This window comes from Malaclemys terrapin, chromosome 10 (assembly GCF_027887155.1).
Source record: "Malaclemys terrapin pileata isolate rMalTer1 chromosome 10, rMalTer1.hap1, whole genome shotgun sequence".
In the NCBI taxonomy this organism is placed as follows: Eukaryota; Metazoa; Chordata; order Testudines; family Emydidae; genus Malaclemys; species Malaclemys terrapin.
The window spans coordinates 25,687,561-25,831,739 of NC_071514.1; the positions used below are offsets into that span (position 1 = coordinate 25,687,561).

At 42.5% G+C, this 144,179-nt stretch overlaps 2 protein-coding genes across 4 annotated transcripts; one reads left to right on the forward strand and one right to left on the reverse strand.

Annotated features, from left to right (window-relative positions):
* The first annotated feature begins 31,176 nt into the window (after positions 1 to 31,176).
* On the forward strand, positions 31,177 to 72,646 carry TEX9 (testis expressed 9). Of its 3 annotated transcripts, XM_054042550.1 has the most exons (12): positions 31,177 to 31,416; positions 31,923 to 32,014; positions 33,693 to 33,756; positions 38,050 to 38,126; positions 46,626 to 46,674; positions 48,082 to 48,164; positions 51,277 to 51,455; positions 55,475 to 55,557; positions 59,830 to 60,003; positions 67,819 to 67,953; positions 69,725 to 69,859; positions 72,032 to 72,646. In XM_054042550.1, the coding sequence occupies exons 1-12, from the start codon at positions 31,360 to 31,362 to the stop codon at positions 72,107 to 72,109; spliced, it is 1,206 nt and encodes a 401-aa protein (XP_053898525.1). In that variant the 5' UTR covers positions 31,177 to 31,359; the 3' UTR covers positions 72,110 to 72,646. The 3 variants fall into 3 exon arrangements, with proteins under 3 accessions (XP_053898525.1, XP_053898527.1, XP_053898528.1); XM_054042552.1 differs by lacking the exon at positions 67,819 to 67,953; XM_054042553.1 differs by lacking the exon at positions 59,830 to 60,003.
* A 1,090-nt stretch (positions 72,647 to 73,736) lies between these two features.
* MNS1 (meiosis specific nuclear structural 1) lies at positions 73,737 to 94,243 on the reverse strand. The gene is made up of 10 exons (XM_054042549.1): positions 94,040 to 94,243; positions 93,409 to 93,636; positions 91,145 to 91,272; positions 87,790 to 87,892; positions 85,136 to 85,365; positions 84,043 to 84,259; positions 83,844 to 83,951; positions 80,558 to 80,815; positions 78,360 to 78,485; positions 73,737 to 75,148 (listed from the first exon to the last, which is right to left on the reverse strand). Exons 1-10 carry the CDS (start codon positions 94,241 to 94,243, stop codon positions 75,050 to 75,052), a joined length of 1,701 nt encoding a protein of 566 aa, XP_053898524.1. The 3' UTR covers positions 73,737 to 75,049.
* Between the last annotated feature and the right edge of the window lie 49,936 nt (positions 94,244 to 144,179).

A 144,179-nucleotide genomic window follows, 5' to 3' on the forward strand; every position in this document is an offset into this window, starting at 1 on the left:
TCCCAACCTCCCTCTCCCTGTAATTTCTAGAAAAATGGGAATTTTCTGTATGAAATGAAGTTGCAGCAAGTCCTAGGATGCTGTGCACCAGGCAAGTTGGGAGACCCTTTGTCATATGTTAAAATTAACTGCAAATGTATTCCTGGTGAGAAAGAGGGAGACAGTGGTGAGCCCGGACCACTCTGCAGGGGAAGATGAGGCATGAAGAGTTCAGGATTATTCAACTGGCTGCTGGTTTAACTGCTTGTAGGTTCTTTCCAATAAAACAGGCCATGGATTTCCATAGTCTTGAATCCACAAGCATTTTCATAAAATCTCTCTTTAGAGTAGCACCAACTGAGGTAGCAATGGTGTAACAGGATCCAGATATTGTGGTAGAAATGTTGGTGATTGGTCCATATTAGCACTCCCACACTTGTTACCATTTGTGGAGCTGAAGCAGTGCGAGACATTACGGGGAAAAGTGTGTTGGAGACCAGGCCAAAAAGCTGTTTCTGTGCTGGGAAATTTCATCATTGCAGCTTGCGCCAGAGTGACTGAGCCAATGCAAACTGTGACAGGGTCGACTCGGACAGTGGCAGGGTCCAATGCTGGATAAGGTGAAATCCTGCTACAGGCACCCACTGAAAATTAGGAAATTTTGCAAATTAGCAAGTGAGTGAACAAACAGATTTTCAGGAATCCCCTCCTTTTTTGAAAATTGTAGATTCTTATGATTTCACAAGTAAACGTACTATTGAATATTCTGTAGGAATACTGAGTTCTACTAGTATGGGATCTCTCTACAAGGATCTGCTATTCAGATCTTTGCTGAGAAGTGGGACAAGATCACTATTTTTGTGTGAATTATAATATGTATAATTTCCCAAGATTCTGATATAAACACAAAGTATTAACTAATTATTGCCATTTTTAAAAGGCATCTGAATTTCTTGAAGCCAACAAGAAATACACTAAGAAATTAATAGTCTAAACAATGATCATGTCTGAGGTGTCTGCTACCTTATCACTCTAGTGTCAGAAGTGTTTATTCACCTAGAAAACATGGTTTTCACTCCCTTTATAATACTGTCAACATTCCTATTAAGTTTCAGAGTAACAGCCGTGTTAGTCTGTATCCGCAAAAAGAAGAACAGGAGTACTTGTGGCACCTTAGAGACTAACAAATTTATTAGAGCATAAGCTTTCGTGGACTACAGCCCACTTCTTCGGATCCGAAGAAGTGGGCTGTAGTCCACGAAAGCTTATGCTCTAATAAATTTGTTAGTCTCTAAGGTGCCACAAGTACTCCTGTTCTTCTTATTCCTATTAAGTGTTTATCCACCTGTTTATCTCTTGTTCAGTCTCAGCCCAAAATTAATTTTTTTGGAGAATTTGAAAAAAGGCAGTTCCGCTGTGTCTGGGTTTGCAAGCATAGCGGAAAAAATCCCATGGCTTCTTTTTCAGTTTATCCTTTTAAAACTCAAAAATAGCTTGGACTTATACCATTAAACTTGTCTTTTAGTTCTGAACCACAGAAAACCATGGAATTTTTGCCTTTGAACTCAAAGTGGGTATCAAGATTTACACTGAAGTATATAAAAGAAGAATTTGGTTTGATGCTTTCAATTATTTCACCAGCTGACAAAGGATTTAGTGATGCCAGCTAAGCAGAGATGTGAAAATTAGGTGTTAATGTTTCAGGGCCTGCAACTGCTACAAATCTCTTCTTTAAGAGATTAGTTGCGTTATGTGTTGGGGTTTTTTTAGATACTTTTCCATGGCTAGCAACTATGACAATGCTTCTGCTCAGAAACCCGCGAACATCCCGTACATTGCAGTCACTTTTGGTTTCATACTTGTTCTGAACCATCCTTTGCAGTAAAGAAAATGCTGGTTTGATTTCAGATGTTGCAGCAGTTATGTGCTTGCACTGAAGAAACTAGAACCTGACTTACCTCCTTGGTCTGTCACCCATATTAATGCCACATGCAGATTTCCATTGCCTGCCCCTCCCTCAGTAAGAAGATAATTATATTAGCATTAAAATATTAAGTTGGTAATAAGTGTTTGAAGTTTTGAAGTTGAGTTTGTCCTTCAGTCACGTTGAGATCTGAAAAAGATTTGGGGGTGATAGTGAATAATCTGCTAAATATTAATTCCCAAAAGAGCTAATGCAATCCTGGAATGAATAAACGGGAATCTCGAGTAGGAGAAAGGTGATTTTACTGCTGTATTTATCACTGGTGTGACTGCTGCTGGAAAACTGTGCCCAGTTCTGGTGATTACAATTCAAGAAGAATGTTAATAAATTGGCGAGGATTCAGAGAAGATCCACAAGAATGATTGAAGGATCAGAAAACATGACTTGGTAGACTGAACTCCTTGAATCTATTTAGCTTGCCAAAGAGAAGGTTAAGAAGTGACTTGATTACATTCTGTAAGTACCTACATAGGGAACAAATATTTAATAATGGGCTCTTTAATCTAGCAGAGAAAGGTAAAATATGATCCAATGGCTGGAAGTTGAAGCTAGACAAATTTAAATTGGAAATAAGCCATAATTTTTTAACATTGAGAGTAATTAACCATTGGAACAATTTACTATGGGTCATGGTGGATTCTCCATCACTGAAAATTTTTAAATCAAGATTGGATGTTTTTCTAAAAGATCTGCTCTAGGAATTATTTTGGGGAAGTTTGATGGCCTGTGCTATACAGGAGGTCAGACTAGCTGATCACAGTGATCCCTTTGGGCCTTAGATGATATGAAAGTGGGATTGCAGTGTAACTCAATATCACATGCTTGAAATACAACCCAATAGCCATCCTTATTTCACGCCTCTTCCTCCACCCACCCCAGTTTCTGGTGCAAGCTGTATGGAACACCACGTAGTGCTATTGATTTAAATTGCAGTCATGGGTATTCAGGACCTGTTAAGATCACACCCTTACTCTGCTCCTTTCCAATAGGATTTCCTTAGAGTCCATTAAAAAAGGTGACCTCAAAGGAACAAAGATTAGTTTATAGTAAAAGAGGTTAAAAACTGGACCTGATTTAATTGTCATAAGCAGAGAGGTATTATTTTTTGAAAATAAATGCATTAAGCAATTTAAAAGTGTTCCTCTTTTATTTGTAGTTAACTTTTGTTTGCATAACAAAATGCACACAGTAAACATCTGTTTCAGTCCACAAACCCTTTGCTCATGTCTACACATGCTTACTTGGTTGGCTCACTACTTGGTCTGCCTGCCATTCTGTTCTGATCTCCCATCCAACAACATCTATCACAGGTTTCAGCATGATTCCTCTGCCTTTTCCCTGACCCCTGTTTTTACTTTCAATAACAAGTGGTAATGTAATAACCTCTTTGGCATACAGTATGTAAGATCACCTGCCTAAACACTCAGGGTAAAGTCCTGGTCCTATTGAAGTCAATGGCAAAACTTTCATTGACTTCAATGGGTCCATGATTTCACCTTCAGGTTATTAATTGCACTAGGAATGGGTTCATGTTCGCAAAGCAAAACCACCAGCTGAAACAGCATAATGCAAATATCGGGAGGACTGTTTTTCATGATGTTATTAGACTGGTAGTTCTTCATGAACTCACCTACACTTTCAGAAATTGAACTATGTCAACGGGTCCACAATTTTTTTGGAGGTGGGGGATGGACAGAGAAGCATTTTGGCAATACTTCACATCAGTCACTAATGTTACAATACATAATTGTATAGCTATAAGCATAGTCAGAGGATACTGACATAGCAATATTCTCCAGCAAGAGACAACTATGTATTATGAGTGTAGAGTGTACTTTTCCAGAAACATATATACATAAAAAGAAAAAAAACATAGGGAACAAAAAATTAGCAGAATGTCATGAAGATCTGAAATAAATGCAGCAATTACAAGTCAGCAGAGCAGGCTCACTCTCTAAAAAAAATTAATATAATGGAGTTCTCTGTTTGCGTCTATGTCTTGAGCTCACATATGCTCTGTATATATGTAAAAGGATTTCTTTTTCTAACTGCCTGCTCTGCAAATTCACCTTGGCATCTGAGACTCAAGCTGTTTTCTTTCTGGCTTGTACATCACCAGTTAAGATTCTGCAACCATTCCACTCCAGAGTTTGCCTTCAGCTATCCTTGTGCAACCGTATCATCTGCCATTGGGTTGCACAGATACAAAAGTACTAATGTGGATACGAGAACGAATGGATATAAACTGGCCGTGGGGAAGTTCAGGCTTGAAATTAGACGAAGGTTTTTGACCGTCAGAGGGGTGAAATATTGGAACGGCCTTCCGAGGGAAACGGTGGGGGGCGACGGACCTGTCTGGTTTTAAGATTAAGTTAGATAAATTTATGGAGGGAATGGTTTAATGGTAAAACATAGTAGTCAAGGAAAACCAAACAATGGTAGGTAAATCGTATAATGGCTGACAGGGGTCAGGCTGGTGACTCTTGCCTATATGCTCGGGGTCTGACTGATCGCCATTTTTGGGGTCGGGAAGGAATTTTCCTCCAGGGCAGATTGGCCGAGCCTCTGGAGGTTTTTCGCCTTCCTCCGCAGCATGGGGCAGGGATCTCTAGCAGGAGGGTCTCTGCCGATTGAAGTCACCTAAAACAGGATTGGGGACTTCAACAGCAGAGTCCAGGGAAGGGGTAGGGACGGTTTTATGGCCTGCAGCATGCAGGGGGTCAGACTAGATGATCATAATGGTCCCTTCTGACCTTAAAGTCTATGAGTCTATGAGTCTATGAGAAATGAGACAGAATTGGGTCTACAATTGGAATTTAGTGAACAATTCTGTCAGTGCTGTGTGAGACCAAATAAGATCCAACTACCTCTCCCACACCTGTGTTAGATTTATAGTGCTAATAGAAATCAAACTAGTAAGTTGTTCTAACTCTAAATATACACAGGAAGCAGATTTGTTATATGAGAAGCTGCCATTTGCACAGTTATTTTTCAGAGTTGAACAAGTTGTTTGAATCTACTCTCTTCTTTTCTTATACTACTGTTGCTTGCTGAACATGTATTCTTATACATAAGTCTTGCTACTCTGTCCTGCCCTTAGTTTGGCAAGGTATAAGAGCAGGTTAGACAAACACCTGTCAGGGATGATCTAGAGATAATACTTAGTCCTACCATGAGTGCAGGGGACTGGACTAGATGAACTCTCAAGGTCCCTTCCAGTCCTATGATTCTATGAAGATGATGCCCTGTGATGACAGTCACCAAAACTGGTGAGCTCCCCTCCTATCTTTATCTGCTTTATTCACTGGTCCCACGCAACTCTAATAATGCCAGGTGTGATCTTATGTCTGTAGAATGAATTGGAATGATATTTCTTGCTGTAATATATTAAAACCCCACAAAAATTGCCTTGAACTGTATAATTATTGAGAACACTTACTATTATCTTTGACTCTTCTGAGATGGCATAATGCATCAAATTCTTCTACCATGTATTTGTTTTTATGATATGAACTGAACTGCTACAGTAAAGCTCATTTCAAACCACCGCTCACAGAGCAAAGGCCAGTATCATTATACTCTACCCTGTTCTCTCCTATACTCAGAACACATCATGGTCATAAACTGGTATCTGTTATTCTCTTACATGAATGTTATATGTAATATTTAATGAAAAAACAATTCAGTTGAAAATGCACTAGGCACAAAATGATGAAGAACATAAGATGGTGACTAGTGTAGAGATTGATAGCTGAATTTCTTTCTCAGCTATTTAAGGAAAGTTAGAGGCCTCAGTTAGGGCTTGTCTTCACTACCCGCCCGGATCGGCAGGTAGAAATCGATTTATCGCGTCTCGTCGGGATGCGATAAGCGATCCCCGAATTGACGCGCGTACTCCACCAGCCCAGGTAGGAGTAAGCGCCGTTGACGGGGGAGCCATGGCGGTCGATTTGCCACTGTCCTCACAGTGGGGTAAGTCGGATCAGATATGTCGAATTCAGCTACGCTATTCCCGTAGCTGAATTTGCGTATCTGAAATCGATCCCCGTAGTGTAGACGTAGCCTTAGCCTGAACCACCCTCCAGCTGCCGCTTGTTCAGAGCTGGATGATTTGGCAGCCGCTGTGGTTTCAGACCCAGACACTTGTACTGATGCACCAACATTAGATGAAGTGAAGTGCGCCATATGCAAACTGAAAAACAGATGCGCAGCCAGTGCTGACAGCATCCCCCCCAGAGCTGCTAAAATGTGCTATTGACCCTATAACGCAAGGATGGGCAAACTTTTTGGCCTGAGGGCCACATTGGGGAATAGAAATTGTATGGCGGGCCATGAATGCTCACAAAATTGGGGTTGGGGTGCGGGAGGGGGTGCGGGGGGGGTGGGGTTAGGGATGAGGAGTTTGGGGTGTAGGAGGGTGCTCTGTGCTGGGACCAAGGGTTCGGAGGGTGGGAGGGGGATCAGGGCTGGGGCAGGGTTGCGGGAAGGGGTACAGGTTCTGGCTGGGGGTGCAGGCTCTGGGGTGGAGCTAGGTATGAGCAGTTTGAGGTGCAAGAGGGCTGGGATCAAGGGGTTTGGAGAGCAGGAGGGGGATCAGGGCTGGGCAGGGGGTTGTGGCATGGGGAGAGGCTCGGGGGGGGTGCCAGAGCGGGGTCGAGCCACATGGTCCGGCCCTCGACTCAGCGCCCTGGCGGGAGCGCCGGAATGGGGCCAAACTCCCGACCAAGCTCACGGGCCGGCTTAAAATGGCTCGTGGGCCGGATCTGGCCTGCGGGCTGTAGTTTGCCCACCCCTGCTATAACACAATCACTTCTGGCCATCTTTCTTCTGATGTGGAGAACTAGAACCTTGCCAACTGCCTGGAAGGACGGTATTGTGATCTCACTTTACAAAGGCAATGGACTGCACAGTGAATGTAAGAGCTACAGGCTGATCACCTTGTTGTCCATGACAGGGAAGGTGTGTGTGCAAGTTCTGGTGGTGCATTTGGAGCCCCTGCTACATCGGAAGTGTCACCCGCAACAGTCAGGTTTTACGAGGAACAGGTTCACATTAGACGCCATTTTGTCCCTTTGCTTGTTGGTGGAGATACACTGTGAGTTCAAGAAGCCTCTGCACATGATGTATGTTGATCTTAAGGCTGCGTTTGATTCAGTTGACTGAGTCATGCTATGGAAGTCCTTAAAAGGCGTAGGTGTCCCAACCACTCTGCTGGACTTGCTTTGTGAGCTGCATAATGGAACCACTGCCCATGGACGTCTTGAGAATCAGATGTCAGCACCTTTTATATCAGTATCTGGTGTCTTCCTCTTCCTCGTCTGAGTCAAGTGAGAACGATTCTGGTGCATCAGGAACCAGCAGTCCTTCTCAGTGGGGTACTGGGCGTATAGCTGATGGAATGTTTGGATAATGCACAGTCCACTTTTTCTTCTTTGACACACCTTTCCCAACTGGAGGCACCATGCAGAAGTAACAATTGCTGGTATGATCTGTTGGCTCTCTCCAAATCATTGGCACTGCAAAAGGCATAGATTTCCTTTTCCTGTTCAACCACTGGCGAAGATTTGTTGCACAAGTGTTGCAGCATATGTGTGGGGCCCACCTCTTGTCCTGATCTCCAATTTTGCAGCCAAAATAAAGGTGATAGGCTTTCTTAACCATAATGGTTATACTGCGCTTTTGTGTTGCAAAAGTCATTTCACCACAAACATAGCAGAAGTTATCTGCACTGTTCACACAAGTACGAGGCATCTCTGCTCACTTTGGCTAAACAGAAATGTGTCCCTTTGCAAAATCAAACACTGACAAATAAGAGAGCACGACACTGTATGATTTCTAGAGCTGATATAGGGCAATTTGTTCAGCAGAGTGATGTAAGCTTCGTTATGATTGCATCATCCATGACTTCTAGGAATAATAATAATAATAATACCAGCTTCAGATTGCATCATTCATTGTTTTGCCTAAAAAGCAAGTACTGTCCAAACCCAGTCATAGATTTATTCATAGATCCAGTCAAAGATGTATTTTAGTCATTTCTGGTTTAAATTGAGATCCCTTCCCTTTATAACTCACTTATCCTCCGCCATTCCCAAGTCAAGGGTGGTATATACTGACCCAATAGCATATCTTGAAAACTAGAGCCAATCAACAATTTTAAGCATCATTTTTGTTCTCAGTGACCCAGAATTAGTAAAGTTTGACTACATTTATTTCAGAAGCATTTTGGCTGTAGAGCAGTGTATCAGGATCATGAGCTCTTATTTTTTAATGTAAATAGCATATGTAAGGCTACATGCAAATTAAGAATGACCTTCAGGCTCCTGGCAAGTTGCCAATGCACAAGCTTATGGCACCCTCAGTCTCAACCAAAGTGTTTAGATGTGCCTGACTCTATAAGAAGTTTGTATCAGAAAACAAGTGGAGAATGGATGCAGAAACATTGCTTTTTAATGAAAAAAATTGAGCCATGTATGAACAGATATCATGGGAGATTTTTACTTGTATTTTTTCTAAAAAAAAATGGTTCTCAAGCTAAGATTATAGACCACCAGTGGTTTGCAGAGAAAGCCTTTTGTGGCGTTCTGTAGAAAGAAACTTTGGCTCTATCTACACCAGCCTTTTTCCTTTTCCACGTTGCTACTGCCAGTTTACCTCTACTGTAGTAGATGGGAGTGCTAGCACGGACACAGCTTAGACAGTTATTGGCATTTTAATCACCATATTTTCTTACCCTTCTCACAGTAGGTCTTAGATGACCCACTCCTTAAAATGCTGATAGCTGCTTGAACCTTTTGTACACTAGCAACACAGTTGCCAACAGGGATAGTGATGGTAGGAAATTTTAGGGATTAAAAGCTAGTGAAATCAAGGCTGTAGAGAAAAAAGTAGTAAAGGGTTGGGAGGAGAGGTGGGTTCATGAGACCAGTCATGTTGTATGCTGATGCCTCCTGCAATAGATTTTGAGAGAACTCAGTACCTTGCAGCATCAGGCCCATAGAAAGGCTCTGACAAAATTATATGCAGAATGGAAAAATCACATAAGGTAGATGAATGTTTGTTCACTACCTGAATAGGGTGGATTGTTGTGGTCCCTTGTTTCATTTTTGCAATGCTTTCCAATTTCATGACTCAAACTCACTTATGGGAGATAAGGGAGAAGTTACAAAATAGGGGAGAATTCTGAATCTAAGTCCTTCCTGTGCTGTCAGACATTGCATAGGGCAAAACAAGGCTCACTCATTCCTGTCTATCCTCTTTGCATGTCTTTTGTGTTAAATCCCATAAGTTTTCCCTCTCTGAGTACTGTTTGATGCAGGGATTTTTTCAGTGTGTCCCCGTTGTCTGTCCCTCCAGCTGCCCAATGGCACACCTGCTATGACAGATGCTCTGGTTTCATTCCTAACACATCCCAGATATTTCCATCTTCTTTTCTAGATAACTTTAGCAGTAAGGGGTGTGTTGAATTCTCTGAAGAATCTCAGCATTTGTTATAAATTATTCTATTTAATATTAGGGCAGCAATATAAAAACTAACATTTAAAAAAGTAAATCAATTCAAAAAAGCACAGGGGGAGGCAGCTTGGCCTGATACCTCATTACTGATGTAAAGGATGGATACTTTTGGGAGTAAAAATGTCATATGAAAACTCCAGGGAATTAGCATGAGGAAAGAAGAACTTGTCAACCTCTAACAATACAGCATAGATACAGATTAAACTAATGTGATGTTTCGTATTACTCATAGGAATGCCAAAAATGTTTTCCTTCCCTATTTATTACTTATGGAATCTACTCCATTGCATCCCTTCTTGTCTGTAGATAATTTAAATAATTTAAATTATTCCCTCTGCAAAAGAAACAATCCTAAGGGAAAAAAGTAAAACCAACTAGCAACTCTTTTTTGGAAACAAAGGTATGTCATGGCTGGCATGAGCAATATCTCAGAAGCTGGAGTAGTCCTTTGCCAAAAAGGAAATTAAATAAAATCAAACCAGATTCAGTAAAGAACCTAAGTACAAGCTTAACTTTAAGCATATCATTAGTCCAATTGAATTACTCATGTGCTTTAAATTAAGCACATGCTTAAGTATCTTGCTGAATTAGGAGCTTGGTTGCACTATGAATCTTTCAACAAAAATCAGATTCCTCACCCAAATCTTTGTAAAGCAATTCACATGGCAAGCATCTTGCAGAGAGAATAGCAAGGGCTCACATTTTATACATAGCTGCTGCTTGCTTTTGTGTAGGCCTGGGATATTTTTACAGGAATATCCACAGTTGTTGCTGTCATAGAGGTAGATTTGTACATCTTTATTGGCATGAATTCAAATATTCCATAAAAAGTTCAGCACTCAAACCCTAGCCAGGTTGGTAGTTATCCTCCGGTGGCTCTTCATTATGGTTGACTGAAATGGTGGTTTCATTTCAGTTCCTCTTGGACAACAAGGACATAACAAAAAACACAATCATAAATGGCACTAACTAGCTTTAATTTGCAGCCTTGTTGTTAATGTCTAACAGTGTAAAGGCTGAATGTAAAATGAACTATCAGCTCCTCCTTAGAGGCAGGCCTGGATTAACCATTTGTGGGCCCAGCACCAAACATATTTGTGGGCTCCCATGGTTTGGGCCCTATCAAATTCGTGGCCATGAAAAATGTGTCACGGACTGTGAAATCTGGTCTTTTGTGTGCTTTTACCCTATATATACAGATTTCATGGGCCCAGACTTGCGTTTCTCAAATTGGGGGTCCTAACCCAAAAAGGAGTTGCGGGGGAGTGGGTGGGGGGGGCGGACGTAGTATTGCCACCCTTACTTTTGCGCTGCCTTCAGAGCTGGTTAGTCGGAGAGCAGCAGCTGTTGGCCAGGCACCCAGCTCTGAAGGCAGCGCCCCGCCAGCAGCAGTGCAGAAGTAAGGGTGGCAATACCATACCATGCCACCCTTACTTCTGTGCTTCTGCCTTCAGGGCTGAGCGGCCAAAAAGTGGCAGCTGCTGACTGAGGGCTCAGCGCTGAAGTAAGGGTAGCAATACCATTCCATGCCATCCTTACTTCTGTGCTGCTGCTGGCGGCAGCTCTGCCTTCACAGCTAGGATCCCGGCCAGCAGCCGCTGCTCTCCAGCTGCCCAGTTCTGAAGGCAGTGCTGTCACCAGCAACAGCACAGAAGTAAGGGTGGCAATACCACAATCCTCCCTACAATAACCTTACAACCCCCCCATAACTCCTTTTTGGGTCAGGACCCCTACAATTACAACACCATGAAATTTCAGATTTAAATAGCTGAAATAATGAAATTTATTATTTTAAAAATCCTATGACCATGAAATTGACCAAAATGGACCGTGAATTTGGTAGGGCCGTACCCATGGGACAGTATAGCAGGAGTTCCAGAACCTCCCCACCCTGCCTCTTTCTCCTGAGACCCCACTCCTGCCCCGTCTCTTCCCCCCATGGCCTTGCCACTCACTGATCTCCCTCCGCTTTGCCCCCCCCGGGTTTAAGCAAAGTGAATGAAGTAATTGTATGCTTTGCCTTTATATGTCCATATACTTCCTTTCTGACAAACAAGCAAAGTTGGTCACATAGACCAACTATTCACTTCCAAGAAATGCAGGCACAAACATGCATGAAACTTTTCCCCATAAATGAGCTTAGTTTGGTCATTCATAACTCCATATAATTTTTGACCGCTCAGTGCATGGCACTTTCTAAAGCCAGATCTTAATTACATGTATTACTAAATGTCTTAATCTGATAAAAAAAGAGTTGTTTTTAATTTCTTTGGCATCCAAAAATCAAAGATGTCAGGACATGGTAACAAACTCTACATAATAGTAAAATTATAAAACAAATATACCAGAGCAGGATTAGAAATAAATCCTTGAGATTTCAATATCTGCACAGGATAAAATGCACAACTTCCAGTAACAACAATAGAAAAGTAATGTCTAATGCTCATCTCATTGTGCTGAAGAGGGAGTTGTGGGGTTTTTTTTTTGCCTTAATTTCTGGGGGACAGCCCAGGACTGAGCTGTCAGGGAGCTGTGGGTTGGGAGTGATGCGCACCAGCAGAGCTGGGGGGGAGCCCAGGGTTGGGCTATCAGGGGGCTGCGTGGGTCAATCCCTGGAGCAAGACATTGACCGGAGATAAGCACAGTGAGGTGTGGGGGTGCAGATAGGATCTTCCCGGGGCGGCGCGGAGCTCACCACCGTAGTCGACTCCTTGGGAGCCAGTCTCTCTTGCCAGCCGAGCTGCAGCTCCTCCAGCTCTTCCCACCTAGTGGGGAGGCTGCCTGCAGTTACTCCTGTAACCGGACTTTTCGTGTCCGATCAGCACTCCTAATTGGACACTGCCAGGTCCTCTTTTCGGTTTCCGGTCGAAAACCGAATACCTGGCAACAGGGGCACTGGAACATGGTCAACTGAGGGGCCATGGCCCCATCATTTTTTCCCTGCTTTAAGGGCAAGCGACGGGGTTTGGAGGGGGTGGAGAGGAGTGAGCGGTGGGCGGGGGAGACAGAGAGGAGCGAGCACTGGGTGGGGCCTCAGGGGAAGAAGCGGAGCAGGGGCAGGGCCACGGTCCAGGCGCTGGTATGAGCCCTTTCTGAGTGTGGGCCCGGTGCCACGGAGCCATTGTAAACCTGATACTGAATGGAGGTAGTTTCCCCCATCCAGGCTCCTATTGCCCATTCTATACTGACTTCAAAATAAATAGAAGGCTTAGTTTTCAAATGCAATTAACTTTTTAATCCTCCAAAAAGATAATTTTACAAGAATCTTCCTATACTGAATATGCCGTCACATGCCGGATATCTGATAATGGTAAAGCAAAGCAAAACCATTGTGCACCAGAGGACAGGAAAACAGAAATGTTTCTGAGCAAAATGCCTATATTTGATATTATCTGAGTACGCTACAAACCTCTACCAAGGATTATGTTTTAAGACAGAGATGTTTAAAGTACTTTTACAGTATTTAATATTGATTTAATATGATTACATTTTCAAACTATAAGTTACTCTTTTGATTATTAAACTATAATTAATTCAGGAGGCACACTAATTTACAGCCTAACACCAGCTCTCCATATGATGTAACTTTTCCGCAAGATGGACACTAAACAGCAAATCTCAGGTGTATTAATTGTGGTTAAATACAATAAAACATTTAAGAATCAGAGCTGAGCAAATCAAATTCAAGAACAATTTCTACAGTGAATATAGCATCTTTTCTGGTTGTACAGTACCATTTCTGATTTTTCAGTTATTTTGTTTCAGTGCATGTTTGTAAGTGCTAAATATCATATTTGATTTAGCTGTTCTTATGGTCTTTTGGGGAAGATAGGTAGGTGGGTGATCACACATATCACATCATAAAGGTCTGAATTCCATTTCCGAGATGTAATGAGGAGGAAGTAAGGACTTTATGACAGCCTCAGCCCAGAGTTTCTTTGCTGTGAGTCTCAACCTCAATTTTACATTAATAAAAATTGTAAATTAAATATACAATGAATGAATCAAGTGAAACATTACAAAATATGTTTTTATTAACCAGAGCAACTATAGTGCAATTGTTTAATATGCTTATTTTCACATTTAAAGGGATGCATGTAAACTTTTTTTGATATTGCCTTAGTTGTGAGTAGCACAACTTTAAATTATTAAACAGAGAAGAAATTTTACAGTGAATCTAATGTGCTTTTCACTACTCAAGTAGTGAACTTCACTTTGATAATGAACGTTCATTTTTGTCTCTGCATTTCACTTTCTGCTTCTCATGCAATAACAAGATCTTGTAATGTTTTGGTTGCAGACACCATAGGGAACTGTTCAACTCTAAATAAACAGAATACCTCTCTCTCTCTCTCTCCATGAACACATTTATTATCATAAGGTATTTTTTGCAGAAAATGTGGGAAATTAAGTATAATCTTCACTTTCAATTTAAACTTTTTGGGAATGCCCCTTTTATTCAGGTTGGCCAAAAGCGTAAAAACTAATTTATTCGTGTTTCATATTAGATGTTTTTCTGTTCTCCACGCTTTGTTAACCAAAGGTTTAGGGCCTTATAACTCACAAGTTTTATTTAAAAGCACTGTTACATAAATTGTCTGACACTGCCTTAAAAATGACTGCAGAGTTTTTTACCTGTCAATACACTGGTCCATTGTTTGTCCCACAACAACTGATGCAAGAAGTTCAGCTTGGGGGTCTGTGTGGAGAGAAGAGCAATAAGGCAGAAGGAAGTGGATTTTCAATTATTTTGTATGAAAATGCAACTATTTAATATTTTGATAGCTACACTTTTTTACAATGATTTGAGATCTTAAATGTTATTTATTTTTCAAAAAGACTATTCAGCTCATCTTTTGTTATCTGCTGTAGTTGGTTACTATAAGGGCAATGGATGATTTTCATAGGTGAGGTTGACCCATGGCTCTCATTGACTTTAAGTGTATTTCTGGGTGTGCAGCATGTTTAAAAATTAGGTCATTTATTTTTAGAAGCTATCCAATTTTTTGTTCACTCTGAATTGGTCAGCAGCCTATAATATGTGAGATAAGTTTGGTCTCTGGTTCTCAGAGGACAGGCGTTTGCATCAGCCACAAAAACACATCACAACTGAGATCAATTGACACCTTTGCTACCAGTCTGAGGCCTGGTCTATGTTAGAAAACTTGCAGTGGAGTAATTTAGTAGATTAAAATCAACCTAGTTACTTTGGTGCAGCCCCTAATAGAGATGCACTTAAACTGGTATAAATTGACAATTTAGCTTAATGCACTAGCAGTTCCAGTGCATCTATATTAATGGTTTGCACAGATGTGTGTATGCATGTATGTTGATTTTAAGTTGATATTTTTACACCAGGGCAAGTTTCCTAATATAGATCAGCCCTTAATAAGAAGACCAAAGACCAAATGGATGACGCAGACTGAATTGTCCTCTCCCTTCTAGAGGCTGGCTGAATCTCTCATTGAGGAGCATATGATGGGTAATGTGTGGAAAAAGCCAATGTGTTTCTGTGTTAGGGCTATATTGAGGACTTCAGTCTCCAGCACTATCAAACCAGCATCTTTCAAAATAAAAAAAAAGTAAGAACCTGTTTGTGTTTGTTATGTAATGTTAGTTTGCTCAATTTTGCTATTCTATATCATCTGGGTAATGATTCAGGACCAATATATATCCTACTTTGTAACGAGGGGAAAATGAACAAAATATGCCAGTAGATAGTAAATGTTCAGATCTATTTTGGTGTTAGTGTTAAACAGCGAAGTATTTTTAAAGATCCTATTTGTCATATACATTCATGTTTGAAATATATCTTCAAATATACACTAAGGCAAATCCCACACAGTATAAAAGTGCGTTTTTTCAGAGAATCTGTTTGATAAATAGCATGTATAGAACATGCTCTTCTAGAAGCAAGGAAGAATTGCATACAAATGATGATATACCTGCGCAAGTAAAATATTGATGAATAGGACCCAAAGGCTTTTTGGCTCTTTCCTTTTAGACTTTGGGGGTGTTTTTGGTACTGAATACATGACCAGTTTTCTAACTGCTATCTGTATTGATTATGGAGATAAATGTGAGCCAATAACTAAGGATGTGGGGGAAGAGGAGGAGGAAAATTGTTGATAAATCAACATTGCAAATTTTATGTCTAGGCTCATGTTATAATGGTAGAGCCTTGTAAGAGGCTGACAGAGTTTGCTTGACAATTCCATCCTATTAGTAGGAAAGGATCCTGGTGGAAACTGTCAAGTGGATTTTGCTGGCTTGCTGTTATAGGTGGATTATTAACCCACCTTGATTTAAGAGATGTGGGAGAGACTCTTTCTCTATAAAAAAGATCTAGGGTTGTGGGCTAAGTAGTTCTCAGGAGAACTCTACTAGCCAATCCTAGGGAAAAGGCTGGCCTGGATTTTGTATTGTTTTATTTGTGAGTGCTGTTATGAACAAAATGGAACCCCAGAAAGGGGATAGGTTTTGACTTGTTACAACTTGTGTGGACTATGCTTGGAGCAGGATGGGGAAGCCACCTACTCATATACCTGAACCACTTTATAACAAATGGAACTACAGGGGATTACATGTTCCAAAAGAGACAACTGCCTGTCAAACAGACCGATTAGTGATTATGCACCAAAAATGACAGGCTTAATTTTGCTTTTAAAAAGATATATCCTCTGGAGTGTCCATTTCTGAAATATTATTCAGACACAAGTTAGTACAAGGAGAGTCCTCCTTTCAATAAAGTTAAGTATCACTTTATAATTTTGGTGATAGGCTGGAAATATAATGGCATAAACTAGAACAAAAACTCAAGTGTAATCTAAGCTATAAAAACATTATATGCTTCATATATTTGGGAAGAGATTTTCATCTTTATGAAGGAGATCCCCCCCCAGACTTTGACATCGCCCTACTTTGAAATCCCTAACCACACAGTATTATAGGAATATACATGACAATGTTTTTATTAGATTTGCACTGAAGTGGGTTGTAGTTCTGAAATGTTACTTTCCCCTTCTAATTTTCTAAGACTACCAGACATCAGAACAACTGATAACCATGCAGTTTTCACAATAACCTAATAATATTACAATGGCCACTTTTAGAAGTGATCTGAAAAGTATTTGCCAAACCTTCTGATCCTTAGCAATCAGAAAAGAAGTGACCACAATCCTGAGATTAAAGGATTATGCCTCAAGGAAGACTTGTGGTATTTCAAGAAAATGTGACTGATGCTCACCACTTATTTTTTAGTGCTGATGAGATTTAATGTTTAAGGTCCTTTTCTGTACAGACATAAACGCTGCTGTAATCAGAGTATTATTAGGGAAAACTACTCTGGTTGTGGGATTCAATATGTTTAAATTGTTGAGCCAAGGTTATTGTTTGGATTAGGTTAGAAAGGATGACACTGAAATAAGTAAGCTCAGATAGTGAAACAAAAACAGAAAAACAAACTGTTATGATTTTAGTATATTACAGTTATATATGTATATTGACAATTTATGAAAAATAGAAAAACCTGGAAACTAGGTATACTGCTTGTCTACATAGTTATTGTAAAACTGTATAAATATTTCATTTGAACAATAAAAAAATCCATATGATAACAGAACTATAGAAATTAGAGATGGAAGAGACTTATTAGGGGATCTTGCCTATCCCCCCACAAATGTTGTTTTCCAAAATATAAGCTAAGTGCTTTGGCCAGTTTATTTTTAACCACACTTTTACCCATATATACTGTATTGCACATATATATGTACAATATTTTTACAAAAAGAAAACTTGTCACAGAAGCAGCTAACATTGATCACATATTCTTCACAACAACAAATATAAGACAGTGGGATATATTGATGGTGAACCATTTTTAGTACATTGTACCTAAAGGACTAAAGAGATCTTGCAGATTGTGTTATGCAAACAGCCGGCCACTGTTTTACAAAAAAATGAATGCCTATTTGATTTTCTTTATATTTTAGGAGACCTTGTCATATGAAAAAAATACCAGAACAAAATAGATGCTAGTGTAACCCCTGTGCGTAAGAGGGAAATAGCTCTTTATGAGATCTATTGGAGGGGAGGGGGTAGGAAAGACTTTGGTCTGGTTCATTATTGCTAAGCAGATACACAATTAGCTATCCACACTCAGAAGTTTCTGGAATTGGGTGTGATAGTTTGGGGTATGCTCAACAGGTTCCCTGTTGCTGGATTCAGACTCTATAAGGGCAAGTAGTTAGGGCAGCTGCTTTTCAAAAGGCCAGGTGCCCTGTGTGCGTTGGGAGAAGCTGAGCCCAGGAGCAGAAAGTAGGCTGTTTCCCTTAACTCTGAAGTATTTTGCAGCAGATTAGTGATATTGTTAACCCTCCAACAGGGGAGTCCTGACCGTTTTAATTATAGACAGGGGAAATTCGGAGGGGAAACTAATTTATTTCATTTTAATTGTATACTCGGAATGTTGCTTGATTTTAGCCAAACTGTTTTAGTAAAATTGTCTTAACCGGTATGATTTACCAATTCTCATCTTATATGACTAGGATGATGGGAAAAGAGTTATTTATATTTTGCTGTTCTCAGTTTTGTATTTTTCTTGTAACAGGCCTTTTTTTATCTATCCATACACTTAGCTGACTAATTAACCAACCACTCAGTTAACTAATTAAACTGAATGATTTCAGCAGAGATGGAGGCAGAGTCTGCATGGATTCGAGAGGAAGATTTCTACAAGCCAGTGGAGGGAAGATGTTGTGGCAGTGCTTTTGACTCATCAGACTGTATAGAATTTGGTAATTAAAGACTGTAACTGAGACTCGGGTGAACTCAACATAAGCTTTTGGGAACTCTGAGTTTCTTCTCATTATGTTTCTGTGGCGATTGACCTGTTTAGTTTTAATTTGTTTTCTTGATGTATATGTATTACTGTGAAGATAATGTATGTGGATTATAAAGTAGCCATGGTATGTTGTAGAAATTAAGTTGTAGCTATTCTTGTGCTTATTATTTTTTTTATCTTTATAAAGTTGGCCTTAAGAATTAATTTAATTCCTTTTGTTCTTTTTGGATTGGATTATGGGAGTGGTGGTTGACCCTGTGCACTCCCTGCTGAAAATCCTCAGTGACTGATTTTTTGGGTTTCCATGTACTTTTCTATGAGAGTTCTTTTTGGCACTAGGAGAAGGGCAGTAAAGTAAACTCTGTTCCACCCAAAGAATACATTTATCTTCAATTATACCAGTTTACATGCTTTCAAACACCACAAGATGATTATTACTGATTAGGAGAAAAAGTCTAATAGTTGTCTGGAGAATTCCTTCAATGTCTAGATTATTGATTTAATATCTACCCATTGTCTAATTCCCATCATTTCACAAATGTTTAAATATATTATACAACAGGTTAATATTATTAGTGTATTTTCCTCCATCAGTGCACATATACCTCAAATATTTTACTATAATTAGTTTGATTCTTCAGGCATGAGTTCAGCATTAATGGTCTTGGGCTGTTTAGCATGAAATTTAATTTGCACTAAAAGCTCAACATGAGGGGAGCATGAAATATACTGGATGCAGCAGTTTTTTTCATAAATGAGGTAGTTAGTCCCAAATATTTTTTAACATATTTCTTTTGACTTTTGGGAAATATGCTAAAGATGAAGTTTCACTTACATAACTACACAGTCTTGGGCATGATGCAAAGCTCATCTTTGATCCTCTACGGAAATGGAAAAAGGAGGGAAAAATGAAGGGAAGGCAAATTATTCAGGGTGGGCTGGCTTACTGGTGGTCTACCTAAAATTCTACTGCTGCATTTACAAATACCTCAAGTTATCCCAATGGCACCTAGAACATGTGGATAGGTACGAGGGTTGCCAGATGTTCGTTTTTTGACCGGAGCACCCGGTCAGAAAGGGACCCTGGCAGCTCCGGTCAGCACTTCTGATCGGGCTGTTAAAAGTCCGGTTGGTGGCATGGGCAGGCTCCCTACCCAGCCCCGTGTGACTCTCTGGAAGCTGACAGCATCTCCCTCTGGCTCCTAGGCGGAGGGACAACCAAGGGGGCTTTACGTGCTGCTCCCGCTCCCAGTGTCAGCTCAGCTGCTCCTGTTGGCCAGGAGAGTCACATGGTCATACTTCTGCTTAGGAGCTGGAGGGGGATGTCGCTCCTTCCCGGGAGCCACCTAAGGTAAGCGCCACCCGGAGCCTGCACCCCAAAGCCCCTCCTGCAACCTGGCCCCAGCCCAGAGCCCCCTCCTGAACCCCAACCCCTGGCCCCACTCTACAGCCCACACCCCCAGCCAGAGCCCTCACACACCCCTGCACCTCAACCCCTTGCCCCATCCCCTTCCTGCACCCCAAATTCCAGCCCCACCCTAGAGCCCGCACCCTCAGCCAGAGCTCTCACCCCCCCCCCCAGGCCCAGCCTGGAGTCCTCTCCTGCATCCCAAACTCCTCATCTCCAGCCCCTACCCACAGCTGGAGTCCTCACCAGCTTCCCCTGCCCCCGCACCCCAACTCCCTTACCCAGCCCAGTGAAAATGAGCGAGTGAGTGAGGGTGGGGGAGAGCGAGCGACGGAGAGAGGGGGATGGAGTGAGCAGGGGTGTGGCCTTGGGAAAGGGGTGGGGCAAGGGTGTTCGGTTTTCTGCAAATAGAAAGTTGGCAACCCTAATAGGTACTCTTTTTAGCAATTTGACATATAAATAAATGTTTCATGGCACTATGGCCCATTGATATCAATGGGAGTTAGGGGTCTAAATACCTTTGAGAATCTGGCCCTAAATTCCTTGCTGTGAGCTGTAAAGCTGTATTAGCAGGCCTGTCTCTACTTTACTTCCTAGCATCCCTTTAACCTGATGTTGAGTAGCATGTGCATTGTGGTCCCCTTCACTACCACCATGGACACCCTGTTTGCGTGTGCAAATCTTTTGCTCTTAGCGAGATTAGTCTTACACTTTGAATAATTTATAATTTCTGATTCAAACAGATAACTACTATACATATATATATATTCAACTCTTGTTTCCTTTCTGAAATATTGGCCACAGAGTATATCCAGCTCTGTAAGAAACTAGACCGCTAAATATCACACTTCAAATGGAGAACATGGAAAACACTCTGTGCACTGAATCCTGAGTTCCTTACTAAGCTCTGGATGTCAACAACAAATTTTGTCTGCATAAGAATTGTTGGGCTCAAGCCCTACATTAGTCCCAGGAATGATGTTAATTTATTACCAGAATTTCAGACATAGTCCAATTTATCCTACACCATATGAAATAGCTGTATCTGTAGGTACTGAAGCAGATGTTTATAATTCATCTAATTTACTGTTACACTTCTGGGATTAAAAATTATGAGCTGAAAATAACAAGTGTACATACATTATTAATGTTGCTTATGAGCTAAATGAAATTTTTTCCATAATAAGCTACTACATATTATTTCTTTAGCTAATGAATTAGACCACTACTGAACAACTGTGATATTTATGGTATAAATAGACAACAAACCACAAAAATAAACATCTTAAAATTACATGGGAATGACCTGTAATTGTAGTGGCAAATGCATAGCACTACATACACTTCCCTTGTTCAATATAAACATCACTGCATTGATAGATCACTGTGGGAAGGCTTAACAGAAGAAGTCTCTTTAAGAAGGCTTTTGAATAATGATAGGGTGGTTATAATAGAGCAGTTGGATCTAGGACTCTAATTAAGGTGCTTAACTTTAAGCATGTGCTTAAGTAACATTAACTACAAGTTAAGCATCAGCATAAGTGCTGTCCTGAATAGAGATGCTTTCCTGAATTGGGGCCTTAGTTTACAAGTTCTTAGGGGCAGAGAATGTGTCAGTGCGTGAAGAGCTGGGTAAATTTGTAGCGCTACATACATGTTTTCAACTGCAAAAACACTGACATAAGTGATCACTTTGTTCCTTTGCTATAGTAAAACACAGACAAAAAAAACTCCACCATGAATTTTCTTGGGGGTATTAAATATAAACCACATTTGTATACTGTACTGGAGTTCCTCCACTACTACAAGCAGGTCTTTCCAGTTTCTGAAAATGTAGACCAGGTGTAAGACAATTTTTAATGATTACTGTGTCAATGAAGGGAATAAGGAGTAACCTCTTTATTTAGATGTTGCTGTCCTCTCAAGGGAGGCTGAAGTGAAGGATAGTCTCTAGCTGAAAAGGTAGCAGGGTTGCAAAAAGTGGATGGGGGGGGAACATTCATACAGCATATCAAGTGCTATACACACTGTAGAGGGTGCATAAAGTGCTGAAAGTTAAGTGCATATTTAAATGTTTTGCTGAATCAGAGCATTAGGTTAGTTCCATCTCTAGCAATTGGTGATAGGTCAGAGGGAACCCAATTTGATTTTGAGATTCTAAGATGAGTTTTACCATTTTTAACTGCATATATTTACTTAGGAAGTCACTAGAATTCATTAACTATTCTGGTGTTCTATATCATCTTTACAATTACTTTCCAGATAAGAACCACACTTCAAACTGAAAAGCCAAAACTCTGTCCACTGCATACGGCTTTCACATCTGATGGACATTCTGCTAATGGAAAATACATTATACAACAAATTAGTTTTTAAAAATGTACAAAGACTGACTTAATATGTGAATCTCAGGGTCTGCATATCTTTGTGAAGAAACCATCCAAATACCATGCTTGCAAAAGGAACAGGAAAATAAGCATCATAACATGTCACCAAAGTACGTTTTTCAGACTAATCAGAGACAAATGTATGCTTACACTCAGGTGTCTTCTACAGGAAATTATAATAATACCATGTCCTGTTTGCACACTTTTCTGACCAGAACATCCCCTGTTGGCTATATTGGTTGTGGTTATTTTTGTTGTCCTTTACATATATAATTACATTCTCCTTCTCTGCAAGAACAGAACACATGATGGGAACTATACAATTTGGAACTTATTCCTTTTTGTTAGAGCCATTTAATTTGAGGTTCTTCTCTCCCGCAAGAGAGACAAAACAATAATCAGAACATACAGAAACTGCAAAGTAATGACTATGGGATAAACTAATGGAAGGAAGATTGTAGAGATGGACCCAAACCAAAACCCTAGATCAGAACATTCACAGACTGAGCTGTTTGAAATCCAGATCTATTTTTATGGCTTAGAACAAACTCTAGAACATATAGCACTTGGATTTAAAGTAACAATTCCTTTTTAAATACACAAATATTTCTATTTTACAAATGTTTGATATTTGAGCTGGTTGGGTGTTTTTTTTTTTTTTTTTAATTCTTGAATGGAAATGGGAGTCTGCTAACAAATGTTAGGTAAGTCTTGAGCTGGCAAGGTCTATTATTTTAAATGCTTCTTTCATGAAGATAAATATTGGGATGAATTGCCTTAGTTTCCTGTGTATCTTGCTATTGGCTGTTGGCTTTAATGTAAGCCTATTTTTTACCCAGTTACCAACTATGTATTATAGACTTACTCAACCACAACTGTTAAGGTCATTTCAGGTCATATTAAAAGTGACAAAGCCTTAATGGTATAACGGATCAAGAATTTAACACAATCTCCTATTTCTGTTTTCTACATGTCTCCAGACAAATACCATTAAAGTTCACTTAGAAATATTTATTTAAACACTTTCATCCTATCACATTATCTCAAAACATTGGTGGCTGTATTCTAAGCCTGCCCGAAACATTACTGAACAAATCCTTATAAGGTCCACAGCATGATTTATTTAGAGTACAAAAAGAATGTAGAATCTACAGCACTATATATATTTTATTTATTGAAAGTTATTCTGTCCCAGGGGCTCTAAACAAAAGGAACAATGAGAATATTTTTTTAAATCATTTATGATTGAATAGAATAATTACTCATTTTTGCTCATTATCAGTCAGCTAAAGGATAGATAAAGCACCAAGGACTCTAATCTCTTCATACAGCACATATACATAACCCCTGCTGACACTGTTGCCTCAGCACCTAACCTTGAGTGAGATGTTATCAGACCTAGCTAACTTCATCTTTCTTTGGAATTTCTAACATCCCATCACCATATATCTAGACCTGTATAAGCCTTTGAAATAATAATTTCCTAAGAAATATTTCAATACTGTAGAAAGAAATGATAGTTTTTCTTGTAAAAAAGACAAAAGAAGTATTATTTTATTTGAGCGTGGTCCTTCTATGGGCTGTAGTCTGCCAACCTTCTCCCCATCCCTTGGATTCCGTCACCCTCACTTCCCTCCTACTCCTCTAGGAATTTCTATTCCAGCTCTAAAAACCTGACCGTGACCATGATCTTTTAATCTCTTACTGAATTAATCTCTTCATTCTTATCATCTGTTTCCCTCTGTCTATTTACTTAGGTTCTATCAACACCCTCTCCCTGTCTCATTCCACCAGCTTGAATTAATTGGTCATGTCAAGTTCCCCTTCTCTTCTTTTGAAGCCTACTGTATGCTTCTGTTCTGTTCCTCTGCCAACAAATGGCTACAATCTACTAACTACTTGGGATGACCATACTCCTCCCCGCACCCTTTGTCAACCTAAATGACTGGTTCTTTTTCTTCCTTTCATCTCAATACCCAACTTTAATCCTAGGCAACTTTAGTTTCCATGTCCGTGATCCATCTACTTCTGCGCCTGCTGCTATAACCTTGTTTGACCCTTCCCCCTTCTTCCACTTTTGCCCCATGATCTCACATGTCTAATCTTCAAACTTGCCTCTCCTCCAAACATTTTCCCCCTTCTTCTCCAATGGAGCTGAGCACCTTTGGAGAAAGTCTCCAGATGTGCACTTTATGAAGTCCACATTGCCCTTGTGCTTAGGGTCCTCATAGCTCCAAGGTCTATTGTATAAAGCCTTCAATTAAAGTCTTTATATAACCTGCATGGTCCAGTACACGTGTATATATAGTACAATGAGTTGAATGAAAGGAATCAACAAGAAGCATTCAAGAGTATGAAAAGGCCCCGTTAAAGTCACCCAAACATCCTTAATTCGACTTGTGTAGTGCTACCAACCTCCCTTTTTTCCTTTGTACCCATTTTGTAAAATTATTGTCTTTAGCAGCTCAAACAAGTGTGCAACCTATAATTGTGGATATCTTAAACCTTGAAAAGCCATTGTATGTACAGAGATGGCAATACCATCAATGTCTCTTCCTTTTTTTATTATGAGTTCTTTAAGAAGTTCATGGCTGATGGCTACAACCATATTACTTTTGGACAAAACACTGTTCTTGCATAGTTTGTAGATGGAGAATCATAAAGGGCACACTATTCTTCAATGGCTCACTCTCTCTGCCTCCTCCAAACCCCTGGAGTGGTTCATTCCTTCTGCTTTCTTCATAGTCTACTCCTGAGGGAGTTCTGCACCACTGTGCAAGTAGTAGAATTCATGTTCCTCACAGAATAATACATTCTGCCTGGGGAGGCGCTACAATTACACCCTTCACCCACCAGGGAATGCTATGGCACCAGAAAAGAGGGAAACCAGCTCACAGCCAAAGCAGCCAGCTGTGGAGAGGAAGGGGTCAGAGACTGCATTCCTCATAGCGCCCTGCCTGCAGCATCAGGTGAGGAGGCAAAGGATATCGGGGGACGGACAGAGCGGGGCACATGGGGCTGCTGAGGGGTCACGTAGATTGGAGTTCAGAAGGGCTAGTGGGGTGTTAGCACTGAGCCAGGGGCTGAATGGGAATGGAGGTGTAGGGCCACATGGTGACCTAAGCCCGGAGGTAAGTGGGGAAGTGGGATATCAGGAGGAAACACAAGGAGGAGGGTGCAACAGAGGAGGCCTCCTAATTCATATTAACAAAGTAGGGCAATTGGCTAGTTATCTTAGGTGCCTGTACACAAACACAAGAAGCCTGGGAAACAAGCAGGAAGAATTGGAAGTCCTGGTACAGTCAAGGAACTATAATGTGATTGGAATAACAGAGACTTGGTGGGGTAACTTACATGGAGGAGTTGCACTGTATGTAAGGGAGAAGTATGATTGCTCAGAACTCCAATATGAAACTGGAGAAAAGCCTGTTGAGAGTCTTTGGGTTAAGTTTAGAGGCGAGAGCATCAAGGGTCATGTCATGGTGGGCATCTGCTATAGACCACCACACCATGAGGATGAGGTAGACGAGGCTTTCTTCGGACAACTAACAGAAGTTTCCAATCACAGGTCCCGGTTCTCCTGGGGGACTTCAATCACCCTGACATGTGCTGTGAGAGCAATACAGCATAGCACAGACAATCCAGGAAGTTTTTGGAGAGTGTTGGGGACAACTTCCTGGTGTAAGTCCTGGAAGAACCAACTAGGGACTTTGCTCCTCTTGACCTGCTGCTCACAAACAGGGAGGAATTGGTAGGGGAAGTAGAAGTGGATGGCAACCTGGGCAGCAATGACCATGAGATGGTCAAGTTCAGGATCCTGACAAAAGGAAGAATGGAGAGCAGCAGAATATGGACCCTGGACTTCAGAAAAGCAGACTTTGACTCCCAATTGGAATTGCAGCTAGCAAGGGATGTGAAGGGTAACAAGAAGGGTTTCTACAGGTATGTTAGCAACAAGAAAATCAGGGAAAGTGTGGGACCCTTACTGAATGGGGGAGGCAACCTAGTGACAGATGATATGGAAAAAGCTGAAGTAATCAATGCTTTTTTTGCCTTGGTCTTCACAGACATGGTCAGCTCCCAGACTCCTGCACTGGGCATCACAGTATGGGGAGGAGGTGAGCAGCCCTCAGTGGTGAAAAAACAGGTTAAGGACTATTTAGAAAAGCTGGACATCCACAAGTCCATGGAGCCGGATCTAATGCATCCGAGTGTTTTGAGGGAGTTGGCTGATGTGATTGAAAACTCGTGGCGATCGGTGGAGGTCCTGGACGACTGGAAAAAAGCAAACATAATGCCCATTTTTAAAAAAGGGAAGAAGGAGACTCCGGGGTGTGACAAGTTGGATCACAGAAACCCCCTTGGGGCTGCCAACTGATGTGTCAAGATTACTTCTGCCCCTGCTTTCCCTGCCAGCTTGGGACTCCAGCACCCTTTCTTGTTGAGCCAGACATGCCAGTCTGCTCCAACACAGACCCAGGGTCTGAACCATGTGCCCCAAAGCTGCAGACTTAACTGAAAGCAACTTAAGAAGTGTTCCTGTCTTTAACACTCAGATGTCCAACTCCCAATGGGGTCTAAACCCCAAATAAATCCAGTTTACCCTGTATAAAATTTATACAGGGTAAACTCATAAATTGTTCGCTCTCTATAACACTGATAGAGAGAGATGCATAGCTGTTTGCCCCCCCCCCCAGGTATTAATACATATTCTGGGTTAATTAATAAGTAAAAAGTGATTTTATTAAATAGAGAAAGTAGGATTTAAGTGGTTCCAAGTAGTGACAGACAGAACAACGTGAATTACCAAGCAAAATAAAATAAAACACACAAGTCTAAGCCTAGTACAGTAATAAAACTGAATACAGATAAAATCTCACCCTCAGAGAAGTTTCAATAAATTTCTTTCACAGACTAGGACGCCTTCCTAGTCTGGGCACAATCCTTTCCCCTGGTACGGCCCTTGCTCCAGCTCAGGTGGTAGCTAGGGGATTTCTCATGATGGCCGTGCCTTTTGTTCTGTTCTACCCCTTCCACCCCTTTATATAGCTTTGGCACAAGGCAGGAATCTTTTGTCTCTTTGGGTCTCCCCCCTTCTAAATGGAAAAACAACAGGTTAAAGATGGATTCCAGTTCAGGTGACATGATCACATGTCACTGTAAGACTTAATTACCCACTTACCAGCACACATGTATACAGGAAGACTTACAAGTATAACACAGCCATCTACAGACAATTGTCCTGGTTAATGGGAGCCATCAAGATTCCAAACCACCATTAATGGCCCACACTTTGCATAATTACAATAGGCCCTCAGAGTTATATTTCATATTTCTAGTTTCAGATACAAGAATGATGCATTCATAAAAATAAGATGAACACACTCAGTAGATTATAAGCTTTGTAATGATACCTTATGAGACCTTTTGCATGAAGCATATTCCAGTTACATTATATTCACACTCATTAGCATATTTTCATAAAAATCATAGAGTGCAACGTCACACGGGGAACTACAGACCAGTCAGCCTCACCTCAGTCTCTGGAAAAATCATGGAGCAGGTGCTCCATTTTGAAACACTTGGAGGAAAGGAAGGTGATCAGGAACAGTCAACATGGATTCACCAAGGGCAAGTAATGCCTGACCAACCTGATTACCTTCTATGATGAGATAATTGGCCCTGTGGGTCTGGGGAAAGCACTGGACTTGATATGGCTTGACTTTAGCAAAGCTTTTGATACGGTCTCCCACAGTATTCTTGCCAGCAAGTTAAAAAAGTATGGATTGGATGACTGGACTATAAGGTGGATAGAAAGCTGACTAGATCGTCGGGCTCAACCGGTAGTGATCGACTTGAGTTGGCAGCCAGTATCAAGCAGAGTGCCCCACGGGTCTGTCTTGGGGCCGATTTTGTTCAACATCTTCATTAATTATCTGGATGCTGGGATGGATTACACCCTCAGCAAGTTCATGGATGACACTAAGCTTGGGGAAGAGGTAGATACACTGGAGGGTAGGGATAGGGTCCAGAGTGACTTAGACAAATTGGAGGATTGGGATAAAAGAAATCTGATGAGGTTCAACATGGACAAGTGCAGAATCCTGCACTCAGGACAGAAGAATCCCAGGCATTACTACAGGCTGGGGTCCGACTAGCTAAGCAGGAGTTCTGCAGAAAAGGACTTGGGGATTACAGTGGACGAGAAGCTGGATATCAGTCAACGGTGTGCCCTTGTTGCCAAGAAGGCTAACGGCATATTAGGCTGCATTAGTAGGAGCATTGCCAACAGATCGAGGGAAGTGATTATTCCCCTCTATTCGGCATTGGTGAGGCCACATCTGGAGGTTTCTTCCAACCCTAACCTTCTACGATACTATGACAGAGGAAGATGTGCCTAACTGAATAGGAGAGTCTAGGGGTCAGCCAGGGTCTGCATGAGGAAGCCTCCCCAACTTCCTAACAATTCCTGCCCCCAAGAAAAAACCCGTTCCATACTTCTCTCACCTACACCTAACAACCCCCAGGATCCTTCCCAGCAATTACTTCTTTCTCCCTCAGCTCCTCCATTACCCCGACTACCCCAAGTCTTTGCACTGCTTCTGAGGGGTGTGGGAAATATGTTTCTGTATTGTAGTTTAAATGAATTATGACTCAAAGTTCTGTATTAATATGCCAAGTAAGGAATCTATTTGTCAAAAAAACATATCTTGAATCTTTTTTGTCTGTATATACAGACATACTTGCTGCCAGGTATTTTGAAATAAATTACCAAAATAATTGAAACTGGGGAGATTATATTGTTATTTAGACAAATAAAATAAGCAGATTTTTATAGAACTTCAAAATTTTATGTACAGAATTTTTAATTTTTTGGTGCAGAATTCCCTCATGAGTAATAATCCTTCACTCCAAAGGCTCCTTCCTAACCTTTTCCCCAGAACTTTATCCACTCAGCACCACCCTCTACCAGCTAATTTTCTCCATGGCCCTCAAACCTCTACCTCATACTTCTCCACATGCCCCTCTCCAAACTACCCACTTGCTGCTCTTACTCTACTTAGTCCTCAGCCCTTCACTGTGGTGGCTACTCTTCCACCAAAATCTGCATCCCTGGCAGCTCCTCCTCTACCTGATCTCCACCCTCAGGCTTGGGTGATCCCCAATCTATTGCTTTTCTGGCTCCTCCTCACAGCTCAATAGAAGTGTGTGTGAAAGTGAAAAATTGAGTGACTATAAGGAAGAGGAAGAGACTCAATGAATGAATGTGCGAGTGGGAGAATGAATGATATGTGAAAGGATGAATGAGTGAATGTAAGGATGTGGCAAAGAATCAATGAATGAACATGAGTGGGAGAATGAATGATATGTGAAAGGAGGAATGAATGAATAAGCGGATGATTGATTTTTCACTGTGTCTCTCTTTCACAATCAGTGTGTGGGTGAGAGAGAATGAGGTAGAAAGAATGGGGAAATTCAAAAACAAAGCAGAGGACAATGTAGGAAAAAAGATAAAAATATAGAACAGAATTGAGAACAGAATACCCAGGTAGAGGAAGATGACAGGAGAAAAGCAGAAGACAAGGTAGGACTGGAAAAGCTGTGATAAATAACTGAGCAGAACTTTCAGGAACTAGTACAAAATAGAGTCGAGGAACTAGAAATAGGAGAAAACAGTAGAAAGGGCAGAGGACACAAAAGTTTTTGTCCATTTCACCATTTATTGTAGTTCATATCCTTCAAATGTCAGGAAGGGGGAAGGGACACAATAGGCATTAGCCCACACTCCTATCTTGCCTCCAGCTTTAAAAAAAAAAAAAAAAAAAGCTATGGCTATGTCTATACAGTACTAGGAACCAATTACAGGTATAGGAATACAGTATACTATAATGGCAAAGACCCCCTCCTAGTGTGGACACAGTTATGCTGGCAAAGTGCACTTTGGTTTAGTAAAACCAGCCCCTATGTGTACAACAGGCTATATTGGTAAAAGTGCAGTTTTGCCATTATAACTGCATCTATACTAGTGTCTTTTGATGGCACAGCTATGTCAGTCATGGATCACACTTCTTCACCCCCCCGAATGATGTATAGTGGCAGAAGTCTGTAGTGTAGGCCTACGTGCACTTCCATGACTCCCACTGAAATCATGCATTACCCAAGACAGATGTCCCGGATTTTCATTAAAAATTTCATTCATCCTAATTACATATCCAGCATCAAAATTGCACTAAGGTCTTGAGTGACCTCTTCATGGCCTCATCCAAGGGCCTTTACTCCATCCTCAGCCTTTCTGAGTCTCTTTGTTAACTCCCTCTCCTTCACATCAGACACAAGCCCCTTAGCTTTGTCTTTAACGTTCTTCACCATTTAGCCTTGTTGCATCAATTCTTAACATTGCAAACCATTGACCCCTGCGCCTTTGCTCTGCCACTCATGGCAGCCTTAATTTCCTGCCTTCTACTTCTTCCTCATCCACCTCCACGTTTTCTCCTATATCACCCCTCACACATGGGGTGAACTCCTTGTCAAAATTTCTAAATTCATCCTAGCATCCTTAACACCTGTCCCCGCCAAATCACTACCAGCTGGCAGCAGTGAGGCAAGTGACAAGCCAATACTTTCCCCCCTAAATTCTGTTCATTTTAGCACCTGATCTCCCCCCCTCCCCATCATTGCATTTGGACGCTGGTCACGTCCTGACAACCAGACTGGAAGTATTCTGGGCAGGGGTCGCCTCATGGGCTATTTGTGTCCATACAGCACCTAGCCCAGCAGGGCTGTGCTCCTGGAGGAGGGGTTGCGAGGAGAGGCAGTGAGAGCTGGCACCAGACTGTATTCTGGCCTCCACACCAAGCACCTGGAAAAGGGAAAAGGCAAAAACCCGTCTGCCCATGTCGGAGATGGTGGCAGTTGGGTTCACGGGTGGGGTCACAAGGGCACCCCGCTGCCCCCCTAAGGAGCAGAGCCCGGAACCAAACCCTTCCACGGGGGGGGGGGGGGGGGGGGGCGGGGGAAGACATCCAAGAATTAACCCTTCCTCCCCCGGTAGGCGCCAGGAACCAACCCCACGGAGTGAGGATGAGCTCCACGGACCCGCTCTCCTGCGATGTGGAACGGTCAGGCCGCCCCGCCACTCTCGCCAGGCCCCGACACGCGACGATTTAACGCCCCTTCCAGGGCGGGGGTGGGTCCGGTTGCCTAGTGACAGCGACGCTACTCAGCGGCCCTCAGCAGGGACAAAATGGCGGCGGGCCGCGGCGGCGGGGCCCGGCGAGGCGCGGGCTGCGGTTCAGCTGGGGTGAGGCGTGAGGGAAATTTGGGGTGCTGACTGCTAGGGGAGGCCCCTGAGGCTGGTTCCGATGCCGGGGGCGGGGAGGCTGTGGTGGGGCCCATCCCGGAGGGGCTGGGTGAATGCGGTGATTGGGTGGGGGGCTAATCGGAGTTGCCCAGACGAAGAGGAGGCGGGGGGAGTTGATCGGATTAAGGGTTCAGACCCGCGTTGGGGAGGGGGGTGTCTGGGCGGCCTAGGGGATCAGACCCAGGGGAGGCAATCAGAGTGTGTGGGAGTGTCTGGGGTAGTTGGGGGCCAGAACTGGGAGAGGGGACGTCGATCAGGGTTGTGGCGGGGTGTCTGGGTGCTTAGCGGTTCAGACCCAGGGATGTCTGGGGAGTCGGCTGGGGTTTGGGGGGGGGGGTTGGGCCTGGGCAGATTAGGGGTCAGACAGGGGTGGGGAGAGTATCCAGAGGGTGAGGTGTGATCCAGTGTGCTAAGGAGGGATCCCTCACCTGTCCTGGTCTCTACAGGTGCGGAAATCCCACAGGATCCTGCCCCATCCTGCCATGCCAAAGAAGACTTTGATGCATGGAGACTTCCTGGCTAAGGAGGAGGAGTACAAGTAAGGACAGAACTGTGAGGCAAGGAGGAGAGAGGCTCCCTTGAACCTATTTTGATACCAGTAAAATACTGTGTTCAGAATGGATTGATCAAATTGGACAAGGCAAATGCTCCAGCACTTTCAGGATCGTTACTGGGTTTTTAGGGTACCCCATCACGGTTCTTCTTTGTTGGATGGCCTCTCTGGCTCTTAACAGACCCACATTCAATTCAGAGCTACCCAAATCCACAGGCCCAACTGTCCTTACCAAACAGTGATGGCCAGAAGTATTAGGAGTACCCTTTTCATCAGGATATCTGGTCATGGCAGAAATGATGATTCTTGCTAACTAGTGCTCTGACACCTCCCCGCCTCCCTATTGGCATCTTACACAAAAGGCTACATCTTAAACATTTCCACTGTACTAGGCCTCAGTGTAGGTAGGTTAGTTTAGGGGTTTGATTCCCCCACCCCCCCCTTTTTTTAAAGCTGCATCTTGAACTCGCCATTGGTAAAAAGATGCGATGACTTTAGAATATGAAAGTTCCTTTAAAGTGCTCAAACTTTGTTTTAAAAAGTTAAAAATTGCTGTTAACTTTTTAAATCAAGACATTTTTAGCTGAAGGGTAGAACCCCACCCTCTTTCAATAAACTCCCCTCCCAGGTGTCTGCTCTCTCTCTCTCTCTCCCTATTATCTGTTAGGGATATGTGATGATACATCTGGTAAGACAACTTTATATTACATTTTAAAAAAAAGCCCTCTGTACATTAAAATAATGTTAAGGTTTCAAAAGTTAAGCACTCAAAAGTTAGGAAATGTTGGAACTAAGGTTGCCCATGAAACCTTAATTCACCCTTTCTCCCCCTTGTGCATATGTGTAATGATACAGTCTTCAGTTATATAATCACATAATACTATTTCCACAGAATGCCAGCGTCATTTCTCATGCTTGCTGTCAGCTCTACCTATGTAGATTTTAATTAAAAATGCTTGAGTGTTGAGCGACATAAGGTATAATAAAAAGTGGTGTCTGAAAAAGCAGAGATGTGTCTTCTCCATACATTTTGATTGTACTGACTTGTTCTAATACATGATTGTGTTGTATTTTCTGGCTTTGGGTTGCAACTTGAATAGCTTTTTCATTCTGCTGCAACAACTAATGTAATAATTAGTCTTATTCGAAAAGGAAAATCTAGTAGCACAATGGAATAGAAATTTTGCATTGTGTATTTGGGTTTTTTTAAGGGGAGAAGGACAATTTAAGATAATCCGTTTAACTTGTGTCCAACAGAGCATTACATTTTCTAATGCAGAAAAGTTCAACTGACTGGAATAAAAGCACTGCAAAAGCTTTTTTCCTTTAGATGTGTAAAAGTGAAATAAGTTGAACTTAAAAAATAATTAGCTATTTTACTTTTATTGTAGGAAAGTATTACCCTGGGTGGGGTTTAGGGAATTAAAATACATATGTATCTACAAGGCAGACTGCATATATGACATCAGTCTGTTAACACAGAAATAGGTAAGATGTTACTACTTCCCACTATAAAGGAAGCTATAAGTATTTCATTCTGCTTTGTAGACGTGAGTGATTATTCAATGTTTGTGTACTGCCAGACTGCAGAGATTCCATTTAAAATGTATTTCCTTTAAACTCTTCAGGTAAACTTAATAACAAAGCTATCTTATTGTCTCAGGCGACTGAATGCAGAATTAGAGGCAAAAACAGCAGAGTTGGTGCGTCAGGCTGAAGAAGTAATAGTGAGTAAATTTAGGCTATATTACATAATGCAAATGTAGTTCACGTGCACAAAGTGTCAATTCTTGAAAAAATTCTCTGGCTACAGGAGGTAGGAAGCTTTCATGGGCAAGTTGGACATAAGTCATCTATTTCTGCAGAACTTAAGCTTTTTTATTTAAAAAAATCTTTCTTAATACAAGTTGAATATGAACTTTTTCAGTGCTAGCCTCTGAGTCTGCAGGAGCTGGAGTGCCTTTGTGGTTGCTTAAAATGTTCCCAAGCTACAGCAAAGCAAAATTAAAGGGATACTTGAATTTGACCCAAATTTACTTTTTAAAAAACAAAAAAACAAAGAAACAAAAACAACCCCAAACTACGGTTGTCGATTAATCGCCGTTAACTCACACGATTAACTCAAAAAAATTATTTGCGATTAATCGCAGTTTTAATCGCACTGTTAAATTTCAATTGGTATTCTATTGTTTATTAAATATTTTGGATGTTTTTCTATATTTTCATATATTGTATTCTGTGTTGTAATCGAAATCAAAGTGTATATTATTTTTTATTACAAATATTTGCACTGTAAAAATGATAAAAAGAAATAGTATTTTTCAATTCACCTCATACAAATATTGTAGTGCAAATTTTGTCCCGAAAGTGCAACTTACAAATGTCGATTTTTGTTTATTTGTTACATAACTGCACTCAAAAACAAAACAATGTAAAACTTCAGAGCCTCAAGTCCACTCAGTCCTACTTCTTGTTCAGCCAATCACTAAGACAAACAAGTTTGTTTACATTTACTACAGGAGATAATGCTGCCCTCTTATTTACTGTGTCACTAGAAAGTGAGAACAGGCATTTGCATGGAACTTTTGTAGACAGCATTGCAAGCTATTTACATGCCAGATATGCTAAACATTTGTATGCCCCTTTGTGCTTCGGCCATCATTCCAGAGGACATTCTTCCATGCTGACAATGCTTGTTTAAAAAAAAAAAAAAAAAAAAAAAAGTGTTTGTTAAATTTGTGACTGAACTTGGGGGAGAATTGTATGTCCCCGGCTTTGTTTTACCTTCATTCTGCCATATATTTCATGTTATAGTAGTCTTGGATGATGACCCAGCACATGTTGTTCATTTTAAGAACACTTTCACTGCCGATCTGACAAAACGCAAAGATGGTACCATTGTGAGATTTCTAAAGAAAGCTATAGCACTCGACCCAACGTTTAAGAATGTGAAGTGCCTTCAAAAATCTGAGAAGGATGAGGTGTGGAGCATGCATTCAGAAGTCTTAAAAGAGCAACACTCAGATGTGGAAACTACAGAACCCGAAGCATCTAAAAAGAAAATCAATCTTCTGCTGGTAGCATCTGACTCAGATAATGAAAATGAACATGCATTTGTCCACACTGTTTTGGATTGTTATTGATCAGAACCCATCATCAGCATGGATGCATGTCCCCTGGAATGGTGGCTGAAGCATGAAGGGACATATGAATCTTTAGTGCATCTGGCACGTAAATATCTTGCGACACCAGCTACAACTGTGCCATGAGAATGCCTGTTCTCACTTTCAGGTGACATTGTAAACAAGAAGCGGGCAGCATTATTTCCTGCAAATGTAAACCAACTTGTTTGTCTGAGCGATTGGCTGAACAAGAAGTAGGACTGAGAGGACTTGTAGGCTCTAAAATGTTACATTGTTTTATTTTTGAATGCAGGTTTTTTTGTACATATTTCTACATTTGTAAGTCCAACTTTTATGATAGAGATTGCACTACAGTACTTGTATTAGGTGAATTGAAATACTCTTTGTTTTGTTTTTTTACAGTGCAAATACTTTCAATCAAAAATAAATATAAAGTAAGCACTGTACGCTTTGTATTGTGTTGTAATTGAAATCAATATATTTGAAAATGTAGAAAATATCCAAAAATATTTAAATAAATGGTATTCTATTATTGTTTAACCATGTGATTAATCACACGATTAATCTTTTTAATCACTTGACAGCCCTACCCCAAGCCAACAGAAGCATATCCACACCATTCTTCGGGAGAGGGAAATCCACATCTTAAATAAACATTACATTTCAATGTTTGAAACCTAGCCATTGCAGCAGTGATACCTTACAGTGAAATTGTTTATAAATAAGTGAAACTGACTTGATTGATTTGCATTGTCCAAGTTGAGAGAAATACAAACAGTAAAGTAAACAGCATAATTAGTAATAGTGTTGTTATTAACAAAGGAGCTTGTTTAAAGCAAAAAGTATTCCTTTAACAAGGCAGTCACCAGGATCTGGACCAGGCAGACTGAAGACTGGCAACAGACAATATTCTTGTTTGCATCAAAAGAGAATCATAAAATCTCAACCTTAAGAAACAAATCAGGCTTGTTCAAGCAGTAACTAAGACAGCAAATAGGCATATTCCCCCAATTACTTACAGTATTGCAATCCATATCAAAAAGAGAAAAAGCTAAAGTCATACGCAGAAGTCCATAGTTCTTGAAGCCACTGCACAATTATTGGAATCACCAATCTTCATACCCACTAGGTATCACCTATTCCAGTAGCTCACCTGGACCCTGCAAACTGAGCCTAGCTATCCGGTTTCTGAAAAGAAGCAGCTGAAAGAGGCATTCAAAGTGCTATCTGTTTTTCTTTCTTCAAAAGAAACCTGCCAACTGGCTGTATTTCCTTATGTGGCATAAGATCAAAAACTGTGTGGGTAAAACTCAACCAGACCAAAGCTGACTACAATATCTCGTGTTGTAGAATTTCTCCAAGATAGCTAGATTTAAGACCCAGGAAAAGAAAGAATATGGACATCAAAAAACTCCTCAGAGCAGCAGAAATTGGAAGGTCTCCTCTGGTGCTCAGGTTCCCCCTTGGGATCTAAATCCAATCCTGGAAGTGTGAGTAAGCATCCTTTTAAACCATTACATAGTTCTCTATATCTATAAAGGTGGCATTTAGTGGCCATCATATCCGGTGGAAGAATCAGAGTTAGGAGTGCTATCAATTGATCAGTTTTCCATGTTTTAAGGCAAAATGATCCTAAGAACATATGTAGCCTTTGGTCCAAAGGCAAACTGTTGTGCAGTGCTCAAGTGATAGCTTGCCTCCTTTTTGTGTGAAGCCATCTCTCCCAAAGGAGAAATTGTGGCAGGAGGGCTCTGAAGAACCAAAAAGTTAAGGAAAACTTAGTCCCTGTATCATCTAGTAGTTTGGGGGCAAGAAAGCCTTCAAATCCATCACCTTCAACAGAGCTTTCAAGTCCATTCCTTCACCCCTTCAAATATTGAAGCCCACCCACCGAGATCAAAGTAGCATCATGGTCCCCAAAATCTCATTCCCTACAAAGAAATCTGTAAAATTAGCTACATGCTCTTCAGTACATACATTTTCCAAGTGCTAAACATCAGATATGCAAGTGTCCACAGAAACCTCCTTGGTGGAAGGAAGCTGTGTTGCCTCAGTAATCTAACAGTACTTTTGACTAGTAAGTTTTCTGTATATACTTCAATCTCCCCTTATGAATATTGCTTAAAACAACGACGACAATAACAATTCCATAGATGTGCAAACTTGCAGGTAACATTTTCCCCAGTAGTTAAGACAGGTAAAGCAAGAATAAAAATAAATAAGGGATGAAAATACCACATGGCTGTACTGGCATTGTGTGTGTGTGTGTGTGTGTGTGTAAGAACCCAGTGTTTCTTTGAAAGAAGCAGATATTGGATGTTTTTCATGGACTCAGTATTCCAGCCAACACTCTAGAAACTTCAAAGAAAAATGATTTACAAGTTCTGAATGTCTCTGGCTAAACTGATGTCTTAAAAAAAAACGTGTCCGTGTTTTATTTATTTGGATAGAATTGGGAGAATGTAAATATTTTAAATTAGAAAGACTGGTTATTTCTTTTGCATAATCTGGAAAATAGGAAGTTTGTTCATCGACTGTGCATTATTATATGTTCTACAACATGTGCATAGGACACAAAGTTACACCTACAGTTTTCCCCAGGTTATTTTAATATAGGTAGAAAGATTTCACATGAGCAAAAGCTAAATACCTGCTTTGAAGTGGAAGAACACTTGAGGCTGTCAGTGATATTTTAGGCTTAACCTTTCCTCTCTGGATTTGAGAGAGATAAGTTATCCTACCTACTACCCTCTTTGTTTCTGTCTCTCAAGTGTGGAAAGCGACAGCACTTTTGATTTTTGTGATGCTTGCTAATTATTGATTGTATGGTACCAACAGTATTTTCCTGTAATGGAAAACTTTCTTTCCTTATTAAAGAGAGATCAACAAGAGATACTATCAATACCGGTTTCAACACAGGTTAAATTGTGTGAAGATGATGACAAACAACTGAGGTAAATGCTTTGAAATTCCAAAATATTATTGGCTGTCTGTAATGGATATGGAGTCTTTGAATTTGATTCTGCAAACCCTGACTTGCACGAGTAATTCTCTTGACTTCCATGGGCCTGCTTGTAGAAATAAGGAGCACTAATGTAAATAAGAGCAGGGTTTCTAAAACAGGGGTCGCCGCTTGTGTAGGGAAAGCCCCTGGTGGGCCGGGCTGGTTTGTTTACCTGCCGCGTCTGCAGGTCCAGCCGATCGCGGCTTCCACTGGCCACGGTTTGCTGCTCCGGGCCAATGGGAGCTGCTGGAAGTGGCGCGGGCCAAGGGACTCGGCAGGTAAACAAACTAGCCCAGCCCGCCAGGGCCTTTCCCTACACAAGCGGCGACCCCTGTTTGAGAAACCCTGAATCAGAGTTTGCAGGGTCAGGTTCCTATATTGCACGTAGTCTTTGAACACTAAGCTTCAGAGAGTAATTTTGTCAGGTTGCTACTGGCTTATTAAGTAGCGGTATTGCTGGCCTCTAAAGGACTTCTGCTTTGTTCTTTATTTGAACAAAATGATGGCTCAATATAGAGCAAAGTAGGGATGCAGTGTTTCATCACTATGAGGATGAAGAGGGACCAAACATAAGCCATGCCTGATAAAGTGAAATAGCAATAGCCATTTCATTATGCAGAATGCCAGATTTAGAAAGAATTTTAGGATACCCTCTGTAGGAGGGTGAGGGAGGAGTGACATGTCTCCTCCCTGCCTGACCTCAGCACCTACCCTCCTGGAAGGATCTGGGGAGGCAGTTTCCTTCAAAAAAGAGAGTACAAGAAGCTTTATGAAAGCTTGTCTCACTAACACACAGCTTGTTCAGGCTCAGGGGGGGAGGTCCTTAAACTTAAAAAAGGAAATTCTCAGTTCCAAAAATCTGTTCCAGGGCATGGCTTTTTCGTCAGAGCCTGGGGGAGGGAAAAGCGTTTCTTCAGTCTCTCATCAGTTTACAGTTGCCCTGCCCAAGCTGACTCCATTGTGGCTTCAGAGTCAGTCCCATTCCCTCTCCTTGGAACTGCTTCATCTCCTGCTTCCTTCCCCGCACCAGGTCTCTCTGGTTGGCTCATTTAGCAAGCCTGCTCTAGGCTTCAAGTCTCCGGCAGGGCAGCTCCCTCTCACTCCTTTGCTCTTTCACACACTCCCCCACTGACTCTCTGGAGTTTAGAAGTATGGGGGTAGGAGAGCTCCTTTCAGTGACAGACAGCACACTTATAATTGAGCAATATACTGCTCTTCTTTGGGTGCTAAAGGAACAACTTAGTGCTGTTGAAAGTGTTATAGCTAAACTGCTGGGCACCATGGTGATTGATGTGTATAAGAACATAACTCGAGTTAACACATACCAAAGAAACTCATAACTGTAAAGATTTAGCCTGTTCTCAGCCAATTACATCAACAAAGGCATGATCTAGAAGCCTCTAGGACTGGAAATGCTTATGCCAGAGACCTAAACAGAGAGACATCCAGCTGGCACCCTGTGGAATGTGTGTCATTACATTATAACAGCAGGCATTATATTCTACTACAGCATATGTTTGGGCTCCATATGTGTACACCAGCTAACTCCAGAGTTTACAATTAACTATGCTGTTTATTTAGTCAGATGTATGTTACATAGGAGTGTCATTAGAAATAGTGGTTAGATTGAAGAGGTATTGGAGATGGTTTATCAACTCACCTCCCCAAACTGATAAAATTTCAAGTTTATGTCGCTGCTGATCTTGAAAGGATAGTGAAAATACAGTGTCAAACTGTTTCAAATGTTGAGCTCTGATTGGGAAATTAGTTTGCCAGAGATTTTGATTTGATTGCTACTCATGACCATATAGCTCTAAATCAGAGACATGAATAAGGGAGGCACTTAGTCCTTGTTTATACCCAAAGGGGTTTGCTGGAATAGAGGTACTGGTAGAGATATAGTGGCGCGCGCGCACACACACACACACACACACACACACACAAAAAGTGGAGACGCAGCTTATAGTGGAAAAAGAATTCTTTTTTGCCAGCATATCTGAGTCTATGCTAAGAGTTGTGTTGACAGAGCTATGTTGGTTGCTTGTGTGGGGTATGGCTTAGCTAAGTAGAGTAAAGCTACACCTGAAGTTTTTGGGTATGTGTGTGAGTACGTACCTCTGTGTTCTCTGCTTGCCTAAGCCATGCATTGCTATTTTTAGCAGCGTAGTGTCCCACTGCCTCTCTGCTGCTGTAGTCTTTCCCGACTACAAAAAAACCCTTCCCCAGCAAGGAAAGGTTCTGGCAGGGGGGAGGCATTGAGAAAAGACTCCATTAACTTTTCTGGAGCCATTTGCCCGCTTCAGTGAAAGGCTCTGGCAGTGGATATCTGCTGAAGGCTTTGCTCACTGCCTCCCCTCTGCCAGAGTGTTTTACTGACATTTAGCTGTACAATGCAGCGTGGCTGCAGCCTGCTTTTCATAGCTACATGTACTCTACATGCTGCTGCCAGTGGTATGTAGTCTAGACATAGCCTAAAAGGGGTTGGGGAAAGAGGAGGAACTCTGGCCAGGAATCTCTAAGATACAGTTGACCTGTCAATTACATAAGTAATTGAAAAGCTTTTAAGGCAACCACTGTTTGTATGTCCAGTGAACTTTTAGCTGAAAAAAAGAAAACTCCAGACTGTAGTGAAAAAATTATAAACTATTGATAGCCATTAGAAGATGGAAGTTATAAAAACTAGGTAGTTGGACACACTGATTACCCTAGGATGAGCATCCATTGCCCTTCAAAAGGGGTTGTCTTTAACTCACAGTGTATTTCTCTGTACCAAATTATTTCAGTGTGTGGCTTTTTTTTGGAAGGGAGGGGGGGAACAAGAGGGGTACATATTATAATTTGAAAAATGGAGTTAACAAATGGTAAAAGTAGACAGACAGCACCAGTTAGGCATTTGAGAGAGGCTGTGTTCTTTTCTGTATTTTTTTTTCTAGTGGTCATTTTTAGTCTTTTGACAGATACAGAATCCAGGAGAAAAAACAGGTAAGGATGGAAAGCAGTTAAATAATGGGCAGAGGAGTTTAATGAAAAAGATACTGAAGCAAAAAATCCTTGCTTTTTTAAAGCAAATGTTTTATTAAGTTAAAGGGACACTAAAGTAAGGCTAGGTGCATTTCTTTAAATCTACCTCAAGACGATTCTGAAGTATTTTATAGCATAGTCTCTTTTCCTCCAAGTTATTAATATTTTACATTGAGAAACAAAGCAACTATGGTGTTTACTCTAAAGGATCAGCTTTTGTTTACACTTTCACTCTTCAGGGCATGGCCAGGCACACAAGGGTGGGCAGTGGGTGTGCGCGCATGGCTAGGCATACTATAGGCTTTGAATAGGATTAGCGAACACAAAGGATTCACTCATGCACGCGCACCTCATGTTTATGTGCAGGAAAGCGATTGTAAACATTAGCTGCTATTTTGATGTGACCACCAAGCTAGGTACTTATTTGTGAATCTTTTGAGGCTTAACACTTTAATTTCACATCTCAAATGATTTATACAATCTTCATTTCTTAAGGATTAAAAAACAAACAGGGTGGCAGGCAAACATGGGGAAATGAACAGTGCCTTTAAAATTAAATAGATTTGAACACTTTAGCAAACAAATTGAATTTTAGGTCAGAATGTCTAAGTACAGAGGTGTTAGGAACAAATTCACATGCTGATGAAAGGGATGCTCTTGTTTTCCCAAGAATAGAAGTGTTGCATTTTAATATTTCTGTAAGCAATATGTAATGGAATATTTTGTCAGCAGCTGTGGAGGAGGGCATGAATCCTACCCTTCCCTCAGTGATTGTAGCTAGCCAATAGGATGGGAATAGGAGGAAAACTGGGTAGGAAGACTATCTGTTCTCTGTGTCTGTTGCCACCCGCAAAAGAGATCCTCAGTCTGTAATCATATGATACTAGCAGCACGAATAGCCCCCTGAGATAGCTAGATCACAACTGTAAAAAACAAACAAACAAAAATCTTAATCAGAAAACATGTTTGGAAGGACTTTCTAGTTCCTTGGATTAACAGTATCTAGAGCATTGTGCAGATAACACTTGTGTTTGTGAATAGGGAGGTTTGAATGTGAGTGTAGTTCCCAATGTTAGTGTAGGGTGAGCATAGAGATCTGTTTCTGTCTGGATTAGAAATAACCAAATGGAGGTAGAGGTGGTAAGAACTGACCTGAACCTTTGTCCAAACCAAGGTGTTTTCTAAGCCTCAAAATATAAAGTTAAGGGAGTGCAGTTAACTTTGGTGTAAAATTTAAGTATTATGAAAACAAATTTTTATAAGCCTGCAGATGAATTATTTACTTGTTTAAAACATTGATAAAGTCATTTTTAAACAATCTACTCCAGTGGCTGAAATGCAAATATTGCAGCACTAAGAACCTGGAAGTAAAACTGATTTAGTGGATTTTCATTAGCCATGTGGAGATAAATGGAAAAAATAAGAAGCATAAGTAGTGAAAAGTAAAGTGGATTTTTTTTACTTTAAAATGTAATTAGTAACAATTATAACACATAATTAAGCTTAGTGTTTACTTTCTTCAAAATTTGCATTTAATGTGTGTCTACACTATACCTGATGACTCATTACCCAGAAAAGAATCCATTTTCTTTTTCCAAAGCTGCATTTCTCCTGTATTTAAGAAGAATAGTAAGATGTTGATTTGTCAATAAAATAAGCAGATATAATTCTGAACACAAGGAGCAGATATGTTATGCAAAATATTTTCATAGTCCTATTCTGGCCACACTTTAATCTTTCTGAGTCTGTTTCTCTGGCTATAAAATGGGTATAACAACTGTATAGGTTTTTGTTTTCTGACAATTATTTTCAGCTCTACTGATGAAAGACACTATAAAAAGGATTGGTATGTAATAGCACAGGGGTGGGCAAACTTTTTGGCCCGACGGCCACATCGGGGAACATAAATTGTATGGCAGGCCATGAATGCTCACAAAATTGGGGTTTGGGGTGTGGGCTCTGGGGTGGGGCTGGGGATGAGGAGTTTGGGGTGTAGGAGGGTGCTCTGGGCTGGGACTGAGGGATTTGAAGGGTGGGGGATCAGGGATCAGGGCTGGGGCAGGGGTGCAGGTTCCGGCTGGGAGTGTGGACTCTGGGGTGGGGCTGAGAGGTTTGGGGTGCAGGAGAGTGCTCCGGGCTGGGATTGAGGGGTTTGGAGAGCGGGAGGGAGATCAGGGCTGGGGCAGGGGGTTGGGGCATGGGGAGAGGCTCAGGGGGCACAGGTTCTGTGCGGCGCTTACCTCAAGCGGCTCCCGGAAGCAATGGCATGTTCCTTCTCCGGCTCCTATGCGGAGGCACGGCCAGGCGGCTCTGTACCCTGCCCCATCCACAGACACTGCCCCTGCAGCTCCCATTGAAGCGTGTAGGAGCCGGAGTGGGGCCATGCTGCGGCTTCTGAGAGCTGTGTGGTGCGGCCCCTGACCATGCGCACCAGCAGGAGCACCAGAGCGAGGCAGAGACACGTGGTGTGGCCCCCAACCCAGCGCCCTGGCCGGAGTGGGGCTGAGCAGTGGTCTGGCCCTGGCTGAGCGCCAGAGCGGGACCGAACTGTGTGGTGTGGCCCCTGACCCAGCGCCCCGGCCGGAGCGGGGCCGAGCCATGTGGCGCGGCTTGCAGGCCGGCTTAAAACAGCTCATGGGCTGTAGTTTGTCCACATTCCTGTGCCACAAGAATAAAAGTATTGGACTCTGAGACAGAATGCTCAAAGTTTAGGATCCTGCTAAAAATTGCAGTTTACTGTAGTTGACATTGATCTCGCTGGCATACCAAATCCTGTAGAGTAAACGGGGTATAACAGAGGGGTTTCATAAACAGCAGACAGATTGTATATAAAAAAAAGTTCTTTTCTTGGAGGGGAAAATAAAGATCTTATTTCCTTCTAAAATGTGTAAATTAGACACCAATCTTTTGCTTTACAGAATCCTGCTGTGTTCCTAGAGCTCTGATTACTATTTGTTCAATTGCACTACGTTTTTACTGATAAGTAGTACAGCATGAGACATGACCCTCCTCTGTTTGATACTGCTTCAGGTAGAAGATAAATGGTTTTTGCGAAGAGAATAGATGCATCTCAACATGGACCATTTATCTGCAACTATCATGTATTTAAAGCAAAAAACAAAATACCAAACAATGTGCACTCCCAAACACACGTTTTTTTTTGTTACAGATATTTTCAGCAGTAACCTACAGGATATTGCCTTTTTCTTGAACATCTCTGGGTGGTCTTTGAGTGTGACAGGTGTCCTTGATCAGCCACAGCTTGGTGCTCTTAAACAGAGTATCTACTGTTAGGAAAGTTTGGCTTAGGAGAAGCCACCTGGAGTCAGTGGCACATGCATGTTGAAATTTCAGGAGAGAGCATAAGGCAAGCACCCTTAGTCAGTCTCAGGGGAGAAATTTGTTACATGCTTAAGTCCAAAATGGTATTTGGTAGTACACCTCTGACAGCCCTTACAGGTATAGGTGTGACAGTTGGTTTAGAGTGGAATAAAAGGAGTAAAAAGATGCAGAGGGAAGAAAATTTCTCTAATTTTTAATACCAAGTAATGGGTGGCAGATGTGTCTGAAAACAATTTAAAAAAAAAAAAAAAGGCATTTTACGGCCAGCACACTCTCCTTTTTTTTAACCTATTTAATTTGTAACCTAATTTTCAGCTCTCAATATCTGGTCAAATAGTTTAGGGTTCTCTGTTTCTGCCTGTAACAGTCAGGGAGCATCTTTAAGAGCAAGTGCTATGTCTCCAAGCATAATTTAGGGTTTGTCCATTTAAGACCAGGAACACTGGAAATGTCTGCAGGAGGGATTGTTTGGAGTTGTATGGCTGAGGGAGTCAGGCAACCAGCCAAGACTAAAAGAAAAAGCCTGTGGTTCGCTGGAAAGATGGGGAGTGGAAGAAAGGCCTAGGGTTGGACTTGTCATAGCAGAAGGCAAGAGAGCTGGGAAAATAGTCAGAGGCTGGTGGAATAGAGATAGGAAGAAGCCTGTTAGAGATTTAGGAACAGGGCAGAGAAGGAGTCCAGGAAGGGATATTAACATAAGGAAGTAGCAAGGGCAAAACAGTGTGGATGGCTATTCATATCTGATCATTTTACCCAGTTGGAAGCCAAGGGGGATATCTGCGTCAGCGTTCCTACTCTGGGTTCATCCACTTTCTTCCTTTGGTGGTCCTCTGACTCAGCAGTGTTGGATCCCTGATATGATTTAGCCCTTTGGCTAAGTCATGCAATTCCTCCATCGCTTCTGGAGGGGCCAGAACAAGTCTAAAATCATCTTCCGGCCTTCCTCAAAACACACAGTTCTTCCCATGATTGCTCAGGGTTCACCTTCACAGGGCCACACAATGTCTTCACTCAAGATGGACTGCACTTCCTTTTCTAGACCCCCTACTAGGATCAGCAATCCTTTTGCCCTGTTGGTAGAAGGCTGTAGAAGGAGATAGGGGATTTCCCCCACCTTTGCTGAAATCCCAGTTCGCTAAGTGAAAGTGTTAACTTCCCACCATGCTATTTTGTCCAGGTTATTTTCTTCTGATTGTACCATCCTCAGGGTCTTTTGATGTCCTGGCCCTAGGTACCTCCTAGGCTTTTTCACAGTTCTGTTCAACCAGGTTTCCTGACTGTCTTATCAAGCTTGTTACCATAGAAAGACCAACTGTAGGTGATATCTCCACTCCCTACCTAGCCCACTGAGCCACAGACTTTTAAAATATGGTCTTGGAAAGTCACATGGAACACCACAAGTCACATGATCATCACCAATCCCCACATAGCACTCCCTCCTCCCCTGTTTAGTTAGTAGTGTTGTTTACTAACAGACCTCTTGAGTAGAGGCTGAGAATAGCATCACCACATTTTTTGTTATTTATGCAAACAATGACCTTTAAATAGATGTACCATACCAGGAGCATCCTGTGTAAGTGAGATATATGGGGGAATAAAACCTATGTCCCTGTGTGTGGGATCAGTCAGGACTACAATTCTATCCCTTTATGATCAGCAGTGAAGGAGGCTTAAGAAATGGGTAAGAAATCACATAAATAAGTTATTTGCAGGGTTTTTTTTTTAATTTGCTTCCACAGAGTTGCATTGGGAATTTAATTCATCTCAGCCTACCACATGGTAAACTATTTAAACTTTCTTTCACTGATCAGCCCTTAGTCTTGATCTTCTTTTATTCTTTATCATTGAAGACACTGAATTCCCAAACCAACTGGATTTATTGGATTAAAATAATTTTAGTAAAAAAAGCAGTTGGTGCATTTTCTCCAATTTTACGTTCACTTTTACTGTTTTGGTCTGATGTATGTAAAATGTCAGAACCAGCAGAATAAAAAGCACAGTTCATTTTGGAATATTTTTTCTTTAAGTATTTGTTTTATTATGAGTTTACAAAACAATTTACTTTCGTTTTTCTTTTTCTTTTCAGAGATGTGCTTTCTCCTGAACTGCCAATCCTTACACTTTCGCATATTAAGGTACTGAAACTCTGCAAACTTTGCTCTTTAATGGAATTACCAGATAGCTATGTCTACCATTCTAGAAACTGTACTGAGTGGTGAAAATCTATGGGGTGTTTAAAGCAGAAGTCTGGGAGATAGGATTCCTGGGTTCTATTTTTGCAAATTGCTGTGCTACTGACTTGCTAGGTCACCTTACACTAGTCACTTAGGCCTGGTCTATGCTAGAACATTGTCAGCTTACCTATGCCACTCGGATGTGAAAAATCCACACTCCCAGAGCAGCATAGTTCAACTGACCTGACCTCCAGTGCAGACAGTGCTAGCTCAACATAGTTACTGCCTCTCGGGGAGGGGGATTACCTATTGACAGGAGAACCCCTCCTGTCAGCATAGTTAGTGTCTACACTGAAGTGCAATAGTGATGCAGCTGTGCTGCTGTAGCATTTCAAGTGTAGACAAGCTCTTAGTTTCTGGGCCATATTTTACTCCTATGTAAAATGGAGCTATTATTTCAGTATGTATTTTGAGATCCTTAGATTAAAGGTGACATGTAAAATTTTATAATACTGCCTTTTTCTTAGACAAAATTTTTGTGTATTTCTTCTCTTGTCAGTGTAATGTTAATGGCAATACTGTTATTTTTCAATTAAAGTCCTCTTAAAGAAGTTAATGAGCAAAATAACTGGATATTATGAGAAGAAAATAATGGATAAAAAAGGCCAGGAACAAATGCAAAGACTCACTAGCCTCTTAAGCTTTAGCTACATTGCATCCTTTAGGGATTCAGCTAAAGTTTCCACAGTGTTTCCTTTAAGAAAGACCATAGCAAAGAAAGCTGATTCTTGGAGACTCTTAATTTGGGAGTAAGCTCAGAAAGTTACTCAGTAACTTTACTGCAGAAGAAAGATCTAGCAAGACTAAAAATATGCTAATTCCATTGGTGACTTAGAAGGGGTGGCAAACGCTGTCAACAGCAATGTCTGTTAACTTGAGATTGTACTCATGAGCCAAGTGTATGATGGATTCAGCTTGGTGTCTAGGTGGAATAATCTTGCTTATTTAGTTGTAGTACATTAGAAGTGTTTGTACATTAATGGCTCAGTAACAGTTGTGTACCTTATTTGTGCATACTCATGATTGCACATGCAAGTCAGTTTTGAATGTGCAAATAAATAGGTGTTTAGTCACTTGTACATGCAGATAACAAGTCTGCACATGCAGTAGCAGTAAAAACATTTGCAAATTAGGCAAAAAAAGTTTTAGTTTCTTGGGTGTCTCAGGCTTTGAAAATCAGACTGTTCAAAATATTCCTTTTGACTGTCATAGTTTGACTACAGGAAAATGGAAAAATAGTTGTGCTAGAAAAAGTGTCATGGTTTCAGTAGTCAGGATCATATTTATGATAATACCTTTTTCCCCTAGCAACCAAACAAGAAATCTGGTTCCATGTCTACAGCTCAGAACAGACCACACTCTGGCAGTAAGGGAAAGAGAACAATTTCAAGGTACATTAATTGTACACTGCATTTATTTAAAATTTATACTCTGGTAATGAAACTAGAATAGTTTTAGTTGATTTTTTTTTTTATATTGATACACATTTATACAAATATACTTTGTGTCTGAAATGTCTTATAGTTTACTTAATCCTATTTCTGCTCTATGCTCGCCTACATAAAGCAGCTGGAAATCTTTAATGAGTAGCCATGGTTAACACTACAGCAATGAAACTGTGGCTTATCACAAATTTAAAACAAAGGACTTGTCAAGGCTGTGATTTAAACTTTGTCTCAATGAAAGAGGAATAAGCAGATCTCTACCTATTGGTCCTGGTTTGGAAAGCATTCTACTAGAGGCACCTGGAATGAATGCGCTTGAGCACAGCAGTTCAGAGTAATTGCAGCTGAAAAAGGGGAAGAGTAAGGCCCATAGGTCCCAAAGGCATCTGTCTACATATTTTAGTGTGCCCATTACAGTGGTATCTGAGCTCAAGATTCACCAAGATGACAGATAAGAGGCAAAGATAGGGGCAAAATTTGTAGGGTACTTTAATATTGTGAGAAGTTTTGATTGATGGAGGTAGGGAGAAAATTAATCTACTAGCCCTAATCTCTTTATAAAGTGCTTTTGATATGGTATAAAACGTAGAAAGGGAGTGTAGTAGGGTTCACTAGAGGCTAGCAGGCCTAGGGATCAGGCCCATGGCTCAACAGTCTGAGTCTTGGGATGGCCTTGCCAAGCAATATGAAGGCCTAGTGGTTGAGTTACAGTTCTCCCATCCCCTGGTGCTCCCTGGGTTCCCCTGGTCAGTTAGAGGGGTAAGGGTTGGGGACCCCAGGCCCTGCCACTCCACAAGGTCCCAGCCCAAGTAGTGAGGAGAGTCTCAGTTCCCTCTGGTTGGTACAAAAAACTAACCTCCTCAGGGATACCTCTTTTTCCTCCTGTTCTCGCTTCAGTTTGTAGCATGGTCATGGTGCTTTGCTTCCCTCTCAGCAGAGGATTGCTCTCACAGTCTCAATAGTTCAAATAGTCTGTGGGGTGTTCCCAGCTCATTTTCCAGTGCCCACTTGCTCCTCCTTGTCAGGGAGAAGTGGGGAAGAGGCAAGAAAAAGGGAGTCAAGCCCTTCGCTGCTCAGTTGGGTCTTACCCAGAGTCCAGATTCTTCCCCTGTAGATGGATCTTTCTGTCCCAGAAGCTACAGCCTGGCTACTTGCCTGCAGCCAGTCTCTCCTTCACTTTTCCCCTCCTTGCCTATCCGTCTCCTTTTAAGCAGGCCATCCATTTGGAGCATGCTCTGAAACTGCTGAAGGGCGGGCCTTCTTATCCCAGTACTACTTCTTTCGTCTTAGTGAGGGGTCTGTAAACCCCATCAGAGGGAGACAGGTGACATTTCAAGTAGCAGGAGAGGGACAAATAGCATTTTTGATAGAATGGAGGTGGGAGCAGAGTAAGGGGGATATCTCAGTAATCCAGGGATGAGATGGTAAATTTTAGCATAAGTATAACAGAGAGAGGGGTGAGCTTCAGTAGAATTAGATGAAACAGCAAGAGTCACTGGCTGTAAGGGGGAAAGAGTGAGAAGTCAAAGATGACACCAAGGTTGTGCACTTGAGATGGAGGATAGCAGAATTGTCAGGAATAGGAGAGCAGAGAGGGATTAATAAAAGAGATTAGCAGCTCAGTCTTGGGTGTGAGTGAATTTGATACAGTAGATGTGAAATAGGACAGGAAGCTGAAATCAGGACAAGCAAAATGGATTTGGAAATCTGAATTTAGAACAGATGAAGGTCACCAAAGAAGAAATAGTGAATGAGTATGACAAAATTCTGAAGGATGCCATTGCCAACTGATAGTGACAGGGGAGTACATGGAGTGGCCATAGGCGATACCAGAGAAGAGGTCAGAAAGGTTGGAGGGGAAGCAGAAGAAGACAGAGTTGCAAAAGCCAAGAGAGGGGAGAATGATCAACAGTGTCTATGGCAGAAGACCAATGCAGATAGATTATCTTAATCAAAAGGAACACTTATGTTGTAATTTAAAATATCTTAATAAAGCCTTCCCTTTCCAGGCTAAATAATCATTGTTATTGCAGCCTCCTGTCACTAAGAAGATGAGTTTCTCTGCACACAATATGGCTGTCACACAGAATTTGAATCAATCAAGTTTTATTTCTTCCTTCTACAGCAGGGGTGGGCAAACAACGGCCCAGGGGCCGCATCCGGCCCTCCAGACGTTTTAATCTGGCCCTCGAGCTCCTGCTGGAGAGCGGGATCCGGGGCTTGCCCCGCTCTGGCACTCCAGCCGGGGAGCGGGATCCGGGGCTTGCCCCGCTCTGGCACTCCAGCCGGGGAGTGGGGTCGGGGGCTTGCCCTGCTCTGCAACGCTCCCAGAAGCAGTGGCATGTCTCCCCTCTGACTCCTATGCGTAGGGGCAGCCAAGGGGCTCCGCATGCTGCCCCCACCCCTGCAGCTCCCATTGGCCAGGAACCACAGCCAATGAGAGCTGCAGGGGCGGCGCCTGCGGACAAGGCAGCGCTCAGAGCTGCGTGGCCGTGCCTTCGCGTAGGAGCTGGAGTGGGGACATGCTGCTGCTTCTGGGAGCTGCTTGAGGTAAGCGCCGCCCGGAGCCTGCACCCCTGACCCCAACTCCCTGCCCCAGCTCTGATTCCCCCCTCCCTCCCTCCAAACCCTTCGGTCTCAGCCCGGAGCACCCTCCTACACCCCCAACCCCTCATACCCAGCCCCACCCCAGAGCCTGCATCCCAACACCCAATTTCGTGAGCATTTATGGCCCACCATACAATTTCCATACCCAGATGTGGCCCTCGGGCCAAAAAGTTTGCCCATCCCTGTTCCACAGTAACTTGGGTGTGAAGGCCAGTAGATGATACTTGTTGCTACTAGTTTGAACCTAATTTGAATGTAGGAAAGATTTTTTGGTAAATGGTACAAATTTGGCATTGTATCTTTTTTACAAATGTAAAAGATGAAGGTAATAGCAGACTGCACATAGCTAAATGGTTTTGTACAATTATAAATGACTGCCATTTAAGTATTTTTGTAGCTTATTTGGAATATCATAACTTCAGTCTAGAAATTTCTTATTATGGAATTTTAGTGCAAAACTAAGAAGCATTGATATAAAAGCTGCTGATGATGTTGCCATCCTGGAGGACTTCACAGATTTTTCTCTTGCAAAGACAATAAGTAAAATTGAAGGAAAACTGGAGGAAGGAGACTTGCTTGAAAGTCTAGATGATGATATTATTCCAAGTGTAGGAAATGAAATTGGAACAGGTAGGTTCCTATAGCTATGCATTTTCTTATCCTTGGTTCCTTACTGTTAGAATCTTCTGAAAAACCCTATATTTTATCATTTCTGTATAGATTATAGGAGAAAGTTCTATAACTCTTAAATTATGTTCAGATTACTGCTCTGGGGAGTGGATGAGGGGAACAAGATGTGACTTTTTTCTGTGTGGATTCCCAGGTCACATACAAATCAACATGGAAAGAATGGGTTGGTGTCCCTACTCCACTGGAAACCTAACTTACCTTTGTTCTTTAGCTGTGCATCAGCCTCTTCTGGAAGGAGGTCATGTGAGTTACCTGGGACAAAATTGTGACTTTAGATCAGTGCATAACTTTTTTTTAACTTCATTGGGAGTTGCAAATATGTATCCGAGGACAGGATTTGGTTTTAAGGCTGTATTTCCATAAGATAAAAATCCTTTCACAGCCTTTGTCTTTAGGGCTAAATCCTTTCAGCAGATCCATGCTGTGGAACTTGGGTAAGTAGCTTATGAAGTAATGTTTTAGCTACAATGCTTCAATGATGAACCTTTGGATCTTTCTCACTCCAAATGGTGTTTTTACACTTGTCGTAGCAATAACTAGAATGTGAGAAGGGATTGTAGCATTTTGTCAGTGAAGCTAAAGGCATGATGCACACCTGCCTTTTTGGCTGTGGTATGACAAGCTGGTAGAGTTATGAACAGGGCCGGCTCTACTGTTTTTGCCACCCCAAGCAGCGCGCCGAATTGCCGCCTCAGATGGTGGGGGCAGCCCGTGTGCTGTTAGGGCAGCGGCGGCAATTTGGCGCCAGCTGCTGCCGAATTGCCACTGAACATAGAATGGCAGCTGAACATAGAAGCTGCCACCAAATTGCCGCCGCCGCGGAAACGCACGTGCTGCCCTAACGGCACATGGACTGCCCCCGCCGTCCACAGCGGCAATTCGGCGCGCTGCTTGGGGTGGCAAAAAGATACAGACTGCCGCCCCTTGCAGATTGCCGCCCCAAGCACCTGCTTGGAATGCTGGTGCCTGGAGCCGGCCCTGGTTATGAAATGGTTTACGGTGTCTGTGACAGGGTGCACTCACCTCTCATGGGCACCTCCTGTCAGTGGTGTGTGATCCTGCACTTTTTCCTGGTGCCGCCTGTAAGTTGTTGACCTTTGCAGGCACATCTTTGGAGGGCTGACCCACTGGCTAAGTCACACACAGTCTGAAATGGACTAATCCCTTCCGGGGTGACAAAGGTCCAACAAGGACTATCGCTGTGCCCTTTTTGGTGTCTGTAGCCCTGTCTCTGAGCAGTTCTCAGCCCCTTCTGGGCTAGCTTTAAGCCTGTCTCTGCCTGTTCTGGAGCACTACCCCCAGGGCTTTCTCCCTGGAGACTCTGTGTCCTCAACAGTTGTCTAGTGTCCCAGCTCTCCAGCCAGGTCACTCCTTAACTTCAGTCCCCTTCTGGGGGTGGGTGGTAACAAAGAGTTCACCAGATAGTGTGTCTGCCCTTATCAGGGTCTTCAGCCCTGTCCCTGAACCCTTTAAATTCCAGCCCTTTGCTTGGGCTGTAAACGAAACTTGTCCCCTTCTTGAGGATTTGGCCACTTCACTAGTGGCCAGTGGGGGAACCCGGGCTTGTTTACTGTTCTGGGTCCCAATCCAGGGAGCTTATAAACAGTAGCCACATACCACTGTCTCTTGTTCACTGCTGCTATTCCCTGAGCCTCTTCCCACATAGCCCCTTTCTCTTCCCCCTTACCTCGGTGCTGAAGTTCTCAACTCCTCTTCTTTCACATTAAATACCACTGCCACCAGAACCCATTTTCTGGTTCTCCCGTGAGCTCCAGAAAAGAGCACCCTTCCTTGCTCCTCTGGTCACAGTAAGGCACTGACATGCTTAGGCCCTACAGCTACTTTTAACTGAGCCTGCTGTACTCTGATTGGCTACTTCTCTGCAATTTTTCTAGACAGGCCTAAGGGATCCATCTTTGCTGCTCCTTTCCTGGCAGGGCCGGCTCCAGGGTTTTGGCCGCCCCAAGCAGCCAAAAAATTAAAAAAAAAAAAAAAGCCGCGATCGCGATCTGCAGCGGCAATTCGGTGGGAGATCCTTTGCTCCGAGCCGGAGTGAGGGACCGTCCGCCGAATTGCCGCCGAATAGCTGGTGGCTCTCCGGAGTGGCCGCCCCAAGCACCTGCTTGACAAGCTGGTGCCTGGAGCTGGCCCTGTTTCCTGGGGTGGGGTGTGATAGAACCAGGAGGCTTCAGCCGGAGGCCTCAAAGGGCCCAATACACTCTGTCACATAGACCCATCGTGTGAAAGGAAGCGTGAAGTTAGAGGTTTATTACATTGTCAAAATGCTATGGTGTTGGTGTCTAACTGCATGGTGATAACAATCAGTACTTGACAGAGGATTCAAGGTAGGAGTTGCTTGATCTTCGGCCTTGTGTGATTTGTATGAGACACTTTGGGAATACCTATCAAGGAGAATCTATGTGAATCTCTCATATTATTTATTTTGTGACCCTGAGTTCTCAATTAAAATATAAGTGTGCTGTGGAGAATATTACAACCATCTGCTATATAAATTCAGGATGGAGAAAAGGATTAATTTAGTGTCTGGCAATGGGAACAAGGCATCTTGAACTAACACCACGTGGCTATCTAGCCTGAGAGAGTTACTGATTGAACTCTGTGTTTGAGCATTGGAGACTGTTTCCATAACTGGATCTGGAAGCTGAAAAAGACCTTGGACTGATTTCCGCTTCTCAGATCATCCACAGACAGTTGGAATATATGCCTGAATGTCTCCTGGACACCAGAATTTAGCAGTTAATGTTCTAAATAGGCCAGTACAGATGGAACCATTGGTGACAAACCAAGAGAGGTTACTAGGTTCACAATAAATGGATTATCCACTGGCCCAAAAATCTCATGTAAATAACCTAGAGAGGTAATTGTCTGTTCCATTCTGCTAGAATAGTGGCTTGTCTGTGGTTTGAGGTGTCAGTTCCATCCACCCAGCCCCCACAAAGTTACCTTCACAAAAGCCAGTTACTCAAGCTTTAAGCAGGGATGGGTGAATTTCACTGTAACTGAACAAAAACCCTCAGCACTTACTGCTTGAAAGCTAGATGGCTCAAGAGTCATGTAAGATAGAGCCATTTGCATATTTAAAATCCAGCCAAAATTGATAGTAGTAACTATCCGACAGCTATCAGAGGGGTAGCCGTGTTAGTCTGAATCTGTAAAAAGCAACAGAGGGTCCTGTGGCACCTTTGAGACTAACAGAAGTACTGGGAGCATAAGCTTTCGTGGGTAAGAACCTCACTTCTTCAGATGCAAGACTGAAGACTGACTTGCATCTGAAGAAGTGAGGTTCTTACCCACGAAAGCTTATGCTCCCAGTACTTCTGTTAGTCTCAAAGGTGCCACAGGACCCTCTGTTGCTTTTTATCCGACAGCTATTGCACTGACCTATGTGAAATGATTTGGTGATCCCAGTTCAGTTCCCTGTCACAGATACCACCCTCATAGTAGACATTCTTAATGGCAGTCAGTCACAGCAGAGGTGCTTTGGGCTGAATCTGCATGAAGACTGCACTACCTTCTCACTTTTAGATGTGGTTCCTTGAGGCATATTGTCATGACAGTTTTGGGGAATCTTGTACTTCCTATCCAATCTCTACCTGTGCTGTGGATCAGCATAGAGATGCCATTTCCACAATTATCATTTTTTTACGTTTTAAGAGTGCTGAATTTAGTAAGTCTTTTAAAAAAACAAAAACAAAAAAACCCGCTATCCACAACTTGGTCTAAGAACAAGCAAATTACATGAAAATTTTATTTGGAAATCAGTATTTTGCATAATTGCATTAAACAGTATGTATGGTGTATTTTGTAAACAAGTCTGCAGTTGACAACAATTTGTTCCTAACGTGATCCAGTTTGAATCAAAGCAAATAAAAATCAGTCATATTTCATAGAAGTATTTATAAGTTAAGGGTATTAAATGTGACTATTTAAATTCACAGAAGCCCAGATCAGATTTCTTAAGGCAAAGCTGCGTGTTATGCAGGAGGAGCTGGATAGTATAGTACGTGAATGTAGTAAAAAGGTAAGAATTGAGTGTTCTTATTCAGTAGAGACTGAACATGTTCCCCTTCCATTTAACACTGTTGTTAATTCGGCTATATTAGGATACATAGTGGGATGCTATAGCTTCAGTTATTAGACAGTGAGGGTTCTACATAACTATTTTTCCTCTTTATGAATCCAGAGCCTAGAATATCGTTTTCTGTGTTTCATACATATTTAATCTTTAGTCTAAAGATTTAAAAGTATAATTTAAAAAAATTCATAGGATGTTTTAAACCATCATATTCTGTGTGATCCAATTTTTAGGCAAGGAGCAGTTTTCAAAACAGAGTATATTACACTTGTACTGCGTGATCTGTATGACTGACTGCCCATTTCTGGTGCTATTTAAGGTGTTAGAAGGTGCAAAACCCTAAATGGTTTGGGGCTAGTTTACCTTAGAGATCACCTCTCTCCCAGTGCAATTCTGTGATAGCTATGATAACTAAGATTCTTCTTCAATTGGTTGTAGACAAATATTGCACTCAGATGCATGCATGCCAAGTGTGCTGAAGTGGAGAACTTTGCTTAGCAGTACCTGTCAGGGTAGTGGTTGCATTATCTGGCCCTCATAGCAACCCCTTCGAAGGCTATATAAGGTCAGTGGCACTCCGACCCCCCTCGGTTCCTTCTCACCGCCCACAGCTTGTGTTGGAGCTTCCAGTGCAGATTTTACATCACACTTTCTGATGACAACAGTGAGATTATCTGTAAATAGTTAATTAGTAGTATCCTTGTAGCTATTAGTGTAGGAATTACTTCCATTTATAATGTTACATGATGCTGTGCCCTCACCAGGATTTAAGCACTGTCTTTTGTATGGGGTGGCTATCCCCCAAAGTGATCCTCCACATGTAATGTTTGCTCTGTCTAGGAGAGGGGCATGTTAAGGAAAAGTTCTCCATTTGTTGTTTCTTTAAGGAAAGAATTCAGGTTGCTCAGGACTTACGTTTAAAACAGCACAGCATGGAACATGCCATAAAGTCAGTTTTGGCCCTGGGGCCCTTTGCAGATCATCAGGGCTGTCAGTCTTCTGAGCTGGTGCGGACCCCTGATAGGCTGCCAGATCCAGATTCTTCTCCTTGGAGAAGACGACACTGGTCCCCTTCCCCTGGTGCCCTGAGGAGTAGAACTCATAAAAACTAATCAGAGTCATTCCAATGCTCAGAGAGACTCTTTCTTCTCTTCTTGGAGTGCTATTCTGGCCATCCTCATTGGTCTTCTTTGAGCCATTAGCAACTTGATCCATTGTCTCTCCTTTCCTAAAAGACAGTCGTTCTTGTTGCTGTAACTTCCACAAGAAGAGTCAGTGAAATTCAGGCCCTTATGGCAAAGCCTCCCGTACACAGTCTTCTAAGACAAAGTTTTCTTGAGGCTACATCCAAAGTTTTTGTCCAGAGTAGTTTCACCTTAACCTGGTTATTTATTTACCTGTATTTCCTAAGCCGCACTCAAATGCAGATGAATAACAGCTTCATATGTTAGATGTGAGGTGGTGCCTGGTGTTCTATCAGGAAAAGACCAAATCATTTATTCATCAAGTTGACTTTTTGTCTCTTATGTGGATGGAATGGAAGGGCAGGTGGTCTCTGTGCAGACAGTTGCCAGGTGGATAACTTCCTGTATTACTACAGCTTATGAAGTAGCTCAGACCATGCCCCTACAGATGTTATAGGGTCATTTGACAAGGCCTCAGGCCAAATTGATTGCATTTGTCAGCAATGTTTCAATATTGGATGTTTGTAGGGCTGCACCATGGTCTTCTGTACATACTTTTGAGAAACATTATGCAATTACTATGGCATCAAGTCAGATACAAACTTTGGGAAGGCAGTTCTGCAGTCACTATTTCAATAGACTCTGAGCCCCACTTTGTACTAGTGAAATACATGTCTGCAACCATTAAAAGGAAAAAAATATACTGTTACTGTTCTTCAAGATGTGGGTGAAGACTGTATTCCATGAACCACCCTCTGTCCCTTCTGTATCAGTTTCCCATCTTAGAGTCCAGTGCAAAGGAATTGATGGGGGTTGGGGCAGTACCACCCTTATATTGCTCTGGGTGTGATTCTCTGGCCCTTATAGCCCCACCAACACCAGGAAGAGATAGGTCTACTTGACTGGGGACTCCTTACTAAGAAAAACAGGTGGGCTTTTCACCAGAACTGATCCAGAAAATACAAGGGTGTGCTATCTGCTGGGAGCTAAGACATGGGGTGTGGACCCGAAGCTGAAGAGAATCCTAATGGGAGCAGGAAAGAATCCACTGATCCTCCTTCTGAAGAACAAATGATACTGGTAGATTCTCTCTGAGACACATCAAGGAAGACTATGCCAGCGTGGGGAAGATGCTTAAAGAAATGGAAGCTCGGGTGACTTTCATCATGATTCTACCCCTCCTTAGAGGAGGAGAATGAAGGAGAGACAATATGATGATCAACAGATGGTTCAGGCAATGGTTCTATAGGGGAGGGCTCTGGGATGTATGACCACCGGGAGGTATTCGTGGACTGAGGATTGTTCTCATGGGATGATCTCCACCTGAGCAGAGAGAGAAATAGGCTCCTGCCTCTAGCCTCAGCCCCTAGCTGAGTCTCCTGCTCCCGGCCCCAGCCTCAGCCCCTGGCCACGGGCTCCAGAAGGGAATTTGGGTGCAGGAGGGGGCTCGGGGCTGGGGTATGGGCTCTGGGAGGGAGTTAGAGTGAACGAGGGGGTTCCGACCTGGGGCAGGGGGTTGGGGTGGGGGTGCAGGGTCTGGGAGCAAGTTAGGGTGTGGGAGGGGGTTCCAACCTGGGGCAGAGAGTTCAGGGTGTGGACTCTGGCCAGGCGGGTCCCGATCGGCAGTGCAGCGGGACTAAGGCAGACTCCCTGCCTGCCCTGGCTCCGTGCTGCTCCCAGAAATAGCTGGCATGTCCAGCCCCTAGGTGGCGGCGCGGCCAGGCGGTTCTGAATAGTGCACGCTGTCTGTTCCCGCAGGCGCTGTCCCTGCAGTTCCCATTGGCTGTGGTTCGGCAGGGACATGCCGTACACTTCCATGAGCTGCGCGGAGCTAGGGCAGGCAGGGAGCCTGCCTTAATCCCGCTGCGCCGCCGACCAGACTTTTAACAGCCCAGTCAGCAGTGCTGACCGGAGTCTCTAGGGTCCCTTTTAGACTGGGCGTTCTGGTCGTAAATCGGACGCCTGGCAACCCTATGTATAAGTAGCATACAGGATATCATAACGTATAATTTTTACTGTTTGTTGAAGTTTGGGATATAGCAGAAGGCCGATTTCCTCTCAAGGAGGTTCATGTTAGTATGTTTGTTTGTTTTTTTCAGGGGTATGGGGCAGTTTTGTTCTCTTAAAAGTTGAAGAAACTTTCTCCTCAAACACTTTTGGATGTGGCTTGATTTTTTTCCCCAAGTCTTTTGACTTGTCTGTATTAACACTGATTTATAAGACAATATTCATGATATTTCATACTCTAAAGGAAAAAAATGATTTCTAAGTCATAACATTATTTAAAATACGGATGTAATTTGGTAAATAGGACATGAAAATTCAGCTGTTGCTGTATACCATTTGATTTTAAAATAAACATGAATTTGGGTATTTGAGGTATCCAAGAATATGAGCTGTGATTGTAACTCAAAAATCAATGATCTCACTAAAAGTTGGGAACTGATTACTTTTTTGTAATTGTGATGAAAATTCAGAGTATCCACCCTTTAATTCTCTTAGTGAGATTTTTTTTTAAAACATTTATTTATATACATTCTCACAAATATGTTACTATTCTCAATTTACTTTGTAGAACATCTACATGGCTTTACTATACACGTTATTCTATAACTAGTGATGGCTATCACAGTATTGTGCTGTGATCTTCCGTGCCTTGAACCTTAAATTACTGAAGTTTTATTTAAAGCATATATCTAATTTGGCATATTGTTCAAATAAGACTAGACAAAATTTGGTAGAAAATTAAAATTTAGTGAAGTGTTGACTAAGAGCAAAATTTAAGATTATTATTATTTTTTTGTTTTGTTAACCAAACTGGATTGTGAACTCCACTGTGAGTTATCAGGTATTGCTTATGAGAGAAATAATTTTTAAAAAGTTTTTAAAACAACAAGACACCAGTGATCACAACAATATCTGCAAAAAACATGTACTAATGACTCCATATTAAGTTGTAGAAAAATGCTTTCTCATCCTAACACGTTCTTAAAACATTCATTGATTTCTAAATTTACAAATTATTGACTGACAGGATGATGAGAATCGGAATTTAAACTCTCGGGTTAAAGAAACTGAGGAAGAACATGCTAGACTCCAGCGAACAGTCAGTACTCAACAGTTTCAAATTGAAAAGTACAAAATGCTGTCAGAGGAAGCTAACAGGAAAAGTGAAGGATTACAGCAACAGCTCACTGCAGTAGAAAAGGTAATGCAGTCATTCATTTCATTTCCTTAGCCTTAGTTGAAGGAAAAAATATATAATTGCCACAAGTACATCCTTTACCTGAATTGCTTTACAGCAGGGCCAGCCTTAGGGAAAATGGCACCCTCCGCAAACTTGTATTTTGCCCCCCCCCCAATCACTCCTGGCCCCCATGGGCTCCCTGGGCTTCCCCTCTGGGCCTGGCTGCCTCCCCCAGTGTTTAATTTGTATTGAAAGATGCCAGAAGCTAGAGCTCAGCCCTGGCACAAATTAAGCACTGGCACGGGGGCCTGATACTGCCAGGTGCTGGCGCCCAGCTCTGAAGGCAACGCCATCACCAGCAGCACAGAAGTAAGGGTTGCATGGTATATGGTGTATTGCCACTTTTCTGCGCTGCTGCTGTGGCTTGTGGTGCCTGATTCTCGGCGTGTGGCTCAAGGTGGGCTTCGCGCTGTCACATGGGGGCCGCATCTTGCCAGAGCCCATGGCCCTCCTGGCTCAGCCAGGGTGCCATTACAGATTTGGGGGGAGGAAACTTTAATCATGATTCCAGGGACTTCTGAGGCACCTGAAAACTCTAAGATTTTCTGCAGATAACTTAGGAATTAGCTTACAGGAGCACTGCATCTAATTGTTATATAAATTTATATATATACAAACTCCAATTAAGCCACGTTTAAAGTTTATATGTAAATTTAGAACAATCAGGAGATAATACAGCAAGATATTCCCAATCCCAAGCCTTGAGGTATCAGTTCTAGAACTTTAACACAGATATCAGAAACAAACATTTGATACTTTGTACACTATCTTTATTAGAGATACATACAAATAAATAAAATCTGCTTAAAATCTGTGTTAATGCTATTATCTACTCTTTCAGTCAATTGTTTTTAACTAAAAACATAATTTTAACATATGTTATTAAGGTTTTTTCCTCTTTTATTAAGAAAGGGAATTTATTTTTCTAATTATTTTGGCATTTATGTTTACCGATCACAATTATGTATGTGACTCACTAACATTTGACTCCATCATTGCAATTGGTATCATAGCTGGAACTGCATTTATTTTCATGCAGATTTTAAGTTTTTTTTACAGATATAACTAAAAATACAATTTGAAAATAAGCAACTTTCATTTGCCCAGTATCTAAAGTTATGTGTTTAGCTAATGTTTTTTAAACTGTCACTGCTAAGGTTAGTACAAGCTAAAGTTACATTCTAGAAGGACACTATTATTTGATTGTACCACTTTAAATAATGAATGAGAAAGCACAATATGATGATAAAAGTAATAATGATAATTACTCCAGCCAGGAGAGGTTAGGCATTTTAGAACTCACTACTCAAAGAATTAAATGTAAGCATGAGAAAGAAATAAAATTATGAAATGCACAGACCAGTCAAAAAAATAAAATAGCACTTTGAAAGAATAAAATTACAGAGATTTTGCATTGCAGAAAGTACCAACAAGTAACAACAACAATATAAGTATGTGTTGGGAGGATGAGTGTGAAACAGCATGTGTGAGCTGGGGCACTGTGTGAGACTGCACGCTGCCCCTTTAAGAGAGCTGCACTCACCAACCTGAAGGAAAGCTCTATCAGACACTGCAACAGCCGCCAGCAGCTCCCTCCCTCTCTTGGTGAGCCTCTCTCTTTCTCTCTCTCTCTGTGGAGATGGGGTACATAGGCAGGGAACACCTTGACATCAGCACCCTCCTCCCTCCCTCCCTCCCCCGTACAGCAAAGGGGAAGCTTCCAGGAGCAGTTTGCCAGGGGCGGCTCCAAAGCAGGGGGCAGAGCCGCGGGGTTGCAGATGCTAGCAGAGCAGCAAGGGGGAGGCGCACCCCTGCTCCAGAGGCTCCCCGTTTATAACAGCATCTCTGGGCTTTCGCCCAGTTTGCCCCTATGTAAGGCCGGCCCTGCTTTACAGTCAAATCTGCAGTTAACATACTGACTTCTGCTTATACTGATGCTGTACATTTTGATTTAAAGATAGTGTCTAGTCAGCCAATTTTTTAAAAAAAGATTGAATAGTTTTAGATTTTCTCCCAGACTCCCCCAACGGTTTTAAGGTTTTACAATCACATTTTCCTATATTTAATTTTTTCCCCTCATTCTTGTGTAGAACATCCCTAGAGGCAGGTACATGGTGGTGGAAGGGTGTATGTGTGTGTGCACTTGCTTTGTTTTTATTTTTTGGTAAATTGACTGTGTCCCTTTAAAATAATCACACTCCGATTTTAAGGAATCAAAACCAAACCAACCTGGCTCCAAGTACAAGCCACATATGCAAAGTTGTGAAGTGCCTGGTTATACCAGATGGCCCACATACACAGCTTTGTTTGTTTGGAACTTAAGCTAAGAGCAGCATGTGTTTTTTTTCTTTAATTATTCAGAGCTGGAGAGGTCGATTTTAAAATCAAACATATCTGAACAACCTAGAGAAAATTATCTAAAAAAATGATTAAATGAAAACTGAACACATAACTTGGAGCCTAAACCACGTGTCCTTGGTACAAAACAGGGGTCGGCAACGTTCGGCACGCGGCTCGCCAGGGTAAGCACCCTGGCGGGCCGGGCCAGTTTTATTTACCTGCTGACGTGGCAGGTTCGGCCGATCGTGGCCCCCACTGGCCGCGGTTCACCATCCCGGGCCAATGGTTTTGTCAGGAATGAGAATATTCCATTTTTGGAGGAAAATAGTAATGTGTAAAGTTCTCTTTAATTTACAAGTATGATTTTCAATGTTCTAGGGAATTAGCATTTATATTTTTAATCATAAACTTAATTTTAACTACCAGTAAACATGGATTTAAAAAATCATTCTTGTTTTTAAATAGTTAAATCTCTTACAGAGTTGATCTTTTGGTTTTGAAAGCTATTTGTTCTTTGGCAAAGTTTGTAGTACATTATTCAAGACTAATTAATATTTAATTAAAGAGAGATGAATTGTAGATATGTTTCAGAAAATTTGGCTGAATATCATAAGCTGAGTCTGCACTATGTTGATCACAGATATTGAAGACTGACATCTTTGGAGTCTAGAGAGTCTGTATATGTGGGTTGGGATAGCATGAGTTTTAACCTCTGTTTTATTTTTGTGCCTTTGGCTTCATTTCTCTAACGTAAAACTTTTCTTTTAATTCTCTGCACCCTTAGCAAGTGAAGAGCTTAACGTCTAAAGAAGTATATTATTATACTATAGTATATTCTTGGTTTTGTCTCTGTTTCAATGTCCCAAACTTATCGTATTCATATGTGTGTACAGTGGATGACACTTGATATTGATTGTCCAGATGAATTTTAAAAGCTACTTTAAAATCCAGGTAATCTTTGTATGGTTGGTAATATTTAAGCCATACAGAAATGAGGTTGTGATGGATATTTTCTTGATCCTGCTTAGCTCCCCAGCAACTTTTGAGGTTTCTTTGCTTCCTCAGCTGCTCTTCTGTGTGTATGTAGACAGAGACTCACCAGCTGGCTTCCATCCTCTGTGCTGCTATACCTCACCTAAAATAATTTTAGCAACCTTCTTGTTTGTTCTGTTCTAGAGAGGGATGGTATTAAACTTCAAGGGGATGCTACCTCCTTCCCTGGAATAGGCACTACAATTGAATTCTGCTACTCCCCAAACCCTCTGCAAATGTCACTTCCTCCCATTCTCTTTCACTCATTAATTCTTGATGAGTGAACTCTGTACTCTCAGGGAGAATGAGTGGTATGGATACATGGGATGGGAGACAGAAACTTCTGAGTTCTGACTCCTTTAATTTCCTTTGGGCAAGTCACTTTACTCTGCCTCTGTAAAGGAGTTGATAATGCTTGTGTGCCTCTCAGGGCTGTGGTGAGGATTAACTGTTTGCAAAGCACTCTGAAGATAAATTTCTGTAAGTGTTCATTGTTATCTGCCTAGTGGGGAGAGAATTCATGAGCAGTGTAGCCATGGAATCATTGGCACTAAATACCTCCTTGCACTTGTTCACATTTATCGAATTTAGGGGCCACAAAATACACCAGGACTGTGAAGAAAAGGAAGAAATTTTAGACCCTTAATTTGCCAAAACTGTCTACACCAGCAGCCCCCAAACTTTTGAGGGTCATGCCCTCCCTTACACCTGTCTGCACCCTCTCCACCTCCCACTGTAGTTGGGGCTGGGAGTGGAGCTCCAGCTCCAGGGATGGGGGTGGGGGATGAGGACAGGGGCAAGGGTGCCAAGGCTGGGGTCACAGCTGGGGGTGGGTCTGGGACTGGGAGCGGAGCCAAGTCTAGGGGTGGAGCCACACCCAGGTTGCGGTAGGGACAGGCAGCCAGGTGTGGCTCTGCTCCCGGTCTTACGCCCCAGCCTCAACCCCAGTCCAGGAACGGAGCTGCGGGCGAGGCTGAGGGCTGATGCAGGGCCGGGAGCAGAGCTGTGCTAATGGTGGGGACAGGGACAGGCCTGGGGCTTGGAGCCGGGGATGTGGGTGGGGGTGGGACCAGAGCAGAGCTGGGGGTGGGGTGGGACTGGGTGGCGCTCACTCCCTGTCCCCTTGAGGACTGGCCCAGGTCCTGCATGCTCCCTGGATGTTCCTCCACATCCCCCTAGCGGGGTACGCCCTATACTTTGGGGGCCTCTGGTCTACACAAACACACACACAGAGGTCTGAATGACTAGAATCCCAGACACAAATTAAGACACAAATTCGCCTTAAGAAGGCGAAAACTGACTCAAGAACAATCTAATGAACAGTGGAGATAAGCAGGGTGATTTGGTCCTTGATCTCACTTTAGCCAAACCCCAAAAATCTCAGCAACCACGCACCGCACCGTAACAACTCTAACTCAGGAACCAACCCATGCAACAAACCTCGATGCCAACTCTGCCCACATATCTACACCAGCAACACCATCACAGGACCTAACCAGATCAGCTACAACATCACCGGCTCATTCACCTGCACGTCCACCAATGTTATATATGCCATCATATGCCAGCAATGCCCCTCTGCTATGTACATTGGCCAAACTGGACAGTCACTACGCAAGAGGATAAATGGACACAAGTCAGATATCAGGAATGGCAATATACAAAAACCTGTAGGAGAACACTTCAACCTCCCTGGCCACACAATAGCAGATGTAAAGGTAGCCATCTTACAGCAAAAAAACTTCAGGACCAGACTCCAAAGAGAAACTGCTGAGCTCCAGTTCATTTGCAAATTTGACACCATCAGATCAGGATTAAACAAAGACTGTGAATGGCTTTCCAACTACAGAAGCAGTTTCTCCTCCCTTGGTGTTCACACCTCAACTGCTAGCAGAGCACCTCATCCTCCCTGATTGAACTAACCTCGTTATCTCCACACTGATTTATACCTGCCTCTGGAGATTTCCATTACTTGCATCTGAAGAAGTGAGGTTCTTACCCACGAAAGCTTATGCTCCCAATACTTCTGTTAGTTTTAAAGGTGCCACAGGACCCTCTGTTGCTTTTCCCAAAAATTTAGTGGACTTCAGATTCTACTTCTAACCCACTGCTGTTGAACTTCAGAGTGTGATATGCCTTCATATGAAACACCTCTGGGATGCATGTTACTCATAAGACACATTCCTGTGCCCATTTTTGTGCCCTCTCCCCCCCCCCCCCCCCGAATGTCTGTTCTGGCTGTTGTGAATATTGATATCTAAGGCCTCTGCGTTGTCCCTTTTAAGACTGCTCTGCTGCTGAGTAGTTTTAAAACCATTATCTGGCAAGTATCCCCTATGCTTTTACCTTAGTGGTTTTTGAGCATGCTCAGCTGATTGTCTTTCAACATTATTTTTGGCCACCTATAGTTGTAAGAGCAAATGGAGAGATTGAACTCTTTTGTTAAAGTAACTGTAGAGGGGCAGTGGAAAGCATTTTTTTTTTAAATTAAACTAAATTAGGCTATGCTAAACAAAAATATTTAAGAAAAAAATCTGAAAAGACCTAATGCAGTAATTCCCCCCCCCCCTTCTTCAGATACTTAATTGGGAAACAGAAATCAGTAGTTAAAAATTGTTTATGAAGGATTTGCAGAAATCCTGGTTACTTAGAACTTTATTTTTTATTAATTTTTGTAGCATTAGTTGACAAGATATGAAAATACAATACAACCTTACTGATAGATCTGCAAAAATCCCACTGCATTCTATTACTCTCTGGAGTCAATGTCAAACAGAACATTCAAAGAGCATTTAACCATCCTTTTGTTACATCATTAGGTTAGCCAATAGCTTACATACTGTGCAAGTGATATACAGGCAGTCCCTGGACTTACGACGCAATTGGATCCTGAAAATTGCATCGTACGTCAAAATGTCATAACTCGGAACTGCAATCCACTCCATTGCAGGACTGAGTGTTATAAACTCGAAACCAATGTCGTAAGTCGACTCAGGGTGTCAATTCAGAAACGTCGTAAGTGCCATTCGTTGTAAGTTGAACATCTTAAAGTCGAGGACTGCCTGTATCCTTTTATGCTGCCAGGTTCTGAAATGCTCTACTCCAAAAGATAGAATTTCACTTTAATGTGAAGTGGAGTATATGGCACTGAAGACTGAAACAAGCAATTGACCTTATTCAGAGCTCTGCCATCTTAACATAAGAGAAGAGATGGTGATGCTATGAAGAGGAGCAGACTGTGTTGTTTGTTTACTGCCTGAATCTATATTTCCAAGTTATCTTACCTGAAAATGTGTGTACGTTCCAGAGGTAAAAAAAGTGAATCCTACCTCAGTATTGTATATGACCTGTTCACTGACACAACGTAGTGTAGCAAAACCACTCTATTTGTCCAAAATCTTGGGGGAAGGAAATTTGGCAGTAGAATCTAGGTGGTTTAGTCAGACACACATTTCTTTTCTAGATTTCACATCTTCCTGTTCTCTGGGTCCAGCCTGGAGAAGTCAAGGATCCTTCCACTATCCATATGATCCAGTGTTAGTTTGCCACAATGCTTTTCTATACAGATTTGTCATTCAGACACTTACATAATCAAGTCATTCATCCTATAGAGCTTCATTAAGGATAGCTTTCTAACACAAATGGCACACATTTAAAAAAAACACCACTACAACCTCTTGGCCTCAGCAGGGTTGATATCAGAAATATGAAAAAGTGGGGCAATTCCCAAAAAGACACAAATTCAGGGAGCAGACTTAATACTTAAGACATTACTCTCTTTTATCTTTTGGTTAAATGATTTAGCCTTTCTCTAGTTATTACTTTACAAAACCTGACTCTGCTTTTGTAGAGACATCTCATCTTTCACGTGAGTAACAAGAGTTGCCATTTCTGCCAGACTACCATATGTTCTTGTCTCCTTCTGCTTTGTCTTAGTCTGTTAGTTTCATCCTTCGATCTCTATCTTTTACTCTGCTCTACATATCACCACCTTTGCCTCATCCCCTCACCTTCTCCCCACTCACAGCACTATCAAATAGTAGCATCAGAAGGAGAGGCCGTTCTAGTTCTGTCTTTCAGACTAGACAGCACACCAAGTTGTCTCAAGGGGATTTAAGTGTTGCAACATTGATTCAGTGTCACTGGCCCATGGTGCATTCCTCTGGTCTCATTGATCCCTGTCTTAGTATTCAGATAGAAGAATTTCTAGAGGGGGGTGGGAAAGAAAGCAAGGTAGGAGTCAGAACTATTCTAGCACTGTAAAAGTAGGAGATGTGAAGTCCGATTCTACTGCAGGGCCAAACAAGATCAAACAGGCTTTCTGCCATGTTTCTTGCTCTGTGTTGCTTATAGGGGGATTCATTGGTTTACCATTATTCAACACACTTTTTTTAATTTATTTAGGAACTAGAGAATCTAAAGCGCATACAAAAGCAGGCTTCTACCAGTCAGAGTGCTACAGAAGTTCGCTTAAATAGGGCTCTTGAGGAAGCAGAAAGGTATAAAATGGAGCTGAATAAACTGAAGCAAAGCAATAAGGTACAGTAGTGGTTTAAAAAAATAAACTGATTTAAAAGTATAACCCCCTGTTGAAAAATGCTTTAAAGATCACCAAAGGGCTCGATCATGTAATAAGTGAGCACTCTCAAATAATGGATGGCAATAAGAGTTTTGAGGGGGTTTTGTCTTTCATAGACAATCCAAAGCTGGAAGAAGTTATTCAGGCAATTAGAATACTGTAACAAATCAGTTGAGTATCTGGACAAACGTTCTAGCTGTATAGAGAATATTGCAACCCCTGTTGAAAAATGTCATATTGGTTATATAAAGTGTAGTGCTGGAGTTTGTCTCTCCTCCCTCCCCAGCGCCCCAATCTGCTTGATTAGATTAGATTCTACATGATTAGAAATGGAAGGGGACAAATATTATATTTCACTTATAAGTGAAATAATTCATGTTGGCAAAATTTGGCCATGTAACTGCAAAGCAGTTTATTTCTCTTGAATATCTATGTTGTCTTATGTCTAGAAAAAACATAGCTAGGGAGTGTCTCTCTCTACTACACTGGACTGTCAGACGTTGGCATGTGGTAGGAAGACGTTTAACTATTTGGAAATCCATCTCTACAACACACAAATTCTGGTTGATCTTATGGAATTACGAAATGTTACTATGAAAAACAACTGTATCATGAATGCCTTTATATCTGTCCAGCATTACTGACAGGCCAGGCACCAGGTACACTCCAGAGTGAGGAAAGGTACTTAAGGATAACGACAGTGCTTTGACCACACAAAAGTTATGAGAGAGTAACTGCATCCCGGAGGGAGGGTTATTTTGGAGCGGTGGAAGGTTATCAAGAAATGAAATAAAGGAAGACAGGCATTGGAAAGGGGCATATAAAATAGGGAATCACACGAGGAAGTGCTGAGAAGGTGAGAGAAAGGTCTCTCAAGCTGGGGAAGGTGAGATTCCATGACATGAGCAAGAAGCTACCCAACATGAGGCAGGGGAAACCATGCACTCACCCCCACCCCAACTCCTAAGGAAGGAGTAACCTAATGAAGAAAAATGCATGCAGGGTTTATTTTCTATATGATCTGTATTTATGTGCTTTATATGATTAAGTAAAAGAGCAATAATGCATTGGATTTGTGCAAAGCATTGTGTGCGTTATATGCTTCACAATTATGATGAGCCTTGAGAAGGCGTTGAACTGTAAACCAGAAGATTCACACCTTTGAGGTGGAAGTTCTGGGAGAGGGTGTGTTGTTAGGTATGAGCAAGTGTCAAGAGTCACCCTAGCACCCATGCGCTAGGCATCTGAACAGTGGGTTCCTTCTCTCAGACGGGGGTGCCAGCTATTCTGCACCCCAAGTGTGCCTACAGTTCCCAAGATTAGGGCAGTGGCCTGACGCCATTCAGGCATTGGAGGCTTAAATCAGGGGATCCAGAGGCTTGAATTCCCCTCACAGCAGTTTAGTGGGGGGCTGAAAGGGGGCACCCAAACAGATCTCTGACAGCTTGAAAGAAGAGATACCTCTGTGGACATAGGTATGGATTACAACTGACCATGCATGCCTAAGACACACAGAAACAATGCACATTGTGGTACCAGTATAAATTTTGCTGCCTTAGTAGCGCAGAAGAGAGTTATCAGCTAGATGTGGGGTTTTGTTTGTTTGTTTGTTAAGGGTAGAAGTCAAAAGCTTTGGTAAAAGAATAGTTTTGATGTGTCTTTTTCTCCTTTTGAAATATCACAGATTGCTGGTGCCCATTCTACAGCTAACAGGTTGTTTTTGTCCTCTAGGACATAGCCAACCAAGAGCACAAAAAATTTGAAGAACTAAAAATAGCAAACAAGAGACTGGAGAAACAAAAAGGAGAGCTAATGACAGGTTTCAAGAAACAGCTAAAGTTAATTGATATTCTGAAGAGACAAAAGGTTAGTCTATTAACCTAAAAGGTTAACATCGTTCACTTTTATATATTGATAGAGTTGCACAATACAGGTTGCGAATGCTAATTGTCAAGATTACCATCAGTATTTTTCTGGCAGTAACGTGAACTAACAGATCTGCATCCCCCCAGTTTCCAATAAGTGGTATGTTTAGGCAATGTGGGTTTTTAGGCTTGCTGCTGTTATGGGGGTACAAGTAACATTGCTGGCTTTCTCCTTTTACCAAGAAATCATGAAAACTGGACAGGTCATCTCTTGAATTGATTGTCTTAGCTTTTTGTCCCTGAATTGGAATGTGTTTAGTGCTGCTGAAAGCTGTATTGAGCAGTCCTGAGATCAACGGCCTCTTCCTTCGCTGAGCAAATACAGCTTAGATAGGAGCAGCTTCCCCATGCTGTCCTGACAATGCAGGGAATACCTCTTAAATTGGGAATTATGTAAAATAAAGCTTAGACATGTCAGCACCATGGCCTTTCAGTACTAACATGTTACCTTAATGCGACAATGTTCTGTCCTACATGAGCTATTTCAGAAATTGTGTGGTCTTCTACAGATAACTTTGATTATGTTTAGCCTCCTAATCTATGACAAGAACTTCAATAAGCTTAGGCAAAATAAACTTGATGTATTGCACTCACAGGGAAAGATCGGTTGGATCATTCGTACTATATTCGTATGCCAAATTTGAAAGGGTACAATAGGTGGAAGTAGCCTGCAGGTCAGGAAGTGCGACCACCTTAGGAGTGAGAGAGAGGACATAAATGAAGCTAAATACTATCTGGAAAGAAGGGAGTTGCAATCTGCAGCAGTCAGCTTGCTTGGTGTTCAAAATGATTGCCTCACTAGATTTAGAGGACAGGCTCCCAGAGGAGAATATTTTGGAAAAGGCCTTATTTATAAAAAAGGATACAGGTGGAAGATCCCTTCAGCTTTCCAGAGCTGGAGGCTGGTGTATTATAGGAGTTATAGCTGTCTTTTGTTTCGAACTGATATGTTTATCGATTAAAATTTCAGATCCCTTTTGGACATCAGCTGCTTCTTGTGCTTAATGTTTACCACATCAGACTAATTCCCTAAGAACACAGTTATACTGAAGAAAACTTTTCTGCCAGCAGAAAAAAAAAATCTCAATGGGACATTGATTTTGCAACCTTCAAAAATTAAAATCTAGGACAGATTGTAATTTTCTACTTAAAAACAATTTAAAGTGTAGGGATGATAAAAATATTAATCTCTGTAATATGATCTGAAGCTTAATATGATCTCATCATGGCATTTTTAAGGGGCTTTTACAGGCTTCAATAGCTGCTGCCCATTTGAGTGGTAGGTTGTGTCAGGATGGAGTGTGAAAAAGCAAGGTCCTTATTTTTGTGTGTTTACCACCATTTTTCCCTCTCAACCACCCTGCTAGGAGTTTAAGTAACTATGCTTATTAGTCATGAGAAGACAGCATTTCTGTAAACTATTGAGATTTTGGTAGTTTATGTAATATACTTTTATACCATACTTATGGTCTAGTACAGTATCTTAAGTTAATTGTAGTACTGAAACTGCAGAGACAGACAACCTCTTCAATAGCTCGAAAAGTCATGAAGGCACTAAATCTTGTTTAGTAACCAGTAGTGGGCTCCAACTGTCTCTAAGGCAGTCTGCTTTAGTAACTGCTTTTTTAAAAAAGAAAACTGATATGCACAGATAAAATAGCAGCAGATTCTTCTGTTCTGAATAGTTCCTGTAGTAATCTTAACTGATAAGTATTTTTAGACTGCTCAGAAGAAACATTTTGTCGTCTTAAACATGAATTTAAAAGGTTCCTAGAAATACAAAGCAGAGTTGAATGTTATGTTTTTGAAAGACAATGATTCTCTTATAAAAGCATCTCAGGTGTAGAGAAGTACATATAAGGAAAGGACCAGTGCTTAATTTGTAATGAAAGACAGAAAAAGCCAAACTTCCATCAATGGTGCAACACATACAAAAAGAGAAATCACAATTTTTCTTTTTCTTTTTTTTTTTTTTTTTTTAGAAACCTATTTCATATTCCACTTCTATTTGCATTAAGCTATCTAGGCTACAAATATCTTGATATAGCAAATGTAAAATCATCTTATCTTATACACCTAATTGTTTAACAAAATTAATTTTAATCTTTTATAGATGCATATTGAAGCAGCTAAAATGCTTTCTTTTACTGAAGAAGAGTTCATGAAAGCTCTTGAGTGGGGAAATCCATGATGCAGTGTTCAATGCCTTGGTTTGAAAATCAGTTCTGATTGTATGCTGTTTTGAAAATATATAATGTTTTCACCCCTCAGCTCGCTACTTACCACAAATGTCCAAATAGATAGTTTTAGATTAATCCTGGTAAAATTGTTCAACTTTTAAGAGTTATAATAGGATAAACATTTTAATGTTTGATTGTAAATAGTTTTGTGTTGCAACATACCTTGAAATGGAGTTATTCATCCAACCCTTTAGCTAAGTGGCTAAATGCTCTATATCCTCACTGACTGTAAGGGGTAAAGCAAGCAGTACGGAGAGAACACATTATATACACATCTGTTTTAGTTACCAATTTTCTGTTTTCATACTGATTGGTTGAAACTGTAGTTGAGAAGATGAAAAACACTGTTGTCCAAATAAAAGGTAATGTTTATATATCTCAGAAAACTAAGGTGATAGTTCAAAAACCTCATTAATAGGGAGGAAAATTTTACAACTTGGATATAAAAACAAATTTGATTGTAAAAATAAAAGTTTGGGAACTACGTAGGGACAATGTTTGTTGTTCATTCCGCCTTAGTAGATCTTCACAGTCTTAGCTGGGTTGGAACATTAAATACTTTAGTGGATGTTGGTTGTCTTAATTTAGAGGAAAGTTGATAGCTTGCCATAGATATTAAATCGTGATCTTGATGTCCAATAAAGCATACAAAAATTAGTTTGCTAACATGGAAGTATTGTTTAAAATTGCTTCCGATGACTAGAGGCAAGATCCGATCCCATACCTTTATTTTTAAAAGTGATAAATATGGGTGTCAATGTAAAATGAAAGTCTCTCAATTTTCAGCAATATTTAATAAGTTAAAACGTGCCTCCTGAAATATTTGAAGTTGAATATTTTCTTGACCCCGTCCATTTTCCTAAGTCCTCCTAACATCATATACTGTTCTCAGTCCCATTTGGTTCCTATAGTGTTATCTTTTTCCATATTAAATGCACATGGCTGTGTAAACGTTCGATGAAAGTAATGATCATTCTTAGCATCATTCATTTAGTGTTCTGTACATTACAGTCAAACCTAAAGGGCACAATCAGGAGTGCAGACCCCACTGTGCTAGGCGGTATATAAAGATGTGATGATTTTGTAATCCTATTACAATAATCAAGAATAAATGGACAAAACTGACTATAGGTGAATCAGCTATTCTATGTATGTTCAGAGTAATGACACGTACACAGTAAGTTTGTGCTGCTTCTGTCACCCATTATTAAATCTAAGTGGTTTCTCCTGCAGCAGATGAAGCTGTCACGAGGAAACAGGAAATGAAACAATGGCCAAGATCAGTTACTGTCTGAGAGAATACAGGTTCTTGAGGAAACAATGGGGAAGTATTAATTGGGGAATACCCGAAGTTGCCATGGTTCACTCTTCCGAAACCAATATCTAAGCTATCAAAGAGGATATTAAAACCTAACATGCTGGTCTAGGGAAGAATGGGGGTGGGGATTGTGTGCAGTTGTCTATGGGAAAGATGGTGACAGACTCCCTGAGAAGACAAACTGGCACAAGCAGCCTGTCTCTCCCAACCCAGCAATAGAGAACACTGTTCTGAAGTTTCCAAGAAAAGATATGGTATAGTTAAGACCAATCCATATAAGCTTTTATTTTAACCCTTTGTTCTGTGTTGTTTATGTTTGCGTGACTAAACAATGCTTTGTTTTGAACAAGCTGTTTTTGATTCACTTTAATTAGCAGCTATAAGAAGGATTTTACAGGTTCCAAAGTGAATTAAGGCCATTTTCGTTCTGAATGAGTGTCGACAAAGGGATAACTAATCACTTCAAATTCACACCTTTAGTTAATTCAGATTAATTTTCCTGTGTGAACAAAGCCCAACTACAGGCAAGACTGCATAGTACCACACAGAGAGGAGTTAAAGTAGTGAAGCCTGTCCCCAGGTGCACTCTTGGAAATAAAAGTTGTCCTTGTCCCGTGATTGTGATAATTCTCTTTCATAAGCTAAGACATTTCCTAATGTAACTGGAATTCCTATCATCTGTCCATGAATCAGTTTCTAAAGTGACAGGTTTCAGAGTAGCAGCTGTGTTACATCTACCAATGTGATATGTGCCAGCATTGGCCAAATCGAACAGTCTCTATGAAAAGAATAAATGGACACAAATCTGACATCAGTAATTATAACATTCAAAAACCAATAGGAGAACACTTCAACCTCTCTGGTCACTCAGTAACAGACTTAAAGGTGGCAATCTTGCAACAGAAAAGCTTCAGAAACAGACTCCTATGTGAAGCTGCTGAACTTGAATTAATATGCAAACTAGATATCATCAATTTAGGCTTGAATAGAGACTGAGAATGGCTGAGCCATTACACACATTAAATCTATTTCTCCATGTTAAGTATTCTCACACCTTCTTGTCAAACTGTCTGAAATGGGTCATCTTGATTATCACTTCAAAAGTTTTTTTTCTATTGCTGATAATTACTCATCTTAATTAGCCTCTTAAAGTTGGTAGGGCAACTCCCACCTTTTCATGTTCTCTGTATATATAGATATATTCCTTACTATATGTTCCATTCTATGCATCCGATGAAGTGGGCTGTAGCCCACAAAAGCTTATGCTCAAATAAATTTGTTAGTCTCTAAGGTGCTAAAAGTACTCCTGTTCTTTCTAAAGTGAACTCCCTTAGCAAGTCCATTTTATTATGCATGCACTGTTTGAGACATACTGTAATAGCAAAATTTATTGATCCAAACTAACTACATCACTGACTTAAAAATTGCAGCTCTTGTAACCATTTAGAAAAAGCTCAGAACTAAACCAAGACCCTTTCTCATAACATTAAACAGGAATTTCTCACTATTAACAGCAGCATGTAGAAATAAGATGACATCTAGTGGTATGCAACAAAACAAATTCAGGGGAATTTCAGTTATCTTCTGAATACACATCCTCTTTTCTCTTCTGATAAGCCTTCCTAAACTCTTCACCAAGCATATTAACATCATCTTCATCTTTGAGTATTCCCTGCAATTAAGGAGAAAGGGGAATAAACATTGTGCATGTTATTTAGCTCCTGTATATTTGGCCCAAGAATACATAAATTATTTCTTAGGTATGTATATGCAAGGCACTGTAGTACAGTGCCTGTGGTACTATTATGAAATTTGAAAATAAAGAATGAGTGGGTAGGCTGTTTCTTTTGTAAAGAAGCACAATTATTTTGGAGGTTGAGTTAATAAGGAGGCTAGAAGTTACCAAAAATCTTGCCGAATTGTTTTAGTTCTCAGTGGGGATGTGAAGTCAGTAAGGATAATGGCTTCTGACATCACATAATAGGGCAAAGTATTATTTGTTTGTGATAGAGCTCATCACCAATGCAAGTGAGGATATGTACATAGTAAAAGTTCTGCATGCACTAGCTTACTTTGAATCCAGCTAACAGAGGCAACAATAGCAGTGAAGACCTCATAGCATGGGCTAATGAAATGAGAAGATGTCCAGGATTCATGCAAGGCCTGTATTATCAGCACTGAAGGCCACACGGTGCTGTCTTTATTATGATTATTACCTGAGCTAGTGCTGGATTCAATCTAGCTTGGCTAGGCTAGCCTATACACAGCTTTTGCTGTGTAAACATACTGGGTGTCTCTTGTAAGGCCACAGCACAGAACCAACCTCCCAGATTTATAAAAATCCAGGAACTGCATTAAAGAGACTTTAGTCAGGTCACATATGACCACAAACTTAAATTCTGTTCAAGTCAGTTGTTACACAAAATAAAAGCCATAATTGGAATTTGAAAAAAAAATATTTCACTTTAACTATTTGCAATCCCAAATGGCAAACCATTATGCTAGTGCAAGACGACCTGAAAGTAAAACAAACAAAAAACCCCTTTCATGTCCTGTGCCCATGCTGAAAGAATTATGTCTTATATTCTGACAGGTTTCAGAGCAGCAGCCGTATTAGTCTGTATCCGCAAAAAGAACAAGAGTACTTGTGGCACCTTAGAGACTTATGCTCAAATAAATTTGTTAGTCTCTAAGGTGCCACAAGTACTCCTATTCTTTTTTTGTTATATTCTAGTACTTATAACTTACACCTGCATTTTATCAGCTTAATGCAGTTTAATTTTTTTTTTTAATTTCCTTATGCGTTCTCCTAAGGTGCACAACTGGCAAGTAAAACAATCCCTGCTGCAATTATTTCTAGAATTTGGGGGGGGGGGGAAAGAGGAGGAAACATTCCACTTATCTTAATGTCTGAAAGTTAAACTTTAAGACATCTTCCTTTCATAATAACTCACTTCAGGAGTAAACAGCATGTGTAAACAATACAATAGGTAAAGCTAAACCAGAGGTGGGCAAACTACAGCCCGCGGGACCCTCCTGCCGGCCCCTGAGCCCCTGGCCCCACAGGCTAGCTCCCGGTCCCTCCTCTGCTGTCCCCCCTCACCCGCAGCCTCAGCTCACTGCGCCATGCTCTGGGCGGCAGAGCTGCAAGCTCCTGGGGCAGCGCAGCTGCAGAGCCTCAGCCTGACCTGGTGCTCTGTGCTGCGCGGTGGCGTGGCTGGCTCCAGCCGGGTGGTGCGGCTGCCTGTCCTGGTGCTCTGGGTGGCATGGCTGTAGCGTTGCCAGCCACCAGTGCTCCAGGCAGCGCAGTAAGGGGGCAGGGAGCAAGGGGGGTTGGATAGAGGGCAGGAGAGTTCGGGGGGGGTGCTCAGGAGATGGGGGTGTGGATAGGGATTGGGGTGGTCAGAGGGGGATTGAATGGGGGCAAGGATTCTGGGGGCAGTCAAGGAGAAGGGGTGGTTAAATGGGGCAGGGGTCGGGAGGGGTAATTAGGAATGAGAGGAGGGGTTGGATGGGGCGGTGGGGGGAAGTCAGGGGCGGAGAGTCCAGGGGCCATCAGGGGACGGGGAGAGATGGATGGGGCAGGGGTTCTGGGGGGCCCGTCAGGGAGCAAGAAGCAGGGGGAGTTGGATAGGGGGTGGGGGCCATGCCGTGCCTGGCTATTTGAGGAGGCACAGCCTCCCCTAACCAGCCCTCCATACAATTTCGGAAACCCCATGTGGCCCTCAGGCCAAAAAGTTTGCCTGCTCCCAAGCTAAACCAACAAACCCAAAGAATGAAGGAAAGGAACAAATTAAGGAATGGGTGCGGACAGGAGATGTGCCTTCAACACGATGAGAAACACACAAATTCCAGTCAGTTAATTCAAATACCAAACCAAAAAAAGGCCCATCTGGTATATCTTGATGTAATTATTCGCGCTCTATACCACATTAGCAAAGGGTTAGGTGGAATTTGAACATTCAACCTTCTAAGGTTTACAAATTCACACCTGGGTGCTCTGAATTAGAATACAATTAATGAATAAATGTTAGGCGTCATATTTAACAGGATATCTGCATATTTAGAAATATTACTGTAAATCCTATTTCGTCAAGTATCTGATTAACCCTTCTCTGTTGTAGTTACAATGTCTTGTGTTCATTCTGAATGCAAGCTCTCTGATCATCTGTGTAGTCTAAGATACTCATTATAATTATACTTATATTCAGCTACATTTCACAGTTTATTAACATGAAGCAGTCCCTCCTTATCTTTTGAACTTTCAAACTGCTAGAATGAGCAGAATGAGGTTTGAGTTTCATCTCAATACCAGAGTAATTTATTTTACTGCCACAGATGAAGGGCTAGGTATCACGGAGACAGGGCCATTTTCACTGTTGAGACCCATTCCCCATACACCTTCCAGCAGCAGAAAGCTAGTGGAAACTGCGACTGGGAAATACCATAAGTTAAGGAGGACTTTCTGGCTGGTATAGAGCTGATGTATAAGCCTCCAACTCTAGCCCTCCTCCTCCTGCCATATGGGATATGTTGGAGGAGGGAAAAACATGGCTGAATGTTCTGCACTTCAGCAATTCTCTGCTTCCCAGAACTCAGATCATTAGAAGCAGAGTGTCAGTTAGCACAGCCTTCAGCCTGCCTTTGCTTATGCTAAGAGCTGGGCAGCCCCCCCAACTTCCGCCCAACTACAGAAAGCCAAAATGGGTTTTTGCTCTGTGTACCCCTCACACAGGCCTGCACTGAGTGCAGGAATGTAGCCACAATATATTTTTAAAAAATTACATTAGTTATAGAAATTATCCTTGAGGTGTAATAGTTAAGAGAAAACAGATTTATGGGATGAACATTTCAAGTATTAGGGGAAAATATAATTCACTTACTCTAGGAAGATACCCCAATAATTTAGTTGCATGTTCTTTAAGAAGTTTCTGTCTCTCTTCTTCAACAATTGCATGAATATTTCCTTGTCGTCTCTCTTCCAATTGCCTTTCTTCAAGTTCACGCTCCTACAGAAAACATGTCTTCGTTACCCTTCTATTTCTGTTTTATGAAAATTAATTTCAACCACATATATAAACTAGTAAAGAAGGACTCTGTCAGTAGAGCAAACCAAGGGCTTCCACTTAATTGCTCAGCTTTTGCATCATCTTGCAAGAAAGTAACAAGTTTTTTTGTTATGATTGTTGCTGAAACAACACAAATTCAACATTTAAACAGGATGAGAAAGTGGCTGTGAAGGAGTAAATTATTGTTTAAATACATAATTTTAATAATTAGAAAACTCGAGAAGAGAAATTATAAGCCTCTGAAAGATAAGAGAGTTGAAGTTACTTTGCTGCTTACATGTTTACAAAAGTCCCTCTTTAAAAACTGATATATGAAGATATGATTCCCTGTGACCTAAAAGTATTTTCAGACAAGATAAAGTGTGTCCAGCAAAAGAAACTCGAAAAGAAAATAGACATGTTCTTCAGGCCAAACTGAATCCTCAGTAACATCCATACAACCCTGATTATCTTTAGCAGGCTTGCACAGGTGTAGCTGATTTGAAATTTAGTAAACAATTCTATTGATGTATAAAAAGGAACAGAACAGTACTAATGTGCAAAAAGCAAGAAACTCATTTTTTGTTAATACAGTGAGCAAATGATACTGAATACACACAAGAAGCAGATCCACTGAATAAGAAAGTCATTTATACATAATCACTTTCAAAGTAAAATTGAACTAGTTAGACATTGCTTAGCACCTTTGGCTATATCATTTTTTTAAACATTCAGATGAGGGAATCTCAGATGGCTACTGCTGGTTATATGTAATTGGATTTGTTTCATATATACAATGTGTGAGCAATTTATCTGTCAATTAAATCCTTTAATTCCTAATAATTTAAATGCAAAGTATTATTTCCCTTTAAGGAAATGTACATTCAATATTGGTTTAAAGTCTACATTGTAGTATGCTACACAGCCATGTACCCTGCAGTATTTAAAATAGTGTAATGGCCTTTGATATATCAAAACTATGATGAAGTGCTAAGATTCTGGAGCGAACATATTTAAATATTCTTTTCAATGGATTGATTTTGTGCTTGTCACTTTTTGCAACGAGAGCCATTAATCTGGTACAGAGTCTGTTTTAATTCATATAGTAATGCGATTTTAAATATTAAACAACTGTTTTACATTTAGTAATGATTTTGTATCTCTACCTACCTATATAAAAGTATTTGAATATGTGTTTTAAGTCGAAGGAGAATGTTAAAATATCCAAGATAAGAAAGGTCCTTTTTGACTCCAAAGCTAATATACTGCTATTTAGTTGGATTAACATGTGATATGTCATCTACTTTAAACAGATATGGAAAATTTTCACACTCTATGCGAGTATAAATTAGAGTAATAACTTTCTCCTTTATATTTTACCCTACTATAGAAATAAAAGATTCAGTGAATCAGTTCACATAGTTTTACTCCTAATTTTGTTTATAAAACATCTAGACTGATTACATTCCCCTTTTTGAGTGTGAGCCTAGTAGGTGAATGTTAACATGAATCTGCTTCTTTTCCTGTGCCATGATTCCTTTGGAAAGAGATGCTTAAATCTCAAAAGGGAATTTCGTGATTTAAACTTTTAAAATAAATTCTTTGGACTAAACCATCATTTTAAGACAACAGCATGTTCAATTTTTAAATGAATATTTTCTACAATGATGCTGAATAAAGTGACCTAAAACAGCACACTAAACCCCTGTTGTGGCAAGTATATATACTGGATGGACCCCTGCAGAGTCTGTTGACTTCAACAGAGCTCCCTGTCCATAGAGGTCCAGGATGGTGGATCTACTTGCTCGATCAGGGCCTAAATTAATACATTCATTGTAAGTTTAGCCAAAATTAGCCATGAGGTGACTTCTCCATGAAAAATAAAAAACAAAAAGAATTCCCCATTCCTTGATTGAGGATATGGAAAGGAAAGCAGCAATCCTAACAAACTGCTGCAAATATTGTCTTATAATTTTAATAAGCTTTAGCTCATATTGAAATCTAGAGGGGGAAAAAAAAAAGAAGCCTCTTACTTTGTCTGCAAGGAACTGTTTGTGACGCTCTTCAATAAGTTTTTCCACTGCCTTTCTGTGCTCAAGCTGTTTCATTCTTCGTTTCTGAGCATTCATCTGTTCAATGCGATCATCCTCTGCAAACTTGGCTAACATCTTCTGTCTGAAGGCCTCTTCTTCTTCTTGCAAAGCCTGCAGTACTATCTTCTTGAAGGCTAATTGTGCTTCATATGTTTGCCTTAACTCTAGACGCTGCCTAATTCTCTTCTCCATTTCTGCCTATAGAGAAAAGCCAACAAAATGCTAATACACTGCAAATACTGTGTACCATATCTACCTGTACTCACATCCTTGTGTCCTTGCATCCAGTTAAATACTGTCAACCAGTCTATGCTTAAACCCATAAGGAGGGGCTCAGATAAGTATCTGAATTGAAATAAATAGTATATTACTGGGGACCTACAAGATTCTCGCATCCTTCAAAAAGATTTTTACACTAGGATTTGCACTTGTTTATTGGGGCTATCATTCCTAAAACCAACAAGGATGGTATTAGGGAAAAAAGTGTATAGCGTAACTATACAGTGCAGGATAAGTGCCATAAAATGCTGACCCTTCTAATGCCTTCTTATTTAGCCATAGTAAACATGACTTAATGGAGGATCAAGCAAAGAAGTTGATATCTTTAGCTATTTTGTCATGTGACATTTTAAAAACAGCATCTGGGATAATCTTCTCTGGAAAATCTTTTGGATTATTTATTGTAACTGTGGTTTTCCAGAACAAATAAGTGCACTTCAAAATTATGTGGACATGGTAGACATTCCATAGTTAAGACTGCATTGGTATTTCTATTAGAATTCCAGTATTGTCATATGCCCTCTCTTAATCCACAAAAAAAATCTAAAACTGGTAGGTTAAGTTTGGGGCAAATGTAAAATTTTTCTACAAAAACTGAAGTGAACTGAACAAGCTACTCCTGAATGGCATCTAAAAAACGTTATGTGAAGAACTCAAAGTCTGATTTTTTTTTTTTTTGGCACCACCATGTAAAAGAAGGCTAGTAGCATGCACCAGACTCATCTATTTGTCATCTAGGGCACAAGTCCAATATCTAGTTGATTAAACTTGAATTTTAAAGTTACTGACATTTCAAAGAGAATGGATCATTTGCTCCAACAAACTGTCATAAGCAGGACTGGCTCCAGGCACCAGCGTAGCAAGCAGGTGCCTGGGGCAGCCAATGAAGAGGGGGGCAGCCAATGAAGAGGGGGGCAGCACGTCTGGCTGCAATTCGGTGGCGGGGCCGTCACTCCCTCTCGGAGGGAAGGACCTGCCGCCAGATTGCCGCCGTAGAATGAAGCGGCGGTAGAGCTGCCGCCAATCACGATGGTTTGCTATTTTTTTTTTGGGTGCTTGGGGCGGCAAAAATGCTGGAGCCGGCCCTGGTCATAAGAATGTCTGAGACCTAAACTTTCATTTTTAAAAAATAGTCTCCAGTTCTTTTCCATGAAAAAGAAACCTCAAAATGTAAACCAATTGCCAAAGAGGCTTGTCAATAGCAAAAATATTCCCCCGCCCCCACCACCACCAAAACTGAAGTCAGTTGAACAAGCTGTTTGTAAAGTCAGACACATTTTTTAAAAAGGCATTAGCCACCACAGTTAGAAACTAACTTTTTTTGGGGCGGGGGGCAGATCCTAGTTTGATAGTGGAAAGGGGATACAATTTAAATTAAGTTTATCCAATGCATCTCACCCTAATCCCCCAATTCTTCAAGATACAGGATGCTTGTTGGGGCACCTCAGAAACCACAACGGACTCACTGAAGTCCCTCACAAATACCCCCAAACTACCAACAGCCTTATTAGAGTTAACAGATCCAAACAAGCTTAAATAGGGATGTCAGCCCATGAACAATTCTAAAGGGAGATTGTTGAGGGAGAATTATACTAGGTGGGTGGTAGGAGGGTGATACTTGGCTCCAGAAGAGCATTCTAAGACTCAGGAAGCGGTAAAGAGACCTGCTCACAAGCTTCATAGGGTATGTCTACACTGGGAGCGAGCCTTCCAGCCCAAGCCAGCATGAGTTTCTTTACCCAGGCTGGGCGGCTCACTCACAGCTGAATGCAGACATACCCAGAGAGCTCTCCAGAGGCATCACCCAGATGGAGCATTACTCCAGGCATTTCCCAAGGCCTACAGGGAGTGGTCCTGCAGAAGCATTGCAAGAAAGGAAAACAGGAATGCCTCGAGATATACTGCCTTCCACATCCATCTTACTCTCCCCATTATACCCTGCACCTCAGTTTCCACAGCAGTGGAATTCTCTTCCTGTGCATATCAGGAGGGGAGCAAGAGTGAGGCTCCATTTCTGCAGACTTCCAAGTCAGCTTGCCTTTCCCCTTCCTGCTCTCCCCAGTGTCACGTTAGGATTATATCAAATATTAATACATGTTCATACAAATAACTTTTAAGTTCATGCGACTGGGAGTACCTATCAATAGCTTAAGGATAAAATCCTTACAAGAACACTGAACAAATAAACCATTAAAAAGTCAAGAAATTCAGCATTATAATTAAACATGAAAGAAACTTAAAACCCTTGAAAGTATGGAAATTCATATTAAAGGTAGCCAAACTGCTTTAAGTGCTTGTTACCGTCTTAAACTTGGAACCCAACTTTCAAATGCAATAAGCATTAACCTATATATAAGTCATGTTGTTGGCGAGGTAGCAGCTGCCAAAGTCATGTCAGAATTGATGGTGTAGAAAAATGCAAGATGGTAACCAGAACATCATTTTTAAGTTTGATATTTTACAAATGCTAGAGCTAGCACCTTGATGGATGCTGTTCAAATTCTTTCAGGATCAAACTTTTCTAAGCACCAGTCCTGCACCAGTGATCAAAAGGAGTAAAACCACCTCAATTACAGGGTTGGCTACCTGAGCTTAGCTAGTGCTGTAAATACTTTGTAAGATACTTTATTATTGTATATACACTACTAAATCTAAATATTTTTTTCTGTACTTCTTTGAGACTATTATTTCCCCCATTATTTCTCTCAATCTTCTGCAAGAAGTATGACAAAATCATTATCTTTTGCCTCCTATCCACACAGGTTTATCTGTGCCTGAACTACTAAGGTAACACAAAACACCACTTAAAGGAGCCCACTGCATGAAGGGCCAAATTCTCACATTAGATACTTGTGGAAGACCCATGTGCATATCTAACAGGAAAATTTGGTCCAGGGAAAAATATTATACTTTATACTTATTGCTTTAACCACTAGCAACCACCTACCATCTCCCTTTTTCTATCTGCCTCAGCTTGTTCCTCAAGATATAGCTCTTGTCGTACTTGTTCCAGATCTTCACGCTCCTGTTGCTCTCTTTCCAGATTCTGCGCAATCTAAAACAAGAGTAAGAAACATTTTAAAATAACATAATCAGACATCAGACATTTTATAAGATTTCGAAGTTTTTGATAGCTATTCTAATACCATGTTCTGGAGCTTTTGTTTTCTTTCCTCACTTGCTTGAGCTTTAGCCATCCGATCTTCTTCTCTTTCCTGCTGCATGTTGGCAAACTCCACGATTTTCCTATTTTCTTCTTCCATTTCTTCACGCTTCTTTCTCCTCCAAATAGCCTGTTCATTTTTAAATTCTTCTATGTATCTCTGAGTTGCTCTCATTTTCTCTAACTTGAGCTGTCTTTCCCTATATGATGGTACAAAAATGTAAATACCAAAATAATTATTCTAAAAATTATACTTTGATCTTTATTATTAATATGCTCTCACTCTTTGTAAATACTATATCCCCTTAGGGGAAAAAAAGCAGGTGCCTAGTGTCCCCAAGACCCTCCCTAATGCCTATTATTGTACTTAGTCTAAAAGAAGATCCCATGCCATAAATACGTTTCTTCAGGTGGTTTAAGGCTATACATAGCTACTCTACAGAACTTGGCATTATGTCCAAGCACATGCCAACAGAGACCAGGTCATGTGGCACAGTTTAATATCACGGGCTGAGCTTTATTTTGGAGTTGTAAGCTCCAGAAGAAATACTTTAAGAGCAGAAATGTTTCAGAAAGCAGAAACTCAGTTGTCTTTCTGATTAACTTATATCAGCCACCCAGAATAAAACCGCCTTCCCCTACCCATCCCCATGAGCCCAAGCTGCCACATACAACAGTCTGGCTGGACAGAACTGTCTGTGTCAGGTAGGCATGTGCGACCATGAAAAGTTGAAATCTGTGTTATGTAGCCATTTCTGGGGTAAAGAAAAATCAAGGAAGTACTCCTTGAAATAAGCTGCAGATTTCACAGCTGGTCAACAAAAGCACAACCTGAGCTAGATGACAAAAGTACTTATGCCCAAATCAGGAAAACACATGCTTCAATCCATTCCTATTCAGGAAAATACTTAAGGATGTGCTTAACTTAAAGCATGTGCTTAAGCACCTTTCCTGAATAGGGATGCTTTCCTGAATCAGGGCCACATTTTGTGAAATAAACATGCATGAATTGGTTCATCTTATATGTGATCATATGAACTTTTTTGGTAAAAAATACAAAACCAAAAACAACTAACATTTGGTCTTCCTCATAGATCTTCCTTACGATTTCATCAATCATGAGTTTTTCTTTTAGGAACTCCTCATAAGCATCCTGCTTCTTTTTTTCTTGTTCCTCAAGCTGTTTCTCCAGTTCTTGCTGATAAAGTATTTTCTCCTTATTTCGCCTCAGTTCTGCAGAACTCTCTTCCATTATCACCCTTTCCTGCTCTTCCTTCATCTTTTGTGATATTTCAGCATCACGTTTCTGTTGTTAAAAACATGGTAAGATTTTTCCCTCCTCTCTTAGAAGTATAATCTGGAATGAAAAACTATAACGTATATACAAGCAATCTTATAGCATCTTATTGTACCATAAAAATGAAGCGAATGTTTTCATCCTGAAAGATGACCTACAAATATAATTACCAATGTGTGCTGAATTAACAGATAAGATCTGAGCACATATTACCCCGGAACCTAAAAGAAGATATGTATGTAACACTATGTAGAACGCCTCTCACAGCCTAGCTATTGATGAATTCTGAAAGGTCACTGGAATATGGTGGCTTAGCTCTGCAGACCATCTTTAATAAAAATGTTTTCTTTCTAGCAAAATAAATCAAAAGAATAAGGTATTTATTTAGAATGATGACATAATCAAAGTTACCTGCCTGTTTGTCAGCATTATCACACACATTAAAAGCATCCACGATTGTTTTCTGAAATTCTTTAAATATACATTTAATAGCAATAAAATTTTCACCAGTGTATTTTCTAAAATCAGCACACTAACCACGCACTGTAAAAATACACTGCTGCTGTTTGCTATAGCTTAATTCAAAAGAAGAGACTCTGTTAAACATTTAAAATAATTTGATATTATATTTAACCATGCAATTTAATTAACTATTGCTCTGATTGTTGCTATAAACTAAGCTTCTTTGCTATGGTCATATACTATCAACTAATTAACCTTTCATAACAAAAATCAGATCTACAACAAATTATTAGACCCTTAACTCGAATGACATTTTAGATAAATCAGCTTCACACTTAGGCTAACTTTAAAGGAGACACTTTCAGCATAGTTGCTTATTTTCAGCTGTTGCTGAGAATGAGGAGGATGAACCTGCTCCTACTTAAGTGAAAAGCAAAACAGGCTGATTTCAATGACAGCTGGATCAGTCTCTTACTTTCCATGCACCACAATGATTATTCAGCGTATTAACCCAATTTTGAATTTGTATACAGTGGTTAGGGTGACCAGACAGCAAATGTGAAAAATCGGGACGGGGGTGGGGGGTAATAGGAGCCTATACAAGAAAAAGACTCAAAAATCGGGACTGTCCCTATAAAATTGGGACATCTGGTCACCCTAACAGTGGTAAATACTCACAAGCCTGCATATTTAACTTGCTGGCTAATTAGCAACCATAAAAGATAGGAATGAAGACTTTATCATATACAAAAAAGTTTAAATTCTAGTTGTTACAGTAACTAGTCTAGAAATCAAAATAATTCCCGTCATTATGTAAAACTAAACAAATATTTTAGTCATTGGTATTTATGCTATCAAAAGTCAACAGCATAGTTCCTACCAAAGGGCTCTCTTCCAGTCATCTCTAATTCACATCATGGCTTCTGACCCAGGGAGTCGCTGTAAGCCTTCTGGACTGCACAGTCATGGAAGCAGTACTCTTTTTAAGGCATAGAATCATCATACCAAACCATGAGAAAATGCCACATAATGTCAAAGTTGGCATTACATCTGGGCTGCTCTTCTTCACACAGAGACATACTTTCATATGAGAATCAAGCTCTTGGGAATAACTTAAGGAAATATACTTGAACAAGCTAGGTGTGTTCCCTTATGCCCTAGCATGGGGTGGATGAATCAGCCAGGCTATTTTAACTGACAATTTTAATGGAGGAGACAGACTGAGGGAGTTTCCTAGACTTGAATCAGAGTGCTATCTGTAACAGATGGCAGAAGCCCCTCACCTCATTTCTAGCCACTAAGATGGGAGCAATACTACTCAATCCTGGCAGGTAATTCCTCCTCTTCCCCACAATATCGTAATGTCTCCTCACCCAACAAGGCTAGCAATTAAGTTACTGGCTGGAATAACTCCAGCATGGTGGAAAGAAATAGAAAATATGATTCAAGACATGGAGTTGGAGTGTGCAGGCAATGTGGAACTGAGTTAAATCCCAATACACTACTGCCAACCCAGAGCAGCTATACAACCCCCAGGAGCATATAAGAATTTGCAGGTTGTCCCGATGCAGAGCACTGTGACTCCTGAATACATCCACCAGCAAACAGCAGACAGCTCAGGCTGCGAAGAGGGCAAAAAAGCTTTGTAAGACTTCAATTCAGGAAAGTGTCCCTACTCAAAAGTGCACTTAAACACAGACTTATGTCCCATTGACTTTAGGGGAACTTACGCACGTACTTTAAAGAAAGACTTTCCTGAATTGGGACCTATGAGTTTTCTAAGACATTTGAACATACAATTCCTCTTTACTGGAATTCAATTAGTTTTCTTCAGGAAATCATTTCACATTTTTATTATAATAAACCAAAAATCAGAAGTCTTTAATACTATTCCATTTTTTTTCTAGGATCTGAGGTTATTTAACACAGTAAATGGACCTTTGTTTAGTGAAAGTCAGAAAAACAAATTACCATTTTCTCATATCTTATAGCTTCTTTTTCAGCAATCTGGGCAGCCCTTTCTTTATTCATGTAAGCAGATTTCAGTTTCTTCTCTAATTCTCGAAGTTCAAGACTGCAAAAACAATTTTTTTTGTCAATGAGAATGAAAAAAATTGAAGTTAATTGAGTTGCAGGAACAGCGTGAAAAATTCAGCCCATTACAGAATACTTAAATCGGAGGCCAGATCAACTGTGTTGGAGAGCTGAGATGACATAAGCACTGGACATGAAGTCAGAAATGGACCAGCAGCTGAACTCAACTTAAAACTGAAATATGGGTATAGAATGGTTTTGAAATGAAAAAAATTTACAGTTCTCAATTTAGTTTTAATATTTATGACAACCTACAACAGTTTGCAGATGGTGAGCTACTAAAGCAACTGCTGCTTCACTTTATTATTGCTGTTTCCACATTATTTAACTGTACTAAGTGTCAAGTATTAAAGGACACCAGCATTAATTAAGAACCAACTAACAACTGTAAAAAGAAATCATGCAGTTGGGCACCTGTTTAGATGTGCATGATAGTTTACAGATCTTTAGTTAAAATTAGAAAAAATTAAAATAGGTACGTTTCACATGTAAAAAGAATAGTACAGAAAGAGAATGTTTAAGAAACATAGGCAAGATAGAAAAGACGACGGAGAATTGATGAGAAATACTTTAAGACTTTTCCAGGAAAGAGAGACGATTCCTATGCTAGATGGTGGAATGAAAAAGAAAAGAAAAGAGACAAAAAATTTGTGTGGAGGATTTTTAAAAACAAGGGGTGAAATCCTGGCCCTGTCTAAGTCAATGGCAAAATTTCCACTGACTTCAGCTGGACCAGGATTTCACTCATGGAATGCAAATTTAAAGTGAAGCTTGAAATGAAGACAAATTATTGGAGGATGGAGTTATGCTTCTTTGTACATACTGGAGTCTGGAGAGGTAGGATTTGAAGAGCCATAGAGATACCACAGTCAAACAAGACAGATGGAAAGCATAATGAGGAGCTGATATCAATGGTCTTTTGCTTACCGCAAAGTTATAAAAGGCTATTCCAAAACCTTTTTCATAGAGGCCAACTTGAAGTGATCACTGACAGAACAATCACTAAGCTTCTTTCCCTAACTAACATATTTAAGGATTAACCAGGATTCCTACTTAGCTTGACTTTAAATTGCTGCATAAACTGGTAGTATCTTTTTAATTCTATCTGCTCTCCCATAATGTCAATGTCATTTAATAATCTACTGCCATGATGTCCACTTGCTATATTGCATTTTGTAACTAGCAGCTGTAAAAATCATTAATGCTCTGTCCTCGTCATTGAAATAGCTAGCCATTGTTCCTCATCATAATTCTGATGTAGCCTAGAAGTGAGCTGGTGAACAGAGAAGACGGTGCATGCTTGGACTATTATTGGAGATAGGTAATTCAAGCATTGCACTACATGACCAACAGCCACTTTTGAAGTTACGTGGGAAATTGTACTAATTCTTAAAAAAAGCCCAACAAGCTTTGGTATTCATGTCATTCTGTCCTTAATTTTATCAAGCATACCCCCCCAAAAAAGAAAAACAACTTTCCTTGGAAAAGGTTTTGTGAAAGGGATCATTGAATGAGAGGGAAAGTATTCATTCAGTAAGGTTTGAACTGGTTCTTATTTTAACCATATTAACATTCTTAGGCACATGAGTTACACTAGTAATTAAAAAAAATCATTTAAATATTGTGTTTCTAAAACTGATGTGGCTATTCCATTTAAAAAGGAAACTTATCCCTCTGTTAAAGGAGTAGAAAAACTAAATTAATTTTAAGGGACAAAATCCTTCCCCTAGTATGCATGTGCAACGCTTATTGATGTCAATGCGTATTGGTATACTCATGTCTGAGGGCAAAATTTGGCCCTAAAAATCTTCAGTTTATAACAAATCAGAATATTTAAAAAATATCTTTCTTACTAACTTTTTAAATCGATGTTAATATGACTTAAAATTTGTGCTTTAAATGCTTAAAATTTATTAAAAAAAATTAGCACTGCTGAAACCACACACAGAATTTTGTCTAATCTGTTAACACCAATAGTATGTTAATAAGGAGTTAATGTTACAGTCAGGGCTTGTAGTTTTCCATGATTCCATAGCGGTGCCAGAGCAGATTTCAGGACTGATCATAGGAAAACATTGGAAACCGTCAGTTGTCAAACCTCTTTCCCCACTCCACTTGCCTCTTTTTCTTTGAGCCGGCGGGGGGGGGGGGGGGGGGGGGAGCAATTACCTTTAAAAAGATTTTTAAAATAGGCCAAAGAGGAGTAGCTGTGAAAGAGACAGAAAAAATAGACAAGAGAGAGAGAGAGGAAAAGAAATAGAAACTTTATTCAAATTGACCAGTGTTGTAAATAATGAAATTCTGTCACCCTTCTGTCCTGACTGACTTCTCATTCCAGATTAGATTTAAACTCCTTGCCTGCTAGACTCCACCAAATTCTATCTTGCCTCCATCTCATATTGTCTCTTGCCACTGTGTTACTCAGGATCTCTGATTCTCTAATTCTGCTTCCTTCTTTGTCCTCTTTGTATCCTCCCCACACACAACTGTTTTCTCTCCCTTCCACCTGTGTCTGAAATATCCTCCCCAATTTTGTGTGCTTTACAATCTTCCTATTTTTTTAATTCCTCCTCAAAACACACCTCCTTTCCAGTTTCTCCAATAATGAACCACCCTCCCTTACTGATCTAACATCCAGGCATACACTAGTCTTAAAAAAAAGGAACCAGGCACGAGGTCCCTTTCAAAAACTAACAGGCTCATACTCTTAGGGTGCGACTACATGAGCCACATTAAAGCACTGCCATGGCAGCGCTTTAACATGGCTTGTGTAGCCGCGGCACAGTACTGGGAGATAGCTCTCCCAGCGCTCTAAAAAAAACCACCTCCACAAAGGACATGCTCCCAGTGCTAGTGCACTGTTTACACTGGCAAATTACAGAGCTGAAATTTGCAGCGCTAAGGGGGGTGTTTTTTCACACCCCTGAGCGAAGAAATTGCAGCCCTGTAAGTCCCAGTGTAGACAAGCCCTTAGTTTATTTAAACTTCCCTCTCTCCCTCCCTTGCCTGAGGGCACCTCTCACTGCATCCTATCCTGTGGCATCTGAATTAGGGCTCAACCCCAGTTGTAAAACAAAACAAAATAATAAATGGAACTTATTCCATTACTTCAATATAAATAAATATGTTTTGAAATATAATTTTCAGAATTCAGCATGAATCAGTTTTACAGTACTGGAATATTTATGAATTAAAAATGAGATTACTGTATTTTTTCTATATATAAAAATACCTGTTATCTCTTATTTGCTGCCTCATTTTCTCATCTTTAAGTTTTTCATAGTTTAATCTTGCCAACTCAGTTGCCAGTCTTTCTTCCTGCTCCAGCTGCAGCTCTTTCAGTTTTTTGTTTTCTTCTGCCTGGCCAGAGCAAATAATTTCTGTAACAATTTCCCCCCCAGACGTTTCATACACTCATTCTCTTAAACGGATTGATAATAAGAATATTCAATTATAATAGTCAATTAAAAAACAAGATTTGGAAAGGACGTAAATGCTCACACTTTGGAGCATAAGCCAACCTCTAACTATTGAAGTTGGGAGAAAACTTTCCCTTGGGACAAGTTACACCATAACTGCCTACTTGCAGGGTTTCTTCCTATGAAATAACTAGGGCTGGAAAATGTCTGAGACAGGATGATGGACCCTGGTTTGATCCACCACAGCAATTTGCATCAAGCTGTACTTGTTTTTCAATTAACAAACCATGTTCTTTCCTCATGTGCTGTTACTGTGCTAGAATGCGATTCATACGAATTTAAATATAATGCATGTTGTACAGCATAGCGTGGGTGCATTAACATATATTGAGGATCTGGGACATGCCATAAAACCTATCGTAACAGTCAGTAGATTACTGTTTTGGAGATGGACAGTTCAAACATAATAGAAATTTCTTATAAATATGGGACAGGTAAGGAATAAAGCAAATTAATCTAGACATTTGGAAAAGAAAGAACCATTTGAAAATGGAATAGTTTACTTTCCTCGGGGATCTATCACTGCAATTACTCTGGAACAGGTTAAATAATGCTTCTGGTCACATAATCTATTACAGTTAAACATGATATATTGTGTTAATGTACAACTGTAAATACAGTAGCCCCTCACTTAACATTGTAGTTATGTTCTTGAAAAATGTGACTTTAAGGGCTGGTCTACACTAGGGGAGGGGATCGATCTAAGATATGCAACTTCAGCTACGAGAATAGTGTAGCTGAAGTCGACGTATCTTAGATCGACTTAACTCGCATCCTCACGGCGCAGGATCGACGGCCGCAGCTCCCCCCGTCGAGTCCGCTTCCGCCTCTCACTCTGGTGGAGTTCCGGAGTCAACGGGGACCGCGTCCGGGGATCGATGTATCGCGTCTAGATGAGACGCGATACATCGATCCCCGATCGGCAGATAGTAATCGATCTATCCAGCAGGTAGTGAAGACGTACCCTAAGTGAAACGATGTTAAGTGAATCCAATTTCCCCATAAGAATTAATGTAATTGGGGGGGGGGGTTAGGTTCCCGGGCAGCTTCTCCTACTCTGCAAGCACCAGGGGTGGGGGGGGCTCAACCCTCAGCCTGCCCACTCCACCCCTTCCCCCAAGCCCGCACCCCTGACCCACCTCTTCTCCCCCTCTCCTCCTCCCCCTTTACTTTGCATGCTGCATCCTAGCTTCTCCCCCCTCCCCCCTTCTCTAAACGTCAGCAGCCAGCTGATTGCCACGTTGGGGAGGGAGGGGGAGCCTGCGTGCCAAGTCCTCGCTCTCCCCCCCGCCACCTCCAAAACTCTGCAAGCCAGCTGATCGCTGCGGGCAGGAGGCGAGGGGAGGAGAGGGAAGGTGCTGATCTACGGGTCTGCCAGCGGGCAGGAGGCACTGGGGGGGCGGGCGTAGGGAGGCTGCCGTTGTGGAGAAAGCAGACAGCCAAACAACTTAAGAGTGGAGCATTGCACAACTTTAAACGAGTATGTTGTTCCCTAATTGATCAGCAACGTAACAATAAAACAACGTTAAGCGGGACAACTTTAAGTGAGGAGTTACTGTATATACATACACATGCTCTGGATGGCTATAGTCTATGATATTTATTTATAATGTACAGCTTTAAAGAATACATTTCTCTAGACTAAATGGTATGCTCATAGATATCTTTTGTCTTCAATGAAGAAAATTACACTATGATATTCATATAGCCTGTTATTCAGTCCATGTTTCCATTTTGTAACTCTTATTTATAAATGCAATGAAAACGATAAGAAGCCCTGCAAATTACTCGCTCTGCTATGTTGCCTGTAAGATTAGCTAAATAATATTAGGTTTGGGGACATTTAGACATTGATTATTTTACGCATATGTTTTATCCTTCACTCCCACCCTTTATATGTTGCATGTCATCTTAGGTTGTGAATTTTCCCAAGCCGGAACTGTATCTTCATATGTGTATGTGTGAACAGTAACTAGCACACGTGATAGACACCACCAGAACACAAATAAGTACTCACTTTTTGAATAGCTTCCTCCATCTGCCTTTCATACTCTTCATCTTTCAGCAATCTTGTGAGTCGCTTCTGATCAACCCGTTCCTCAGCTTCCCACATCACCTCCAATTGCCTGATTCTCTCCACCTTTTTTTCATGTGCCAATTGGAGGAGATCTTTGTGATACAATTCCCTCATCTTTTTCTGATTCAGCTGGGCAGCATTCAGCTGCGGAGGCTTTCTCATCGACTCCTGCGGGGGGGGGGGGGGGGGGGAAAGGAACAATTTTATAATGGAGCAGAGCCACAATGCTGCAGGGATGCACAAAGTGACAGGAATTGAGCCAAGGGCGCCCTCTGGAGATTCATGAGAGAATAATCCAGGTTCAAATTCTCCTTCACTTACCGCACACTCGGATTTATCGACACAGCCCGCCCCATAATTACCTCAAACGCCATCGCCGTGAGTGAATGAGGTAGGACCAAGCAATGTACACAATGCAGCAGGTATGAACCGACAGGCCTTCCACTCCCCCCACCCCGCTCGGCCCATGGCCTCGCCGCTCCCCCCTACCCCGCTCGGCGCAGGGCATCGCCGCTTCCCCACTACCCCCCACCGCTCCTCCACATACGGCTCGCTGCCGCTGCTAACTCACCATCCTCTCGCACTCAAAGAGACCGCCCGGGGAGGAGCAACCGCTAACGGACTTTGGCGGCCTCTCCCCTCCCCGAAACCTGTAGTGCCCGCGCGCTGTTTGGGAACCGAAACCGTTGCCCTGGTAACAAGCGGCGGCGGCTCCAGCTTCCGGGTCGACGCAGGCGGAGCGCAGGGGCCACCTGCTGGGAATCCGCGCTCCCATTGGCCAAGCGGGTGGCCCAATGCCGCTCAGCCTTCTAGAGACAGAATGCGCTGTCGCTAAGCAACCGCCCTTTCCGGTATTGGCAATCAGGCAATAGGATCGTTTGGGCTGAGGCGTGAACAAGGGTCTTGTCCAGGGCCAGCGACTTCGCAGCGTCAAAATTCTACAGCAAGTGGCTGGAGGCTGATCCCCAGCGCATCGGCCTCTATAGAAAATGGGGGAAGGGCCGACCACAGGGCCTAGCAGAGTAGGGCCTTGATTTCTGATGAGGCCTCTAGCCCTGGCCGCACTACAAATACCGAATAGAAAATGGGGGCTGGCCTAGGGTTACCATCTTTTAGTTTTTAAAAAGGAGGCCACTCCATGGGGACCCGGCCCTGCACCTTCCCCGCCCTCAGCCCCTCCCCAACTCTGCCCCCTCCCCTGAACTGTCCGCCCCCTGCTCCTCCCCCACCCATGCTGTTCACGGGAAGCCTGAAACAGGGAGGCAGCAGGTAGGCTGGGGCAGAGTGCAGCGTGGCCCAGTCCGGCCCCCCTGGCTGAGCGGCTCCCTCTGGCGGCCGGCCCAGGCGTCTCCCGCCCGGCTTGGCTCGGGCCCTGGGGCACTGGCTCCCGGCCCAGCACCGCGACCCCGGCCCGGCCCCGCGACCCCGGCTCCTGGCCCGGCCTGGCCCCGCGCTTGGCCCGGCCTGGCACTGCGACCCCGGCTCCTGGCCCGGCCTGGCCCCCGGCCCGGCACTGTGCCCCCAGTTCCCGGCCCCGTGCACCCGGCTCCTGGACCCCAGCCCGGCACCGTGCCCCCGGCTCCCGGCCCAGCACCGCGCCCCCGGCCCCACACCCCTGGCTCCTGCCGAGCACCGCCGGCTCCGGCCCGGCACTGCCGGCCCCAGCCCCAGAGGCCGCGGCCGAGCACCGCCGAGCCCTCCCTCCCTATTTTCCCGGACATGTCCGGCTTTTTGGGCCTCAAATCCCCGTCCAGGGGGAAATCCCAAAAAGCTTATGCTCTAATAAATTTGTTAGTCTCTAAGGTGCCACAAGTACTCCTGTTTTTTTTGGAATCTCACTAATTTAAACTCATTTAATGATTAATTGATATTAAAAAACATACATTGGCAACATATATAATAATGGCTGAGAGCCCATGACTTCTCGAATCTGTCGCTTCTAACACTAAACTGAATGAATAGTCTTATCTCTGTGTTTCCACTCCACCTTCCAGTTTCAGATTACAGGTAATGCAAAAAAACCAGTTTCCGATTACAAATAATGGAAGAGGAGATGACTGGAAAAGTTTGCGCACCACTGTCCTAGACAGCAAGGGAACATCGCTCTGTTAATGCGCATGAATGAGGCTAATTGCAACCATAAACATTCATAATAACCATCAGATTTACTAAGGACCCCTCTATTTTGATAAACATTTGTGCAACAATGAATAAAAAATATCCAGTTGCCTCATATTCAACAATTACCAGGGTGAATACCACTGAGGTCAGCTCTTTCTCTCTAGTAAAGGCATGGCCCTAACTGTCAACAAAAAAGAATGTTTTAGCTCTGTCCTCATAAAAGTCACCTGCCCCAGTACTTTTCAGTGAGGGCATAGGGTGGTTTTCTACAATATCCATCTTCTAGCATCTTTAGAATTTAGCATCTATGGAACAATTGTTGCTCACCTGTACTTATGCAACTCTCATGTAATCCCCAAAAATCACATTCAGGACTCATGCTACAGATGGGAGGAGTTTTTAGATACATCAAGAGGACATTTCCTTGCTGCAATTTTTTCCAGATTATAGATATTTAGCTCATAGGCTTTACTACACTGAGGAAATGTCTCCCAAAATTCAAATAAACTCATAGAAGCAGTAATATAGAGGAGGCAAAAATGAACAGACCCATTTTTAAAACCAGTTTAGTTAAATCTGCTGAAGTGTAGTAGAAGCCACAATCTGAGGAACAGAAGTAGTACAGAAAGAAGACAGTTTGTAAGATGGGAAATAGATGTCAGAGTTAGGACACAACAGTTCCAACTCAAAATCCAAATTCCAAAATCATATTGTATTAAGGTAGGGTTACCATCCGTCCGTATTTCCCCGGACATGTCCGGCTTTTGCATCTCTAAATAGCCATCCGGGAGGAATTGTAACAAGGTTAAAAGGTCCGGGATTTTTCCCCTTCCCTCCCTCCCTCAAAGTGCGGCTGCTGATTTGGCGGCTGGGCCTGATTGAGCCGCTCCCAGTGGCCTCCAGCAGCCAGAGTCCTCCCCTGCTCCCTGCAGAATGTTTTGCCTACACGTGGACATGGGCATGGTAAGGGGAGTCCCGGGGGGCAGTCAGGGAGCGCGGGGAGGGTTGGATGGGTCCCCAGCCTCCACCTGTCACCCCCCCTCTGCGCATCCCCCCCCCCCTGCAAATCCCCCCCCTTCCCTGCCTGCCTCTCCCTTGCCTGCTTGTACTGCCAGAGCCAGCAGCAACTGCTGTCTGCTGCCCTCGGGTCCTAGTGCCCCCCATCCACTAATGGCAAGACAGGCTGCCCTTACCCTGCCCTTTCACCCTAGCCCCGAGCCTCTCCAACGCCCCAAACCCCTCATCCCCAGCCCCAGCCCTGATCCCCCTGCACCCTAATCCTCTGCCCCAGCCCTGAGTCCCCTCCTGCATCATGAACCCCTCATCCTCAGCCCACAGCCCTCACCCTTGCACCCCCGCCTATCCCCAAACTCCCTCCCCCTTCCCACACACCCCCTCCTGCCCTCAAACTCCCTCCCAAAGCCTGTACCCCCTCCCTTTGCACCGCCTCCCACCCCTAAACTCCATCCCAGAGTCTGCACCCCTCACCCCCTCCTGCACACCCACCCCCTGCCCCAGCCCAGAGCCTGCACCCAGCACCCAAACTCTATCCCAGAGCCTGCACCCTGCACCCCTCCTGCACCCTAATCCCCAGCCTAGGACCTGTACCCCAGACCTCCTCCCCACTCCCAGAGCTTAGGCAGGTGGTGGGGGGGGTTCTGGGCACCACCAAAATTTCTACAACCCTGCCACCCATGTGAGTGGATAAGGGTCGGGGCAGTCAGGGGACAGGTAGGGTCCTAGGGGGGCAGTTAGGGTCAGGGGGTTCTCAGCAGGGCGCAGTCAGGGGACAAGAAGTGGGGGGGGGTTGGGGGTTCTGAGGGGGCAGTCAGGGGGTGGGAAGTGGGAGGGACTGGATGGGGCGGGGCTAGGGCAGGGCTCTCCCCCCAGTAGCCTCTTTTTTGATTGTGGAAATATGGTAACCCTAATTAAGGAAATTTATTATTTGTAATTTAAGCATTTTTACACTCCATTGCTATGGTGCAGTGTGTCTGAGAATCAAAACACCAATAACAACAAAGCAGAAACAGGTAGGCTAAATACAGTAGGATAGTGAGGAAATGGTTTCCATAGAAACAATACTCCCAGAATATTCTAATGCTCATGTGACAGTAGTTTGGAAAGAAGGAGAGCAAAAGTGGATTGTACCTCCTTATCTTTAATGAACTCTGGTGAAAAAAAGGAAGTTGAAGGATCATTTATGAAAATACTTCCTCCCAGTTTCCTGTCTTTTCAGTCTTATTAGTATATTTAGATTTATAAAAACACTTTAAAAAAAGGGCACTCATCCACAGGGCCATCTTTAGGATTTATGGGGCCCTACGCAGTATTATTAAACTGGTGCTCCTATGCCCGACAGCAGCCCAGGCTCGCAGCCCGGGGGGGGGGGGGGGGACGGACGAGGCAGCAAAGGATACCGAGCTGCCCAGCCTGCCTCATGGTGGCGGAGAGTCACAGTTCCCCACAGACACCCCCATACCCTCTCCCTCACGCAGAATGCACGGCGCCGACGCATTTGGCTCTGTGAATACCACCCCTGCATAAGGAGACTGAGTGTGTGGGAGCCAACCCTCTTACTTGCTGTCATGAGTGGTGGGTGAAGCTGCTGCTCTGGGAGGCTAGCTCGACAGCCCACCTGTGGCCCTGCCCATACTCTACCCCTGCTCTGCCCCAGGCCCCACCCACTCCCCACTCTATCCTTCCTCTCTTTCCCTCCCTGATCACCCCCTTCCAGCCAAATCCCTGAACCCAAATGAAGCAAATAGCATTTGAAAAAAAAAAAAAAAAACACTCTTCTGCAATTTCTTTCTAAAGAAAATGGAGCATGTTTTCGACTGCATGCCAGAAGGTGAAGACTGGACATGCAGAAGGTACCTAATTAAAAGCACTAAACTTGAGAATAAAAAATGTCAGTCATGGGTTTTTGATGTACCCTGAATTTTGTCAGAGATTTATTTGAAAAAACTTTGTAGTAAGGGAAAGTCAGCTGTCCTGCTGAATACAACATTAAATATTATGGAATACATGATGCAGGTCTTCTCTGTTTTACATTTTCTTAATCAGTATTTCTAATCTGATTTTATATTTTAAATGTACTCTTAAGCCTTCATAAAGTAATCATTCCAGATTACTACATATTTAACTCACTGAAACAAAGACGTTTTAAATTAATCAGTCACAGAGATTTAGTGTGTTCATAACAATGTTCATTGCTTTTAGAAAAAGGGAACACTAATTTACTTTGTGTGTGATCTCCATAACAATAAACAGTTTATGAAATTTCACCTTTAAAAAAATTCAACTTTAAAAAATATGTTTCCAAAGATTTTAGGCATAACAAAGGATTTTATATCTTACTAAGGTACTGATTTTGCTAGCGGTTTCTCTTAAAACTAGTTAATCAAATAGTCAGAAGTAAAGAAAGGGAAACTCGTTTGTCCAGCTGTCAGGAAAGGGACGTTGTCCCTTTAAGGGCTCTCTTCAACAGGGGGTGAAGGGAGAAAGGACAGGAAGACTTTGGAAGCAAATGTTTTGTACTATAGTAATTACAATTAAAATGTGTATTTTAGATAAGGGTGGTCCTTTGAAGGATTTATTTTAAAAACTGTATGTTTGAAGATACAAGCATTTAAGGCTAAAGATGAATACGCAGATTGTTCATCTAAAAATCTATGCAAGGATTTTTTAGAGATGTAATTTTATCATCTTCAGCAACACACTAATGAAATATTTAAAAGCAAATTTTAAACTAAGGTCCTGTAGACTAATATATTCTGAGTAAATATTACAGTAATGCACCACTGCTTTTGTCAGTATATTCAGAAACTGACCATATACCTGGGGATTGGCAAATGCCTGTTAAATGGCTTCATTACCACTTGGATGGGTCTTTAACAGCTTCAGTGTTGTGCTAATAGGTCTGGCAGGCTGGGAAAGCTTTTTCACTTTTAAGATCCCCTCCAGAGTAAGAGTCACCAGGCTGCAGTAGCCAACTGTGGGAGGATGCAGGAAGGGTCAGAACAGGGATAGGAAGAGGTGGGTGGGTGGACACTAAGACCCAGGAATGCCCCAAATGTTCGGGTGCCCTATGCAGCCGCATATGCTGCCTATGCCTATGGATGGCTCTGCTCATCCAATATCTCTGTGTATCTTGTCACTACTTAATACAGTGTTTCTAAAAGTGTAGAGGGTGTCCCCCTGAGGGATAGAAAGGGCTGGTTGGCGTGAAGGAGCATGGAAGATGTATAGGCCTATGGAGGGGCAATGTGTTTCATTTTCCTGAAATGGGGCTTGACTTTCAAAATGAAAAACAATGACATAGATATACAGATCACACAAACTTCAAACAGTTTCATCCCTTGACAAATCCAGCCTTATATCAATCAACGAAACAAAACTCCATCCAACTCAATCTAGACCCTCTCTTTCTCCATATCCCCATCCTATTTTCAACATTAAACTATAGAACAGTTCCATCAAATAATAATGTTTAGTAGGTTCACGAACTGGAGTTTCTCTATAGTACTTTATAAAAGAGAATGATATTCAAAATAATTTGAAAATGAAAACCAAAAGAGACCATTCCTGTTAATACATTTGCACAATAACCTAACCCAAGAGCAGAGAACTTCAATATATTCCCATTTATACTCAAGATGTAACCAAACCTTCAAGAAGAACTGGAATAAACAGGTAGATCATGTCTTTTAATCTATTTCAGACCACTAATATAACAGCTGAGTAGCAGCTAGGCACGCAGATAGTAGTGTAGTAGTTGTCCCATAAATGCCTGGAACAAAATAGTTATGGGGGAGCAGAAAGTGAGACTTCTGATTAAATTTGTCTCGAAGGCAAGAGACAGTGGAGTTGAGAGAACTATTTTTCCTACACCAGATGTTCTTAAATACATCCTGCTCTGCTCTCAGACAAATTCTTTTGGATAGATACAGCACTCCTTTCCTGCTAAGCAAAACCTTGAACAAACAGAGTTTAGGAAAATTTTAGTTGCCCCAAAAGATTTTAGATTATTTCCTAAATCATTGCTGTTTTCAGTTGCACCAAGGTCACTGTTCCTATTTACCTCACTTGTTTGTAACTTAAAAGTCCAGCTGAGGGCATTTAATTGTGAATTTCTCTCCCCCTTTATGACCATTTTGCTGAAGCTCAACTCCACACAAGTGAAAGGGATATGCTCAGGGGAAGTACGTGAAAGAGTTGAGGAATATTCACAATGCCCACATTACCCTTGAAATCCATCAGAACTTGTAATTCATTTCTCATTGTGTCAGTAAAGTTTGCTTTATATCTAATACAAAACCTAAAAAGCAAATACATTAAACATTAACCAATATGTGAAACTACACAGACTCAGGATCTCATTTAAAAATGCACTTACAAAACTCATTAAGAAGTTGCCTATTTTATAAAACTCATTATGTAAAGCTAATACTTGCAGAAGTTTAGAGAGAAAACCATTTTTGCCAGAAAAATTCTGTTGGTTTTACAACAGTGTATTAGAAGTTAAACATTATATAATGCCATAATGCAAAATGAATTACTCATTATTTGAGGTACACTCGCTGTGTTTTGCAAAACAGCCAAAGATCAGTGGAATTTTTGCTGATTTTTTCTATAGTTTTCCCTTGTTCCTGCTAATCAATGAGACAGACCTGTTCCTGCAAAATGATTGGAAGAACGGGACTGACAGAGAGCATATCTCTGACTGTAATGATGTAGGTGGAAAGAGATAAGATGCTCTTTAATTAGCCAGAAGGATTACTGCAAAGCAGTAGAGAGCACTCTCTCTTCCTCATCCTTCTCTCCTGGGTTTGAGTATGTTACTTCTGCAGTAGTACCAGGATGGCCTCTTATGTAGGGTTACCATATTTTGTGCCTCCAAAAGGAGGACACTCCACAGGGCCCTGGCCCCGCCCCCAGCCCCCCCCCATGCCCCAACTCCACCCCTTCCCCAAAGTCTCCGCCCCCTCCCCTGCTTCCCGCAAACATTTGATTCGCGGGAAGCCTGAAGCAGGTAAGCGGGGATGTGGGGGGAGGAGGCGCGGCCCAGGCTGGCCCCCCCGGCGTTTCCAGCCTGGGTCGGCTCGGGCCCTGGAGTGCCGGCCCCGGGCCTGGCTGAGCACCCCCGGCCCGCCCAGCACTGCCGGTCCCCGGCCCGGCTGAGCACCCCCGGCCCGCCCAGCACTGCCGGTCCCCGGCCCGGCTGAGCACCCCCGGCCCGCCCAGCACTGCCGGTCCCCGGCCCGGCCCCCGGCTGAGCACCCCTGGCCCGCCCAGCACTGTTGGTCCCTGGCCCGGCCCCCGGCCGAGCACCTCCGGCCCGGCCCCCGGCCGAGCACCCCCGGCACCGCACCGCCGGTCCCCAGCTCGGCCCTTGGCACCGCACCGCTGTCCTGGCCCCCGGCACCGCCGTCCCGTCCCTCGAGCCCCCGGCCCGGCACCGCCGTCCCGTCCCCTGAGCCGCCGGCCCGGCACCGCCGGCCCAGCCCCGGAGCCCCTGAGCCCCCGGCCCGGCACCGCCGGCCCGTCCCCCGAGCCCCTGGCCCATCCCCCGAGCCCCCAGCCCCGGAGCCCCCAAGCCCCCGGCCCGGCACTGCCGGCCCGGCACCGCTCTGCCGTCCCGGCCCCCGAGCCCCCGGCCCGGCACCGCTCTGCCGGCCCGTCCCGGCCCCCGAGCCCCCGGCCCGGCACCGCTCTGCCGGCCCAGCCCGGCCCCCGAGCCCCTGGCCCGGCCCCGCTCCCGAGCCCCCGGCCCGGCCCGGCACCGCACCGCCGGCCCGGCCCCCGAGCCCCCGGCCCGGCACCACACCGCCGGCCCGGCCCCCGAGCACCCGCACCGCCGGCCCCGCATGTCCCGATTTTCCCGGACATGTCTGGATTTTTGGGATTTCCCCCCGGACGGGGATTTGGAGCCCAAAAAGCCGGACATGTCCGGGAAAATCCGGACATATGGTAACCCTACTCTTATGTTTGAGTTCCAGCATTTCTCCTGCAATGGCCAAGAGCATGGAGGGCAGTCAAAATCCTCTCCCCACAGATACTCTGTCTTCACAGTGTGGTGGCCGGGGATTCTGCAAAGAAGGCTGCTGCGCCCTAAACTGAGAGCTTTACTGGTCCTCAGTTGTCCCAGGTCTTGGGGGAGCTCAAAGGTGACAAAGTCACTTTTGCTCTCCCCCTCCTGGCAGTAGACAGGCACAAATCCCATTAAAAGTCAATGGAAGTTTCCACTGCATCAGAAGAAACAACAAAGTCATACATGCGCACACACCCTTCCCCACTCTGCCCGTGAAGTCAGATTTCACTTCTGGGAATAAAATTCCAAACCAGGAAGTGATCCTTCAAACCTGGCATTGTCACAATCATGAAAATGTCTCCTTTGGTTTGCAACAGCTACATCCTAAAAATACATAGAGAAAACATTAATATGAAACATATGCTAGACCAGTCTTGAGGTAAAGCAACAAATTCAGATAGTTTCATTTCTGTTTTTGAAAAACACATATATGAAGAAAAACACAGATAATTCAGTTAAAATATTTTTATAATAAAAATTAAACTGTATTTGAGCAGAAGTACAGTACATCTGAGTTATCTCAGTCTCCTGAGAGGGGCAGCACATCAGAGAAATATCCAACAGCACTCTCTAAAGGAAAATATTTTCAAGGCTGCCAATCCTTGGTGTCTCATTATTTTGTCATTTCCCATATATTTCAAACTGGCAGCAGTTTATAATGTAATAGATAAGTAAATAAATAAATAAATATACATTTTTATTTTATATTTTGCAATTAGGGATTTCTTTTATCCCCACACCTTCTGGCACTGTGTGTTCACAAACTTTTACTTTTAATGTCCTCCTAGTTTTATTAATATACATTAAACCACAGGTACGTTTCAGCAAACATAATACACATGCAGATTCACAAGGAGAGTAAAGTAACCTTTCATCTTATGCAGTCAGCAAGTGTATCTCCAGAAATAATATTAGTGCTAGCCATATACTGTGTAAGGAGAAAGAGAGAGTTAAGCAAAGGTCACTTCAGAAATGAATGAGAGCTGTGTCTTTCAAAATCTCTGCACTGTATTCAACAAACATACACATTCTCATCCATGGATCCGTCAAGTTTCTCCCTTTTTTTTTTTTTTAAAAGAGGCCTTTGAATTAAGAGTTGAATGGATAACCTGCATCAAGGGAGAATTCTGCTTCTCCTCCGTTGTCTCTCTCTACCCACTGAATTAAATATTTTAATTTAATAAGGGGAACAAATATTTTTCCTAATTCAGGTAATACCATCTGTAGCATCACTTCTTTCTTCAAATATTCAAAAATTAATCTCTAAGATAACTCCTCTGAAGCAAGCAACATTACCCCAGGGATGAATTTGGCCAAGTCTCTAGGACCAGTCACAACAGACCAGCAGTAACAGTTACCACCTTGGTTGTGCAATATTGGAGTCAGGAGCTGTCATGTTGTAGGACAAAAAGAAGATACTCCAAGCTGTGGGATTCTGTGTTAGAGGAACTTAATGGAAAATAAAGAAAAGTTCCTTCAAAGCCCAGGCAGGCCAGCCTACTCTGAGCTCTGGGAGTCAGGGAGCAGAGTGCAGAGAAGAGTCACTATATACCATCATGGGGAGACCATCCTTGGGGCCATCTCCAACTGTCTGTACTCTATCCATGAGGGCAATGGGCACTTGCTTTCTTCTCTTGCTTTGTCTTTACTAGATGTCCACATTCAGTTGAAGAGTAGTACTTGCTTTTGCTATTCCTCCCACCTCTGCTGCCCAAAGAAATTACCTGTGCTGCCTACCCCAATGGTGGCCCTGTTGATGGGCTGATCCTGAAGTTGGCCGCCGCATGATATATCTTTGAAATATGTTTCGCTCTATGTGAAATGAAGTAGGCCTTACCAGACAACAGGCATCCACCGTATAAAAGTCACATTCCCAATTGGTACTAGTTTCTCCTCTATCCCTTTTTGATAGTCTCAGCAAAAAGCCTAAGGTTTAGTGTCATTTCTGACCCAGTCTCTCTGTGTGTATGTGTGGTTCCCATTAACAGTCAAACCAATGGCAGAACTTGGCCCATAATAGGCTTGGAGCTTGAACTACTATTTCAACCCAAAGATAGTTGTTTCAGGTTAAGATTAAGGTACATTGGCTGGGTAGTATGAGGAAGCCCATGCTACAGTTTCTTTGTGGATAAACAGAAATAAATCTCCAGGGCTGTCCATCTAGCATCTTTCATGGGTACTAACTTCACTTAGATATTACAAAACTATATTTATATATAAAGGCATGGTTTGTTGATCTGATGACTTATCTTTTCAACAATTTAAAATATTTCTTCCATAATTCTCTGTCTGCAACCCATTTAGAACAATTTACTTAATGTTTCTTTGTTTTATTTTTGTCTCTTACTTAAAAGGTCATAAGTATTGCATAGTAGTAAAAACCCCTTAAAAACAACACTTTCTCCTACACTGTCTCTGTTTGAGAACAGCCCCAGAAATTGAATATTATTTTCCTAACAATTGTTTTCATTCTAGGTTGGTGTATTGAGGTTGTTCCCTTGTGCCTAAAGGCTACCTTCGACATGCTTATAATAGATGGATAGAATAAATAGTTCAGGTGTCAGTGCTTACAACTCTTTGACTGAGGGCCACTTTGGGTTGCCAAGATCCCCTGTAGCTGTAGAAAATAATCTACTGTAGGCAACTTTAAGACTTTGCTCAGTTTTCCCTCAAGATCTGTTTGATCCTACAATGTCTGAATATATTATTTGGAAATCGTTGTCCTAGTGTGGTTTCTACCACACACTGTGTACAATGCATATACAACCAACATATATATCAAATACAAAAATTTGCATCTGATTCTACAAATACTTAAAACTAGGTGTAATGCTTACTGCCATTAATAGTTCCACTGCAGAATTTGTATTTGCAGAATTATGCCCATGGTCCTTTCAAAATAGTAGTTATCAATGTCTTTTTTTCTACTAGAAAGAACACTATATATAAAATGTTAATAAAATCTGTAAGTTATGAGATATATCGGTCAAGATGGAAAGTTCAATTAGTCTGAAAGAGACATTATCAGGTCAAATTTGGTCCCAAATGTAGGTTTTATAAAAATCAGCTTAGTCTTAGGTAATTAGTGTAGCTTCCATGTTTCCAATAATATTTTAAATTCCAATTGAAACAATTTCTTAAACATATAGTGCAAAGTTACAGGATTCTTATTTGAGGAAAATGCCCATAAATTGGAAATGGACCTAACTCTATTCTTTATGTCCAAAAGATGGACATAATTATATAGAAACCTAGGTAAGGAAATATCAACTAAACAGCAGAATCTACTTTACGATAGTTTTTAAAAGAAGAATCCCAAATACATAGCAACCACCAGATGCGACCTCTGGCTTCTTTTAGCATCAAATCCCGGAGCAGCCTGTCTGGTTAAGGGTCATGGTCACTGACCTACTTTTTATTCCTTTTTCCTAAGGTAGCGTTAATCACTCCCAGAGCCTGAAAACAACAAACATGTAACTATGGTAATGTTTTGTAGCAAACAGCTAATTGCAGAGACATCTGTAACTATAAATAAGGTAAATCCCAGCAGTTCTTTCTCAGAGATAAATTAGCATATTAGGTTATTCAGTTTTCACTCTCCACACCACTATTGATGAGTTCACTCCAGTATAATACGTTAACTAGCTAATGATGATGACTGCTAGGGAAATTAAGATTTTTGCCAAAGGAAAAAATGACGAAACAAGGGTTAAAAAGGAAAATAACATCTACTCTAGCAGTTAAAGACAGTGACAACTGAGCACAGGAAAGAAATGGTTATCAAATGGAAAGGTTGACACAATGTTGCAGCCTTACCTTGTTTCCAGGCTGTTTTAAAAGAGGATCATAATGCACGACAGTGACAAATGTATTCCAGCTAAGATATGTGGGTCAACCTGAGTTTGCAACATTGTAAACCACTATTGGGGATAACATGGCTTCTCCATGAGATAATTTACCTTCTTTGAATGAAAAGATAAATGTGAATTAACAAGGAAGAATCTGAAACATCTGAACAGGGTTATTGATCTACTAAGGACCTAGATAAGTCATAGAGAAGGTAATGCCTGTTTTGCTCAATGTCAGTGATGGATGGGGAAGCAGATTTAGTAGCTAAGGGACCATCACTGTCAAAAGAATCCTTAGAACTAAGACAGAATAAAAAACCCTTAATTATTCTGTGGAAGTGGGGAAAATAATGTTCCATGATAGAAATGGTTTTTTACTTATGAAGTCACAGACTCTAGACAAACATATTGTAAGGAACAGGAATACTGAATGTTTCAAATTTATTCAACAAAAATGCAGCTGTTTCTGATGAGAAAATGTGGTTTTAATAAATACCTAGCGACAGTACTGAGTTTTCCAGCTCCCTTGTGATGTTGCAGTAATAATTTCAATTTGTCTGCAAGCCAGCTTTTTCCCCCACACTGGACAGAAACAGTGCAAGGAACAAAATAAGATGGAGTAGGCAAAATTACATTTTCTTTTTAACAGATGGTAACATTATCATATGTTGGTTTTGTAAATATTTCTGCTCAATTTAACCCCACATCTTAAAAAGCAGCCTTGCTTGTCATGAATTGAAGGCATAAGGGAATAGCAGAGCATTTACTTCTATCGCTTGACTTAGATGGACTTTGCAGGCTTTCAATAAAGGCTGGTGATATCCCTGAGATCAGTAAAACACAAAGATCTATATTTAGAACAGGTCATCAGTGTAATCTGATATATCGCTCTCAAAAGAAGGCAGGAATATTTCTGCAGCACTTTCTTGCTGACAATCTTCAATTGCTCCTCAGGATTCCTGAATCTAAAGGCCATTGCAGGGAGGCATAGTCTTCTGATCACAAACTTTCTCACATACAAATAAATGGTGAAAATGTTCTATAGATTTAACCATTGCCAGAAGTTCCTTTCAGGTAGTACAACCATTTTTCTCCAGAAAATTTAGACTTCTGCTGTAATAAGCTGCCACCCTCTCAAATTCTGTGTGTTCTTGTGTCAGTACTGCTCCCAAATCGTAAGCACTAGCATCCATGTCCAATATGAATGGGGTTTTGAAACACAGGGAGACTAAGACAGCAGCAGTCACAAGAGACTTTTACAATTCTGAAAACGTTAAATCCGTTTCTCACGCAACGGGTTTGTAATATTGGAAAATCCATGAATAAGTCTTCTATAGTAGGAGCAGAATCCTCAATTTCCTTTTTGTCATTGAAAACTCCCCTCTCACTGATTGGGTGCCCAGGGTAAATTATCTCTTTTTGAAATAACTCAAATAATTTTGGGCTCAGTTTCATATTGACAACCTTCATCTTATCAGACTATTTTTAAATGTATTGGTTCACAGTCAAAGGTCTTAGCATGCACCAGGATATTATCAAGGTATAACAAAAGTTGAAAGAGCCATATCGTGCAGTACCCTCTCCATAAACCTCTCAAATTTGGCAAGTGCATGGCACAACCCAAAAGCCTTCACTTTAAATTGCTACAAGCATCGTCCTATTACGAAGTCTTTCCCCAGTCATTTGGATCCACTTCCACCTGCCAAAAGGTACTTTTAAGATCCAACATATAAAACCAGATAGAACCTGCCAACAGCATCCAGGATATAATCTAATCATGGTAATGGATAAGAACCCTTTAAAGTTACTTCATTTAGTTTTTAGAGTCTACACAGAATCTGGTGCTGCCATCTTTTTTCTTAACCAGAACTATGGAATAGCTGAAGGATCAATTATGCCTTCCTGATACATTTCCTCAATGACCTGTAAGGTCTCTTCCCTCTTTGGTAGGAGTAAACAGTGAGGTGGTTGATCAACAGATCAGTTTCTTCCAGTATCAATCTAGTGCTGGACTAGTGCAGTACAACCTATATCTTTGCTGGATCAGAAGAACAAGTCCTAATTCCTAACCAGAAAGTTTGTTAGACCATTCTGCTGCTCCTCTGTAAGTGTACAGCACTGCACTGAAACAAATCCAGTTAAAACTCTGAAGTTCACCTTGACCTCTTTCATCTTGTAGTTTTCTTCTATACCAGCATTTACTAAATCCACTGGTTCACATTTTGCAGCTGTATTTCTCTTTGTTACTATTTGCTGCTTGTCAGAAACATTCAGCAAATGAACAAGAATCCATTCATACTTCAGATCCACAAGACGTTTTGCAGCTAAGGTTTTCCTAAAACTATGGGTGTCAAAACAGATTTCAACCACTCCCCAAAGATACCACAGAATGTGGCTGCTATTGTGGTTATTGCAAACCGATTGTCTACAACTCATTTCCTTCACTTGGCCATGTTTTTAAAGAGAATTTCTACAGGCTAAATTTGTAAGACTCCTCTTCTGGCATTTATCACACAGTTATTAGTCAAAGAAATCCAAACCAATTATTAGATCATCCATTATCTTGGCTATCCAGACTTTGTGATCAAATTCCAGGGGTCCAATTTTCAAACCTAGTTTTCCTAATTTTTGGTCAGGTGAACAGTGCCCAGTGGGGCTCATCCTTGTACCTACAAACTTTGCCCCATCAGCTTGGTGAACCCCCATTTCCCAAACTGGGAGAGAGGCGTTCACTAGACACTTGTGAAACTTGGTCCTCAACTGCCTTATGTTTATAACACCATTCAAGTGAGTGGTACTTTATTCCATGACTACTCACAAAGTAAGGGTCTACTCAGCATGAGTGAGGATGGCAGAATCTTGCCCTACATTTGAGATGAGCCCAAACCAGAATACCAAACCCAGTCTTCTCAGGACTTTGAGAAAGTTTAGATCTATATCCAAACTTTGTACCTCAGGATTGGCTTTGTATCTTGGTAAAACTTCATCAGAAGCAGAATTAACGCAATGGTGAGCACTTCTGAAAATCCCACATTACTGCACTAATCACCTGAAGTCAGGAAAGCTGCCCATCTCAGATTCCTGTATTCTTTCCTGCTCCACAACACAGTGAACACAGCACTTGGAGCCATGGACTATTGCAGAATTCTGAAAACTTTAATTTTCAGGTGTCTGGTTGCCTGGTATGTTTAATTTGTGCTCATAGAATTAACTTCAGTCTTAAATCTGAGTGTGTCACATGCAGATGTTTCCTGCTTTTTTTTTTTTTTTTTTCTATTTTATTCATGACTAGGTGGAAAAGGGCACGTTACAGCTGTTTAATAACCATAAAATGGAAAACCATGGGTAATATTAGTCTACCAGAGTCAGGTGTAGAATGTATAGATCTTGAAACTTTAATTGAAGTGCACAAGTTAGCAGCAAGAAAATTGCTTAGAAATTAATGGAAGAAAAACCCTGTAAAATTTGAGAGTATAGCTAGAGAATATTTAATAAACAAATCTGTAATTGTATCCCCAAGCTACAAAGTAGGTTTTCCTACTAAACTGAAGGAAGAGGTAATTCAAAGGCTGTATTAAAAAAGCATATAAATTGCTCACTCCCAGCAATGGCTGAGAGTCACGTGGAAGTAAAGCTATTGGCTAAGTCCTTCCCTTACAGATCTCAGCATGGACCTGCCAGTCAGCCGTGGACAGCCCAGCAGCAAAACCCTGGTCTGGTAAATGACGTGTTACCCAGCTCTGCATTAAGACCTTTGGAGAATTCCCCGAGTAGGCTTAGTACAGTCCCTTGATGTTTTATGCAAGAGCCTCTGGCAACAATGCAGAATGTTTAATGATGCATCATTCCATGGCTGCTAAGAGTCTTTAAACGGAAGTTCTGTGAATTGCCTCTGCAGCTGCTGAGATCAATTTTAACTGGATCAAGCCCAGCTAGGCCTGACTGATTAAGAATCTTAGCCCCATCAGAGACATTATTTACCTGATTATTTCTTCCCAAAAACTATACTCATGCATCCCCATTCACAGATGATTGGAGAAATAACATATTGATATTATTTAATATTCATACTACGGTAGTGCCTACAGGCCACAGTCAGGATCAGGGCTCTGTTGTACTGAATGCAAACACATTTAAAGACCTGGTCCCTGCCCCAAAGACATATACCAGACTACATATTCAGGGTCACACTCTACAGTCAAAATTACCTAACTTGCTGAATGTAGCTTCTGCAGGTTTCCTTTTACATTCTGTATAAAGAATGGGTCCCAGGCTACAAATAGTCCATGTAGGGATCTTTGAGGCAGTGTGTCAGCTTTTCTAAAATAGATACTTATACCTTTACTAGGGCACAGCAACCACTTGTGGAAGTTTGTCTCACTGAATCTACTCCTACCTCCAAAGGGGAGTAGGGCCTGTATGTATGACATTTAGTCCTGAAGATTTAAAAACAGATGAATAACTGGTTTGACCGACATCTCTCAAATGGTTAAGAGTGGGGTGGATTTGTGACAATATTCCCACACACAACATCTCTTCCTATATTTGACCTATCTATTCTGCATTATTTCTTATTTAGTTACATGGCACAGTCTATCAGTTGGAGTTTTTTCAGTCTGTATGTTGGAATTTTATTTTATTGTTTTGCTGTGCTCACATAGTTGCTGATTTTACAACGCAGCAACAATACAGCCCTTATGCTCCAAGAACAGGACTGAGGCCCAAAGATGTGCAAGAGCAAGTTAACCTTAACCAAATGCCTTAATTATGGAACATTTGTCCTGCCTTTTCCCTCCAAATGTCACTCATCTTCCAGAATGAGACAAATTCAAACCTAGTATAAGCTGGTGCAACTCCATTACACAATTGCACATATATCCAGCTGAATTTGTTCCTATGACTAGACTCAAGGCCTTACCATAGTAAACAGTGACTAATTTGTGTGCGTGGGGGAGGGAAGTGTTGCCTAGGAATGGACAGAAATCCCATCTTATGTTTCACTGTAGATTTAATGTTATCATGCAAAACTTTAAAAAGTAAAAGGGCATGATAGGAGAGCAGTAAAGGGGCTTTCTCCAGTAAGAAATCATTCATTTCCCAACTGACTGATGTGTTAAGACATGTTGCCTACATGAACTAAGAAAAGCCACATACATGCATTTACTATAATGGGTAACTATATAATTTGAGCTTATTGCTTGTACAAGAAGTAAAATGTTAATACTTTGTAAAATAATTACACTGAAATGATATTTCTATGATTTAGACATTAAACCAAACCTAATCTAATTTGCTACAGCTGGACACCACCTGCAGAGTACTGTTTAAGTACTCTGAACATTACACACTTATCTTTTAAATATTGATAATGCCATTTTTCATTAATGTGACATGAAGTCCCACAGGGAATAATTATGCTAATAAGCCTTAATGATTCTTGCAAATAAATGATCAAACAAAATTGCTACTGTTGATTTATATTAATGGATGCCTTTAGGAGGAGATTTGTCAGGATGTGCTGCTTCTTGAATCCCAATTCATCTTATTTAGCAGAAGAATGTACATAGTTTGTTAAACAGATTAAGTGTTTAAAATATAATGTGTTCATGGAGTTTCTGCAGTTCATAATGTTAAGGCATTATCATCTTGCCTTATGGCAAATTTGCATGAAATGGTTTCTTTGTATATAACTTTTCTTCAGTCCTTTTATTTCCCACTTTCTATCATGTGGCTAAAACAAAAAGTCAAAATTCCTTTTTTAAAGCTTTCTTTCTGTTTTTGTTCCTGAGAGCCATTGACAATGCCCTAATGGCTCGTGTGTGATCTAGGTAAGAAATCAGTGAACTGAAGCATAGTTTTCTTCACTGTTTTTACTGGGTGAACAGGTGCATTGCTGTCAACAATGGGTGTTACAAGGCATGTGTCTAGAGGAACTTTTGGTGCTTTTACCAAAGTAAAATATTTGTAGTTTGGTGACCCAGGGATTTTTACAGTTTATATGCAGGTGGACTAGGTCAGTTTCCACTCCTTTCTGATATATTGGAGAATGACAGGGCTCTGTTTAGACATGCAAAATTCTAACCAGGTTTGCTCACAAAATTCCCTTTCATATAGTTAATGCCTTTATGTTGTAGGTAGGGTGACCAGATCACAACACTAAAATATTGGAACATATTGGGGTGCCACCAGCCCCCCGCTCCGCTCCCACTCTGCCCCCCCGCCCACCCGCACCCTTCCTCATCCTCCAGCCCCCTGCTGGCTTGCTGTGTCCCTTCTCAGTCCCCCACCCACCGCTTGCCTCCTCATCCCTGCCCGCCCGCCGGCCGCTCGCTCGCCTCTTCACCCTCCCCGCCCACCACTTGCCTCTTCACCCCACCCCCACCTGCCACTCGCCCCTACGGCGCCAACTTCCCCTCTGCCGGGTGGGTGCTTGTCCACCCCCCCGCCGCTTCCTGCACAAGCATCCGCCCTTGCTCTGCCCCCATTCCATCCCCTTCCCCCAAGTCCCCGCCCTCCTCTTCTCCACCTCCTCCTCTGAGCGCGCCATGTCCCCGATCCTCCCCCCTGGAAAGCGCTAAGGGCTGCCAAACAGCTGTTAGGTGGCAGGAAGGGCTGGGTGGGGGAGGAGTAGGGACGCGGTGCGCTGTGGGGATGGGGGGGAGAAGGAGGCGAGAAGGGGGGAGCTTAACTACAATTTTTCCCCGTAGGTGCTCCATGGAGTCACCGCCTCCCTCCCGCTCACCTCCTTACCTGAATATCAGGACAAATGGCATCTCAATTGCACATTGATCGGGATGCAGGACAAAGGGTTAAGTATTGGGACAGTCCTGATTTTATTGGGACATCCGGTCACCCTAGTTGTAAGTAGTAAGAATCCTATATCAGCACGGTACCTTTGCTCCCCAGGGCAGTACAGATGTGATATGGCCAGTTTCTCTGGAGAGGGGGTTGAGAAGAAACACATCTAAGTTTAGTCACAGGATAAACTTTAAGGTCATGCATCTCTAACCAGAGTAGAGCTGGAGAGAGATGGGAGTTAAACATGTGCTTCAGTCTGTCCAAATTCAGCAAAGTGCTTATGCCCATGCTTACGCTCTTGGCTAAATCAGGGCTAGGATCAAATAGCCAAGGGAGATTCTATCACATGAATAAAATTGCTTTTCTCTAATCATATAACAAATGGCTGCCCCAGTCAGCTACAGAGGGCTGAATTCCTCTTAATTAATTCTGAAATCCAGTGACAGTGGGCAACAGCAGAATGTAGGCCACAATGTAGGTTTTTGTCTTTGAGGCACTAAATAATTTGTTAAAGTGACTCCTAACTTGATGGTATTTTCATCCATCCTGGTATTTCTGTGATGTCCCAGTTCTTAGAGCTGGTCAGATGCTTTTCAAAAAGCTCAAAATTTTGAGGAAAAACTGAATAATTTTCCATGGAAATATGTTTTCCATATTTCAACCAGCTCTAATGAAACATCATCACTTTGTAATGTTGTATCCACATGGGATGGTGTTTTGACTCAGAAATGGCCTGTGGACGTTTTGATACACATTGATCATGTTGCATCATGAAATTCTGCTGAAACATCATGACATTATACCTTAAAGGTTTGCCTTACAAGCCAATCCCAGGAAAGTCGCTATGACACAAGAGCTGTAGATTTCTGATACGTTATAGAATCTAGAAATCAAATTACTGTAATTCTTTCTGCAAAATTGAATGTTTCCTGGAAGCATCTCAGGCCTTGGCTACACTTGCAGCTGTACAACGCTGTGAGTTAAATCTGTCTTCGTACAGCTGAGTAGGGAAAGCGCTGCAGTCTGTCCACATTGACAGCTGCCAGCGCACTGTCGTGGCCACATTTGCTGTGTTCGGCCAAGTCCAGCTTTCCATACAGAGATCGCCAGCGGCCCTTTAAATGGCCAAAGGCACACTCCATGGTCATTTGGCACCGGCTCAGCCTGTAGTTGAACCGTTCCTTGCTGCTGTCAAGGCTCCATGTGTAGGGTTTCATGAGCCACGTCATTAACAGGTAAGTGGGATCTCCAAGGATCACAATGGGCATTTCAACTTCCCTTGATGTGATCTTCTGCTCTGGGAAAAAAGTCCCAGCCTGCAGCTTCCTGAACAGCCAAGTGTTCCGAAAGATGTGTGCGTCATGCACCTTTCTTGGCCAGCCTGTGTTAATGTCAATGAAACGCCCATGGTGATCCACAAGCACCTGGAGAACCACAGAGAAATACCCCTTCCGATTAACGTACTCGGATGCTAGGTGGGGTGGTGCCAGAATAGGAATGTGCGTCCCATCTATCGCCCCTCCACAGTTGAGGAACCCCATTTGTGCAAAGCCATCCACTATTTCCTGCACGTTACCCAGAGTCACGGTTCTTCTGAGTAGGATGCGATTAATGGCCTTGCAGAATTCCCCGCACCCACGCCCCCTTCCCACAACCCACAGCGCCAGAATGGGAAGAGGTGCTCTGTGGGATAGCTGCCCGTAACGCACTGCTCCCAATGGTGCTGCAATTGCCGCAAATGTAGCCACGACAGTGCGCTGGCAGTTGTCAATGTGGACAGACTGCAGTGCTTTCCCTACTCAGCTGTACAAAGACAGGTTTAACTCACAGTGTTGTACAGCTGCAAGTGTAGCCAAGGCCTGGGTCTCTATTCTCCTCTCCCCTTCAATTTCTGTTCTTTCAATTAGAGGCCTGTGCAGATACAAAAATTTGTATCCGCATCCGATCCGCAAACATGGTCCACAGATATCTGCAGATTTGCAGGACTCTACTTTCAATAAATCTCCAAGCAACTAATCAGTGAATGCTTTCAGAGACATAACTACGTTTTGTACAATGTGTTGTGCATAGGCACTGTGCAACTAGAGGGATGACCAAAGCGGTGAAAGCCAGGTGCTCCTACATTCTAATTCTGACTCGGCCACTAAACACTCACTGTGTGGCCTTGGGCAAGTCATTTCAGCTCACTGCCTCTGTTCAGTGAGAACAATGATACTTGCCATACCTTACCTCAGAGGAGTAACGTATAGATTAGTCAGTTAATGTCTGTACAGCACTTTGAACATGTAAATTGCTATATATTAAATGTTAAGTGTCTGCTGTCTTGCCTACACTTAATGGACCTGTCAAGACATGCACATCAGCATTCTCCTTCTGTCCTCCCCTTATTATCTCTTGATGGCTTTCACTTGTGGCTGCATGTCTAGTTTAGATGCAAGCTTCTAGAGCACAGACAGTCCATCACTTGTTTTTGTGAGACACTTAGTGAATTTCTAGGTACTCAGACAATAAGGAGGTGGTGTGGTTAGGCACCAGACTAAGTGAGGAGATCTATTCCTGGCTCTTCCAATGGCTCTCTGTATGTTACCGCAAGTCACTTCCATGTTCTGTGCCTCAGTTTCCCTATCTGTAAAATGGGGATAGTAACGCTTACTCACCTTTGCACAGTGCTTTTGAATCTACTGGTGAAAAGTGGTGTGTGTGTGTAAAAGAGAGAGAACTTTTTATGTATAACTTGTTATTTCTTATACTAATAAACTTCATAGATATCTTAGGTTCACTCCCTGTTTCTTGCATTCGAATAACTCATTTAACACAACAATGAGTGCCGGTGCACCCTGGGTGAAATCCTGCCCCCAGTGGGTTGCCATTGACTTTAATGGAGCCAGCTTTTCACCCCCTGAACCTACCTTTATTTAGTTTACCTCTTTGGTACTTTTTTAATCTCAAAATATTACCTGCTCCTTTAATTTCTCCACAGTATTTTACACTCCTCAAATCTACACAGCTGTATATTGCAGAAAGCAGATACCATTGTAGATCACAATAACTCAGTTTACCAGGCTTTTCACAAACAGGAGGATTTAAATCCATTTTCTCTTTTCTTTTCCAGCTTACCAGTCTGATGTTTCCTCTTGTTTTCCCAAGTTCCTAGTCTGGTATCCTTGGTTCCTGGCCAAGTTTTTTTCTTGGTCTGAAGATTCCTTCACCACTGCTTCACTTCATTTACACCTGAGGACGCTTCTGCCTGTTCCTTGCTATGTACTGACTGATTTGGTCTCTATGTCTGCACAACACCTAGCACAATGGGGTTTGGGTCCATTACTGGGGCTCCTATATGCTACAATAATATAATCAAGAAAATAAAATATCCTTGTGATTCAGATAAAGGACACCCATCAGGTTCCTTCTTATTCTGAGATCTCTCTGGGGTCTTCTTCACTCTTGTGTATACTTTCACTTTTCACTCATTCTGAACATTGTAGTTCCCTTGGTTACTGGAAAGTACCCCAGTGTCTCCTGTAGACTACAGTTCTAGAAGCAGCTTGTCTCTATTTAATTGTGACTCTAACCCTCGTTTACCCTTATGCCGCAAGGGGCACCTCTCTCCAGTATGTTTGGACATTGGTGTTTGGCTTGAGTTCATCTTTGGGGTGATAAGTCATCCTACTTTAATCAGAATTTGGGGTCCAGCTCTGTCCAGGCAGCTTGGATCAGCTTCAGTCTCTAGTCCTCCTTTGCACCAGTTTCTCTCAGAGTAGAATTACAGCCCTTATTCCATCATGTATATGAAGATACAGAAAACTAAATAGCCTCCTTTCTTCTTTCCACACTGAAACTGAAAATGCAGCACCTAGCCACATGCCTGAATGTGCAGCCCTCTGTCCCCTTTATGACCTAGCACAGCTTCTAGAAGCTTCATGTCCTTGACATGCAATCCCTTCTTATTCATTCTTTATGTGGACTTCTAGTCACGCCATCAGATCAGTTCTATGTGCTTTTACTATTCTGCAGGTTTTCATTCTGTGTTGCCCTTGCATTGACCTTTCACACTCAACATAGATAATGTGATGTTAACTTAGCAACAGTTTATATATTATTTACATAAAATTTTGACAAGGAAATACCTTTTGTTTTTTAAATGCACATAAACCATGATGTCAAAGGTGTATTGGCTAAAAATTAATATTGGTTGCTTATCATTTACAGAGTGAATTGTGGCTGTTTTTAATGTCCAAATCCTTTTATCCTGACCCTTCTAATGAAGTCATACTCTGGACATTAATTCTTATATTACTTTACTTTTGACACCTGACTGTTCACTGCCAGCTACACAAAAACAAATTACTACTCTCTAGACTGCAAGAGTCACCCTTTTTTTCTTTTTAATACTGCAGCTGATTTCTAAGGAATGACTTAATAGAAAAGGCACTTCCCTAACCCCTGACAAAACAGAGCTGCTCTGTCCTGCACTCGTCTTCTTGAAAGCCTAAAAATTTGTATTTCTGAATTTCATAGCCAGAGCAGCAGTATGTCAGGACAGAGTGACTGTTAAGGCAATACGTAGAATATACCAGATTGTGTTTTGGCTGAAAACTGAAACATTTAACTTCAGTCAGTGAGAGCAAAACTGGATAAAACAGAAATGTGTTGACATTTCTTTCATAAATAATATTTTTAGGAATTTATACCACAGCCATAAAATAGGCCATGAGTTTCCAGGCAAGGGAGATACCAGTAAAACAGTGACACCCACTGGAAAGCTAATTCTTGTCACATTGTAGAGCCAGGGTTCTCAGCCTGGAGTTATAACTAGAGATGGTTGAAATTTTAATACATTTCAACACAGATTGTGGCAGATTTACATTTTTTGAACAGCTCTAATCACACGCCCAGCGAGGGTCAAAGGTGTTTTCTGAGCACTTCAAAAATTTCAACAGAATTTAAGCTTTCATTTAAAGAAAAACAGTTTCTAGCCTTTTGGTTTTGAAGGTAACCTTCTAAATGTAAATGACTGCAGTAATTAGGGTGCTTAAACATATAGAAGTGGGATAACATGCAATCAATGACATTTTCAGTCAGACTATACAATATAGAGTTTTCCAGTGTGATATTTTCAAATGCCCTGAGTGTAAATGACGACATTGGTCATATATACTGAATAAACTTAATAAAATTAACATATTTATAATATCATTTCTGTGGATGAAACAGATGGAATCTTATCCCCTTCCAAACTAAGAGCAAAAATTGTGGAAAACGGATAATCAAAATACAAAATGAGAAAGCTAAAGGACAGTGGAGGAATCCATTTACCACTCAGTCTGTTTTAATGTAATAATATTGTCAGGCTTTATCAGGAGAGTGAAATCCCCATTTTAAACAGACTGGAAATCTTGTATTGATGCTGGCTAATGTGGTTACACCACCTTAATATAAACAATACAGATCTACAAGGGACCAGGCATCCTCTCATCTCGTATCAAGCCCCCTTTCTAAAAACTTATAAAAAAATAATCATTCCTTCCCCTTACAGATCACTTTTCATCCATAGATCTCCAAGCACATAGGTGTACTATAATGCAGTGTTGCAAGCCCATTGCTGGTTGAAAGAGCCCAATACAGAAAGAAAAGTGAATGCTCTCTGAATAGCTTACTTTAAGAGTATAAAAAATGTCAAGTCTGATCTTCTCTCGTTTTGTTGGACGACTTCCTAGATGCCTCAGGATTTCTATATTGTGAGGTCTCACCTTCATGAAAAGGACAGGGATGTTGCAGTAAATCTCAAAAATGTCCTTTCTCCACAATTTGTCTGTCCTTGAAGCCAAATAGACATTAGCCAAGAATTTTAAACAATCTGACTAAAAACCTTTTTCCCTCTCAATAGTTCATCTTTCACTCTCTTTACTCTTGTACTGTCATTTCACCAGTTGTCCATTCACAGTCTTCCAACATTTCTATTATAACAAGCATGACAGTATCACATGGTTACATGGGTTTGCAATGTGCACAGCTTGAGGTTCTGAATCATTAAAAGGTTTCACTTTTTAATTATTAAAAAAATTCCTTATCACACCATATTCCCTGGGCTCCCTTAGCATTTGCCCAATCCCCGGGAAAAAGTGACCGTGAGTTTTCAGCCCATTACTTTTTAGTTATTTTATTTAATTTGTTTCTCCCTTCCATAAAGACTCCCCAAGCATCCCACAACTTACCTTTATTCATTCCCTTAAAAATGTATATCAGTGTAAACTACCCCCCTGCCATGTTCCCCTCAGGTGATGGACCGCTCTTTATATAAGGCACCTCCCACCCAGGGTTTCTGCCCCACATGGGGTTAAGAGGCCAGCAGCCAGGACCATATGGCTTCTTCCAATCCCTCTACTGCTGCAAAAGACATCAGGTGAGGTCACTGTGGGTGTTAGGTTTAATAGGCCAGAAAGGCATTAATCAGCCAACAAAGAAGAAGGTGCCACCAGGTGCCTACCCCTTACCCAACTCCCTACTTTGTTATCCTACCCAAATCTCCCACCCTCAAAAGTTACACTCTCATCTAGGGTTACCATACGTCCGGATTTTCCCGGACATGTCCGGCTTTTTGGGCTCCAAATCCCCGTCCGGGGGGAAATCCCAAAAAGCCGGACATGTCCGGGAAAATCGGACATGTGGTGCCGGGCTGGCGGAGCGGGGCCTGGCCGGGCGGGGGGCTGGGGGCTCGGGGGGCACGGCCGGCGGTGCCGGGCCGGGGGCTTGGGGGGCACGGCCGGGAGCTCGGGGGGCCCGGTGCCGGGCTGGGGGCTCGGGGGGCCCGGCCGGCGGTGCCGGGCCGGGGGCTCGGGTGCCGGGCCGGGGGCTCGGGGGCTTGGCCGACGGGGCTCGGGGGCTTGGCCGACGGGGCTCGGGGGGGGCCCGGTGCCAGGCCGGGGGCTCGGGGGGCCCGGCCGGCGGTGCCGGGCCGGGGGCTCGGGGGGCTTGGCCGGCGGCTCGGGTGCCGGGCCGGGGGCTCGGGGGCTCGGGTGCCGGGCTGGGGGCTCAGGGGATGGGCTGGGGACCTGCGGGGCCGGGGGTGGGCCGCGCCTCCTCCCCCCACACGCCCCCTTACCTGCTTCAGGCTTCCCGTGACTCAAATGTTCGCGGGAAGCAGGGGAGGGGGCGGAGACTTTGGGGAGGGGGCGGAGTTGGGGCGGGGCGGGGCTGGGGCCCCTTTAGTGTCCTCCTTTCGGAGGCACTAAATATGGTAACCCTACTCTCATCCCCACAAAAAAAATCTCAGATGGGAACTGCTGACAATGTCAGGGTTCCTCAGACCATGAAGGCCATGGGACTGCTGGAAGAGAAGGCTGCTCAGGCCACGTGACCCATAGTTCTAGCTCCACTGGGATTGAGGCGGTGCTGAGCTAGTTCCCAACCCTCCCCAGTAATAAAGAGTAAGGCAATACTAAAGAGGCTGACGGGGGGGCAAAAAAACCAACAACAACATAAACATGCATTATGTTTTTCTTTTAACATTTCTCAAAGACAAGCTTTGGGAAGAGGCCCTCAAGGGAAAGGAGATGATAGCATTCAGGTGATAGCATAAAAGCACTTTGCTATCAATACTTTGTAAATAGGGGTGGTGGGGCCTAGCTTGGCAAATTAGTTAGTGGCTAGGTCAGTTTGCTGTAAAGCACAAGGCTTGGCTGCAGTGAAGAATGCTTCTCTTCCCGAAACCTAGGGCTAATCAAGACTGCTAAAGGAAAGATTTGTTCTTCTCAAAAAAGCCCAACATTTACAACACTAGAGGGAGCCAAGGTTTTTAATTTTCTGGAAATGTACAGCTAACACTACAGCCAGTCTTTTGTTTACAGGATTTTTAAATGTGTTGATCCTGGAGTTTGGAAAGTACACAGTACTCTGGATTCTAGAGTGTGAATGAATCTCTATTTAAATAATAGGATTTCTCAAATGTCTTGATGTTTAGGACTTGATCCTGAATCTGTAATGCAGGGCCTAGTGCTTACTATCCTGAGCAATCCCCTTCAGTTAAACGTGACTGCTCACAGCAGAAACACTATGCCCACTATATACCCAGTCACTGGATTGGGCCAAAGTGCTCTAGTTCTGGTAAATAATGCCTACTATAGAGCTTCAGAAGTGCTAAATTTAGATCTCTAGTGTCCAGCCTTTCAGTATGAGAACTGAACATATTTCATAAAAGGTGGGAACAGTCACAAGGGTGAATGCTTGCAAGCTGAATGGAAACTTTTTAAAAGCACCATAATAGAGGCTCAAAGTAAACGTATACCCCCCAAGTATACTCCTGAGGAAATTGTGTTAAAAAATAAAAATTCTGCACACCATATTTTAAAATTCTGCAAATTGTATTTGTCAATGAATAAGTGTGGAGGCTCCAGCATGGCAGTGGGGAGTGCAGGCCACTGACTGCACGGAGGTGGGAGACCATCCTGCAGCCCCTCACCTCTGGACACAGACTTCACAGTGAGGCTGCTCCTGACCCTGACACAGCACAAGGGCTGGCCTGCCCAGAAACATCCTAGGGCCTTGCCTCTCCATGTCAGCCACCAAGTGTAGGCAGGCAGGCTCAGCCCAGCAGGATTCAAATGTATACGGATCCAGGTGTGGGGTGAGAGGGTTCTGTGTGTGGGAATCTGGGTGTGGGTGACTCATGGGGGGTCCGGGTGCAGGGGCAATGGCACTCTGCAGGGGGGTCCACGTGAAGGTGGTTGGGGCTCAGGGAAGGGGACAGTCTGGGTTCTAGGGGAGTGAGGCTTGGTAGGATTGGGGTTTGGGTGCAGCTGGTTGGGGCTCAGTGGTGTGGAGGTCTGGGGGGCTCATCAGGGTGTTCCAGGTGAAGAGGGATGGGGCTTATTGGCATGGGGTTTTGAGTGTGGGTGATGGTCCGGGTGCAGGGTTGGGGATCAGCAGGGGGGTCTAGGTGTAGGGGGATCCAGGTGCAGAGGTGAGGCTTGGTGGGGTTGGATTTTGGTTGGGGGGAGGGTCTGAGAGGGCCCAGATGTATGGGGGTTGGGCTGATAGGAGCAGCTCCCTGTACAGTGACCCTTCCTCCCACAGGTAAGGAGTGATGGGGGCAGGGAGCAGGGTGAGGGGTGGAGCTTCCGGTAGCCAGGCGAGGTTTCTGGGGGTGGGTCTGACCTGGCCCTGGACACTCCTTGCAGAAAAAGAGGAAGACCAGTCCTCCATACCCGGAGGACAACTGGGACTAGCAGCTGAGCCCAGCTCAGAGTAAGAGCCACTAGCTGGGGTGTCCCCAGCGCCTCCCCCCCATGGTGATTTACTATCTGCCAGCTGCTCTGGGCATGTGAAAGCACATGCCCGAGCTGCTGGGAAGGAATGTGTGACTGCTCTTGCGGCTTCCTTTTGCTTCCCTGTCAGAAGTCATTTTTCTGCGGGGAAAGCAAAGAAATCTGTGGGGGACATGAATTCTGTGCATGCACAGTGGCACAGAATTCCCCCTGAAGTAAAACTAATACACAGTGGAAAAAATAATCCCAACTTTACATACGAAATTATGGGTTCTAAATTAGCTGTTATCACTCAAGAAAGTCATTGTGGATAATGGTCTGATATCTGCTCAATGTGCAGCAACAGTCAAAAAAAAGCTAACAATGTTAGGAAAGGGATAGATAAGAAGACAAAAATATCATAATGCCACTATATAAATCCATGGTATGCCCATACTTTGAATAGTGTGCGCAGTTTTGGACAGCCCATCTCAAAAGATAGAGAGTTGGACAAGGTACAGAGAAGGGCAAGAAAAATGATTAGGGGTATGGAACAGCTTCCATATGACAATAAGTTATAAAGACTGGCACTGTTCATCTTAGAAAAGAGAGACAGCTAAAAGGATATATGATAGAGGTCTATAAAATCATGAACGATGTGGAGAAAGTAAATAAGAAAGTGTTATTTACCTCTTCACATAACACAAGAACTGTGGGTCATCAAATTAAATTAATAGCAACAGGTTTAAAAAATATAAGGAAGTACTTCTTCACACAATGCAGAGTCAACCTTTGGAAATCATTGCCAGTGGATATTGTGAAAGCCAGAGGATGTTGTATAAGAGGGTTTTAAAAAGAATTAGCTAAGTTCATGAAGATGGTTGAGAATGCAACCCCATACTCTGGTGTCCCTAAATTTCTAACTGACAAAAGACTGGAGAACAGGAGATGGATTTCTTGCTAACGGCCTTGTTCTGTTCATTCCCTCTGAAGCATCTGGCACCTGCCATTGTTGGAATACAGGATACTGGGCTAGATGAACAATTGGTCTAACCCAGTATGGCCATTCTTATGCTGCTTCTCTCCCTGTTCTTGCACCACTAAGGCAGCTCTAATCAGCTATGGGGCTGGAGTAGAGAATCAGGGAGCTGTTCCTGGTTGTTGGTTCCCAGCTTCTCCACTTTTTCCTCATCTCTTGGCATAGCTTGGATGGCTGTGTGACTTGGGAGGAGACCTATCCCTTGCTAGATGCTCCCCTAAAGTCAGGCAGAGCCAGTTCAGTGCCTGTCCTGCACTCCCAGGGGCTCCCACATCCTGGCAGGGAAGAAGAAAATGGAGCAACCAGAGCTGCTACTCTCATCCCTCCTCTAATGCACCAGGCAGCTAGCACCATAACTGCAGAGCAGCTGCAGCAGGGAAGGGACAGCAGTTGCTTAGAACACTCCTCACTGACACCAGAGCTCCTCTGGGTAAAATGGTAGGAGGCAGTACCCCAGCTCTCCTCCTTAGAGCAACAGGGCTGCTTGAAACATTTAAGTTTAGTTCCCACAGAGCATCACTCAGGGAGCACATTTTCAATTAATAAATAAATTCTAATTTTCTTTTTAACTTAATGGCCCTCAAGTGCCACAAATGACCTCTGGACCACAGGCTGTACACCACTGGAGTGCCAGCTAAATCAGGATGCTCCCAAATTGTGACCCACACAGCGTTTGCAGGTGGTCTGCAGTGAGTTTGTTGGTCACATCACACTGACTCCATCACCTTATTTGCAGTGGCAAAAATACATTAAAATATAGTTTATATTTTTCAACTACCACTTTTCCATGGCTATAATTGCTGTAGTTGCTCAAGGATATTAAGGTATCCTGAATGGGAGGGGATATGTGCACAAGACAATTTCTGTGTTAATGTGTGGTCCACACTGTGAAAAAATTTTAGGGCCCCTGACCTGAACTATCTTGTAGCATCCATTGCATTATTAAGTGCATTATAGTAATTAACTCAATGTATTTTCTTCATGCATTTATTAAAACTAATCTGTATTACTCTTATGTTGCACATTATAAATTAACAGTACGTTTTAATCCGGTCATTAGGAAAAAACCTCCTCTAGTTCTAAAGCCCACTTTAATGATCATGCTTATTACCTTCTATTGAGACAGTTTGGAGCGAACAGGCCTGTAATCTATTTAGCTTTAGGAGCATGTCTCTCTCAGTCATGTGGCTCTGCTAATAGACCATTTATCAGGATGAAGGGTGCTCTCTAAAGAGAGCAGACAGCAGGACAACCCAAGCTTGAGTGACAGTCTGTCCAGCAGAGATTGACTTTAATGAAGCATAGAATAAACAGGAAGATTAAGAGGCTGCAAAAATCAGTGACAAGTTTTGGGTTCACCTCACTGTAGGAAACGGGTGACTCACTATGTAGTTTAAATCTATCTTTGGATTATAAATGCTGTATGTCTGTTTTGTTGTTAACGATCACCTACAATACAAATAAACATTACAAGAGAAAACATGCGCCATGATTCGCACACTTGAATCGTCACTATGTACACTGCTTTAATCCCAGGAATACAAATATTTTTCATCCAAGTAATTCATTTTGAGAAGATGATCTTTGTGGATTTTTCAGGAAAAGAGAAGTCTTTAAATTCACTATGGAGTTGCTTCCCTCTGTATGCCTCTTAAACAATGAAACATCATGGTAACTATCTAGACATGCAAAGTTCAGGACGCTTAACTCTGAAGCTTGGCCTGGGTCTTCCTTGCTGTTGGTAAACTTTACCTCTCAAACTTACACCATCGCTCATTTACCTACTGAGTGTCTCTACAGTATGTTCTATATCTGTTTCACATGCAAGATTTCTGCCCATATCAATAAGAATTCTATATCCAAAAAGAGTGGCCAGGGAAGCCAATATTCTCTCCATATCAAGTCACTTTATTTATGCATTTAGTATAGTATCCCATCTAGTACAGTATCCCATCTCTAACCAACCAGTACCAGTTGCTTTAGAGGAAGAAGCCCTTCAGTAAGATGAGAGTGTTTGGAAAGAAGTTTGCCCTACATATGAAAAGAGCCAAGTTAGCGGAAAGAAGTTCTATTACCAAATCACCTCCAGAATCTGGTACAATTTGCCAGACTGTGATAGAGTTCTCAGTGGGGTTAGGTGGCTGGCCTTCCTAGTGCCACTGCCCTGTGGGCGGGTCTTGCAGTCCAGACTCTCATTTAATCAGAGGTGCAGTGAGGTAGGCAGTGGTAGGGGAAGCCTGGGCCCTGACCAACAATCCTAACAGGGTCAACAGTGTCTACTCCCCAAAGGTGCCTTCCAAGTTACCTTCCCTGGGTCACTTCCTACCATCTGCTGTTCTCCCCCAGTTTCCAGGCCAAATATAAGGTGAAAAGTAAAAGAAAAGGCAATTAAACCATCAGCCCCAACTGGACTCAGCATACAGCCTTAGTCCCTCAGGGAGGCTTCTCTGGAGCCTTTGGGTTAGATCTGTCCTTCTCCCCCACCTCCCCATTTCTGAGCTGGGTTACTCCCTTTTCAATCTTTCCTCCAGTTGGCACATGCTCTACAGGGCTGGAGGGGCAGGGATCCCTGGGCCCGGTACTGTCCTTTAACCCCTTCCAGTCCAGTGTGAGGCTAGTATACCCCATCACACAGACACAAGGACTGTGTAGTATAGAACTAAGATTAATATTAGATTCTTCTTCTTCCTTACCTCTTTCCTTCGCTTGTTAAAATATACTTTGCTGGCAAGGCATTAAAGAAACTCATGCAGTATTTCCTATTGTAGATATAGATACTTGAGCAAAACGTAAAGAGTATACAGGATAGGGTTTTCAAAAGTGGTCAGTATCAGACTCTCTCTGCTCCCATTTAAGTCACTTGGCGTTTTACCATCGATTTCCATGACAGCAGAATTAGGTCAGTACTTTTACTGTATACGTGTGTCTAGCTATGTCTTCACTGCCAAAAAATGGGGGGGGGGGGGGGGGAAGAGGAGAGCGAAGGAGAGATTTACATTAAGATAACTAACACGACTGCTCTCTTGCTGTAAAATCCTAGTGGAGACAAGGCACCTGTAGCTAGGTGAGGCCAGCATTATACCTCTTGCCTGTGGTTGATATTGTAAAACTACACTGCCTTGTCTCCATAAGAATTTTGTAGCAGAATAGCTAATGTATGTAAACCCATAGTAAAACCTCCCACCTTTTTATTTATAGCAGTGAAGACTTAGAGAGAGATTGGTTAAGGTGAGGCAATGCAATCCAATACACCCACCCCCTTTGACCATCTACCACCATGATTCTAACCACACACACATCTCTTCTGTATTTTAGCATCTGTCCTCCTCCTTCCTCACCCCACTGGCTTCCATTTGGTCCATTTTCCCATCCTTATTATCCTTACCCCTCTACAGCTCCTCTCCCCCCATCTACATCCCAAAAATCTCTCACCAATGCAAATCCAGATCCCACATCCATACCCTCCTTTTTCTTCCTCTCCTCCTCAGCTTTGTTAACTTTTGATACAACCCTGTCCCTCTCTCCATCCTCAACCTCCACAACCATTCACACTGCCACCTTCACCCTTCTTGTGCCACCACTCCCAACCTCACGTCCATCCCCTTCCTTTCCTTCTCCTGCTGTCTCTGAAACACCCACTCCATCTCTAAAGATCTCGGTCATCCATGACCTCTTCATATCACTCCCTCCAGTTCCTGTCCCTCAGAGACCTGTAACCTTCCTCTGCAGCTGCTCTCTCTTAGAGAGGCCTTTCTTTCTCATATACTCCCTGCTGTGGATCAGACCACAGTGGGGGAGTTAGGCATCTCCTCGCCCATTCCTGTCACTTCCAAGCCCTCCTGTCTCTTCCTTCCCACTCTGTCCTATTTGAACAGCACTGCTTCCAACTCTTCTCTCCTCTCCCCTACTCCTCAGTGTTTATGTCACTTATCATCCACCAAATTCCTCCCCATCAGACTTCCTCTCTCATTTCAACTCCTGGCTCGCTCTCTCCGTCTCCTCACAATCTCCCACAGTCACCCTCAGTGATGACTTCTTCCATGTTGATGACTTATCCCACCCCTTAGCTCCATGTTTCCTTGCCCTCACCTCTTCATTGGACCTGCAGCCCTTGTTCCACTTTCCCACTCATCGCAAGGGTTGTTCACTTGACTTGATCTTCAACTGATCTCTTATCTCCAAGAGAGTTCCCCCTTCTCTGACTATGATTTGGTCTCCCCCAGCATTGCCCATCAGCCCCCCATCTTATGCCCAGTCACTTGACCTTTCCATGTCTTACAATCCATCAGTGTTTATGATCTTTCATCTCTCTGTCCCATCCTCTCTGTCCCTATCATCCCTTTCTTCTATTGACATGGTTTTTGATGCTCGACATATTTCATTCGCCTCCACCCTCGACTCTTTTGCTCCTCTCCCCCATCACAAGGTCTGTCCTGCCAACTCCTACCCCTTACTCACCCCCAATATTTGCTTCCTTTGACCCCACTCATGCAGAGTCTCTTTGGCAGAAATCTCATGACCAGTCTGACTTTCTCCACTACAAATTGTTCTTTCCTTCTCCACTACTGCCATCTGCTAAACAACTGTATTTCTTCAAACTTAATTTAAATCTCACGCCTGCAATTCCAGCTGCCTTTTCTACATCTTTGACTCTCCTCAAACCCTCCTCTCCTCCTGCCTCCATTTCTCTCTCAGCACAGGATCTTGCAAATTTCTTCCCAGAGAGAATTGACAAAATACCTTGACACCTTGTCTCGCAGCTCTGCTCACTTCATCCCATTCCATCGCCTGATCGCCTTGGATCCTAATAGGATCATCCCCTCCTTTACTGTTTTCCTTAAAATTCTCACTCTTCTCTAGCTTTCCCCTCACAAAACAAGCATGCTTTAGTCTCTCCCATCTTAAAAAAAGCAAAAAACACTCTTGACCCATGTAACGGGGTTTAGACTCACCACAGCTGGCACCTCCTGCTGGTTGCTCCAGGAATTAGCTCTTGTCAGCTGCGGAGCACCCTCTGCGCATGGTGTTTCACCCGTTGTCTGCTCTGCTGATTTGGGAACCACCTTGCTCCCCGTTCGACGGTGTCCACTTCAGGACACTGCCCTCCAGCAGCACCCACTATTCCATTCTCATCCACTTCCAGGGGGGAGGGGGAGTTAACAACAGTCCTTCGGTTTGCACCTGCCTCAGTGGTGAACCACAACCCCAAAGTCTAGCCCCTCACCTCAGGGCAAGTTGCAGTCTGTCTCGGCCACACTCCTCTGTGGCAGTGCAAGAGGGAGAAGGGGGGAACCCAGGCCCACCCACTACTCTGGGGCCTGGTCCACACTAGGCGTTTATGTCGAAGTTAGCGCCGTTACATCGAATTAACCCTGCACCCGTCCACACCGCGAAGCTATTTAGTTCGACATAGAGGTCTCTTAAATTCGACTTCTGTACTCCTCCCCGACGAGGGGAGTAGCGCTAAATTCGACATGGCCATGTCGAATTACGGTAGGTGTGGATGGAAATCGATGCTAATAGCTCCGGGAGCTATCCCACAGTGCACCACTCTGACGCTCTGGACAGCAGTCCGAGCTCGGATGCTCTGACCAGCCACACAGGAAAAGCCCTGGGAAAATTTGAATTCCTTTTCCTGTCTGGGCAGTTTGAATCTCATTTCCTGTTTGGACATCGTGGCGAGCTCAGCAGCACTGTCAACGATGCAGAGCTCTCCAGCAGTGATGGCCGTGCAATCTCAGAATAGAAAGAGGGCCCCAGCATGGACTGATCGGGAAGTCTTGGATCTGATCGCTGTGTCGGGCAATGAGTCCGTGCTTTCCGAGCTGCGATCCAAAAGACGGAATGCAAAGATCTACGAGAAGATCTCTGAAGACATGTCAGAGAGAGGATACAGCCGGGATGCAATGCAGTGCCGCGTGAAAATCAAGGAGCTGAGACAAGGCTACCAGAAGACCAAAGAGGCAAACGGACGCTCCGGATCCCATCCCCAGACATCCCGTTTCTACGAGGCACTGCATTCCATCCTAGGTGCGGCCGCCACCACTACCCCACCACTGACCGTGGACTCTGAGGATGGGATATTGTCCACGGCCGGTTCCTCGGACATGTTAGCGGACGGGGAAGATGAGGAAGGAGATGAGGAGGATGAGGCAGTCGACAGCGCTTACAACGCTGATTTCCCCGACAGCCAGGATCTCTTCATCACCCTTACAGAGATCCCCTACCAACCGTCCCCAGCCGTTAACCCGGACACAGAATCTGGGGAAGGATCAGCCAGTAAGTGTTTTAAACATCTAAACATTTATTTATAACAGAACAGGACTATTAAGAATAACAACAATGGGTTTCTCATGATTAGTTTGCCCTAGGCGCTTACTGTTTCAGTCCTGGGCAGTGCAACTATTGAAAAAAAATCTAACAATGTCCGGTTTAGCATGATTGTTCTGCCCAAACCACTCTACTGTTTAGTCCCTGCCAGTGCAGCTACAGTAAAATGTGGTCTATATGTCCGGGGATAGAGCAGAAATCCTCCTGGGACATCTCGAGGAAGCTCTCCTGGAGGTAATTGGAAAGCCTTTGCATCAGGTTCCTGGGGAGAGCGGCCTTATTGGGTCCTCCGTAGTAGGAAACGTTTCCGCGCCACGAGACAAGCAAGTACTCAGGGATCATTGCCCTGCAGAGCAAGGCGGCATACGGCCCTGGTCTTTGGAGGCTTTCCCGAAGCATTCTTTCTTTCTCACTGTCTGAGATCCTCATCAGGGTGATGTCACTCATGGTGACCTGCTTTGAATTAGGTAGGGGAATGTTAGTGTTGGGACTGCTTGCCCGTTCCTTTACTGAACTGTAACCGCTGGTTTGCAGCCACGCGGTGGAGGCGTGAGAGGGGCAGCATACAGGGATCTTTCCCGGGGACAGCCGCGAGGGGGTGGGACAGGGGTAGAGTTCCTGCTTGCCAGATTGCTGGCAGCAGGGACTGGCATTGCTTTCAGTGTGAAAGGAGGCCAGTGCTACTATTAAAGTTTTAAGCTGCCACAAGTCTACGGCTTACCATGTCTGCCTGCTACACAAATTCCAGTGTCCTGCCCCGCTTCTCAGATCTGCAGTGCAAGACCCCAGGCACTGAATGCGAAGGCCGAGAATTCGACCTTGCCCTGAATGCGCATGTGATAGGTGCTGTGCATGGTCTTGTTCACAGAGAAAGACTATGTTCATTGTTCACAACTACATTTATCTTTCTGAGGAATTCACTCCCTTTTTCCCATTCCCACAGCCACATCTGCGACTGTCTCACAACCTAGCCTGGCATCACACTCCCAGAGGCTAGCGCAGATTAGGCATAGGAAGAAGAGGACACGGGAGGACATGTTCTCGGAACTTATGGGCTGCTCCCGAACCCAGGCAGCACAGCAGACCCAGTGGCGAGAGAACTTGTCCCAAATGCACCAAGCACACATGGAACGGGAGGAGAGGTGGCGGCAGGAAGACCAGCAGGCGACTCAAACGCTGCTTGGACTAATGAGGGAGCAAACGGACACGCTCCGGCGCCTTGTGGATGTTCTGCAGGAACGGAGGCAGGAAGACTGCAGCGGGGCTCTGTCCATCTGTAACCGCCCTCCCCCACCACCAAGTCCCATACCCCCCTCACCCAAAGTGCAAAGAAGGAGGGGCGGCAGAGTCTGTGCAAACTCTCACTCCACCCCTGCGGATAGCTCTAGTAGTAGAAGGCTCTCATTCCCCAAAATTTGACAAGTTCTTTCCTTCCCGCCTCACACAAGCCCCCGTCCAAGTTTCACCTCCCAGTTTCATGTGTAGTTGCTAATAAAAAATACGTTTCTGTTAATTACTGTTTCCATCATGTTCTTTTGGAGGAGGGGGGTAAGAGGGGGTAAGGGGGTTGGTAATTTGACAGGACAGTCACCTTTAGCAGGGTACATAGGCGGGGGCAGGTCCAGCAGCAGGGCACATACACAGTGCAGTCACTAGTTACCCTGGTCAGTCTGGGAGGTGGTTTTCATGTTCTGTGGTGGGTTGCTCTGTGACTTTGTGGCGGGGGAGGGCAGTTACAGATCTTATGCGGCGGTCCGTATCCTGGATCACAGAGCCACGCAGCAGGGGATCTGTAACCGTCCTCCCCCTGCCACAAAGTCACATAGCCCCCCCATACACACAGTCCCGATCAGAAGGGGTGACAGGCTCCGTTGAAACAACGAGTCCACCACTGCGGAGCCTGTCAATCCTGGAGTTTAGAAGAGTCATTTGCGTCACTACACTACACCCGCTCCCCACCACAGTCTGCGTCCCAGGTTTAAAACATTCCCGCGAAAACAGTAATAACGAAACGGTGTTCATTAACAAAGTAGAAGTGATTTTATTTCTAAACGTGTGTTGGAAGGAGGTGAAGGGGGTATGTAACTGGAGAGGATCGTCAACATTAACTGGGTAAAGAAACGGGGGCAGGTTCAGCTTCTCTGTACACAAACTTAAAAGTCACAGGTTACCCTGCTCACTCAGGAACCTAGCTTTCAAAGCCTCCCGGATGCACAGCGCGTCCCGCTGGGCTCTTCTAATCACCCGGTTGTCTGGCTGGGCGTAATCAGAAGCCAGGCTATTTGCCTCAACCTCCCACCCCGCCATAAAGGTCTCCCCCTTGCTCTCACAGAGATTGTGGAGCACACAGCAAGCTGCTATAACAATGGGGATATTGGTTTCGCTGAGATCACAGCGAGTCAGTAAGCTTCTCCATCTCCCCTTGAGACGGCCAAAAGCACACTCCACCACCATTCTGCACTTGCTCAGCCGGTAGTTGAAGAGTTCTTTTTCAGTGTCCAGGGCGCCAGTATAGGGCTTCATGAGCCAGGGCATTAGCGGGTAGGCTGGGTCCCCGAGGAGGACTATGGGCATCTCCACATCCCCAAGAGTTATTTTGTGGTCCAGGAAGTAAGTACCTTCCTGCAGCCGTCTAAACAGACCAGAGTTCCTGAAAACACGAGCGTCATGAACCTTGCCCAGCCATCCCACGTAGATGTTCGTAAAACGTCCCCTGTGGTCCACCAGTGCTTGCAGCACCATGGAAAAGTAGCCCTTTCTGTTAATGTACTGGCTGGCCTGGTGGTCCGGTGCCAGGACAGGGATGTGAGTTCCATCTATGGCCCCACCGCAGTTTGGGAATCCCATCGCTGCAAAGCCATCTATGATCACCTCCACGTTTCCCAGGGTCACTACCTTTGACAGCAGTACATCAACGATTGCCTTGGCTACTTGCATCACAACAACCCCCACGGTAGATTTGCCCACGCCAAAGTGGTTCGCGACTGACCGGTAGCTGTCTGGCGTTGCAAGCTTCCAGAGGGCTATGGCCACTCGCTTCTGGACAGTCAGGGCTGCTCGCATCCAGGTGTCATTGCGCTTCAGGGCAGGGGACAGCAACTCACAAAGTTCAAGGAAAGTTCCCTTACGCATGCGAAAGTTTCGCAGCCACTGGGATTCATCCCAGACCTGCAGCACTATGCGGTCCCACCAGTCCGTGCTTGTTTCCCGGGCCCAGAATCGCCGTTCCACAACATCCACATGACCCATTGCCACCGTGATGTCCTCGGGCTGGGTCCCGTGCTTTCTGACAGGTCTGTGCTACTCTCAGACTTCAGGACCTCACCACGGTGCCGTAGCCTCCTCGCCTGACTTATCTGCATCTGCCTCTGGGAAAGGTGGATGATAAGCTGCGAGGCGTTGAGAATGGCCACAACTGCAGCGATGGTCACAGTGGGCTCCATGCTCGCAGTGCTGTGGCGTCCGTGCTGTCACTGACTAGAAAAGTGCGCGAACTGATTTCCCGCCAGCGCTTTCAGGGAGGGAGGGCGGGAGTGATGGACGGATGATGACAGTTACCCAAAAGCACCCTCGACACATTTTTTTACCCAGAAGGCATTGGCGGCTCCACCCAGAATTCCAATGGGCAGCGGGGACTGCGGGAACTGTGGGATAGCTGCCCACAGTGCACCGCTTCCAATGTCGATGCTTTCCCCGTTAGTGTGGACTCACAAAGTCGAATTACTGTCCTTAGTGTGGACACACACGTTCGAATTTGCAATATTGATTCCAGAAATTCGATTTAAGTAAAATCGAACTACTCTCGTAGTGTAGACATACCCTGGGTCCTGGACCCAGGGACCCTCTAGCAGTAGCCTCTCTCTGCCCTCCTTCTCTCCCCTCTTGTCCACCTATCTTCCCTGGGCCACTTCCCCTTTGGCCCCATCCACCTTCTTGACCCTTTTTAGCAGGGGCCACAGCCTGGCAGGTAACTGGGCCAGAGCTCTTCTCTGCTCCCCTGAGCCTGCCCAGCACTGCTTTGTCCAAGGTGCTACCTCCTTACCTCAGAAACCAGTCCTCCTCCCTTGCTTGTCCGGAGAGACTACCCTCTCCTTTGCTAGGAAGCTGTTATATAGGGCCCAGCCTGGCCCTGATAGGCTGCCTCTTTCTTTGCCCTGATTGGCTCTCCACAGGCCTTTGCTGATTGGCTGCTAGTCTGCGCAGCCTCTCTGGCCTGTTCCAGCCCTTTTTCTCATGGAGTGGGGCAGCCGCCCCACTACAACCCCCCACTTGCCTCTCCAACTATTGACCCTCAGCTCTAAACTCAGTTAATTCACTGCCTACAATTGCTGTCTGGAGTTGCTCTCCTCCAATTCCATCGTAAAACCTCTACACATTTGCTTCTGCCCCTTATATGCAATTGAAACCACTCTCATCAAAGTCTCTAATGACCTCTTCTTTGCCAAATCTCTGAACCAGTACTCCATCCTCATCCTCCTTGACATGCCAGCCTCCTTTGACAGAGTTGACCATGTTCTTCTTGAAATCTTGTCCACTCTTGGCTTCTGTGACTCTGTCCTCCCCTGGTTCTTCTCATACCTCTCTAATCATTCCTTCAGAGTGTCCTTTAGAGGATCCTCCTCATCCCTCTTCCAGTTTTCTGGGAGGGTTCCTCAGGGCTCTGTCCTTGGTCCTCTTCCCTTCTCTCTCTCTACATCTTATCTTTGGGTAATATCATCCACAAATACAAATTCAACTACCATATCTATGCTAATGATTCAGAAATCTACTTCTCTACTCTGGAACTCTCTCCTGCCAAATTAAAAGCTCAGCCTGGCTCTCTGACATCTCCTCATGGATATCTAGTCATTGGCTCAAGCCCACTATGGCTAGAACAGAGCTCCTAATCTTTGCTCCACAAACCCTCCTTGCTTTCTCCTTTCTCAAACATTGTGGACACTACCATCATCTTGCCTATGTCTGAGGCCAGTAACTTGAGGGCCATTTTCAACTCGGACCTTTCTCTAAGTCCTCACAGCTAGGCTAGATCTAAGTTTTGCAGATTCTTCTGAATAACATCTCTAAGATATGACCTTTCCTCCATCCACACAGCTACAATTCTCATCCACTCATTAAAAATTCTCATTATCTCATGTCTTGATTACTACAACATCCTCTTCTCTGGCCTTGACAAATGCAATTTTGACCCACCCATAACCAATCAGAATGCTGCGACAAAGGTTATTTTCCTAGCCCATCATTTTGACCATGTCACTCTTTTTTTTGCATCCCTCCACTGGCTTCCCCTTCTCTAGTACATCAAACATAAGCTACTTTTCTTCACAACCTATCCCCATGTTATCTCTCATTTGTTATCCAGATGTCAACTCCTGCTTATGATTAGGCCACAATGCCAGCCTTCATCACCCACTTATTATATTTTCAACTGAGCACCTTGCGTTTTCTCCCAGACTGCCCATTGCACTTGGGGGTATTACTGTAAATATCCACAAACTAATTCATTAGCATCCTTCAAATATCTCCTTAAAACTCTCCTATGCCTTGGAGCCTGCCTACCAACCAACCAACCAAACAAAAACCCCAAACAACAAAAAAAACTTAACATTTAGGTTACTGGTATGCTGAAACCACCACTCTGTCATGCTGACCAATATTGTCTCATTGTTGCCTTGTGTTTTTCCACTGGTCTTTCTTTATCTATATATGTTGTCTCTTGTCCTATATTTATATTGGAAGTTCTTTGAGGCAGGAGCTGCCTTTTTGTTCTGTATTTGTACAGTGCCTAGGCACACTGTGGCCCTGGTGTATGATTGGGGCTCACAGAAACTATGGTAATACAAATTAATAATAATGAGGGGATAGGGACGTTAAGCAGACAGGAATCATCATAAAGAGTGGAATCTTTCTCATGTTAAGATCTGGAAACCAGGAACTTGTGTTGCAATTCTGCATTCTCAACAGTGGATGGCACCAGAATTCAATATAGGAGTGAATACTTCTAATTTACTATGCATACCTTGTGATAACAGAGACAGTGCTTGAGTAAGCACATATAAGCAGATGTACTGAGATTTAGTCTATGTAACTCTGTACAAGATACACAATACATTAGGTAAAGGTCAGGACGTTCTCTGTTAAATAAACTATCACCTCATTTTTCCATGTCTTGGGCCCAAATTCTTAATTATGTTAAAACAATTACTTTTTAATTCAAAGAGTGTGCGCAGCAAAATGACAGACCCTGGATCTAGAACTTATTGTGATAGCTGCTGTAGATACAGATTTACATTTTACACCACTGAGTCATCATGCTACCAATTGTTGCCACTATCCTGTAACGAGCTGCATGCCGAGAAAGGGTCCTCTCACATGGAACTCATTGCAGGTTCAAGGCTGCAAACAGATTGAATATGGCAATATTGAGACCCTATCAACTACTCATTAGCTTTAATCATGAACAAATACAATGCCAGCTATTAACACTTTTAAAAATAACTTCCCCCCAATAAGCCCTAGTAGGTGCTTTCATAAGCTTCTTGCTTTATCTTTGTTCATCTCCTTGGATTAAACACAGACAATTGGCTAGCATAGGAATAGTTACCTGGTATGTAAATATTCATTAATGGATTTTAACAGCAGACGTGTATTTGGGATCCTATGGCTTCTCAAGTATAATGTTGTTGCTGTTTCTTTAATTTATATTTAGGGCATTTCATTTAAGATATGATACCCTCACTAGCAATAGTATTTTTAATGCAGATTTATAGCTTAAAACAGAAAGGAGGAGAGTATTTTAAATAATTCAGCAGAAAGTGTAGTAAACAAACATTTAGGCCTAAAGTATTGTAAATTGTTAATAGAAACTATATTGCTTAATTTACAAAAAGTGTTTTTCATTCACCATATGTTACTAGAACTATCATTAAAATTGTAATTTATTATGGGAATGAGCCTGGAAAATATTATGCTGAGGCCCCAGGATCATGTCTTGGAACCAGTGGTTGGGTCAGCATTTTGTTTCTGGTTTTAAACTGTGATATGCCTGGGGCAGGAAAAAAGAAGTCCATTAATTTTTGAAGTTCCTAGAAAACAAATACTGCGTTTTAAAAAGCATAGGTAAGGCTGAATTCTACAGGCCAGAATACTACTATTGGCAACAGTTCTCAGTAGGTATCATTGTGGACAGTATGAACCCAAACATTTGCCAAGGTAATTAAAACTCAAAAACATTAACGACAGAATATAAAGGATAAAAGATTTTGCAGTGCCAATAAGCCATTGCCAAGAAGTTCAAGTTGGAATCTGAAGGCTTAAACTGTACCTTACCTGTTTGGAAATCACTGTAAAAGTAATTTGTATAAGCTGTCCACTCATTCACTTGGGCTTTTTCACTTTCTTATATGACTGTCATTTTTTGACAGATAGTAATGAAGGTATTAACTGCTGTTTTGCTCTGCTTTCTACATTTTACATACTTTTTTATTAAAAAAAGCTTTGAAGCCTGAGAAAAAGACAACATATTCTTTATGTTTGATGCCCAAGTAACTTCATTATACTAGCGTGTATCTGCTGGAAGACAGAAAAGTTTTTGACTGTTAGATACAGTACATTTGCTCGTTTGCTTTTAAGGTGTAGCAGAAAAATGCTTTGAAAAGGTCACATGCAATTTTTCTCATAAGAAAATGCACATTTGGTAAGCCTTCAGAATTTCAGATCTGTACAAAATATTTAGTGCAAAATTAAAACACACTCAAAATTTACCTCCAATTTTGCAGGGTTTCACACACAGTATGTTGTATGATCTTGTCACATCAGTGAAATTGGTACTGAAGTTCATCAAGCATTTTGCTCTATCTGGATGTCCATGGACATGCTGAGACAGCTTTTCTCTGTGTGTTTTGAATTTTAAACTGAGATTGGTTAGATGGTTGGAGCGGAAGGCACTAGAGTAGGGCTTGGGAAAGACTCAGTTCCCAGTTCTGCTACAGACCTTTGTGCCTTATTGTATTATTTGTATTGCAGTACTGCTTAGGAGCTCACATCATGGACCAGATCGCTTTTGTGCTAGGTGCTGTATAAACACAGAAGAAAAATATATTAGATCCCTATCTGTAATAATCCTTCCTTTCTAACCTTCCACTCTTTTTCTCTCTCATTTATTTGGAACTGTCTCCTATATACATAAGATACTTAACACAGATCTGGGTTAGGACCTCTAGGTGATGCTGTAATGCAAACAACTAACAATAATGGTGAGAGGCAAATGGTTGAAGTCACATGCTATTTCTTCTGGTCCTCTAATTGGTTGAGAGTATCTAGTATCACCAGAAAGGTCAGCGCAAACCACCTGAACACATTTGCTCAGGTGGAATAGATTAATTTTGAATCTTCTTTCACACTATTTTTTTTTCTACCTGAGCGGTTCTTATTTTCCCCAGAGCCTGTGCTCTGGCTGTTCCCAAAGTCTTATGTGGTATTCTCTAGCCTCTGTCCCCTGGGGACAGCAGCAGCCGGCGCAGCTCTATGGGAGTGGTAAAGGGCCACTGATTGCCCTGACCCCCAGATCATCCTAGATGAGGAAGCAATGACCCTGCTTGCTGGCCTCTCTCTAGGTACTGGAGTGAGCCTGCATAAACCAAAGATATTGGCTGGGAACATTAGGCACCTAGTCCTTCCTTTCAGCCAAGTATACAGCACTAGGTGGTAAGTGATGCCACAGGGTAGTTTTTTTATGGAGTGGTGGCTTGAATAGCCTTTTCTAGATTAGTATTAAACCACTTTTCCCCACCCTTTAGTACTATGAGGGGAAATAAATAAAAATAAGGCAATTCCTTGCTCCCTACTAGACTTAACTTGACCAGCTCAGTATGTTTTCAAAGCACATGCATAGGGTTGTCCCCCGTCTGAGTTTTACCCATACAATCCAGTTTTTGGCTTCTGTGTCTGGGTGCCATTTAGGGTTGCCAGGTGCCCAGTTTTTGACTGGAAAGTCTTGTCGAAAAGGGGACCCAACAACCCTGAATGGTACTCGAATCAAAAGTCCGGTTACTGTGGAGCAGGGGGAGGCACCGTGTCATTAATCCATACCAGCCCCTGTTTAATTGGGGCCACCTTCTACCTGCATCACTGAAACTATCCAGTGAGTGATGGAGGTGAGGGGAGCAGTGGAACGAGTGACAGGGTGGAGCCTCAAGGGAAGAGGCGGAGAAGGGGGTGAGGCCTTGAGGGAAGGGGTGGAGGAGGGGGTAGGGCTTTGGGGAAAGAGGCGGGGCAGGGCTTCAGGGCATCCGGTTACCAGCATTAGAAAGATGGCAACCCTACATATGTACTTTACTTAGATTAGACTTTTAGTGAGTATGTGTTAGCTAACCTCACATGTTAAATCCTAGTCTGCGCAAGGCCTATGATGGCAGGATCATTTCGCCTGGTTAGGACCTTCAGGTAAGCATCAAAAATGTAATAGTTTCCCCCAGTCCTGATTTACATGTTATTTTGCTGGGGACAGGGTGATGGTTTATTGGGAGCTCTTCAATGTAGTTTTGTCATAGCGTGGCTGGTTTGCTTTATGCTCTCACGTGTTTTGGCTACATTAATCCATGGGTCTGCCTGATTTTTATTTAATTCCCTTCATAGTACTAAAAGGCAGGCACAGATTTACTCAAAGCAACAAAAGAGATTATTATTTTTTACTCAAATACCTACAATTTGGTTTGACAACGGGGCCCCTGTCCAGCCCCTGGTGTGTCCCCAAGGTCAGTTTACTGTAATGGGACCCTTCTTCAAATCTCCAGATTTGTTAGTTATCAGGCAGACAAGTTCACGGATCTCATGGACAGCAGTGATCGCAAGAGATGCCACTTCCCAAGTCCTTTGAAGAAATGGTCACCAAAAAGAGAAGTCATGGTTTGACTCTTCTAATGCAAAAAACAAGTAAGGGAAAAGAAACCTTAAAATGGCTGAGAACTTCTTCTATTCCATAAAGGAACATCATACATGGCAGAAGAGACAATATGTTATTTTCTGTTCACCAGTTTGCAGTTATAAGGAACATAATGTTTTCTTAACCTTTTTAGGAAACTGTTCACAGGATTCACTAGACAATGCCAAGGAATGAGTCCAACTTATCTTTTGATGCAATGTTTTAAATTTTCCACTCATGCTGAAATTCTGGTGGAATAACAGATTGCCACTGATTAGAGGTAGGGGTTGGGTGAGCTTCCTCACTATTCAGACATATTTTTCATTCATCTAGAGGCAGGGAATCTGAAGACAAAGGAGAGGCATAAAGGATCTGCACACAAACATAGGCAGTCATGTTTTTTAAAGGAACAGTATTATTATATTTTAACCATGTTAGATCACTATAAAACCAATGGCGTCATATTTCAGTGCTACATATGCCATTTTTCCACCCTCACATTTAAGGGTGGAATGTAGTGCTCTGCTCTTTTGGGGTGTGTGTGTGTGTGTGTGAGTGTGTGTGTGAGAGAGAGAGAGAATATAAAGTTAAACTAGTGGTGTGGTGAGAAATGCACATTACATTTAAGTGAGCACAGGGAATAACAAAGAAAACAGATGAATCACATTACAGGTGTCTGTGAGGAAGGGAATATGGATGCAAAGCTCCAGTCTGAGAATTTCAACATCTGTCAACATTAAAATACCCAAGTGGGAATTAGAAGACTAAAGCCTTTAACAAATCGTGCAGGTTACTGATGTTCGGCCTGTGATTCCACAGGGAATTGAAATTAATGGAGTGAGGCTTAAATTCATCTCACATGTTTAGGCTAATTTTGTCTTCTGGCAATTGTCTTCCTACTCTGACAGTTTTTGTTTCTTACTTTTAACAATACCTGTACAAAGCTCTTTCTCTTTTCTTAGAGGCAGGGTTTTTTTTAACTTTCAGAGCTGTTTTTCAAGAATATTCCAAACAGCATATGTGAATGCAAGAATAAAAGTACAGCTTCACATTGTTCAATGTAGCATAAATGGGATTTACATTCAAAGCTTTTTGAATAATTTATATAAATTGGCATTTTCTTTACTTGTCATTAGATAAAGTATCTGAATGGGAGCCAGGTTCATTAACAAAGTACTCAACACTGTGGGGTTTATTTACTTTACAAACATCCCCTCCAAAAATGTGAAGGAAAAAACCCTCCCCAAAAGAGTAAATCAGACCATTGACTTATTCACAGAAACCCTCTTTGCTGCTGTGAAGACAGCAGACTTTCCACTGGGATCTCCAGAAAAGGGACAATGGCAGTTACAGCACAGTCAGCTCAAAGAGTGGCCTTTTTCTGCTTTAAAACACCCCAAACCAAGCCACCCTGGCTGCCAGAAAAGTAGAAAGGCTGCTCTGAAAGTGATGGGTGGTAGCCATGTCTGAGTCTCATGCATGCTGCACAGCAAGCAGGAATTTAGACGTGTGGCGTAAGCTAAAATGTTAACTACTATAATGCCTCTCTTTCAGGATTTTGCCTCCAAGCCCCCTGCTTTCGAGTTCCTCTCCAATGGTGACTCTCATAGCTGCAACAAGTCAGTAAAGTTGGACAATTAAAAATAAGCAATACTAAAATATGGGGATGCTATAAAAACAAGTCACCTGACCTTAATGTGTGTAAGCATCTGCTCTCCTCAGCCTATCCCACTGTTTGTTGTTATCTTTCCCTAGATCTGTCTAAGGGCCTAATTTCACACATTTTTACTCATTTAAGTGGTCTTTACTCATGCAAGTTGTCCCAGAGTCTGGGAGTCTTTAAAGGCCCCAGGTGAGCAGGGACCTTTCTTTTACTTCCCCCAAGAAGGGTCTGACAATAGGAAGCCTAAATCCTACAAAGATCACAGCCTGGCATCACTGCTTGGGTAAAGACCAATGAGCAGTAAAAAAAAAAAAAAAAAAATCAACGCTCCCAGCAGCCTGCCTTTAAATTGTTCCAAGCTCATTTGCATCAGCTCCTCTAGTCCCTACTACTACTCAGTCCATACAGTCTAGAAGTTCTGCTGCTCCCTCTGTATTCATTGCATCCCCCACAACCTCCAGCCTCACCGCAGGACACCATCACACCTCCTCCATAAACCAGTTTGTAGCGGAAAGAGCAAGCCCTGGAAACAGTAACAAACAAATGAAACCAAGCAAACCAGATATTTACTACTAATCCAGTGTACTCCTTACATACCCACCTGCAGAAACCATAATGGGAACAGCTGCATACCCAGTCCTCAAAATGATGCTGATCACTGCTACATCAGTGATCAAGAAGCCATTCATTCACTATTAACAACCTCATAAGTGATGAGACACTCCTTCGTTACCTGCATCACACAAACCTGGTTAGATGACACTCTGGGCACTGTGCTGACCTACATGGTCTCCTTCAACACAACCAGGGCTGGAAACATCCCTTGGCCTTTCCCTGTCTTCAGCCCATTCACACAACAAAAGCCTCTTAAAGCACTACAAGGAATCCAAGCTACCACATGCCCTTCAAGGTTAGTAAGAGCTGCCTACGATCATCTGTCTCTTCTTCTGATGGTGATTATTAATGACATTTTTGAAGAGGGGACCCTTAAAGCATGCACTGAAATAGTTCAGCCATTCCTCACAATGACAAAACAACATCTTTTAGCTCCCCTTCTTTAGAAGTTACTGTAGAAGAATCAGGCACACTGTATGTAGTAACAAGTAAAAAACAAGGTGTCAATTTATACAAAATAACTCAAATAGATTTGAATGTAAACTCCATTTGGCCTACATTGATGTAATTGGAACTACTCATATGACTAAAGTCACTTGCTGAAGAAATGATCTACAGGACCAGGCCCTTTGATTTGATACTTCTTGAGATTTGTCCATATAGTACAATGTACTTACTGTATAAGTAATAAATAAAAATGTTGTCCCAAGATATCTGCAGAGTTGCCTGGCTTTATATTGCTTAGTTACCAATTTTAGCAACAGTCTTTTTTATCTAAGTAGCTGCAGAAATACCATGTATCTCTCAAAGGAGACCAATGCAATGATTATTTCATGTAAGAACTGAAAAAAACAAGGTAGCCTCTTTAATTTAGTAAACTGGACCCACAGAACATTAGTTCTTGATCTGCATAAGTGATTACTCTGAAGGGGAAAAGACTTAACACCTTTTATACCAGGATTCTTTTCAACTACAGAGTTATGGCTCATTTTCATTTGAGAGCTGCAAAAGAAATGGTGAGGCAGACAAGTGTAATCTATGTGCCTCTCTGTAGGGTGCACTGTGTTGCATTGTACAATTTTGGGGAATACAAAGATTGCAGGACCTGAACTGCTACATTGAGATCTGAATGTACAAACTTCTAAAGTTCAGGGGTATTTAGATTTAGAAGTCTTGTTCAGTCTGTGGTAGAGGACCCACCTGCAACATTAGAATCCAGATCTGGATTTGAATTCCAATCTCCCACAAAGGTTGTGGATGTTCTGATCTGGGAGTTTGATTCAGGCTCATCTCTAATTATAGGGGTTAAGACAACATTAAGGACAACCTTCTCCTGTACAATCACATAAGACAGCTTTACTTTTATACTTTGCGCTCCCCACACACAAAGATCTATGCAGGGACGTTCTAGTCTATAAAAGAGAATGGATATAGGCCCTCACTGGGAAGAAGTATGGCTTATTTACAATTTTACTGACCAAAGTATTAGCTTTGAAATCTAAAGGAGAGTATTTCATATTCGTTTGCCCTTAAATGAAAATGGATAGAAATAAAAAAATTTGAATGAATATTTTGTTAAGTTCTCTTTTAGAAAGATTGATTAAAATAAGTTCTAATTATTTACCTAAGATACAAGGCTCATTTGTCAAATAGTCACACCATAATGGGAGGTTCAAATCCCATATTTGGAAACTACTTAGGTTAATAAAACAGGCATTTGCAGTGTGTACCTAAATACTAACTTGAACACCCAGTTTGGGCATGATCAGAAATCACTTCATAGTGAAATCTCACTTGGTCTCTGCCAGTGAAGAAGCACCACCAAACTCTGAATAGTTGTTGCTTAGCTTTCATTGCATTTTCCAACTCCTCACAAGCTAGACCTCCACCAACAGTACAAATGCCCAGCATCTAATCAAGGATCCTGCTGAAGCCATGAAAAACACGCAGGCCATCAAGAATCATACACATAACCTTGGTACCCTCTCAGGTGAAGCACAGATCACCTGGAGTGGTATATATAATACTATAACACATACTACTGCT

What these genes read in the sequence shown, in the direction of transcription:
- TEX9 (XM_054042550.1), top strand. Translation starts at nt 31,360, where the DNA reads ATGGCGGCGGGCCGCGGCGGCGGGGCCCGGCGAGGCGCGGGCTGCGGT. An exon ending in AGGAAATGAAATTGGAACAG is followed by an intron (nt 51,456 to 55,474) that starts GTAGGTTCCTAT and finishes TTAAATTCACAG; the next exon opens with AAGCCCAGATCAGATTTCTT. An exon ending in TACGTGAATGTAGTAAAAAG is followed by an intron (nt 55,558 to 59,829) that starts GTAAGAATTGAG and finishes ATTGACTGACAG; the next exon opens with GATGATGAGAATCGGAATTT.
- MNS1 (XM_054042549.1), bottom strand. Translation starts at nt 94,243, where the DNA reads ATGGGAGCGCGGATTCCCAGCAGGTGGCCCCTGCGCTCCGCCTGCGTC. An exon ending in CAGCAAATAAGAGATAACAG is followed by an intron (nt 87,893 to 91,144) that starts GTATTTTTATAT and finishes TTGTTTTTGCAG; the next exon opens with TCTTGAACTTCGAGAATTAG. An exon ending in CTATAAGATATGAGAAAATG is followed by an intron (nt 85,366 to 87,789) that starts GTAATTTGTTTT and finishes TTTTAACAACAG; the next exon opens with AAACGTGATGCTGAAATATC.